Source organism: Mytilus trossulus, chromosome 4 (assembly GCF_036588685.1).
Source record: "Mytilus trossulus isolate FHL-02 chromosome 4, PNRI_Mtr1.1.1.hap1, whole genome shotgun sequence".
Taxonomy (NCBI): domain Eukaryota; kingdom Metazoa; phylum Mollusca; class Bivalvia; order Mytilida; family Mytilidae; genus Mytilus; species Mytilus trossulus.
In genome coordinates, this window is record NC_086376.1 from 63,075,169 (window position 1) to 63,192,193 (window position 117,025).

The 117,025-nt window shown below is 32.1% G+C and overlaps 6 protein-coding genes across 7 annotated transcripts; 3 read left to right on the forward strand and 3 right to left on the reverse strand.

Moving 5' to 3' along the window:
• Positions 1 to 20,167: 20,167 nt before the first annotated feature.
• Positions 20,168 to 38,802, reverse strand: LOC134715724 (protein mono-ADP-ribosyltransferase PARP16-like). The gene is made up of 6 exons (XM_063578095.1): positions 38,532 to 38,802; positions 37,368 to 37,499; positions 29,022 to 29,225; positions 28,518 to 28,686; positions 25,560 to 25,695; positions 20,168 to 24,761 (listed from the first exon to the last, which is right to left on the reverse strand). The coding sequence occupies exons 1-6, from the start codon at positions 38,715 to 38,717 to the stop codon at positions 24,614 to 24,616; spliced, it is 975 nt and encodes a 324-aa protein (XP_063434165.1). The 5' UTR covers positions 38,718 to 38,802; the 3' UTR covers positions 20,168 to 24,613.
• A 31-nt stretch (positions 38,803 to 38,833) lies between these two features.
• LOC134715726 (adenylate kinase isoenzyme 6-like) lies at positions 38,834 to 49,007 on the forward strand. Its single transcript, XM_063578096.1, has 4 exons — positions 38,834 to 39,053; positions 44,472 to 44,623; positions 45,604 to 45,749; positions 47,413 to 49,007. The coding sequence occupies exons 1-4, from the start codon at positions 38,987 to 38,989 to the stop codon at positions 47,597 to 47,599; spliced, it is 552 nt and encodes a 183-aa protein (XP_063434166.1). The 5' UTR covers positions 38,834 to 38,986; the 3' UTR covers positions 47,600 to 49,007.
• A 6,582-nt stretch (positions 49,008 to 55,589) lies between these two features.
• On the forward strand, positions 55,590 to 63,609 carry LOC134715727 (uncharacterized). Its single transcript, XM_063578097.1, has 4 exons — positions 55,590 to 55,663; positions 56,691 to 56,830; positions 60,824 to 61,043; positions 63,262 to 63,609. The coding sequence occupies exons 1-4, from the start codon at positions 55,640 to 55,642 to the stop codon at positions 63,379 to 63,381; spliced, it is 504 nt and encodes a 167-aa protein (XP_063434167.1). The 5' UTR covers positions 55,590 to 55,639; the 3' UTR covers positions 63,382 to 63,609.
• Positions 63,610 to 67,141: 3,532 nt separating this feature from the next.
• Positions 67,142 to 75,016, reverse strand: LOC134715728 (nicotinamide riboside kinase 1-like). Of its 2 annotated transcripts, none has more exons than XM_063578098.1 (8): positions 74,755 to 75,016; positions 73,109 to 73,160; positions 72,567 to 72,657; positions 71,558 to 71,615; positions 69,406 to 69,532; positions 68,806 to 68,877; positions 68,171 to 68,274; positions 67,142 to 67,455 (listed from the first exon to the last, which is right to left on the reverse strand). In XM_063578098.1, exons 1-8 carry the CDS (start codon positions 75,008 to 75,010, stop codon positions 67,373 to 67,375), a joined length of 843 nt encoding a protein of 280 aa, XP_063434168.1. In that variant the 5' UTR covers positions 75,011 to 75,016; the 3' UTR covers positions 67,142 to 67,372. The 2 variants fall into 2 exon arrangements, with proteins under 2 accessions (XP_063434168.1, XP_063434170.1); XM_063578100.1 differs by having other exon boundaries at positions 74,736 to 75,009.
• Positions 75,017 to 75,213: 197 nt separating this feature from the next.
• Positions 75,214 to 82,471, forward strand: LOC134715729 (coiled-coil domain-containing protein 124-A-like). Its single transcript, XM_063578101.1, has 5 exons — positions 75,214 to 75,290; positions 77,689 to 77,882; positions 79,054 to 79,222; positions 79,619 to 79,736; positions 81,059 to 82,471. The coding sequence occupies exons 2-5, from the start codon at positions 77,724 to 77,726 to the stop codon at positions 81,249 to 81,251; spliced, it is 639 nt and encodes a 212-aa protein (XP_063434171.1). The 5' UTR covers positions 75,214 to 75,290; positions 77,689 to 77,723; the 3' UTR covers positions 81,252 to 82,471.
• Positions 82,472 to 90,851: 8,380 nt separating this feature from the next.
• On the reverse strand, positions 90,852 to 95,779 carry LOC134714085 (uncharacterized). Its single transcript, XM_063575332.1, has 2 exons — positions 95,680 to 95,779; positions 90,852 to 93,438 (listed from the first exon to the last, which is right to left on the reverse strand). Exon 2 carries the CDS (start codon positions 93,420 to 93,422, stop codon positions 91,326 to 91,328), a length of 2,097 nt encoding a protein of 698 aa, XP_063431402.1. The 5' UTR covers positions 93,423 to 93,438; positions 95,680 to 95,779; the 3' UTR covers positions 90,852 to 91,325.
• Between the last annotated feature and the right edge of the window lie 21,246 nt (positions 95,780 to 117,025).

A 117,025-nucleotide genomic window follows, 5' to 3' on the forward strand; every position in this document is an offset into this window, starting at 1 on the left:
ACTGTTGATTAACATTGTCCAAGACAGTGTTGACAGTGGTTACTTGCCAAAGTTTTATACCCCTTCCAAATTTATTTCCCCATGTTTAATGCCTCATATTGTAAGTAGGTAGTTGAAATTACACAGTCACTGTAAAAAAATTGGGTCCAGAATTTTCAAGGAAAGTAGTGAATTGGTCTAGCTGAAAAAGGTGAAAATTTAGCACTTCAGAAGCTGTCAAAAAAATTTTGACGCCCTAAACATACAATTGTCCATATTTTGAGATGAAGATGAAGATGAAGTTTTCTATAATTTTGATATAGTTTGTCTCAAAAGTAGTACAACACATGTTCTAAAAGAAATGCACTACGAAATAATTGTGGTCTCGGACCATATGATGAATAAGTACAGTAGCACTAATAGATCCTTATCTTCACCATTTACTATGATTAATTCTAAAGACAATGCTGTTTGCACAATAAGAAGATCTGCATCATCAATTGCAATCTTACATTTAATGTTATTATGCTTTAGCTTGTCACAAAGCACGTTAAGAACTTGTTTGTTTTAACTGTTTGACATGAAAAGTTCCTTTGGATAATAGATCATCAATACTACATAGTACACACATTTACAGACTGGTTTCTACAGATCTGACTATAGAACAGATCTTGATGAGAAGTGTCAAATCTTATGGAGGTCTAACCTGAGGCAGAGGAATGGGTGAATCCCAACGATCACAATGAATACTATCAATGCCAGCTTGTGTAGACTAAAACAGTGCCATGCAAGATCTCACTGGTGTTGCATACTGGACTAGTGATAAGCACGAAGAAGCTAACCGTACAAGGAAAGAACGAGACAGGGTAGAAACTCTTGCAATTATTGAGTACCTTAGTGAAAAAAAATATTTTTCCAATTATGTTTCACTTAGAAATATTGAAACAGTTGTTAAGGCAGAGCCTGCTATTAACGTTGAAAAAAAACAGTAAGTTTTTGAAATAAAACGTTAGAATCGATGAAATACGAAAAAAATAGAGTTAAAGCTTCAAGAAGTCATACCAATCAACAACATTGGCAGCCAAAGCTAAGTCAAAGTCAGATTCAGACTTTCTAAAAGCATATATAAATATATGGTGAGGGTCTTCACTATGTCCTTGACGGTGGATGCATATTGCAACGACTTCATTGGACACATGTTATATCATTTGGAGACATTAAACAAACAAAGACCCTGTAATTGTTTTTGAAAGTTATCAAGAACTTCCTTCAATTAAAGATATTACACATTTACGTAGAACAAAAGGCATTATTTTGAAGAACATCAATTTCACCTCATCTATGACTTGCAAAACTAAAACAGAACTTTTCATATCAAACAGTTTGAACAAACCACATCTTCCTATATCTATCTTATTAAGGTGCTTTGTGACAAGCTACAGGATAATAACATTAAATTTAAGAATATGACTCATGATGCAGATCTTTGGGTTGTGCTTTGTCTAAAGTAGTCATAGTAAATGGTGAAGATACAGATCTATTAGTGTTACTGTACTTATTCCTCGTCAATCAACAGTGCAAACAGGTCATTTTTTAAATCTGAAAAAATGAAAATATGGAACATAGAACAGTCTAAAGGATTTCTTTGGGAGGATGTTTGTAATTTGTTGCTCTTTTTGCATTCTATAACAGGTTGTCTGGTTGGTTAAAAACAAAACTTTACGACAAAAGAGATGATTTCAGCTTTCCAATTGTGAACTTTCCATTTCTAAGTAGCAACATTCCAGTAGCACCTGCATACGGGGTATATATCTCTCAATTGATACGATATTCCCGTGCTTGCCTTTCCTATCATGATTTTCTTGATAGAGGGTTGCTGCTCACGAGGAAGCTATTAAACCAAGAGTTGCAAATGGTGAAATTGAAATCATCCCTTCGTAAATTTTACGGACGCCATCACGAGTTGGTTGGCCGTTATGGAATAACCGTTTCACAAATTAAAACAGATATGTTCCTTACGTCGTAACTACAATCCATCCCCTTTCCTTTCATGAATGTGACCTACCGAATTAGACTATATAGCTATTTACCGGATTTGTTATCACATAAGCAACACAACAGGTGCCACATGTGGAGCAGGATTTGCTTATCCTTCCGGAGCACCTGAGATCACTCCTAGTTTTTGGTGGGGTTCGTGTTGTTTATTCTTTAGTTTTCTATGTTGTGTCATGTGTACTATTGTTTGTCTGTTTGTCTTTTTCATTTTTAGCCATGGCGTTGTCAGTTTGTTTTAGATTTATGAGTTTGACTGTCCCTTTTGGTATCTTTCGTCCCACTTTTGTAACTCATCATCTAGGCTTTTTGGAATAGGCAAAGGACTTTCATTAAAAAAACTTAACAAACAAGATCAATTTTTCATGGATAAGGCTTCATTAAAGCAGATACCATCAAAGCAGGAGAAGAGGCATCCGATTCAGGGCAATTTCACAGTCTTTGAGTTTGAGTGTATAATCAGACCCAAAAATGGATGTAATAAGAAGTTGACTTAGATCCTACAGACCATGCAGACTATGGTTGGGAAATTTGTCGTGGAAAACTTTATCCAATTTTGATGGAACTTCCTCCTGCACCTGATAAAAGTTTAACCATTATAAGATATTAGCCATTAGAATTTTGGCGGGAAAATGTTCTCTCTTGATTTTTCATAGCTAGTTAAAGTTCTCAAAAACTATTAAAAAATAAAATAGATTTTACAAGACTTTTATAACAAATGACTTATAATTATGCATGTAAATGATTTATAAAAAGAAAAATGGGGGTCGATGGGCAATTTTTTTTAAGGCATTCAAATGGATAAAACCAGAGTATTTCGAAATCTGACAAAAATTCCAAAACATGACAAGCAAACATCCTTAAAGTCACTTGTTGGTTAACATAGTATGAATTTAAGCATTGCACTTTTTCATATAAAGAATATAAATTAATTTTCACTAACATCTTAATTGATTTCTGAAAAACTATGAATTTTATCAGTTTTTCCCAGTTTTTGACAATTTTGGGCCCAATTTAGCTTTTTTCACCCAAAATCAGCTATTTTCAAATTTGTTCAACTATGAATTCTGTTTGATCTGATTATTATGCTATTAAGATTTGAATTTTTACTTTTTTTAGAGAGATTTAAAAACAATTAAAATTCCAAATTTGTGTTTTTCCATTTTTTAACGATTTTTTGATGATTTTGCTATATTTTGCCCAAAATCACCATTTACCAAATTAATTATTGCTCTAAAGTTTTGGAATGGTTAAAATAAAGGTTTATGTCTTTTTTAAACTATCAAATGAACCTCTTTTACCAATATTTATATTTTTGCTGTTCGGTTTGTAATCAATTCACGCTTTGTAAATCTCAAATTCCAACAAAAATCAGATGTTTTCACCTAATATTTCATGCTTATACAAAAAATAAAATAAAATTATAATTTCATTTTATAAACAATGTATAACCTGTTTTAAAACTTTTTATTTGAAATGATTATCATCAATAATGAATGCTAAGCAAGCTTTTCCCAGTTTTTCGCTATTTTTGTCAAATTTTGCTATTTTTCACCCAAAAAATCCATTTTCCCACTCAGATATTTTGGTAGACTTTTAGTATGTTACAAAGAAAGCCTTTTAGAATTGAAAAATACCAAAAATAATTCTGTTGCAATTTTTTTGAGGTTGGCCACATTTTTCATCTATATTGACTAGACTATTTTTCAAACAAACATACTAAATATGTGTACATTGACTGTGTTTAGATGCAAGGTGACATCAATGTGTAAGACCGAAAAACTACAATGTCAAAAAATGTCCTTATTTTGGAATTTAGTTAAAACGGGGTTTCCCAAGGGGTGATAGAACGTTATACTTGATGCTTTTATTTTTATTTTGAAATACGTGTTATTAATTTTTTGTATAGTACATATAGTCTTTGTTATTAAATCTATGAAAAAAAAGGAGAAGAAAATAATTTTAAACGACGATCAACGGCATTACGGGATCGTTAAAAGACGGCCAATTTGACATGTTTGAGAATTTATTCCTGTTGATAATATAATCCATGCTTAACAAATCGAAATAAATATATTACAGATCCTAATGGCTAGTAGGAAACTGAAAAAGGGATAAACTTCCAAATTGGCGCCAAAAAAAAATTCCGCGAAATTAACGCAATTTCAGAATGGCGGGTTTTAATATCAGTTCCATTGTTGTCTTAAGAAAGTAGCAACAACGGTCGTTTCTAAGGGCTTGCTTTCCGACTGTAAGACCCCTTTTTGGCCCCAAAATATAGCAGTTTTACAAAATTGTAAAATGTAACCTTTTAGTTATCTATTGGACAGTAAAATGCATCGGCTACATACATATGGGCTGTTTTTTGACGATACAATGCATATATATTGGGTAATAGCACCACTAAGTCATGCTAAATTACTGAAATCTTCATAATTCTAGCATTTTAGTTTAAGTTTAGACTGTTTTCGTGTAAAACGAAAGTGGCCGCATTCGTGTTCATCCTTAATATTAAAATGTAAGTTGTATTTTATGATAAAACATAACATATATAAAGGTTGATGATGAACACGGATGCGGCCACAGTGGGACTTTCATTTTTGAAAAAAAACATCCGAAAAGTGACATTTTTCGGCATATTTGGTAGATTTTTCATAATTCAGCTTGAATCGGTACGTTTTTTATGACTTACTCAATTAAAATCTTTCACATAAACTAATTGCTTCAAATAAACTAGACACTTTAAAAGTGTTTAAAAAGTGGTCAAAATCTTTTGTCAGATAAACCTGAAATTTGAGGCCAAAATCGGCCCTTACCGGACAAACTCCTTTCGCCAATATAAAAGTGCACATGAAAAGTTATAGATAAACGAAAGTTTTGAATCTACCAAAATAATACCCGCCAAAATTTTTTGTATACCTTATTCAATGAAAGTCGCAATTATTTACACCCACGAAAATAACCCACTATATATAGATTCTACCACTGCATCGAGTGTAATACGATATTTATCCACTCGAGACAGTTAAATTTTCAAATTAAAAACGCGAGGCTTACCCGTACAGAAGCGTATTAGCGCAAACATGGGAAGAAAAATAAGAAAAAAAAATGTGTGGCGCTAATACGCTTCCGTACGGGTTTACTTTTACGAATAGTGACTTAGATGGAGAGTTTTCTTATTGGCAATCATACCACATCTTCTTATAATATTCTGCTCATTATTAGTCATTGATATGATCTAATTATTCCAGCATTTTACTTTGCAATTCCTACAAAGGTGATAAATTTTATTATTATACTTCACGTTGAAATACCATATTTTGATTGGCTAAGACAGAGGGTGTCAATTTACTCTATAACATGGCTGAGCGGGTGACATTTTTTTTTATTGTTACCCTCTCGTCTAGACCAATCAGAAATCGATAATTCAATAAGCAATAAATTTGAATTTACATCAAGGAATTAAATACAATGCTTAAGTTCTATGTTTTGCTCAGATTTTATGATCGACTGTTAAAATAAATAAAATAAAACATCTTGCTTGGCTTATTTTTCTAATACCCGTAACTTTGTTATGAACGTGACGTCATCGAAAATACTTTTAAAATGAAAGTAATCTGTAAAAGCCAATACATGATAGGACATTCAGTATAATAAATTAAATGACACATAGCTGAAAGGGTGATAGAGCAGATTAGAACCACTTCGCCTCGGTTGACAATGTTTTCTCGGGGTACCAATCAACTCTATCACCCTCTCAGCTATGTGTTATTTATATAATATATACAGCCTCCTCCGTTAATAACTACTGTTTCCTTTGAATCTTGAATAAAAAATAAGATAAAACAAATGTTTGCGTTTAACGCAAAGGTTTTGCGTTAAACGCAAATGTTTGTGTTGCGTTATAACACAAAGGTTTGCGTTAAACGCAAAATGTTTGCGTTACAACGTGTTTTTTTATATGTGACGTCATCAAGCATAGTTGCCTTTTTTCATGCCGTCACAATAGGAAATTCAGAGGAAAGCAAAAAAAATCGTTGGAATCGGATTTTATCAGAAATATATATATATAGAGAGAGAGAGCCCAGGTGGTCGTGTGGTCTAGCGGGACGGCTGCAATGCAGGCGATTTGGTGTCACGATATCACAGTAGCATGGGTTCGAATCCCGGCGAGGGAAGAACCAAAAATTTGCGAAAACAAATTTACAGATCTAACATTGTTGGGCTGATGTTTAGACGAGTTATATATATATATGGTCGTCCCCTTACCGTATATATATATATATAAACAAGTCTAAATTGAAAACTACGTTCAAACCTATGACTGCGTTGGATAAAAACCGCAATTTTTATACGTGTGCATGTCAAACAAATTTCGTTGTAGAAGGGTCTAAAAACAGCACAAACAACATTTTCCAAAAGACCAAAAGAGTGAAAAAGTATATTTAAACAAAACGCATTTGACTAACAGGTCGAACAACTGATGTTCTTTAACCCTGCTGACTGCCATTGGCGAATGCCAAATAAAATTGATCACAGGTTGTAACAAAATGGATCTTATTATAAATTTAATACGTCACAGAAAAAAAAATTGTTAACTTGTGGACAGGATGTTGTGCCACAAACATTCGGTGTCAATATTTCTTTAGTACACCATATCCGGATTTCGACAATAAATGTCTCTTCAGTGATGTTAGGGATCGAAACGGTATTTGGAAGGCCATATAAAAAGCACCCTCATTTTTAGAGTAAGTACCCTTATTTTTAGATTAGCTCTTGAATTTTAAGAGTCAATATATAGGATGAACGGATCATATAAACCGGAGGGAAAATATGATACATGCCCAAACAAAAAATATAAACGAGTCTAAATTGAAAACTACGTTCAAACCTATGACTGCGTTGGATAAAAACCGCACTTTTTATACGTGTGCATGTCAAACAAATTTCGTTGTAGAAGGGTCTAAAAACAGCACAAACAACATTTTCCAAAAGACCAAAAGAGTGAAAAAAGTATATTTAAACAAAACGCATTTGACTAACAGGTCGAACAACTGATGTTCTTTAACCCTGCTGACTGCCATTGGCGATTGCCAAATAAAATTGATCACAGGTTGTAACAAAATGGATCTTATTATAGATTTAATACGTCACACAAAAAAAAAATTGTTAACTTGTGGACAGGATGTTGTGCCACAAACATTCGGTGTCAATATTTCTTTAGTACACCATATCCGGATTTCGACAATAAATGTCTCTTCAGTGATGTTAGGGATCGAAACGGTATTTGGAAGGCCATATAAAAAGCACCATCATTTTTAGAGAAAGTACCCTCATTTTTAGATTAACTCTTGAATTTTAAGAGTCAATATATAGGATGAACGGATCATATAAACCGGAGGGAAAATATGATACATGCCCAAACAAAAAATATAAACGAGTCTAAATTGAAAACTACGTTCAAACCTATGACTGCGTTGGATAAAAACCGCAATTTTTATACGTGTGCATGTCAAACAAATTTCGTTGTAGAAGGGTCTAAAAACAGCACAAACAACATTTTCCAAAAGACCAAAAGAGTGAAAAAGTATATTTAAACAAAACGCATTTGACTAACAGGTCGAACAACTGATGTTCTTTAACCCTGCTGACTGCCATTGGCGATTGCCAAATAAAATTGATCACAGGTTGTAACAAAATGGATCTTATTATAAATTTAATACGTCACAGAAAAAAAAATTGTTAACTTGTGGACAGGATGTATATATATATATATATACGATAAGGGGGCGACCATTTGATATTCGGGGGGGGGGGGAGGGGGAGGGGAGGGGCAGGAGGATTTTGAAAATAAATAACTCAGCCTTGATAATCACAAAAATAAATGGTTTGTTCTGTGGTAGTTTGAAAATAAATTACCTGACTTGCAATGTATTGGAGATAAATAACTCAGCAGGTCTATAGCTTATTGGGCCTTCAGCCGTTCCAAAATCCTTCAAAATTTTTTTTTGCCTCGCTCCGCAAGGCAAAACATTTGTTTGACAATACTTTTGAAAGAGGCTAGGTAAAACCAACCTAAATTAACTTTAATACTATACATTATGTATGCAATACGTGAATATTGCTTGGGAATAAAAATGATTCTTTTCGTTCAGAAAATTATAAAATACTTAATCTAATTATACCAATTGTCTCTTATAATATACTTATTACTATGTATTTGTGTTTCGTTTGTCCTGTCTCGCTATGTATTATCTTAAAATATTTGTATACTAGTATATTGTCCTCTTGTACACAAGTATGTGTCTGAGGTTATGAAAGAAATCTTGAATCTTACAATTTCTGAAGGGGGTAATGATCTACTAGTATTCTGATTAAATGGTACACAATGACTTGACTATACATGTATTAATGGTTTGCCTTTTTTTTAATTGGTTATTTGGATGGAGTGTTGTCTCAATGGCACTCACACCACATCTTCCTATATCTAATTATTCATAATTAACAAATATTCAAAAAATTGTATGTTTTTCGAATATCATAAATATAGTGGTAAAAAATGAATGATCAGTCCCTTGCTTTAATGAAAATGAAAAATCTTGCTTCAATAGTGCAGAAAAGGAATAATCTGTCCTCTCAGTTTACAAAAATAAATAACCGATCAAAAACAAATCCTCCTGCACCCCCCCCCCCCAGAATATCAAATGGCCGTCCCCTAAAGTGCGACAGTCGAGGTAAATTAGACAGTGTCATATTGTTCCTGTTCTGGCTTAAAAAACATGAAATCTTTCAGGTCCCGATTCAAAATGTCAAATCCGGACATCCCGAAATTCGAAAAAAATGACCCCTGACCACGAAAGTGTGAATCCCGAAATCCCGAACTTAAAAACTCCCGATGCCGACTTCCCATAAAGGTCTTGACCCCTCTCATTTAACTTGCGTCTAAAAAGATGACTCAACTATAAAATTTACCTCTAATTTGCTCCTCTTGAACTCTATTAGGCCCCACCCCGTCGTTTTTCTCTACATTTGTTTAAAAGTCAATATACTCTTTAGTCTATTTACAGTAACAGCTATTTTGTGATTTTGATTCGGTTTCCATGTGTCTTATATGTAGGAGGGTTTAGGTCATGTACTCCTAAACATCTTACTGCTATTTGTCTGCAATTTGTCTGCCATGACTGGACACCACCCATGTTCCTGTTAAATTTTGACTTCACAATACAAAAAAACTGAGGCCACAATGGAAACGGGAGTGTTGTATGACATCAATAGTTAACAATATTTTAGGAATTACGGGCAAAAAAAGGGCCCGAATAAGCATTCACACAACTACTTAAGTATAAGTGAATAGAATTCTATGAAATTTTAACACAAGGTTAATGACTACATTGGGAAGGTTGGGATTGATTTTTTAGAGTTTTGGTCGAACAGTTAAGGAATTAAGGGCCCTAAAACTAAAAGGGCCCAAAGAAGCATTTTTCTTGGTTTTCGCACGATAACTTTACTAAAAGTGAAAAGAAATCAATGACCATTTAAACACAAGGTTAATAACCTCAAAAGGAAGGTTGGGATTGATTTTGGGAGTTTTGGTCCTGACAGTTTAGGGTTCAAAAATAGACTTTGTTTGATTTCATCAAAAATTGAAATTATTAGGGTTCCTTGAAATGCTGAATCTAACAGTGTATTTAGAATCTTGATATTTTTTTTTATTGGTCTACGTCATTGAAGTATAAAGGGTTCAAAACTGAACTTTATTAGGTTTCTTCAAAAATTGAATTCTTAGGGCTTCCCAACTGTTCCAGGTTCGACCTCTACGGTCGTAAAAGGCTGCACCCTGCAGAGCATCTGGTTGTAATATGTACAACAATCAAACATCAACCCACACCGAACTGAATGTAATAGAAAGACATATAACGTGTTAAGAGTTCAATCTACAGTCTCGAACAGAAGACCAAAAAAAAAGAAAAATATAGCGAATTTTGGAGAATATATATTTTTACATGCACATGCATTTGAAATATTTAAGATATATTGTTTACAATTTTTTTTTCACCTAGCTACCATTTTTAGAAAACTGGGATTTCAATGCTAGTCTATGAGAGGGATATTTGATTTTCATTTGTTGTACATGTAGATATGGATTTTAATTTATCATGAAGTCAGATTTGAAAATGACTTGGGGAATGAAGTTGTCAGTAAAGACGGAATGTCAGTTTTAGTCTTATATATGTACTTTAAAATTTTAGTCTACATGTTTATAATTATGTGTACATATATCACTGATTCAATGGCAATGGTAAATGTACACTGACAAGTCTTAGGCCGTGTTCACATTGACCTAAATTCAGTGTTGTGTTAGTGCAACTCACACGAAACTAAACACAATTGCGTTCCCATTGATAAACTCAATGTTTACATGTAGTTTAAATCATGTTTTATCTACACACAGTCGATAGTCAATGTAGGCCTTGTGTAGGTTAAGTGTACACAAAACTAGGCATCTAGGACTATTAGTTTTAACGTGTATATATTTAAGGAGGAAACTATTTTTGATAATTATAAGTATAGTTCTTTACAGAAATAATTGTCTAAATTTTAAAGATTTTTTTTTTGTTAAAAAAAATAAACGTACTTTATTAACCCCTGATCAAGACTCAAAGCAGCATCATTGCCGAACCCATAAGGCAGCAACCAAGTGATTTTCGGGCGGGAGGAGGGCTATTATAGATGAGTATAAAACATAAAGGCAAGGTGGTGGGGTGGTGAGCTACGGATTTTGTTTTGGAAACAAAAATGTTTCCAGTTTTTGGCCCTGAAAACTTGTTTGTTTGTTTCACCCTCAGCTGCCACTATATATAATGCTAAAATTGATTCGACTTGTCACCAAAATTTGTCCTGAAAAAAATCAATAGCCTACCGCCCCCTTTCCCCCTCCCCTTCCCAAAAAAATGAAGTAAATAGTTGCTGCCTTATTCATTTGAAAAGGTCTTCCCGAATCGACTTGACGTACACAGAAATATTCGCCACTGGTCTTTACTCGAACAACGATTCACGCATAAATGCAGGACTTAAAAAAGTGTGAGGTAAATGATATGTTTGTCTAGTATATCAGATCCGTTAAATAACACTTAAAATAAATTAAAAAAACGTTACCCTATTCCTTTACCAAATACTCCTTGGAGAAGAAATACCATTTGAAACAAACAGAAAAGATAAAAATGTAGTGATCGGGCAGATCCCTAATATCTCAATTCTTTTTTTCGGCTGTAAGCACGCTGCTGCAGCTAACGTTTTCTAATGCGTAATCGAGACATCTCTAGTTTATTCAAACTACTACAAATAATAAAAATGGCTTTCATAAAGTAGCAACCACTTAACTTAAAAAAAGGGGGAGGGTTATTTTTTTTTATCTGAGTCATAATTTTTCGCGCGTACGTTTTTATTCCTTTTTTTCGATGCTGGTGATCACATACTTTTTTTTTTTCAATATTTAAAACTATTACATATGTATGGGGAAACTCTTGATTCAGAATTTTTTTATCATCTGTATGACCTTTTTTTTTATCATCTGTATGACCATATTTTTTTTTTTTTTCAAATTGGGGATCGGAATATTTCCATTTCCATGCCCACCCCCCGTTTGAAGACAAATGGTTGTTCCCTTACCGCTAGAAAAATTGTTCAAAAATTTTGAATTCAGTTCTACGTAATGAACATTTAAATGACATATAGTTTACAAGTGGGAACAAATCTTATGTACAGGTAGCTAAACAAGGTGTATAGATGTGAACAAATGTAATGTGAAACCAGTGTACACTACATTAAACTAATTGTAAACATGTTTACTCTACACGGCGATTGGTGTGAACACGGCCTTTGTAACATTTTATAGTTTTGAATGTTTGTTCATCAGTTGACTAAAATTAGGTGGAGGTGTGTTCTTAATTCCAACAGAGGGGCACTCAACCTATATAAATTTGTGCATGAAGCAAATTGATAGATGATTATACCACAAGAAAATCTTAACCTGTGTACATATATACTTAAAATACGATAAAAAAAATCATGGCTTTTTTCAGGAGATCTGATCTAACCATGTAGTATGGCATGTTATTGAGATATGGTTTTGGTCGAAGGATGTTCATGAAGGACCTGTAGTACAAAGTATATCACTGGATTTAGCTCTTTGTCTAAGTGTATTAATAAAGTACTTTGCTTTGAGCTCAGTTCATTGTTATGCAATTCATTCTTTGTGAAATAAAGATTTGACAGACAACTCTCATGTACAAGGATTTGTCAAAGAAGTAGCACCTCTATGTACAATGTAAGTAATAGGGAGATAAAAGCATGCTATTTCGATTTGAACCAAACATCATATGTCCATTGACCAAATTAAAATAAAAGACAAAATTTACCCGACTTTGCTACTCCCGCTACTAACAATATGATGCTAGGTTGTTTCAATAGATCTGTACTGCCTACTGATGACTTGGTCCTGAATGTAAATGGTCCTTCGATTATGTTTAAAAAAAAATTATAACACCTATCTGGCCTAATCGATTTCTAAACTTTATTTCATTGTACATTTTCAACATTTTTCATTCATTTTATTTCTTAATTTGTGTGAATTACCATTGTTACAGTGAATGATAATTACTACACTTTCATACCACAACAAATACTGCATTGGTACATGTATCACTTATATTTGTATCCATATAACAACAAAAAAATTGAAAAGAGAATAATTGTGTATAACCTTTTTAAATACTATTACTTTTTAGATATTTAGACATATTAAGACTAATTAAGTAGCTGTTGATAATATCCACATGCTTAAAATTCTGTCAGATTACTTTTGGAGCAGTTGTTAGTCTTTGAAGCATGCTCACAAATTATAAAAAAGAAGATGTGGTATGATTGCCAATGAGACAACTATCCACCAAAGACCAAAATGACACAAAAATTAACAACTATAGGTTACCGTACGGCCTTCAACAATGAGCAAAGCCCATACCGCATAGTCAGCTTTAAAAGGCCCCGATAACACAATGTAAAACAATTCAAACGAAAACTAACGGCCTTATTTATGTAAAAAAAATAACGAAAAACAAATATGTAATACATAAACAAACGACAACCACTGAATTACAGGTCCCTGACTTGGCACAGGCACATACATAAATAATGTGGCGGGGTTAAACATGTTCGCGGGACCCCAACCCTCCCCTAACCTGGGACACTGGTATAACAGTACTACATAAGAACGAACTATAAAAATCAGTTGAAAAAGGCTCAACTCATCAGATGGACAAAAAATACAAGTAGACGTTGCCGGTTACTTATACATCTCGACACAAAAAGACACAATGAACTGTTCTGGGTCTTCAATGTAGCAAGAAACTCTCGCACCCAGAGGCGTCGTTTAGCTGCCCCCTGAATGAATATGCATACTCAGTTCAGTGATAATGGACATAACCTTTTTGTGTTTGGTGTTTTTTTTTAACTTCACCTAGGTTTATATAGATAATTAATGTTAATTCTGACTACATGTACTAGTATTTGTTTGGTCATTTTGCTGCTGTTGTTACTAATTTTTTTTCAGTCTGTCAGTTCAACTCAGTCTTCTTGTATAAATTGGCAATAAAAATCATTTTAAATTGTAAATTTTTATTTGTTCTAAGTTGTAAAATACTGAGATGACGATTGGTGTTTATGAGATAACAATCCGATAAAAAAAAATTGTAAACATTACTAGAATTCATGATTGTAAAATAAATTGAAATACTGTGGATTCATTTATTTTCGTGGGTATCAATTTCGTGGTTTAGCAAATATTTGCATACAAAGCCTACACAATTTGTTTATATTCGTTGAACATTTGAATTTGTGGTTCACCTGTACCCACGAAAACTGGTATCCAACGAAAAATAATGGATACACAGTAGCCTATGAAAACTAGAGCTAATGAAATTGTTAAAATTGTTAAAATTTGTTATTAAGTCTTCAGATAAGCACAACTCATTGTGAAATTAAAAAGAAAAATTGCTCCATTCTCGAATTGCTATGAACACTGAAACATTTGACAGGTACCATGTTGAATTTAATTGTGATTATAGGTATAGTGAACCACCATTGATAATTCATTGATAATGGTATGCAGTGTGCACATCTCTTTCAGAAAGCCGTGGTGTAGTGGTTAGTGCATCGGACTACTATCACAAAGGTTCCTGGTTTGATTCCCGGTTGGGATGAAAATTTCAGGAACTTAATTTTCGGCTCTCCCTTGACACCATTTGTGAATATAGTCTCGAGGAAACGGTAATAGTCTGTCGGAAGGGGACGATAAATGGCTGGCCCGTATTAAGAGAGTCATATCTCTTGCAAGTTAAAGATACCCTTGTAGATTTCGAAAAAGAGCAGGCTAATGTCGCTACAAGGCAGCACTCGCACCCGCAAAGTAAAAAGGGAATAATATAAGCTGCAAAACTTGTTTCACATCCACTATACATAACTATGTTTAAACTTAACATCTCTTTTAACAGAGATAATTATAATTGACTGGGTGTGTATGTCAGGGCGCACTACGTTTGCGCGCATTTGAAGATTAAATGTTTTACGTTTGCGCGCATTTGAAGATTAAATGTTTTACGTTTGCGCGCAGCTTTTGATTACATTTGCGCGCATTTATTTTACAGGTAAACTCATGTAAAATATAAATACAAATCAAAATTACAATTGACTATTTTATTTTCAAAATAAATATGACTATCCATTATTAATTTTTGATAAGGATCGTGCATATTGACTTTGAAATTGCAATGCAGACCACCACACACATCAAACTATTAAAGAGGGCTTGTCGCAGCAGCAGTAGTGCGCAGAAGTAGGAAGTTAACAAACTGTCGTTCCTAAAAGCAGTTGCCTTCCAAGTTTTCGGCACGTACAGACATGTAAAGTGATGTATTATCAGTTGTGACTTTTACGGTTTAGATTAGCTATGTTTTAACATTTTAACATTTGTATCTGTATATAATGCTAGGATTTAGTGTTTGTGCAAAATAAAAAAGGACTTATACTTCTCGAAATCCTTCTTCCTCCTCGTTGTTGAGCATGTGACTTAGACTAACAGAAGGTTTACTTATACTTGTTAATATTTGAAAAAAATAAAGTGAATTATTTTAAATATTATTACCTGTATTTTACCTGAGTTTACTTGTCAGAAAATGCGCGCAAATGTAATCAAAACTTGCGCGCAAACGTTACGATTTTTGCGCGCAAACGTAACGATTTTTGCGCGCAAATGTAATGCTAGTGCGCGCACTGAACGTAATGCACCGGTATGTCAGTACCGTATCTTACTAATAATCAAATAAGAGATTTTTTTATTTCTAAGCCAAAAATACACCTCTACAAGGATTATTTAACACAAGTTTTAATTGATGCTAATTTTTAATACCCAGTGACAAATTTTATATGCATGATCATTGCATGTTCATGAAAACACCAGACTTAAAGTCGGGTATATAATGTAAGAATCAAGAGATGTGATATCATTGCTAATGAGGCAACTATCCAAATATGAAGTGGATGTAAGCAATTATAGGCAACCTTAAGGCATTCAACAATGACAAAACCAGATAATGTAAAGCAGTTTATAAAAGGCCATGAAAAGTGAAACAATTCAAACGAAAAAATTTGTAAGGGTTCCGCGGAACCCAGTGTCTCGCCTACTTTTGCTGTAAATCGCAGGTTCAACAAAAATGAGTCAAAAAATCAAAAAAAATATTCCTCTTGATACTATCCTATGATTGTAAGAAGGTTCTGTCCAAGTTTGGTAAAAATCTAGGACAGTTAATGAATCTAATAAATGTGTTGAAAACTTTAACTACAGACTGTATGTAATGTTAACTAGAAGAAAATCTAAGTCAATTTAAAAGTAAAATACAGAAAAAATGGAGTTATCTTTATACAAAATTTACTAACTTATGATCATAAATAAGCTTCTGTTTAAGTTTGGTACAAACCCAGGATAGTTTAAGAAAGTTATTTAAATTTTAAAAACTTTTACCACAGAGTGAATGTAATGTTTCCCCGCAGAAAAAACTAAGTCCATTTAAAAGTAAAATACAGAAAAAATGGATTTATTTTTTTATAAAATTTGCTTCTGGATACTATCTTATGATCATAAACAAGTGTCTGTCCAAGTTTGGTACAAACCAAGGATAGTTTAAGAAAGTTATAAAAATTCTAAAAACTTTAACCACAGAGTGAATGTAATGTTTCCCCGCAGAAAAAACTAAGTCCATTTAAAAGTAAAATACGAAAAAATGGAATTTTATTTTTAAAAGTTTACTTCTGGATACTATCTTATGATCATAAACAAGCTTCTGTCCAAGTTTGGTAGAAATCCAGTGTAGTTTAAGAAAGTTATTAAAATTTCAAAAACTTTAACCACAGAGTGAATATTTGTGGACGCCGCCGACGACGACGCCGACGACGACGACGCCGACGACGGAATGTAGGATCGCTTAGTCTCGCTTTTTCGACTAAAGTCGAAGGCTCGACAAAAACAAACGGCCTAACTATACAAAACCAAACCATTTACACAAAAAAATCAAATATGAGTTGAGACACAAACCTACGACTACCACTAAACAGGTTCAATCATAAAGAATATGGCAGAGGTTCATATAAAAACGAAGATGTGGACACTGGTACGATTGCCAATGAGACAACTCTCCACAAGAAACCAAGTTCATGACACAGAAATAGAGCCTTATCATATCAGGAGGATGAAATTACCAACAATAGACTTGTTAGGGTAACTTTGTACATTCAATGTTTGCTATTTTCTTTTATTATATCCCAATTTACAGGGCCCTACTATAAAAGACATAAAATCGATTCACAATGACATTGTAATTTACATCAAGTCAAGTAATATATATATATCAATTAAAGTCAGCATCCTGGTACAATATTCAGGGGCGGATCCAGCCATTTTTAAAGAGGGTTTTAACCATATGACCCCATTCAAATGCATTAATCGTAAAAAAGGGGGGTTGCAACCCCTGGACCTCCCTTTTGGATTCGCCACTGATAAACATATAATCATAATGATTACACCTCAATTACAATTTTTTAATCTACCGTGAATTGTATCATACAATGTTTATACCAACCATACTTTACAGACTTATGAAACACTGACCATATTTATACAAAGTACATAAATATATAACCATATATACCGTGAAAGAATTACTGTAAACCAACTTATTTTCGCGAGCGATTTATTTTCGCGACTTTCGAGAGTAGAAAAATATCGCGAATATGTAAAACTTTGATGATTTCTTACTTAATTATATCAAATAAATTATATATATGAGAGCCCAGGTGGTCGTGTGGTCTAGCGGGACGGCTGCAGTGCAGGCGATTTGGTGTCACGATATCACAGTAGCATGGGTTCGAATCGGCCGGCGAGGGAAGAACCAAAAATTTGCGAAAGCAAATTTACAGATCTAACATTGTGGGGTTGATGTTTAGACGAGTTGTATATACAACTTTTAACAATCGTAGGTGATATTGACACGTTGAAATCTAGATATTTCGGTTTTATACGGGAAACTCAACACTAAAATGTATGACATAAGGGACGATCTGAATTGTTTTACCTCTGTCATTTCGGGGTATGTGGTATCAGCTTTGGTCATTATTGAAGGTCATACGGTCACCTACGATTGTTAAAACGTTGTTAGATAAAAGCCTGATAAAAGTTCCGAGATAGTTGTGTATTTTTTTGACTGATTCGGTTGTTCAATGCTATATATGACGCATTCACGGTTATATTCGTTTTTCCTGCATGTGCCCATCGACCACGATGCAGCTTATCTTTTGTCGACTTCTGATCTGTTTGGCCTCTTTGCAATTTGCTGCATGATTTGCAATTCTTCATCCAATATTGACATTTTGTTCTGTTCATTTTTTTCCAACATGTTTGGTGTCAATCGCAAGTGCTGAAATGGGTATCTTATCTTTTAAACTATAAATTGGAAAGATAATCGATTAAAAGTTTTGTTTCCTTTGGCCCAGCAGTCAGTATAAATATTTCTTTCTTAAAACAATCGGACGACAGACATTTAGTCATTGACGGTCATGTGTACACCATAATGAGGAACCTATAGTTTGTAGTTCTTCGCTAGCCTATGTGTCGGTGATACAATAGATAAATTATTTGACAGAGGGAGTTGCATGGAATCTAAGTTATTTATCTAACGACAAAGACAGATTTAGAAAGAAAAGCTGTAACTCATGCGAGTAAAAAAGCAGACTACTGAGATGATGATAAGATCGGAAACTAACATTACGCCAGCAATGCTATCGACCCAGAAGTGGTAAAGAACTTTTTTTATTCAATTTCGTGTGTCTGTGGTGCTTTTATGGTTAATAGCTCAAGGTTGTACGCTTGTTGTTTACCGTAGAATACCTTCCAGATGACAGCGCTGAATTTTTGTTTGCTGATAATTTCTGAACAAGGTATTCAATACGCACCAACAGGCAAAGAACACTTTAGTCGTATTTGTTACAACTTTCCAGAATTAATGTTGTTAATGCTCACTTTCATCTTTAATTTAGCCTTTAAATTGGTTTTATTCAAAAAAACAATCGATCAAAAAATAAGTATGACTGCACGTGTAAATAAAAATAGACTTTAATAGACTTGGTTAGTTCGTATCTAGATTATCATTGTTTTGCTTCTTTGACATCAGAAATCAAAATGAATCTCTCTCTCGATACACATTGTATATATTTCCGAGAGAGAAAAAAGACAACGTTTAGATTTAATAGTTAAACTATAGCTTCAACACCTTGCTAGATGAACTGCATTTATTTCAGCAGTTTTTGATGCTTCCTTTACCTTTTGAAACTTTTTTTTTGTCAGGCTGAATTATATGCAGTGACAAAGGTTGGCATATTTCAAATTAGTTTATCAAAAAGATTTTCGGTGATAACATATATAAATTTTGAGATTTCATTTTAACAACTAGTCTATCAAATCAATTGCATTGTCCTTGTTTCATCTAAGACTATAACAATAGTCCCAGTTTGCAGTTAATACACTATGGAAGAGTGAATAAAGGTTTATGTGTACTACATATTGGTACTATGTTTTTTCAACTTTTCAATCTATATCCATTACAAAACTTACAACTATTTCCCCATGATTGTGTGCTTGAAAACGGGTTATTACTATATTAACAGGACCCATTACGACTTTTCATAAGATATACTCTAATAATGATTGAGACCAAATTCGATTTAATATTTAATATACAGTGGTTCTCTAAGAGAAAACATTTTTATGCATTATCCATAGGTTCCAATATTAAACGCAGTCCCCACTGGCAGCCATCTTGGATGATGGATCGGCTTCAAAGTACCAACATTTGGTCAGCACCTCATAAGGAACATGCATGCAATGTTTTAATTCATGCCTTTTAATGGTTTTCTAAAAGAAGACACTGGTATGTCTTTGCCATAGGGTCCTATGCTAAACTAAGTCCCCATCTGGCGGTCATCTTGGATGATGGATTGGCCAAGTAACAACACTTGGTCTGCATTTCATAAGGAACATTCATGCCTTGTTTGCTTTCATTCTATTAAGTGGTTCTCTAGAAGAAGTTCAAAATGTACAAAATTAACGACAACGACAGATGCTAAGTGGCAAAGTGAGCTGAAAAGGGACAGGTTTGTTCCCTTAATCACTTGAATTTCAAGCTTAAAAAGAATTATTAATCTAGGTATCACATAACATCCTGGAAACGTCGATGAGATATATTAGACTGTTAGGTATCAGTACAATCGAATGATCTTGAATATGTCTTATATGATTTCTTTAGGCCCTTTAGAGAAGAATTATAAGGGTTACAAATTAGCATTACCGGAAAACACAAACCCTCAAAAACCAAATATCTTAAAATGTTCCTCAATACAAATACAGTTCAAACTAAAAGAAGTAAGCAAAACGAACTAGTTTTCAAATTTGAAATAATAAAAAGAAACTCAAAAAAAGCCCAGAAAAGCAAAGCAAAACCAAACAAAAAAAAGAAAAAGAAAACACAAAACAGTGTACATTTTTCAGTATAAAACTTCTACTTTTTATTTAATTTGTGTTTTAAAAATTGCAATACATAACATTGCACTACAAGTAATATATATTCATTAAGTTAAAATGTGAATACATAAACTAATGTAGTTATATCCTGCAACTATTATACTTATACTTAGTATAATAGTCCCAGTAAAACTTCACATTGGCTAGCAACAAACACTCAATCATCAAATATACAGGAATTGATCTAATTAAATCTCCCATTATTAAAGGGGGCAGATTTTCAATAATAAATGCATCTACCAATAACATTTATGGAACACATTTTCTACTTTAAGGTAATTTTAAATAAGGTATTTAAAGCTAATTTAAAAAGGATATATACTCAACATTAGTTGAAGTTCTCTTAATCTCTTTGTAGCAAACTGGACACTTTTGGATATCTTTAAATTAAAGTATAATAAATGCATCTTTCATTAATAACATTATTGAAACATGCACCAGATGAGGATTTCATTTATGAATGTCTGTTCAGTGACTTATAAAATGTTCTGTATTCTCATTAGTTCCTGTCTCATTGCCTGTTCATACACATTTGTTTGACTTATTAAGGCTGAATTGCCTCTATATGCTAGCATATTTAATAAATAGATACTATGTATAGATAGTTATCAAAGGTACCAGGATTATAATTTAGTATGACAGACGCGCGTTTCTTCTACATAAGACTCATCAGTGACTCTCATATCAAAATATTTATAAAGTCAAACAAAGTAAGTACAAAGTTGAAGAGCATTGAGGATTTAAAATTCTTAAAAGTTGTGCCAAATACAGCTTAGGTAATCTATGCCTAGGATAAGAAAATCCTTAGTTTTTTTATAAAGTTTTGTAAACAGGAAATTTATAAAAATGACCACATTAATGATATTCATGTCAACACCAAAGTGTTAACTATTGGGCTGGTGATAACCTCGCGTAAGAAACGTCTACCAGCAGTGGCATCGACCCAGTTGGGTAAATAGTTATCAAAGGTTAGATAGTGTGTTCTACTGAAGCTAATTATCATAACATCAGTTGTACGATTGAAATATCAAAATTATTGAAATATAAGACTGACATTAAAAGTAAAACAACTAAAAAAAATACATATATCTAGATAACAGAAGCAAAATACAAATAAGAAAAAAATTCAGAGGGACTTAACTATTATTAGTATATTTATTTTCATGTCTGTTATATCATAACATGATAAAACACATGATATTTTACACCTATGCAACAGCTCATGTGTATATGTTTGTGTACAGATGAGGATTTCTGATATTTAGTTATAAACAAGAGGCTCCCAAGAGCCTGAATCGCTCACCTTAATTTTTTTGGTTAAATCTCTCATCAATGATTATTTTGGCTTTTCAATTTATTTAATTGTTCTTTGAATCGTCCTATTTTCTTCAAAAGCAAAAAAAAAAAATTTTCTCCTATGTTCTATTTTAGCCATAGGAGCTATGTTTCTTGACATACAAGGAAATAAAATATAAAATTTATACTAGATACTCTGAAACTCATTTAGCTTAAGTTTGGCTGAAATTAATACAGCAGTTTCAAAGGATAAGATTTTTTAAAGTAGGTCAACATGATGAACAAATTGTAAAAAAAAGTCTTTAATGGGCAATAACTCCTTAAGGGGTCAATTGACAATTTTGGTCAAATTGACTTATTTGTAGATTTTACTTTGCTTAACATTTTTGCTATTAACAGTTTATCTGTATCTATAATAATATTCAAGATAATAACCAAAAACTGCAAAATTTCTTTAAAATCATCAATTCAGGGGCATTATACCTGAAAAACCAGTTACCCAATTCGGCTGAAAATTTCAGGACATGTAGACCTTGACCTAATAAATACTTTAACTTCTTGTCTTATTTGCTCTAAATGCTGGAGTTTTTGAGATATAAGCCAAAAACTGCATTTTACCCTGTGTTTTATTTTTAGCCATGTCAGCCACGTTTTTTGACGAAATACAAAATAAAACACAAACTTTATTTTATACACCCTACTGATTATTCAGTTGAAGTTTGGTTGAATTTGGTTGAGTAGTTTTAGAGGAGAAGATTTTTTAAAGCAAATATGATGAACAAATTGTGAAAAATTGTCTTAAGGACAATAACCCCTTAAGGGGTCAATTGACAATTTTGGTCATACAAACTTATTTGTAGATCTTACTTTGCTGATCATTTTTGTTGTTTACAGTTTATCTTTATCTATAATAATATTCAAGATAATGACCAAAAACTGCAAAATTTCCTTAAAATTACCAATTAAGTGGCAGCAACCCAACAATGGGTTGTTTGATTCATCTGAAAATTTCAGGGCTGATAGATCTTGACCTAATGAACATTTTTACCCTGTGTCAGATTTGCTCTAAATGCTTTCGTTTTTGAGATATAAGCCAAAAACTGCATTTGACCCCTATGTTCTATTTTAAGTAACGGCGGCCATGTTTTTTGAGGGATCCAAAATCAAAGCACAAACTTTGTGCAGGATAATCTAAGAAACAATCATGCTAAGTTTCATCCAAATCCATTCAGTAGTTTCAGAGAAGAAGATGTTTGAAAAATTGTTAATGAATTGTTAACGACAGACGACGAAGGACACCAAGTGATGAGAAAAGATCACATTTCCTTTTAGGAAAGGTAAGCTAAAAAACAGAGTGGGTTAAATATGGCAACACCACTAAAATAGTTTTTTTTTAATCAAAACACTATCAAATATTATAAGGATTCTAGAAGACTTGAAAGTCTTCTTTCCCATGGAAGTCCTCTTTTACCCAAAAATCAGATACCAGCAAATATTAAAGACATTTTACCACTTAGAATCATGTGGGTGTGTGTTATTTAGGTTTCTAATTTTAATCCTTTTCATGCCAGCTGGCATATAAGGCTGACACTATTACTTATGTTACAATATTAAAACATAAACATGCACAACATGTAATACATTTGAGTCTTGCTTATATCACAGTTTAGCTATAAATCAAAATAAACCATTTAAAGATAAAAATTACTTATAAACTTACTGATGAGCAGAACAATTGTTCTAACCATATTGTGAACATGTAAATATAAAATCTAGATTCGAAGGAACACAAATACATACAATATATATCAGACTTATTACAAATAGGTAAAAAAGTAACCCTTCCATATTTTTTGTTGTTTATATTGTGCTTAAATTAAACTTCTTGATGAAAACTTAGTTAAATGATTCATATTTCAAATACTTTTCATTATTTACTCTCTTCAGAAATGCTCAAACCCAACAATATTAAAAGGTAAAAACATATAAATTCCTAGATATGTGAGGGGTAAAGGGTATAGTATGATCAAAAGGGTCATAAGATAAGTCGCTATCAATTAAGGGTGTAAAATGTCAGTTTTATATAACCTATCCTTCATGTTCTGTTGGCTGTTGTCAGTCTCTTTGGTTAGATTGCCTCTTAGACATGTTCCCCATTTCCCATCTCAATTTTATCATATATAAAACCTCTGCAGCCAAATTGAGCATGTTTAGTAAGCTTGTATATTATTAAATGATCTACTACAATCAACACTACTTTGCAATGCAAAAAGAAATGCTCTCCCCAATGACTAATGTTATTGTACAAATTTATGATCTTCGAAGCCAACAACAGTTTCATTTAATAAACTGTTGTCACAGAGATATGTCTCGCCTTTTTGTAATTTTGATTATGAAAATGTTGAATTCAAAATAGCAATACCTTAACATCTTACACAAGTTATGCAAATATTCAAAGTCAATGAACCATGACTGAGTTACATAGTTAAACAATCTCCATGTAAATCAGATGTGTCAATGCTAATACCACTGCATACCACATACCATTGACTTATTATAAAAATCACAAAGCAATACATGTAAAGTAAGCAAACCATTCAAAGTCAATAGATCATGACTGAGGGGGCAGAGCCAAAAAATCTCCATGGCAATGAGATGTGGCAATGGTAATACATCTGCATACCAATTATCATTGACATACAACTAGTGGTTCCCCATAAAACTGAACTAATCACAAACTAATACATTGTTGACGCCGTCGCCGTAGCCGTCGCCAGCATACCTATGTCTCGCTTTTTGACTCCGTCAAGGCGAGACAAAAACCACTTGTTGAATATATACAACCCAATCTTGTCAGGAGAACGACAAATCTGGAAAACAAGTTTTGGAAAATGTTGGTCTAAACAAAAAATCCCCAGCTACAGTATTTTGTCACCAGGTAAAAAAAATGCAAATCTGGTGAACAACAGCATGGTTCCTACATTGCTTATTTCATATAAACTAGACTAGATAGTATTTAGGTGTTGATGAGGCACTTACTATTTTGTACATGTTTTTTTTTCTTCATGAAAACAAATTGTTTTGTTTTTCCAATAATGAGCTTTATTATCTTGTTTTAAAATATTTCCTGAAATAATATTTAAAAGTTCGAGAATTTGCTAATCCTACTAGTCCTAATATTAATATATACAAGATCATCATAACAGCAAACTTATGTTGATGTAACCATGACACCCAGCAACTTGTCAATGACCTACAAAACAAAATAAAACTTGGTTGTTAATGAAATATACATGTTAGTATGTAATCTTTTTTAGAAATGATAGTACATGCACAAGGTTAAAGCATTTTTTCTTCACAGTGACACCAATATGGAATTTATATTTTAATTTGTGATATTGTGACTTATATGTTACTTTAAAACATTGGAAGAGAATACGGTTCTTGCTCTTTCCATGACAAAGCATTGAATCATGTACACTAAACACTTCACAAATCAAGTTAAGGAATATATGTTTTTTCACCTATTACTGAAAGTAAATCCACAGTATATTTGTAGCATTATTGCCTTCTATTGTTTTCGTTATCTTGTAAGACACTGTCCTTAGAAAAAAAGTCCAATATGTTGTGGTTTCTCAAATAATTGTGCAACACTGTTTTTACAAAAGAAGCCAAATTTGTAGTCATTCTAAAAGGATAACCATAATAAGGCTTCATGTATTTGCAGAACTAAAAACTAATTTGTATTAAATATCAATGTTAAACATATCAAATTTACTAGAAATACTACTCCAGACAAACTTTGAAAATGGACATCCAATTCAAAGTTTAACAATTATTTTGCTTAAAAATTAAAAAAATTACTGTAATCCTGAACTTGATGGTGTTTTGAAAATATGTAAAAATGAAGCCACAATAGTGAAGCGAAGGCTGTTTCATTGGTTAATTTTTCATTAGTTTGAATGTATTTAACATGTTTAAGTAACAATAGTCTTTTTTAGATCTGGATTAAATTAGAAGAAACCTGTATATGAAGATATTTTAAACAAACCTGGAAGGGGCAGATTTCTGTGCATAAACCAGTAAATATTTGATGCGAATAACTTCATTGTTTTGTACAACATAATATTTATCTGGAACTTCTCCAGCCATGCTCCCTGTAGCTCTTGACCTGTTCTGGTTATCATCTACAATCAAGACAAACACGATATTTAAATGAAAGTCGTAAGTATCGGGAAATGATTTTAGGTTGTTCATGTTGAATATCACTACATTCAATAAAATACATATATAGTATAACTCTTTGAGTTGTGACATGATTACAATGTATAAGTTTATACATAAGCTTGACAAGTGTTTGGTTTTAAGTACAATAAAAGTGGTCTTTTAAGAAGCTCTAGTAGCCACTCTACCTTACTTAGAGTACTCAGATATACAATGGCTATCTTGTCAGACAAGCAGGGGATGCTTTAGTTTGTATGGCAAAATAGCTTTTGGACGTCAGGGTAGGTCTTCCTTATTAAGAAAACTGCACTAAAAGCTTGGTTTGAATAAAATACTCAATTATAAATAACAAAAAATACATAAAAGGATAACAGAAAATACCAAAAATATTTGATACTACAAAAGAAATGACATACAATTTTTATTTCCATTGAATTAGAATTATATTCATAACAGTGTGGTCGACGGTAAAACGTTTGTTAGTAATTATACTGAAAGATTCACCTATAACTTGTTTGACGTTGGCGATGATTTAATGCTCACTCAGTCTATCAGGGGCCTTCAAGTGGGGATTTAAATAATCACTTGTTAACACATATTGATACATAAAATGAAACTTTCTTTTCACAAATCATTTAAGGAATTTGTTTTAAATTAAAAAAATTACCATCACTTACTACAGTTTCACTTTTAAGAATTATAATGTTCAGAGCTGATATCAATAAATATTAAATAATGATAAGAAAAATGTTTATTCATTGTAAAAAAAACCAAACTTTTAAGTAATGGGGACCCGCGTTATTTCACAAAATATCTTATTGATTAAGAACAAAATCATTTAAGAGTGACCTTCTTTTTATTCAATGCTAACCATGTGGGCTTTGGTTGTGAAGAGTTCCAGATGACAAAAAAAATCATTTTGTTGTTGTTGTTATAAACCATAAATCTATCCGTTCATTCAGATATTTGTCAATTTGCCTTGGCTCTTAAGTCCAACACTTTTGACAGGAGGAACAAATGTGTCCAGTATGATTTTGTAAATAAATGCATCTTTTAAAAATAGTTGAAAACAAAATTGTCTGTCCAATGGAAAGGTCGAGGCCAAAAAAAAGTTGAACGGTGCATTATAGAAACATAGAAGCTGGTTGCAAAGGTTGATGACAAGATCTATTTACACCTTGAGTATGGCCTTATACTATTAACCTGAAATAAGTATTTTTATAACAATTCGCTTAGGCTTGTTTTGCTCTTTGGTTGGGTTGTTGTCTCTATGACAATTCAATTCTCATTCTTATCATAGATATAACTGCATGTAAAAAAAAGAATGTGTGGTGTGATAGACAATCATACAAATTATTTCCAGGGACCAACAGGCGTTAGCAAACTATAGGCCTCCGTATGGCCTTCAAACATTAGCAAAATACACACTTTATAGAATGAAAGCTCCAAGAGGTCTTGGCATGTAAAAACAAACACAAAAGTTGAGCGAGAGAAAAACAATAAGGATACCGCATACAAATTGGAAAATGGTCCGCAATATTACTTTAGTCAACTCACTAAGTTGAAATGAAAGACTGAATTTTAGCCTTTTCAATTGATGTGATATATGTTTAAAAAATCATGGTTTGTTTAGACATTTAATTCAAGTCTTGGTTTTAAATTATTTGCCAGTAAGTTTAAAGTATTTAACACAAATAATAACCACAGAAAGACGTCCAATCCATAAACAAAAGAAAGAAAGAAATGAATAGACGACCTATAACGCACAGAATATCATGTATATGTTCGGGCCGTATGAGTATTATTTGCGATCACAAAATGCACGAAGTCGTCCATTTCTATGTAAATTGGGTCGATTTGAATATAAATAAGATGAATACGTTTCTGTTGCCAAGTGTTTTTCACAAAATAGTAGCAGTATAGCAGAACAGTTTTACCAATACAATACCGTAAATGCATGCAAATTTTACAAGGTTTAATCCAAATAGCTTTCTTACTATCCAATGACTTTCAAGTACGAAAAAGATAGGGCAGAAGTATATTTTGTCTATATGTTATGTATTTGCACAACTTTTGAAAGTGGATTATGCATTCGTTCTTCAATAATTTTTTTGACCAGATAAAAAAGTTAAAAGATGACATTATTCGACAATCGCAATTGTTAAATAGCTTTGACGTCCAAAAAAGATAATCAATCAACACATGCATTGCAATTTTTAAAGCCAGTATGTCATTCTTTTTACAAAACACAAATTCCTGATTAGTATTTCGAATTATTTTATTTAGGCGTTGAGAACCTTTGGTGACCCCACAGTTTAAATGTCTATACTAAGGACGTCGTGAGTGGGCGTTATAGAGGAACGTTCACCTAAGCTGTCCCAGTCAATGGGAGATTACAGTGCGCCAATCAATGTCCACAGCCACACTGTTATGAATTCGATTCTAGTATACTGAACTAAGTTTGGTTTGGGAGCCACCTGAAGCTTGCCTCTGGGTGCAAGATTTCATAGATGTGTTGAAAACTCTTTGCATGGTGGCCTTGGCTTGTTTTCTCATTGACACATTCCCCATTATCATTCTCAATTTCATTTATATAAGCCGATATAAACATTACAACACATCGTTCAGAACTTGGAATTCAGATAATCATTTTAAAACATGTAATAATTAACAATATTATGAGAAAAACTAATCCAAAAGATTCTGCAAAAAAATACCCCTTGCTTAAATTTGATGTGCATGAAGATCAGTGTTATGAAAGTATGTTATAGTATAAAAAAAGTACCTGTTTTTGTTTGACATTTAACAGCTGAATCATCAATCATTTCACACAAGGCCACACAACTGATTTTCTTTCCTAAGGTACTATGTTCCCAGCCTAAACCCATGGGACTGTAGTGCAAAGACACAGACAATTCACTGGATAGATATGTTCCTTCTCCAAATACAGAAATCTAGAGAAAAAGAAAAAAAAACAATTGATTTTTTTAATATGTTTTAAATGTTTATCAGATATTTTAAACAAAAGTATATATAATGTTAGGAAAACTGAATATCAAATTAATTAAATTTTCATAATCTTCGTCTCATCTGGATTTATATTGATCTTAAGTCTGTATGATCATACAAATCATGCATTCCAAATGATATCAAATGATGATAAAACATGCTTATAGGACTAAGGTAAATAAAACAAATTCTAATAGCAAATACAAGTGAAATTATGTAAGTCCACTGTTCAGTATTAAAAAAGCTTAGCTAATTCACTAATAATTTTAAAAGGTGTTACCTTATTCATATGTGAAATCAACCCATTGTGAAGTATAGAATGGAAGTTTTCAAATCTACTTCCGTGATATGCATACATCAGTGCTCTCCCATCTCTTTTTGCTTCAAAGGCAGCTCTTGCTGATTCACTGGGTAAAACTTCAAATATGTAGTCTGGCTTAGTACAAGTACCTGTGTCTTTGGTTAATTTCTTCAGATCCTCGAACTACAAAATAAAAATAAGTAAAATTGTAAAATCTTATCTTCAGCAAGCAATGCAATCACTGTTATATAGGAAGATGTGGTGTGAGTATGAATAACCACAATTATTTGCCATTTGAAATTATACAAATGTTATAGCCAACTAAACAGAACAAAGTGCACATATGCAATTGCCGTATCTTTTAAAAATAAAAACAGCAAAATATGTCAGACTTGGTTCATGTGAGGATTAATTTAGTAACAACCTTCATACTTTATAAATCCTTGGTTCATAAATATGTGTTTAGTGTAATAAAATTGAGAATGGAAATGGGGAATGTGTCAAAGAGACAACAACCCGACCAAAATAAAAAAACACAACAGCAGAAGGTCACCAACAGGTCTTCAATGTAGCGAGAAATTCCCGCACCCGGAGGCGTCCTTCAGCTGGCCCCTAAACAAATATATACTAGTTCAGTGATAATGAACGCCATACTAATTTCCAAAGCATTTTGGTGTCCACTGATAATTTCTGGATTAGTAACATCTTTACTTATGGTGTCAAAAAGTTTTTTATAACAAAATAATAACTTTTCAGATGAAATGATATTCATGATGTTGGTCTATGGCTAATGAAAATTTCTTCTTACTGAAGTTATAACCTGTCAATGTCTGTACAGCTACAGTTGATTTATTTTTCCTTTTTTTTTTTTAAATGCGTGTTTATGGTAGTGGGTTATTAAGTGTTGTGTACAATAATAAAATATTTCACCATAATATACTGGCATTCCTGTTTGAATGGTTTTACACTAGTCATTGTTGGGTACTTCAATTTTTTATAGCATGGTGTTTTGTGTGAGTCAAGCTCAGTGTTGAAGGCTATACTTTGACCTATAATGGTTTACTTTTACAAGTGACTTGGATGGAGAGTTGTCTCATTGGCACTCATACCACTGTGTGTCACATATTTTTATGTCTATTTCACCTGACATTGATCGTGATAAACAGACTTATGAGGAATTGTATCTTTTTTTGTAACTTTACACAGTATTTCAGGTGTAACTGTTTCAAATGTCTTGATACTGTCTAGGTAGAATAACTTATACTGTATACCATTTGTATTCAAATGAACCAGTTACCTTAAGAAAAAAAAGAACTTTTGATGGCTTTAAAACAACAGAATTTTAGTTCAGAACAAAACATTTTAAGGTAGATTGATGGTATACCGCCATCTTGGATTGTACAATCACAGTACAAAATCGGTCTAGTTATTTGCCTAAATCTGCAAATTTGGAGACAGATTTGCAATTCAATTGTTAGAAGTTTTTTTCTATTTAAAGAAAACTTGTTAATTAATTGTATTATACAAAATATTTTAACAAATATCATTTTCTTTGGTTTTAAAATCATTTTTTTCAAATGAGCCATTTAAGGGGAGATAACTCTTTTAGTACAAAATTTATACTGGGCTAATAGGCCCGAGACCACAATTAATTCTTCTATCATTTCTTTATAACGTTTTGTCGCATTAAAAAAAATTGAATTGTTCTTTTTGTCTAATTTTTTGTGTGAGTAATGTACAGTTCAAGTCCCAAAACATATGCAATTTTCAGAAAAATTGCATGTTTACATCATACAAATTTGGCCAATACACATCCATACCCCTATAGGCAAGTCAAGAGATGTTCCAAAAAGTGTAAATATAACCTTTTTGCACCTGGCCTAATCACTCTTTCCTTATTAAAATCAGTTAAAATAAAACATCCAAAAGTTTATTTCAGCTCTCTTCTTTCAGTCCCACCCTAGAAAAGCTAAGAAATGAATGAGAAAGGGAAAGAAAAAAAATAAAGAAAAAATACACTATAATTAAAGGGAACTATATTCGTGAACAACGAAAAGCGGGGTCATTAATTGTGGTCTTGGGCCTATTAGGGGCCAAAAACTTGACCAATTCCAATAAAACTTGGCACGATTTAAGCTTAGTGTTTTATGAGTCAGTTTACAAAGTTTCATAGCCATATGATATATATTTTAGAAAATGTGATATTTTTTATATCTCAACTTTGGTTGCTGAATTATGACGTATAGATAGAAAAATTTCAACTTTCAAATTTTGGCTTCAAAAATCCCCCCAAAACACCAAATTGCACTTTTTTATGTCTCAATGTATAAGATATTATCTATTCAAAGTAAAGGATAGCATACTTAATGTATGAGACTTATAATCAAAGTGATGGATATCACTCATGGAAAGATTAGAACAGTAGTTTGAATTATTTCATATAAAGGTACGGTGGGGAAAAATGAACATTTATTTTAAAACACTATTGCTGAAAATTGCATTTACAGCAGTTCTTTAGAAGGAAACTTGCTTTTCCAGTATAAGGATAAAATGAGCTCAAATTAAATAATATGGGTCTCTAAATTTGCACAATTTTATTTAAACTGCAGTTTATATCTAATTGAAATTATGTTGCCGGTTCTGAACATGTTTCAAAAAAACAAAACCAGTTGCTTCGCAGGGCGCAGCATTATACGACCGCAGATGTAGAACCCTGAACAGATGGGACAAGTATGGACACAACTTTTAAGTTTGATACAGCTTTAAATGTGGATTGTGATTAAATAGTTGACACAACATGTACATAGGTTTATGTCACATTATGATTTTGGACCCTTTGGACCTTAGTGTAGACCAACTTGAAAACTGGGCCAATAATTAAAAATCTAAGTACATTTTTAGATTCAGCATATCAAAGAACCCCAAGGATTCAATTTTTGTCAAAATCAAACAAAGTTTAATTTTGGACCCTTTGGGCCCAAAATTTCTAAACTGTTGGGACCAAAACTCCCAAAATCAATACCAACCTTCCTTTTATGGTCATAAACCTTGTGTTTAAATTTCATAGATTTCTATTCACTTATACTAAAGTTATAATGTACTGATTTCAATTCAAATTTCTAATGAAGTTTGTAACAATAACTGCTCATTTAAATACATCATAAAATATTAAAATGTTACAAAAAGTGCTTGTTATCACTGAATGGTAAAGATTGTTTTAATTTATCAGTTGGTAGTAAAAATGAAAATACATTGTATATTGTATAAAACAATGATTAAAGTTGATTCAACTACTATTCTATACAAAGAAAGATAACTCCTATTGAAAAAAATAATTGCTATTGCACAATACTCTGCAATTAGATATTTCTTGCTATTGTGCAATACTGTGCAATTGAAAATTTCTTGCTATTCCACAATACTTAATGTGATAATTTTGAATCTTGATTTGGACCAACTTGAAAACTGGGCCCATAATCAAAAATCTAAGTACATGTTTAGATAAAGCATATCAAAGAAGCCCAAGAATTTAATTTTTGTTAAAATCAAACTAAGTTTAATTTTGGACCCTTTGGACTTTAATGTAGACCAATTTGAAAACAGGACCAAAAATGAAGAATCGACATACACAGTTAGATTTGGCATATCAAAGAACCCCATTTATTCAATTTTTGATGAAATCAAACAAAGTTTAATTTTGGACCCCGATTTGGACCAACTTGAAAACTGGGCCAACATTAAAAAATCTAAGTACATTTTTAAATTCAGCATATCAAAGAAACCAACCGATTCAATTTTTGTCAAAATCAAACTAAGTTTTATTTTGGACCCTTTGGACCTTAATGTAGATTAATTTGAAAACAGGACCAAAAATGAAGAATCGACATACACAGTTAGATTTGGCATATCAAAGAACCCCATTTATTCAATTTTTGATGAAATCAAACAAAGTTTAATTTTGGACCCCGATTTGGACCAACTTGAAAACTGGGCCAACATTAAAAAATCTAAGTACATTTTTAAATTCAGCATATCAAAGAACCCAACCAATTCAATTTTTGTAAAAATCAAACTAAGTTTTATTTTGGACCCTTTGGACCTTAATGTAGATTAATTTGAAAACGGGACCTAAAATTAAGAATCTACATACACAGTTAGATTCAACATATCAAAGAATTTCAATTATTCAATTTTTGATAAAATCAAACAAAGTTTAATTTTGGACCCTTTGGGCCCCTTATTCCTAAACTGTTGGGACCAAAACTCCCAAAATCAATACCAACCTTCCTTTTATGGTCATAAACCTTGTGTTTAAATTTCATAGATTTCTATTTACTTATACTAAAGTTATGGTGCGAAAACCAAGAAAAATGATTATTTGGGTCCCTTTTTGGTCCCTTATTCCTAAACTGTTGGGACCTAAACTCCCAAAATCCATACCAACCTTGCTTTTGTGTTCATAAACATTGTGTTTAAATTTCATTGATTTCTATTCACTTTAACTAAAGTTATTGTGCGAAAACCAAGAATAATGCTTATTTGGGCCCTTTTTTGGCCCCTTATTCCTAAACTGTTGGAATCAAAACTCCCAAAATCAATACCAACCTTTCTTTTGTGGTCATAAACCTTGTGTCAAAATTTCATAGATTTCTATTAACTTAAACTAAAGTTAAAGTGCGAAAACAAAGAAAATGCTTATTTGGGCCCTTTTTGGCCCTTAATTCCTAAAATGTTGGGACCAAAACTCCCATAATCAATACCATCCTTCCTTTTGTGGTCATAAACCTTGTGTTAAAATTTCATAGATTTCTATTCACTTTTACTAAAGTTAGAGTGCGAAAACTAAAAGTATTCGGACGACGACGACGACGACGACGCCAACGTGATAGCAATATACGACGAAAATTTTTTCAAAATTTGCGGTCGTATAAAAATGCAAAAATTCTTCTAGTAAATGTTACCAAATATCCTTGTAAGACATAAATTTAGACCAACAGCTAACATCTTTAAAGTGCCAACAGAAATAATCTAAAAATGTTGTTTTGGGGCATTTTGTAAGTTGAAAAAGAGGTTACATGGCATTGCAAATTAAAAGTTTTAGAGTGCCTTTTGATCAAATTTTAATGTATTTTTCAACACAGGGCATTTTCATTCTTATTTTTCATTGGAGCTAATTATATAAAAAAAACTAATTTTATTGAAATGTGGATTCTTTCTTGATTGCAAAAATATATATATACTTCTAATAAAAAATCAAATGACTAAAATAGACATAATGATTGATGGGAAATAAACTAATAAACAATGGTTTGTTATGATTAAAAGTTGATAAATTTTAAAACTGTTTCAAGCCAATTCCTGATAAAAAAAAGTGAACTAATCTAAATTGTTGATTAATTATAGATGATTATTGGAAGTTCATCAAGTAAATTATATGCCATACTTGAATGCCATTTATATATTCATATGTATATTCATATTTCATTTTTTTAAGATCTTGTTAATCCATTACTCATTTATCTTTCAGATATAATTTACAGAATAACTTTATGTAATGTAGATCAAAAGTAATTGGCAATAAATAAATCTATCATCCTTATCAATATCAAACAAATAATACACACATTTGTGTAATCAATTATGAGGTCAAATACCTGTGTATTAAGAATTAGATGCATATTGCAGTGGTCTGTATAATTATGTAAGACTGAGGTTGATAGGTAATGTGGTCAATTTGATTGGCAGTTTAGGAGGTGGGGCATTGTAATTAAAGGTCCACCTTGTCTCTGATTGTTTAGTGATAATGAGAGTTGTCAATCATACTAGTTGAATCAATACACACTTACCTAATCAAAATGTTTTTAAAACATCAACACACCTTAATGACATACGTTCTTCAATGAACTGCTCCAATAATAGACCCAGTTTTTTCAGTGTATTTGTGTATTATGTGCACATACATGAGAACTATAGGGAACTATATTTTAGTGTGAATACATTTAGTAACAGTAGCTAACCTGTCCTGTTGTTAGGGAGGGTGGTGCCTAAGTAAAGATTTAGAACAAGTTCTAATCTTTCCAAAAATTTGACAAAAGTTAATTTTATATGTGCCTATGCCAAAAAATAGAGGTTTTCAAATGAAGCGAGGCCTTATATGAAATGTAATATTTTCCACTTACAACAACTTTCTGAAGTTGTTAAGTTAAAACAAAACATTTAACATATCATAAATATTCTTTTCATGTAAATATAAGTTTCAAATAGTATTACACATGAGTTTTACTTGGTCTTAAGCAATGTCAAGCTTAAAATAACAAGTTGTCAATTTAGGCCGTTCCCTGTATTTCCATATTTAATTGCATTTAAATGATATTGGAGATGGAAATATGCTTCTTTTTGCCCAAATCCTTGCTAAGATATGATCAAATATGAAGCATGGATGTAACAAGACTGTTGCTTTTAACTATATATGTAGACAGTATGGTCTGATGCAAAGTTTTTTCAATTTACTGTTTAAAACCTGCATGAAATTTCAGTCTTAAAATGCCAATATTTTAACTACCAGCCATCCAAAAGAAGAAAATAAAGGTATTCTGTGAAACAGACAAGTTTAAACAACCAGTAATAAGTGCTTTTGATATAGATTCAGTGCAATCTGTTTTTAAAAGAAATACAATTTTTAAGTGCATAGAACTTCATATTTCACTTGCTTCATACGGACCGCTAGACCTAGACTATTAAAACAGCACATTTTGCACTCTTTTTATGCTTTTATCCACCTTTCTTTGTGTTCAGAGTTCACAAATTAGTAAAACACATGAAATAAATACCACAAACACAAATAGATATCAGAAAAAAAATGTCAGAGAATAATTAAGAATGCTGCTTTTGCAAAAATATTGAAAAAAGTGAAAAAGCTACTTTTTGGGCATATTAGCTGAAAAGTGACTTTTTATACAAATTTCTATCAAATAAAAGTGGAAACCATTTCTTCTCATATAGTTTGACAAATAAATACCAATAGATCATTCAGAGAAGTTGTCAAAGTATAAATTCAAAATTTGCTGAAATGCACCTCTTAGGCCCGAGACCACAATTAATTCTTCTATCATTTCTTTATAACGTTTTGTCGCATTAAAAAAAATTGAATTGTTCTTTTTGTCTAATTTTTTGTGTGAGTAATGTACAGTTCAAGTCCCAAAACATATTCAATTTTCAGAAAAATTGCATGTTTACATCATACAAATTTGGCCAATACACATCCATACCCCTATAGGCAAGTCAAGAGATGTTCTGAAAAGTGTAAATATAACCTTTTTGCACCTGGCCTAATCACTCTTTCCTTATTAAAATCAGTTAAAATAAAACATCCAAAAGTTTATTTCAGCTCTCTTCTTTCATTCCCACCCCAGAAAAGTTAAGAAATGAATGAGAAAGGGAAAGAAAAAAAATAAAGAAAAAATACACTATAATTAAAGGGAACTATATTCGTGAACAACGAAAAGCGGGGTCATTAATTGTGGTCTTGGGCCAATAGGGAAATTTTTTATATTTATTTGTAGCAAGAAAACTAGTTCGGTGACACCATTTTTTCTTTTTATTTGCTTAAAACATATTATGAAACCTTTCTTCTCACAATTTATTTCAAAATTCTATCTCATAGAATTTTTTTTATGCACACTAATGTGTTTTTTCATGAACAAACTAACCAAATTTTGGCAATTTGCAACGACTCATAGCTTGAAAAATAGCGCGGTGACCCATACTTTTTATTAAATTCTTGAAAAAAGCATAGTAAAATCTTCATTTTGGCAAATTATAAAAAAATTCTGTCTCAAAAAATATATACTGGTGATCTACCTTAAGCAGCATATATATATATATATATATATATATGCATTGTTACTATGTATTTGAAAGAACAATTTATTTATTGATAAATGCATTATGCTACATGTAGCTATGTGTGCAAATCACTGCCTGTATTGTAATTGGATGTGATCAATACATTTGAAAGGCCAAAAAGGGTGAAAATAAAACATCAGAGTGTGTTTTAATTTTTTAAAGCAAACAATTAGGCATTGACCATAGGAAATACTTATAATGGTTCATTATTATTTTACCTTACATCCCAGTTAAATCATTGAAGTCATAAAACTGACAATAACATGAATAACAGATGACTAAGCAAACCAGGCTATAGTAGCTATAGTAACACTTTATATTACATTCCAAATGTAGTGATTCTTTGTTGCCATAATTTATCAATGTATTAAATGCATATAATTTGTCTTATTTGATTTGTTATTTATTTTGACAACTTACTCCAATATCCTGTGTAGAACATATCTTAAACTGCTTATCTAATACCCATGAGACAAGGTCTAGGATTTCTTCGCAAATATCAGATTTTTTCAATAAATCTTGTAAACTGGTAACTTTATCTGCACATTGCTCCTAAAAAGTATAATTGGAATACAATACAAGTACATGTAAAAAAATAATCAATATATATAAAATTAATTACCAATTTTCAGATATGATACAGTTTTATTTTAGTTTCTTCATTGTATTTCTCTCTCATATCTCATGAATATAAGAATATGGTCATTGATTTTAATTCAAAGTTACTTTTTGTCATTAGAATATATTGACAATTTATCACTACAGTGATGATAGTACTCTTTATATTATAATAATATAATTTATTTTGAATTTGGAAAAAAATGTCTATTGACAAAAAAAAAAAATTAAGAAGACGTGGTATATTATGTTCTGTTTTATTTTGTACGTGTTTTAAACATGTTTTAAGTGGGGGATGTGGATTGTATAATCCAATACCAAAGCATGTGTTTGACATTTTTAACTTATATCTTTGTAATCAAACATAATTAAATAATGCAATCAATCATCTATCTTGATCAAGTGTTCTACTGTCAGGTATGTAGATCTACCTGTACAAGTGATTAGTGATCTGAAGCTGGATATCCCTCAGGAATTTAAAACTAACAAGAAGGACTTTTATATAATACACCTTATTGCTAATCCAGGCTGACCCGGCTGCTTGAACTTTTGACGTCAACAACAATCACTTTTCCATTGTGGTCACTGGTGTCAGATATTTTGTTTTATGACGTCAAAATTTTACGGGAACCTGTGTTATAAATGCAGTAATGGCGGACAAATAGCGATAAGGTGTTAAGGTGTTTACAAAAAACCTAAGAAATCAAATGCAATTGGTAAGAAAAATGGTGACAGCTAGAGAAACAAAAATAAATTTTGACAAAGGTGCGGATCATTTGACAAAGGAAGAAATTATTTGACGATAGTGGGCCGGGGTCATTTGACGGTGGCTGGAGGAAGATATTTTAACCATCATAAAACAGGTCATGGAGATCACTGACAATCATTACTGAATGGCTCATGCTAAAACTCAGTCATGAACTTACGTATTTTAAAAAAGTATGAAAACACAATATTATGATTTACCAATCGTTTGATATCCTTTTCGCCATTATCTAAACAAAATGATGGTGGGAAAGGCCGAAGCACTGTGTCGAATCTGTAGCTTTGAAGAGCACCAACAAATAAGCTCCATTGCAAGTCTGCAGAAAGTGGGTCACACTTTATTTTATCTTTCAGCAACGAGTGTTTGTCAACTGTTTCACTTGACATTTTCAATTAACAGTGCAGAAACATTTTTTACTGTTTACGTTTACTTCGGTCTACTTCCGGTATTCGGGTAACTTCTTGGGTGTTCCATCAAAAAGTGAAAATAAGGACCATTGAAAGTTTCAAACACGCTGGAGGACATATTTTTCTTCATTAAATCATACTTCATATTTTTAATCATTTTACACATTTTCAATTTCTTAAAATGAATTTTATATTTTCAAAATATATGAAATGATCGGGACTTATTCCAACTTTTGACTTTCATCCCGATGCACATCGAAAAAAACAAAACAATGGCCACAGATCGGCCATGTGGTCCGAACATATTGATAACAGGTACCCTTTATATCTAATATTTCTATTTTCAATGACTTACTAACACCTATCTTTCAATTTTCCTTTCATAAAAGGAAATATTTTTCTCTCCTCCAATTTTTCAAGTAACATTTTTTGTGAAATTAGTTTGCAAATAATTTACACTGCAACTGCAGCCAAGTCAACACACATGTATACTAGTAAACTCCGATGTCAAGTACAGGTCTTCAAAAAAGTAAACTTCTAATGACTGGAATAGCAAACACCAAGTGAGTATGTTATAGGAATACAGGGGTAAATCCAGCCATTTAAAAAGGGGTTTGGGGGGGGGGGGGTCCTACATGTAACCCAGGACAAAAAAAAGGGGGGGGGGAGTGTCCAACTATATGTCCCCAATAAAATAAATTAATTGTCCCAAAAAAAAGGGGGGGGGTCCAACCCCAGGATCCCTCCCCCTGGATCTGCCACTTGAACACTTGAATGGCATATATATATAAATTTTCATTATACATTTCAGTGTTCCAGCTAGGCCGTTTTCAGAGGGCGCGGCGCCCGCCCTTTTCCGACTGGCGCCCTGTGCCCTTTTTGCAGTTTCCAGGGCGCCCTGACTTTTTTGAAGATCGATTGCATATTAATTTGTGCGTACATTTATGATACGCTAATTACTAAATTTTACCTGGGGAAAAGTTATGACTTTGTTTACGACCCCAAGCTAATCAGTGGTAACAACTGGTGTCATAATCTGTTGTTATAGGTAATCCATTTATCGGATGGGTCATTAATGATCATCAACATTAATTCATTCAAATAGAATCGGTCAGTCGGCAATTATCTTAAAAGAAATGTGCATACAACAACTTGGACACAATCTGCGATGTTTACCGTAGTTTCATGGAGGAAACGTAATGACAGAAAGTTTGAAAACCATAATAAACTCGTTGAAGACATTGTTGTAAATGTTTTCCGTAAATTAAACAGAAAATTCAGACGTATTTGTCATTGACTGCCTTCATTTTTGATACGAAAATAACAAAATCGGCTGCCATATTGTGATCATATTTACATCATATTTACGTACTGTTTATAATCCTCCAAAGAAGGAGCACACCCGAATAAAGAAAGATAACTCAATCTGATTTTTTTCCTAGCATTGAGTATCCCATTTACATATTCTAAAATATGTCTTCATACTTCTTGCTTAAGAATATATATGTTTAGGTATTTATTTTGAGTTATAGAAAAAGTTAAAGAGGGTTTTAGTAGCAGTGTTGGACCAACACTGTTGGTAGGGTGCCTTGGTCATCTTTTTCTTTATTTTTGATATAATTTTTCACTGTTGCTTTATATCCTAAAATTATGAATTTACTGAGTACAGCTGTTTTGTGCTGTATTGTCATTAAGCACAGCAGGGGTAGAAAGGTGAAACTGGTAAAATGTGGCAGACCATAGAAACAGTATGAAACAGGTCACCTTTCAAAACATACTGCATATAAAGTTCAACTGTGCCAAGCAATGATAAAAAAAACTTGTGTGACAAGCTGCTTGACAAGTTTTTCAGCCTTAAAAGTAGAAAGATAGAGTTCTATATGGGCTAATGATGTTGTTCTTGTATAACCTGCCGACCGTGCAAGGGCTGTATAGCCAGTCAAGGTCGTTAAAAACTTCCATTCGTTGTTGTATAACCTGTGATTCAACGAATAAACACAAATGTTTGATTAACATCTTTTATTAAAATATGCCCTTTTCATATTATCATATCGCGTGTTAAATGCCCTTTTTCAGGATTGGCACCCTGCCCTTTTGAAAACCTAGCTGGAACACTGCATTTACATGTTATAAGTTATAGCTGTTTTAGTCTTACATGTAAGATCATGTCACTCCTCTTCGAAATATTTTTAGGTTAGGTTAACTCTATTGAGTAGTCTGTTACAAACACCATGTCACAGATTGGCCATTCATAGCTGATAATGCATTTATCTGAAGTTATAGGTTTGGATTGGAGGTAATGTGAGTCTATACCAGGATCTGTCGTGTTCAGAAAATGGGTGCTGATGTGATCACTAATGTTTTGATACTGAATATTCAGGGCTTTCCATTGAAGACGGTAGCCGGCAGAAATCCGCCGTTTACAGTGGCTTCAAGTGCCAGCTACTTCACTGACAAAAATATAATTTCAAAAAGAGAAAAATATCTTTTTCCAAATGTTTACTGGCACCCGAGAGACGTATTGTCGCAAAGTCGTGGTTACGATAAACGCAGATGAAAAGTCGGTGTTTACCTTGGGCTAAAAATAGTTCACATGGATTCAGGTCACTGATTGGTTGTCTTTTTAAAGTCAGAATGCATCGTTTCCTTTCAAAGACAACAAGAGAGACGTTCCAGTGGTCATTGAACGATAACAAAAGAGATGTTCCGATGGTCATTAACTTGTAGCCTTTTTTTGGCTTTTTAAAGGTGAAGACAATCAGATAGGATGACAACCTTATGTTATGGAATAATATCAGTCAAATTAAAGAAAATGTAGTAGATCATGTTGTTTATAATCTGGAAAACAGTATATTTTGAAGTTCAAAGCCCACGTGGTGTTCAGAGAATCAAGGTCAAAAAGGAAAGTAGAATATTGTCGACTCGACCTCAAATAAATAACATTTTCAAATGATTTATGTATCCGATTATTGAACAGTTTTCAAAAAAAGAGATAATCAGAGGATATATCAATTTTCTGTCAATGCTTGAGAAATAATTGTATGATTAAATACGTGTAACAGTCTTTAGTGAGAATAGGGGGGTCATTTGTTTACAAATGCACGTAGTTATGCAAAATAAATTTATGAAGATTTCTAACAAACCGGATAATTATATAAATAAAACTCCTTTAAAAGGAAATGAACTTTAAGCTGGGGTCACACATTCACGATTTTTACTACCGTTCTTGACAGGACCATTCCCGATTAAAATTTATTAAAAGTCTGATCAAGATCCTGTGAATCGTGGATGGAAATTCAAACTTAAATTAAAATTTGTAAAAAAAATAATTTGATCACGACAACAATCGGATAGTGTTCAGGAAGCACCGATATTCAACCGTTTCTAAGCGAATAAGTCCCGATAATCCCGTTCTGAATCCGCTTCTAATCCGATTTGTATTTTTCGCCAGGTAAAATTCGACCGAGTCTGTCACGACTGCGTCCCGACTCTACCGAATGTAATCCGACTGAGATCAGACAGTGACCAGACAGTGAACCGACGCTGACGGAAGTTATTTGTTCGAAAACTGTCGGCATGTTCGGGATGATCAGGTACTGTCGGAACGTAATCCTATCACGGTCCGCTCTATCGCATTGCAAACGGCTTTGTCTGGTCTCAGTCGTATTGTATTCTGTAGTTGTCGGGACTTGGGTATCATTGACGAATTTCGTATTAATAACGGGACTGTTTCGGAACGGTTTCTGCAAAAAACGGTTCGCAATCGACAAGATCTGGATGCAATCTGGACTCAATCGGCAGAAAAACAGCTATGAAAAATTACTCCGGATCATTCCCGTTCTACAGGACACCGTCCAGAATACACAAGACATTGTTAGGAATTCGATCCGATACAGCAGAATCTGTCACGACATAGCCACGATTGTAATCGGATTAGACAAAATCGGCTGAGTTGCCCCGAATGTTACGGGACGCACCTAACTGTCGGGATGCTTTGCCAAACTATTCGGACCCTTCCCGATCCGTAGGAATCTGTTACGAACTAAAACGAATGCGTTCAGACAATGATAGGACATTCCAGATAATTGAGGATACATGTACCAATCTGACTTTTTCACTTTTCGTATCGTATTGCTGTCTGATCTCAAACGGGAGCAATAATCGGCAATGTGTGAACCCCGCATTAAGCATAAGGTAATGAAAATTAAAAAAAATAACATAAAAAAAAATGAAATTTCTTTGAGATTTTTTCTTTCCTTAATTTCTTCCTTAAAAAAATGGTCATTTGAAAGATGAAATTAGGTGCCAAGAGATTGCGAGAATGCAGAATTTTGCTCTATTTATGCCCAGACCCCCCTGCCTTTCAGCTTTCCTGAACGCATGTTACAGCCGCCTTTAATTTTAATTAGCCTTCTACTTCAATTTCAAGGGAAAGCCCTGAGTATTGTTTTGAATGAATCCACGATAGGGAGTCGATCCATCATGAAAAACATTTTGTTGGGATTCCTTGAATTGGGAGGATATTGCACATGTATATATGCAGATACATTCTTGTACAATCATCAATGTGCTCAGATATATACAATCGATACAATTGTGTTATAATCAATGTCTTTCAGATCATGTTGGCGGGTGATCACAGCTTGAGCTATGACTTGACCCCAATGGGTATACATGAACATGTATAAAGCCTTAATGACTGTGGACTTTATTGTTTCTTTAATTTTACAGAGATTGTATGAGATATTAACAACACATCTCAACACAACTGGTGTTTGTGTCTAAAATCAATCCACATTTTGGATGTGGATCCTGTACCAGGAGGCATCCTTCAGCTGGCCACTAAACAAAAATGTGTACTAGTTCAGTGATTACAAACGTCATACTAAACTATGAAATATACAGATACTTAAATGAACTAAAATTCAAAATAATACAAGACTAACAATATGCCTTTTACTCTACTTTGTTATGATGTATAAGATTTGATAAAATGATACTGATCAAATATTATTTTGAAAAAATAGAAATTTATAGGAGGAAGATGATTGCTATGAGGCCTAAAATAAAATATTGTTTGTTTCCCCAATCCCGACTGACCCTGCATAAACAGTGCTACTCATAAAATTTTATTGTCAAAACTAAGTCAAATATTATTTTATTCAAATCCAATTTCCTGACTCGCTGGATTGTATGATATTGTTCAAGCTTTTTGGAAAAATAAAATTATTTCCCTACCTACTCACACACACCTGGCTTGGCAGGGTCGGGTTTGGGGGAACAAACAATATATTAATTTTATGCCTGACTGACCTCATGATCTTATAAGCAATTGCAAACAAGGGCCAGAAGGGCCTCATTTGAGCTTATGCTTTCACTTGGGGTCCTTGGTTGTCTGTTGTATGTCGTCATTGTAATCTATTTCAATGATCTTCTTCTGAAACTACTGCGTCAAACACCTTCTAAACTTATACTGAATGCCCCTATAGGTATATTTAGTTTATTAGTTGTATCTGAAGTTTGATCCATCAACATGACTAAAATTTAAACAAAGGGATCAAATGCAGTTTTTGACTTATATTTGAAGCATTTAGAGCAAATTTGTCAAAGGAAAAAAAGGTTGAAAATCTAACCGCCCTAAACTTTTACTTGTAGGTATGTTTTTTGGAAACATACATTTGTATATATATAGGCCTTTATGGAAGCAGCACTACAAAGTTAATTTTCTTTTAGGAACTCCTGGTACAGGAAAATCAACCTTGGCAGAAGAACTAGCACAAAGGGCAAGTCTGAACTACATTAACATTGGTGATTTGGCAAAAGAAGGCAACCTGTATGAAGGATTCGACCAACAGTACAACTGTCCAATAATAGATGAAGATAGGGTAATTTGACTTGTTGACAGATATTTAAATAAGTAAAACTTACAACAGTATTCTACAAGACCATGATTAGATTGTTTTTAAAACAATCATGACAATGTTGTTGTATTGAACATTTGTCTTTCTGAAAAAAATTTCATATACAAATAAAGAAAAAATACTTGTGAGTTTCTTGTTCAGTTATCAGTCATATGCAGAATCGGTCGATATCCCCTCTTGTTGTGAATTCCTTTACTTCATGAGTGTATACAGTATGTACATTTTATCAAGTTATGTTATATATATATTCAAATTCTACTTCTTATGAAACCTAAAAATTTTATTATTTTAAAACTCTGAATACATTACACTGTATATGTATCTCATTTGCATGAATTGCAATGTTTTTGTGAGGTCAAGGTGATTTGAAGTTAATACTTATAGATTATCGTTGATTATCTCAACGAGATTGATTTTCTCGCTTGAGCTGGAACAGCGAAAGTGAGAAAAGCAATCGAGTTGAGATGACCAATGATAATCTGTTTATCGCTATTTTACCTATGACGAAGTTGTCAATTTCAATGTCAATTTCATTAGCAACGCCACGTGGCCTCCTTAGTTTCTAGTGATAATTTTTCCATCTCAAGCGAGAAGCATGATATGAAAATTATCACAAAAAAAGATCAAAGGAAAAATGCACAAAATAGCTATAAATTTTATAATACAATGTTTAATGTAAATAGGGTCTCAAACTCGCAATACTGTATGCCATAACCATTAACATGATTAAAGTAAATGTGTTTGCGCTAATAAATATTGTCAATTTTCTATTGTCTTTTGAAAAAAAAAGATCAGATAAGCATTAGAAATACAGAAAAAGAGATAATGATGTACATGTATTATACATGTAGCTTCAATGTATAAGGTTTGATACTTGAAAAAGAAACCATGAGCCCAGAGGGTTTTTTGCTTGTTGATTTAATATTAGATTTGCTTGTTTACAGGTTCTTGATGAATTAGAAGATCAAATGGGACAAGGTGGTAATGTCATAGATTATCATGGTTGTGAATTCTTCCCTGAACGTTGGTTTGATATTGTGTTTGTTCTTAGGACAGATAATCCTATTCTGTATACAAGATTAGAAAGCAGGTGAGACAAAATTACACAGCTTCTACAACAGACTATCACAAGTAATGTTGAACTGATTTTTATACGACTGCAAAAATTGAAAATTGAAAAAATTGAAAAAATTTTGGTCGTATATTGGTATAATGTCCTCGTTGTAGTCAGCATCGTCCAAAGACAGATCGTTTCTGGATAATTACTTTGATATAATTTGATTTAAAAAAATCAATAAAATTTTAACACAATGTTTATAACCACAAAATGAAGGTTGGGAATGATTTTGGGGGTTATGGTTACAAGGGTACAATTTTTCTCATTTTAGATTTTAGATATTACAAAGAAAATTTCTGTCTCAGAAACCTATGCTGTGTCAACTATTTAATCACAATCCAAATTCAGAGCTGTATCCAGCTTGAAGGTTGTGTCCATACTTGCCCCAACAGTTTAGGGTTCGACCTCTGCAGTCAAGTAAAGCTGACCCTGCGAAGCATCTGGTTATTGTCTCAGTTGGCAAAAATATTGCAGAGTATGAGACATGGAATAGCAATCTATAAAATATTTGAAAGCTGTATCTTTCAAAGGGTAGACGATTTGAATGCTTTGTACCTTGGCTAATAAGATAGCTATCTTTGGTATATTGGATCCTTGTTAGTTCAGCATGTCTGTCAGACAGGGTTAACCTGACCTGGACCTGATACTTATGATCAGTAATCAAGGATAAGTTTTTGTGGTCAAGTCTGAAACTCATATATTATAAGTGGTAGATCAACTATATAATATATACATGGTGTTATATTCACCAAAAAATGTAAAATTTGGAAATAATTGCTTTTTGTTTGATTCTTGTCTGTGACCAAAGTCTTAAATGGCAGTCCATGTATTGCTTTTCAGGACATGATGATGGTGACAGCGTCAACAATTATTAAGCTTTCTGCTAAAGTCAATATTAAAAAGAAGTATATTGTGAAAAATCATTCAATATTCTAAATAGACACGATTTTTTTTTATTTGTTGTGTTACAGTTAGGAAGAAACAAGATGTGGTATGATTACCAATGAGACAACTCCTCCATTAGAGACCAAAATGACACAGATATTAACATCTATAGGTCACCTTACAGCCTTCAATGATGAGCAAAGCCTCATAGTCAGCTATAATAGGCCCAGAAATGACAAAACAACGTAAAATAATTTACCGGTAAACAAGAAAACTAACGGCCTAATTTATATAAAAAAATGATTGATCATTTGCTCAAAATGACCAGTTTGATAGATCGAGGATATTTTTTTAGAGTTGTATTACTATCATAACATATATCAGTTTGGCAGTTATTTGAGAATCTGCTCCCAAGATCATGATACAACAACTTTGAATTGATGAGCAATGTTGCTGTCCATCTGATTGTCTTTTTCTGAATTTTCAGCCATCAGACAAGACATACCTCTGTGTCAACACTGTTTATTTTAAGAACATACACAATATGAACAAATTGTTAACTGTAACTTTTGTTGAAGAACTTTATGCAATTATAATTACTATTTTAAACAATATGTGTAATAGATAAATATAAATATCAGTTAAAAAGTTATTTTCTGACAAATGGATGATAGACAGAGATACATGTATAGCCCTAAACTATTTGGGCAGAAGTAGAATATAAAACTGATTATCAATATGTTTATTTCAGAGGTTACAATGGAAAGAAGTTAGAAGATAATATACAGTGTGAAATATTTCAGACAATTTTAGAGGAAGCTAGAGACTCGTATAAAACAGAAATAGTGCATGAACTAGCCAGTAATACTCCAGACGATATGGAAGATAACTTAGATAAAATTCTATCATGGATAGAGCAATGGAAAAATACACACTAGCACCAAATCATTGACTCCCTTCTGTTAATTAATACCCCCTATTAAGTCAAGTATGGGCATATATTGATCAATGTAAATGCGGGGTTGTCCGTCCACAAATTGCATGTTATCATCTGACTAGATTTTCTTGAAACTATCAGGGAATAATTAATATCCAATGGGTTTAATCCTCTTTCCCTTTAATTTTTCTTTTTAAATATTTGGATCCTTTGCATTACAAAACTTTGCCATATTGATACAAAAAGGGGATACAAATTTGCAATATTGATATAAATTTAAGAGGGTATACATTTTAAGCTCTGTTCATGGTTTTCTAGCTATATATATAGTTTATTATAATTTACATGACAATATTATTGGTTTCCCACATATATAGACTAATGAAGATCCCTTTTGTGTTTATGCTGGTTTGAGCTTTAAAGTAAATGTTATAAGCAAAATGTTAAAATTACTTATAAGATTAAATGTTAGATTAAGACAATGATATTTTAGTGCAAAAAGGTTATCTTCATAACTGTTATTATGTATTTTAAAGTGTTTTCGTGAACTTAACAGTTATTGCTAGAACATATAATGTATTTTTTTAAATTATTCTTCCCTCTGCAAGGAAAACAATTTGAATACATTAAGGAATGAGAATTAATCATTCAATTTGTTTATAAAATGAGCAGCATCATATAGAAATCAACCTTATGCAAGTGCAAGTTTACATATATACATATATGATATTTTGATTGGTTTGCCGACCGTGCAAGGGCTGTATAGCCAGTCAAGGTCGTTGAAAACTTCCATTTGTTGATTGGTTTTGGAACGATAAAAGATGAATTTGGGTATTATTTCTAGGGTTCTTGTGTCAACTCAATGTTCAAACAGTTACAGAATTTACATACAGATTGTTTTGCAATCCAAAAAATAAGTAAACAGATGTATGAATATTCATTTGCATAATGTCAATTTAATCCAAAGCAGAACCATTGTTGTTAAAGGGACTTATTTAAGCACTTGTATTAAATTTATCCTGTTTATGGGATATGATACAAAGTATAATTATTTTTTTTAACACCTAGTCCTAGGCAAGATGTGAGGTTTTGCCATCAATTGGTAATCTTTTGTCAATCTCTTTATCAAAATGATTTCTAATGAATGCAATGAACCAAGTTGGGGAAAACTTTGCCCATAATTTTCACTAAAGGAGGTTGCCTTCTTTGAAATAATGTACTTACATCTTAACTAATAAGTTGACTCAGCTTCCATGACAAAAGTAATACAAAGAGATAAAGCTGACATGGAACTCCAAACAAATCTACATACGGCCATTAATATGGTACATAACACCTCCACTAAAATTTATTTGGCACTTTAAATTTTGACGAAATATTTACTTAGACCATTTGACAAAAAATATTAATTTTTTTTTTTAAAAATCAACCACACACTTTGCATGAAAATTTTTATTGGATAAATAGCAATTTGGAAAACACTCATTTTAATCATTAAGAAGCTTAATAGATTTTGTTTAAATCATTCAGCTGATTTCAGAGTTATATCCCTGTTATGTTATGATGGTTATGTACCATCTTTAAAACTAGTTTTCAGGAGATCAACAGTTTTCTCTTTTTTCAATTAAGTTTGACGATTTTAATAGCAAAAAAGCTTTAAAAAGGTACAAAATATTAAATCTGTTTCCTGGTGTGCAGTATGATCTTTCCACATGTGAAACGATCAATCATACAGATTTATCTTTGGTCTTCTCACTAAGAATACCTTTGGATTTTGTTTACAAATCCATAATTTTTGTTGAATGAAAATTTGTAATTTCAAAAAAGAAAAAATGTGACATTTTAAGAGTACATTTTATTCTGCTATTCAAAATTATAGATTGGAGGTTGAAACACTATTCGTTTAAAAGTCTAGAATCTAGTCAAGGTTCCTCCCTGCCTCTTATTTATTGTTTTTTTTCAAAGGGGGGGGGGGGGGGTGAATAAAAACATTGATGAAGGTGTCTGATGTTTGATCATCAAAACAAAGTTGAAGCAAATGCTTGGCAGCTTGTCAAATTTGAAGCTGTAGCCACTAGGAATCTTTTGAATCTGATATGGTGTAGAATATAGGTACATTTTAGTATATTCCCACTGCAATCACATTTACCATTATCCTACGTCCTCCATCTTCTTTTTTTTTAAATATCAAGTGGTGTACAAGGCTTTAAAAGCATTTGAATGTTAAGTGGTTCAAAAAATGTATTTTAGTGCTTGACAAATATATTTTTCTGTTTGACGAGTTAAGGCAGCATGCATGTTGTATTTGATGAATATTTGTTATTGATACTGTTGATAAAATAATAAATTTCTCTACAAAATATATTGTGATGTTTTTATTGGCTACCTACTAATGACAACATGCTTTACCTATTACATTGTACATTAATTTTTGCAAGTGACCAATTGATAAAATTGAGAATGGAAATGGGGAATGTGTCAAAGAGACAACAGCAGAAGGTCACCAACAGGTCTTAAATGCAGCAAGAAATTCCCGCACCCGAGGCGTCCTTCAGCTGGCCCCTAAACAAATATATATATTAGTTCAGTGATAATGAACGCCATACTAAACTCCAAATTGTACACAAGAAACTAAAATTAAAAATAATACAAGACTAACAAAGGCCAGAGGCTCCTGACTTGGGACAGGCATGATATCAATTTTTTGTCTATCTGCTCAAATTGCATAGAATAGCTACCAGATCTATTTGAAAATAAAGCAAAGGATCTTTTCTTTGTATCTAACCTGTAATTCATTATTCCATGTCAGAACATTTTATTTTTAAATTACCCTTATACTCTTTACAACTGTTTGCATATTTTTTTAGTTAAAGTTTGTGGTTAAAGTTAGTTGAAGGGGACTACTTATTATAAGTAATGGTATTTGGTCTACAGATTTATAAGTATTGGCATTTCTCATGTCCATGGAGGTTATTTGGCCCTGAACATTCATTCATGGTTTGTTAGCGTTTGATGTTTTAAAGGAGACATATCTTTACAGTTTATTGTGAATAAATTACCAAGATATTGCTTTTTGGCTTTCTTTTTCCTTCAAAAACTTCACATTTGTTTCACACGAAACCCTCTTCTAGTTAACAAAGATGATTGGACCAACACGAACTATAAAGAAGCAGAACCAATTTCACGATTTCGTGGCCATATTTTGTTTGTAAGCTTCATTTATATTATATATTTTTACGTCCGAGATTATACTTCTTATACTAGTAGATCTAGTACTAAGGTACCTTCATTCATATAATTGGTGTAATAATGCATCAAAGGATGTAAAGCATATAAAAAGTAGGTCACACTGATCTATATTTGACACTTTACTTGATTTTGCTCTCATGGTTTCAAAGCTAGGTCCAAGACGGCTGTATTGATCACTTGGTGTCCGTAATCCGATAAGAGAGATCGAGAATTTGGAAACAGAAAACATTTTATCAACGTTTTCAGGTCAATAAAAAGAGTCAACTTATATTCTAGTCATTAGTGTAAAAGAATGTCTAGTGTCGAAGATGCAATAGACCTATGTAAGCGACACATGCTTTTTAATGCCTCTGGTTATGTTTTACTTCAAGATTTTTGATACAAAACAAATGAAAACCACACTTGATATATCTCATGCATCCGAAGCGCTTTTATGGATTTTCATTAGAAATGTTAAATTCGAATATTTGAAAGCAAGGGATGTTTAATAAAACTATAACAATAAAAAAGTTTTATGACCAAAATAGACATAAAAAAGGTATGGTTGTCGTTTGTGTATGTGGATCATAAGTCTTTCTCGTTTTTTATATAGATTAGACCGTTGGTTTTCCCGTTTAAATGGTTTTACACTAGTAATTTTGGGGGCCCTTTATGGCCTGCTGTGCGGCATGCGCGCTGAAGGCCGTACCTTGACACATAATGATTTACTTTTATGACTTGGATGGAGAGTTGTCTCATTGGCACTCATACCACATCTTCCTATATCAATATTAAAAAAAAAATCTGACAACTAATCTGATATTTATGTATACGATTTTCTGATTCAAAACAAATGAAAACCACACACATGCATCCAAAGCGCCTTTATTGATTTACTTCATCAGAAATATTATATTCGTATATTTCAAAACCAAGGATGAAAAGGATGCTTAATAAAACCATAACACTAGGAAAGCTTTATAACCAAAATAGACATACAAAACCCAAATCTGACAATTAATCTGATTTTTATGTATACGTTTGAACAACTTACCTTACTTTGATGATATATTGACATATGTTTTATGTGAAAGTTTAAATCTCAAACGCTAAGTGTGCTTGATGAAATATGTTGTGTTCAGCAAGGTATCATCTGAAAATAAATCAATTAAAAGAGAAAAGAAGGGATCGAAATAAAATAGAATGGAGTGTCCATATGCGCTACACAATTCTGACATTTCAGTACGCGAGAAATACAAGGATGTCAGGGTCATCCACCATACATTGTCATAAAAAACTAGGATGTTGATATCGATATTACATGGTCCATCTTTGTGCTTCTCTCTGACTCTTAACAGAAGACCGACTTCTATGGGAGTAGAAACTAAACGGCCTTTCCAATTTGGGGAGATAGCTTGTTGCAATACATATGATGCCATAAAGCATCGCAGTTGATATCGAGACAGGCCGGAATTGACTAACACCTTTTAAGGAGACAATTGCGTTTTGGCGAGCCAGCTAGTTAAAGCAGTACACACTGTGTCAACGTAACTTTCTTAGTTATAAAAGCCATATATCGAATTGTTCGAAAGTATGTTCAATCCTTATGTTGTTAAAGAACAGATGTTTCTATATTATTTCCAAAGTAATATAATAAATGTCGACCTGCTTGTGATGTTTATTAAATTCTTATCATAAGAGATTTTTTCTATAAAGAAATAGTAAATTATTCATTTGCATTTATCTTGTAATGATAAAGATAATGTTTTAGAATATTATAAAATAAGTATTGACAATACCCAACTATTATTCGTAGAATTATATATATTTATTTATTAAAGTGTCACATATGGATTGCCATTAAACATCTACAACAATGTATCTACATGTATTGCTATTGATCCCTCTGAAAGTAAAGTAATAGTTTGCGACCTAGTTTGTTATAAAGTTTTATCAAATATATTGTCACAATGTTTTTGCAAACTGCATTTGAACAGTCGGATTCCTTTTATGAATATTGCATATCTGTAAAACTCTATTCTTAAAGTAAAAATATTTTTGTTGTTGTGATGTTTTACGTCATTCTATACATTATTACTTGAATGTATAGCTAGCTATTATTAAGACTATTGATTTTCTATACCTCGGAAAGTTAAAAAGAAAGTTACATACATTGAGTTTTTCGATAACCATGATAAAATTGAGAATGGAAATGGGAAATGTATCAAAGAGACAACAACCCGACCATAGAAAAAACAACAGCGGAAGGTCACCAACAGGTCTTCAATGTAACGAGAAATTCCCGCACCCGGAGGTGTCCTTCAGCTGGCCCCTAAACAAATATATACTAGCACCAATTTTGCAGTATTAACTGAGTTGGGAAGACTACCAATATATTTTAACATGATTAAAGCAATGACTAAATACTATTACAGACTAGAAAAGTCAGACACTAACTTTCCATTGTTATATAATGCATTTATAGAATCAAAGAAATTGTATGAGTCAAAGAAACCATCGTGGTATATGTCATCTGAAAAACTTCTTCCACTGATTAATAATTATCAAATATCCTCAGACACGGCTAAACCAATTGACAACAGAAAACTAAGAATTGCCATGTTAAAAGATTGGTAAAAAAATCTCAAAGCTCACTCAGAAGGAAAACTTTGCACATATGTTACCTTTAAAGCAAATTTTGGTTGTGAAAAATATCTTAATATTGTTAAAAAAATTGAAGATAGACGGAGTCTAACAAGATTTCGCATATCTTCTCACCATTTACTTATAGAGAGAGGTAGATATAGTAATACTCCCCGACACAATAGAATATGTAAGAGATGTTGTAGTAATGAGGTCGAAGATGAAACACATTTTCTTTTTAACTGTGATAGTTTATCAGATCAAAGGAAAGACATGATAACAATGATAAATAATTGCTGCAAGAATTTTCAAAATCTTGACCCTAACCAAAAACTGATATGGTTAATGAATAATGAAGATGAGAATTTATTATCAGAATTATGCATGTTCATTAAGAAATATGAAAAGTTTTAATGGGATTTATCTCCCTCTACTACTTGTAATTTGAACTTTATATTTTCCCCATAGTGAGTTCTAGAGCACCGTGCCTTGATGAATATTGTCCAGTAGCAATGTCAACCTTTGCTGCTGTGCATTAGTCATGAGGAGAATCACTATTGGAGTAATCTCATGTATCTGTAGCTAGTTCTGAAGGATCTCCCCTTGATGACCTTTGCATTGTTGTGATGTAAAAGTCCCTCACTACTGTGCACTGGTCATGAGGAGAACTACTGCAGATTGAGATACTATATTCCCGGTTCTATTTTTTACTATTTTTTAGTTTCCGTATTTTAAAATAAACTTAAAATCATATCCTTTAAATATTAAATCGGCCTCTTACCATAATTATAACTTCATTGCTCATATCATCAATTTATTATTTGTGTATTACTTATTGTGTATTTCACTAATGTTTATATAATCATTGTATTATGATGTTTTTGTATCTTGCCTGATAAGGGCCCATGTCGATGATTGGTAAAATAAAATAATGTCTAATGTCTAATGTCTATACTAGTTCAGTGATAATGAACGCCATACTAATTTCCAAATTGTACACAAGAAACTAATAAAAATTAAAATAATACAAGACAAACAAAGGCCAGAGTCTCCTGACTTGGGACAGGCGCAAAAATGCGGCGGGGTTAAACATGTTTATGAGATCTCAACCCTCCCTCTATACCTCTAGCCAATGTAGAAAAGTAAACGCATAAAATATGCACATTAAAATTCAGTTCAAGAGAAGTCCGAGTCTGAAGTCAGAAGATGTAACCAAAGAAAATAAAAACAATGACAATAATACATAAATAACAACAGACTACTAGCAGTTAACTGACATGCCAGCTCCAGACTTTAATTAAACTGATTGAAAGATTGTGATTTGATCATATGAATATCAGGCACAATCCTTCCCGTTAGGGGTTTAGTATCATACCATCATAACATATATGAGAAGAACATAACCCGTGTCATGCCAACAACTGTTTTTTGAATAAATGTGTTTTGTTCCGATGCAAAGACCCTATAAGTGTATTAATATTAACGCCAAAATATGCAATCTTTAAAGACCTGACAAAAGTATCGTAACTATATCCCTTCTTAATAAGTCAATTCCATATGTTATAGTTGCATGCAAAATTTTATCAAAGTTTCAGATATCTTTACATCAAGTAAACGTGAAAATTTCATATTTTTTTTTGGAATTATGCTCATGATCAACGCTCAAAGAATTGGTTTGGAAATTAAAGATCTGTTCATACCCTTTTTTACTTTGACAGTTGCCCTGTGAAACTTCTGTTAGGCGGAACAAATATACGTTGACAACATGGATAACCAAAGAAAAAAGAGAGAACAGAGGCACGAGTCAATCTTTGGCTTTAATTAAGACTGCCATTGCCTAGAGAACTGAATTGAGTTATCTTTGACCAAATTATATGGATGTAAGATGTCTGGCAATGGAAGTACATTCACGGTCTGAGCCATTGACAACCTGAACAATAGCGTGTTAATGTGTTAACCTTTATTACATTTAAACACATCATTTAAGTGGTAAACATACACGGGTTAAAGGGTTGCGTAAACTGGGTACAATGCCTTACATTTAATAACAATTAAAGATACCATCTGAAACCCAACAATGGAATAAGTATCAAATTATTAACCGTAACTTTGTTTAACTGATAGTCACTAATTGATAAGTTCAATGTTTGGCGTTTGAAAATTTTGACAAATGTTCAGTTGTTTCAGTTCCAAGGTAAGAAATTTACTCAACAGTCCACAAAAATTTAACACTGGCTTAATTTAGACATCTTTCTTAATCAAAACTACTTTTTGTGATATATTCCGGTATAAACAAGCCAAATTTTTAGATTTTCCGATTTGGATACTTATGCACGCACTATATTGTTTACAGTGAAGGATAAAGTGCAATTGATTATTCAGCAATATGCCAAAATAGATAATTATACTACATGTATGTAGGAATATTGTCATTTGCCAGCTCCCAGGATTTCGGTTACTGACTATAAAGCGTCTTCATATAAATCTCTATATATAGATGTGAATTAAGTGATCGTGTAGATTGCAGCTATACAAGGTATATTCCGTATACGTTGTTGCTAAATTGCTTAAATTGTGTCATTCAAAACAGAAAAAATTGAGAGAGATTTGAACTTTTCAGTACTGGAGAGAGAATAGAAGACAGGTATCAACGAAATATGTATTTGTGTTACAATTAGATAAGTCGCTATCAGCCGACGAACTTGCGTAAAGACATGAATATATTCGATTGTCTTATTTCCCTGTTTTCCTTTCCTCTCGTTGTACATGGTTTTATCTCTTGTACAGCTTAATGGCATTCGTTAGTAACCTGCTTATCGTTTCACTCATGCTGTCTACTATAGCTAATGACATATAAACTAGTTCGACTGTGAAAACAATGCAAGAGAAACATATTGAATTCCTAATTAGAAAATTCCCGCAAATCTTTGTCACTATCAACATTTATATGATATTGAAAATATAAAATTGAGAATGGAAATTGGGAATGTATCAAAGAGACAACAACCCGACCATAGAAAAAACAACAGCAGAAGGTCTCCAACTGGTCTTCGATGTAACGAGAAATTCCCGCACCCGGGGCGTTCTTCAGCTGGACCCTAAACAAATGTATACTAGTTCAGTGGTAATGAACGCCATACTAAACTCCAAATTGTACACAAGAAACTAAAATTAAAATAAAAATATGTATACTTTGCCAAACTCGAATGTTTTTTATACAGGCAATAGAAGTTACAGATTCACTATCAAGTCGTGTAACATTAGGGAACAATCCTATCTACATAGAAAGTGTAACAGATGAAAGTGTAGATGATGTAACATCACTGTTGTCCGAATGTCTGCTCAAGAGGAAATATAAAAGGTAGATATCACCAATCCCAAATAGAACCGCGATTTTTATTTTTTTTAAACAACGTTAAAAAAAAATGTTTTTATCACACACGCTTGGATCACAAAATCCTTTATGGGTATAACATATATTATCAATGTAATTTTATTATTTCAGATCATAATATTTTATTTATACATTTATGTTGTTCTTATTACTATAAAACCAATATAAAATCAAAATATATTTTCAGCAAAACTATTCTGATAAGGGATGACTAATAAATATCAACAGTAAATGCTCTCACTTCCCTTTTTTATTTTGCTTTTATAACTTCTTTTATTTCAGCGTCTCTGAATAGTCTTTTGTGTCAATCTGAAGATAATTCTTATTTGTTTAATAAATTGTACATATTGGAAAAGCAGTTATAGTCGTCATGTTTTAGCGTAAATGCAATTATTGTTGATTCCACCGGATTCGGATACAAAATTTGTATCCGAATCCTGAAAACAAAACGCCTTTATCGATCTTTAACACTCAAGAAAAAGCTTTTACAGCTCGTCTGACTTCAGTGGCGGATCTAGAAATTTTCATAAGTAAGGGCCCTTTGGCTGCTTAGGAGGGGGCCCGATCCCGTCACGCTTCAGTGATTCCCTATATAAGCAACCATTTTTTTTCTCAAAGGGGGGGGGGGGGCGGGGCTGCCCCCCCTAAATCCGCCTCTGGACTTACGAAATTTTAGTTCTAGTATATCTATGATAAGTTTATTTGGTTGGTCAAAACAGTTTTATCCTTTTTAAACTTCAACTTAAGAGAGAGGATACTAGTGTTTGTTGATACTAGTGGTTGTTGATACTAGTGGTTATTGATACTAGTGGTTATTGATACTAGTGGTTATTGATACTAGTGGTTGTTGATACTAGTGGATGTTGATACTTGTGGTTATTGATGCTAGTGGTTGTTGATACTAGTGGTTATTGATACTAGTGGTTGTTGATACTTGTGGTTGTTGATACTAGTGGTTGTTGATACTAGTGGTTATTGATACTAGTGGTTGTTGATACTAGTGGTTATTGATACTAGTGGATGTTGATACTAGTGGTTATTGATGCTAGTGGTTGTTGATACTTGTGGTTGTTGATACTAGTGGTTGTTGATACTAGTGGTAATTGATACTAGTGGTTGTTGATACTTGTGGTTGTTGATACTAGTGGTTGTTGATACAAGTGGTTATTGATACTAGTGGTTGTTGATACTAGTGGTTATTGATACTAGTGGTTGTTGATACTTGTGGTTGTTGATACTAGTGTTTGTTGTTTACGGATTCATAAAATATCGTTATTTTCCTGAAGAAAGTTTTTTTCTAAATTTTATTACTCAACATCTGTTAACACTTACATCGTACTGCTCGTAGAAAACCGAGTTATACGGCGGAATATATACAAATATTAAGTATCTATATTCATCATGTTCCTCTGACAATATACTTCTTTATACATTGGCTATATTTGTATAATATAATATTGGGAACAGCTAAACTATGCTGATCCTCCATTCACACTTCCATACAAATATATGGTTGTTAATATAATTTGTTAAATAAATTGGACACTGATATTGAAAAAGCAGTTAACCCATCGTGTTTAAGCGTAAATGCAATTATTTTTGGTGCCACCGGATTCGGATACAAAACTAAACGCCCATATCGACTTACTCAATATAAAGCTGTTATTGTAAATTTCTGTTAGGCTGATTTTTGAACCAAGCGAAAGAGCTGATTTACTTTCGGACAGGAAAGACTTTCAGATAACTTTGATTTTATGAAATACTACTCAGAATATGCACATTCTTGTCGTATTATCTGTGGGAAAAAATATCAATTAAAAAACACATTTGCGGAAGAATCATTCCTCAAATGGTTGTTTGGATTAAAGATATATCAAATAGTACAACTTGCTGAAAGTGAAAAGCCGAAAGTGAAAAGCCAAAAAAATATTCATTAACACGCAAGATATATAGTACCTTAAGATTATACTAGATAAACTGAAATTCAATGATTAACTATTAATTCTTTTTTTATCAATGTTGTTCAGTTTTGCATATGTACAAAATTCTAAGTTGTATAGTACGTACAGACTGACAACAAAATTCATGTTACATAAGAATAAGAACGAATCAGAACAAGACCCATGCGTAGAGCTCGCTTATCTTACCATTTAGACACATTACAAAATCATATTGTTCGGACGTTTAAATTTTATTTATGTTTGGTCTACATTCTATAGAAAACAGACTTAATTTATTATTCAAAGGTGTCGTTTAAAGTTTTCTATATCGTAAAATTGTCAGTCGTTTAAAAAGAAAGCTCGATAGCATATGAAATGAATTGCATTTACAACTTTTGTATATGAATTAAGTCATTTGTGAAGTACATGCGCAAACAAACAACAAAATCGATCAACATTTTAAATCAAACATTTTTTGGCCAGCAACGGTTGAGTGACAGGTGGATTATTTCTATGCTGGAAACTTCATGTAAAATACTAATGAATTAAATTATAGGATTTATGTTGTACCCCAAGGTAAATCTTATAAGTATACTTATATACAAAAGTTAAAATTGAAAATAAATATACTATAACTTAACGGATCGTAGTTGTTTAGTCGAACCACTTGGTAAGTTCAGAATGTTTGTAAGAATATTGAGTTGAAGGATTTTTGGGTCATGTAAGAGTTTTTCTTATTTAATAATGTACATGTATGCAGATATTTGGAAAATACATTTTACATGGATGTTTTGGTGTACACTGTGTTCAGAAACACGTTGACGTGGAAACTTTATAACTCGAGGGATACTATTTCATGTTTTTTAATTTTTTAATCTAAATAAATCGTGCAGAAATACTTCAGTAATCGGAACAATAATACTATCTATATATATATTGAATTTCAAAAAAGCTAGAATGAACAGCATTGCTTATGAAGGCATGTTTTCTGGTTCTCGAAATTCGCATTCAAAAATAATTGGAAAAGCAATAAAAGCCTTATATACTAGAACATTGTTTTATATTGAAAGATTTTTTTAAAATATACACGCAGAGACACAATAGTTGAATTATATGTCTCTGATACATGTATTGAATTTAATCCATGCTTATATAGATTAAAGTAAGCTAGTTGTTTCTTAGGAGTCCTCCAAATATTTATGTTGCCAGGAAATTGAAACATTAATTACTAATGAAAAGTGACAGTAAAACACAAGTAAATTACAATATTATTTACTAACAAATCAATGCAGTTCTGACGGATATTTAATGTCTTTGATAGTTTTTATCAGCTCATCTGACTGAGAATTATATTGAAAATTGTTGAACCTTCATAATCATGCCAAAGAATTAGGGGGAAATCAATAAGTAAATCGATAAGAAACAAACATGTAAAGCGCATTTACAAAATTATAAGTTCAATACACGTCGTAGTTCTTTATCCGATTAATTGATTATGAAAAAACAAGTTGAAGGATCTACAGCTTTTCTATACAAATCTGTAATCTCGATATGTAACTTTGGAAAGTCTGTCGTCTCGTCATCATAATTGAAACACATTCTCTCTGTGATTAAAAGAAGGTAGTTATAATTTTATTGTTACCTAAAAACAATAACAAACAAAGTTATAATTTTATTGTTACCTAAAACAATAACAAACAAAGTACGTGTACTTTACAAAGTTATTCTTTACTTTCAATAAGTAATTACAATGACTGTAATAAGTCGAATTTTTTTTATTCATCATTTTTATTGGAGATCAAAAGCAAGATTCTAACTTAAAACTTGAGCAAAGATTCGCTAACTCTTTAAATGTCTTTTTAAACGAAAGAAGAGAAGAGACACATTTTCAATATCATATAGCCAAAGATAGTTAATTCAACAGTATCGCCATTCCGATTGCAATCGAAAGGTGAATTGACTTTCATTAAGGGACTGCGGAAAGTATTTAGACGTTATCTATATAAGATCTTTATTTCAGAACGTCTACAATGTCATCTCAGAGATCGTCAGTGCGTCCCCCAAAGTCTAAAATGCCATGGGGAACAATTCTCAAGCCAGAATTTGGAATGGGACACCAGAAAATGACAGATTATGAAATAGAACAAACTGTTGATAGACTATATAAAATAAAAGAATACAAGGAAAGATACTATGAACGAACAGGAAAAAAGATGTCCGATGATGAAATATCAGAAATGGTTCGTATAAAGCACTTGTTAAAATCCATTAAGTATATATAACTCAGTCTCTCTATTGACCAAGTTACACTACAAACTCCTTATCAGCCTAGTCAGTCCACTCTTGTTTCCCCCTTTATATTTCTGGTGTTAATTTGTTCGTGTTGGTTCTTTTAGATTGGGGAATGGAATATTTTCATACGAGGCGCAGATTTTGTAAAAAAAAATGTAGATCAGGATCTCCATAATACGATTCAGGATATCTATAAATCATTGGGACATATTTCAGGACCTCCACCATTCGATTAAAAAAAAACTAAAACCGGGTCTCATAGGTTCAATCAACTGGTGTGTTTTTTTCCCGCGAACCCTATGAAACTATGTCTATTTCAACTACTAGTATAGTTCATCTAGTTTTAATAGGATCATACAGCATAGGTATTTGGTATGGTAACATGTATTGAAATGTTTATAATTAATATCAGAGACATATAATGCTTGTATTATACTTGTATTATATGTCTCTGTTAATATCAAACTTCTGTTAATATGCATACGCACGAAATACATTAAAACGAGTTTATGCATTGTTAATAGTTTCTTTTTGGACTTTTTGTATTTTGAATATGTTGAAGTATGTTATAAATTAATTACGAAAAAATCAGGGAACCTGCATTTATTGACAGCTAATGCCTATTGAACAGTAGCGGATTCAGAATTTTTCATAAGCCCATTGACTGCCTAAAAGGGAGACCCGTTCCGGTCATGCTTCAGTGATTCCCTATAGAAGCAACCATTTTTTTCTTAGAAAAGGGGGAGCCCGGTCCCTCTTAATCCGCCCCTGTTTAAGGATATCTTTAAGGTTTAAAAGATGTATTCATTTCATATCATTTTTTTAAATGATCTGAATAGCGCTTGCCTTTCAAGACTAAACAACAACTTAATTCAGAAACAGCCTTCCCTGAACATTGATTGTTATACAATGTACATGATTTTTGCTAAACAAACAGTAGCAAATATTTCATGCATATTCATGACTACTAGAGAGCAATAAATCCACGAGCAAGTATCTACACAGTAGAAGTATATGGTGTCTGTGAGAAATTTGGTCAACTAGGGTGAACCAAAAAGTTAATTCAGTAACAACAAGAAAAGAGGATACGTAAAATACTTGTAGACATTTGCTCTGAAAAGGCTACATACAATTCCCATAGTTGTTTCAATGTTTTTTTAAACAAGCAGATAGTATTGCACTCTCCCTACATGAGAAGTAATGTATACTGTGCTTATACCAATTTATACTCTCCCTACATGAGAAGTAATGTTTACTGTGTGAGTTGATACCAATTTATACTCTCCGGGAGTCCCTACATGAGAAGTAATGTATACTGTGTTTATACCAATTTATACTCTCCCTACATGTGAAGTAATGTATACTGTGTGTGTGTAACAATTTATACTCTCACTAGATGAGAAGTAATGTATACTGTGTGAGTGTATACCAATTTATACTCTCCCTACATGAGAAGTAATGTATACTGTGTGTATACCAATTTATTCTCTCCCTACATGAGAGGTAATGTATACTGTGTGAGTGAATACCAATTTGTACTCTCCCTACATGTGAAGTTATGCAAACTGTGTGTGTGTACCAATTTATACTCTCCCTACATGAGAAGTAAAGTTTACTGTGTGAGTGTATACTAATTCATACTCTCCCTACATGAGAAGTAATGTTTACTGTGTGAGTGTTGGTATACCAATTTTTACTCTACCTACATGAGAAGTAATTTATACTGTTTGTGCATACCAATTTATACTCTCCCTACATGAGAAGTAATGCATACTGTGTGTGTGTGTACCAATTTATACACTCCCTACCTGAGTAGTAATGTATACTGTGTATACTAATTCATACTCTCCCTACATGAGAGGTAATGTATACTGTTAGTACCAACCAATATAACAGCCAATTAGGACTGGACTCAGCTGCGGATTTATTCATCTTGCAAAGCTCAAAATGGGATTTACTACCGGACTGGAGATTCATGGTTTCTTTATTTCTGTCTTAGCCAACTAGTTCATTAAAAAATCGTATATCCTTACCAGCTTGAATATATTTTATTGAAAAAAAATCTATTTTAATAAATCATTGAGTCCTCATCTTTCATGCGAGTTGTAATTTTAGAACAAAGCTTCATTACATGGTAACTAACAAATCTATTTTTGTCTTTTACAGCTAGGAAGAATGACGAAAGTAAATAAAGAGAAAATAGTTGACAGTGACCGACGTGTTCATTCATCAATATATAAAGATATGGGAATTGTTTCCTCATATGCGTGGAAAGGATATAATTGATAACAGAAAGATTTAGAATTCAACGATCATGTTCTTCCCATATAATTATCTAAAAATGATTGAAACTCATCAACTGAAAGGACAGAAAAAAGATTCAATGCAAATGACATTATATAAGTGGAACATTTTTATTTGTTTTGATCAATATATGATTGATTAAATAAATACTTCAAAATGTACACATTAAAATTAAAAGTAATCAAAGAATCTAATAAAAATGTTACATCAGCTTTTATTAATATTTGCTGATCTGCTTTTCTATCCAATAAGCACAGAATATTATTCATTTTCTCCATAGGTGTGAAAATTAGAAATAAAGTGCTTTTTTGCAAAAATTTCACTATTTACCTATCGATTTTCAGCAGCGGTAATATATTTTTTAATACTTTCATAATTAAGGATGTTAGACATTACACAAATGTTTGTAACAACAAATGATAGTAATATACTTATTACTTGTAGGGTGTTTAATGTGTTGATATCAGACATGGTGTTTGGTCTTTGGAGTTTTTTTCTTTTTTCAATTTCAACAATATTCTCTACAGTATTTTAAAATAGCACTAATGGGGGAAAAACATCTATCTTAAAACTATTGCAACACATTTATAATGAATTCAGTTATAAGACTACAGGTATAGGGGAGGGTTGGGATTTCCCAAAAATATGTTTAACCATGCCACATTTTTCAACCTGTCCAAAGCTAAGAACCTCTAGCCTCTGCTAGTTCTGCGTACTTATAAATTTCTTTGTTAATTTGAATCTAAGGGAGTTTAGTGTGTCGTCTATTTCACTGAAATACATTATTGTAACAAATATAGCACCATGGTATGATGGTGTTATAAGCAGGATCAGGTCCTGGAGTAGAACACTTTATTCATATGACAAAAGAAGAAAATAAATGGGGAATGTATCCATTGGACTCAAATGATACCCTTGCTTCCATACAACATTATAAAGGGAAATATTACTGAAGAACAGTAAAGTTGACACTTCCTTAATTCAAATTTAATTTCTGTATCATTTGGTCACTTGTGGAGAATTGTCTCATTGGCAATCATACCACATTTTTTTATATTGAATTGTGTATGGTGGAAATAGACATTGTGTATAAGATTCATAAAGATTAGTTTAGGCAAACTTAAGTTACAGATAGAAACAAACAATTTCGGTAATTTTTCCGTATGTAAAGGGGGCATAACTCTCGATTTGTAAAAGTGACAACACCAAAATTCAAATATGATATGTGTTTTGTGTTTTAAATTAGCATTGTGTATAAGTTTCATAACATTTGGTTGAGGCAAACTAAAGAAAGAGAAAGGAAACCAATTTCGGAATGTACGGATGGCTCCTAGACTATATTTCTAAATACATGTACATGTACATGTTTAATACATAAAAACTTTTGCAATTCCCACCCATAATGTTGCCTTGTTGGTGGGTCACCCCTGGATCCACATCGGAAAATGTCAGTAATAAAATGAGTTATATTTAATAAGTTACTTGCATCATTGTGGATACATATGGCCCAGTTAAGATGATTTTCATTGTGATAATGCATTGAAAAGACCCATGGATAGAATTATAGTATTAAAAGACTATTACAAATCCATAAGTAAATTTTAACTGGCCTTTTAGAGCCAAGTCAGCTGAAAAAGTGGACTTATTTAATACCAATTACTATAAAACTATCAAAGAAAAAATATAAGGTGTATATACTTGAGTGAAGATTTATTGCTGTTCTTCATCTTAGCAACTTTTGATGATTCTTCAATAACAAACATAAATAGTGAATACCTTTCCTAGCCATTCAACTATCTTCTTTAAACCAGGGTACACATGCTAAAATGTCTTGCCTGCTTAACTGATTATGACTGAACCTTGCATTGAGGGCTTATAATGCAGAAGAGATCTCACTTTGATTCTCTGATATATTTGGCCATATTGAGCAAAGTTGCCAAAGAATTATATCATTAAAGCTCATAAGTGGATAAAATGATGAAATATCAGTTGAATTATACCCTATATAGCAGGGTTTCTGTAAATTGGACCAACAAGAAAAGTAAATACATACAAGTCGACAGAATTTTTAATCTATGAAAAATTTGTATTGTTCAGCAGGGATTCAGAAAACATTTTAAAACCTGCATCATTCTGTATGTTCCTGTCCCAAGTGATGACCCTGCAATTCAGTGGTTTCAGTTTTTCGCTGTAAATCTACATCATGTTTTTGTTTATTATTTTGTTTATAAATCAGGTTATTAATTTTCTCATTTGAAACGCTTGAGATCAATTATTTCTAGGTCTTTTATGGCTTACTATAAGTATAGGTTTTGCTCATTTTTGAAGGTTGTTCAGTGATCCAGAGTGTTAACCTTTATCTATTTGGTCTATTGTGGAGAGTCGTCTATTGGCAAACATACTACATCTTATTTTTACATTCAACCATGTAAGGCCACGTTTTTTTAATTTGTTGGTTTACGGATTTTTCCCATAAAAAAGTCGGGTCGGTCGGTCGGAAAAAAAAAGAAAAAAAATATCTTTCAAAACAGAAAAATATGAAAAAATAAATATATATTTCACCTTACTAACAAAATGTTTGTCTTAGATGCTATTTTGTCATCATTTCTTAACATTTAGTTCGATTAAATATTATTGATCAGTGATCATAAACATCGCATGACATCGTTTAATAACTTTCTGTAAAAAAGGGGGGTTGCACAGAAAAAGACGATACTAAAAATTGTCATTTCACAAACAAGAAAAACAGATTCGCGTAGCTCTCAATCAATTCCAGAAAACTTGGTAAATAATGATCTTCAATCACAAAAAACTGATAAAGAAAAAAAATAAAAAAAACGTCTTACAAAAATAAGTTTCAACACACGTGTCGAAAAACGTAATAGACTCGTCCACTGGAAAAACGACAATATCGGGTTAATCAGTTGTCATGCAATCCGGTGTTTATCCCAATGATCGATATTTTTTTAATTATCTATGAAACAAGAAAATTTCAAATGATTTGTTAATATTCAGTAATTTAATTGATGTATTCCACCAGAGACATATGTATTATATGTCTCTGATTCCACCTGTCCACGTTTGGACAAGTCTATTTCTCTCAGATGATGCATCTTACAGACTGATGACAAATCAGGGAAACGAACTTATTTTGTAATTGGTTTTAAACACAGGTTTCGTTCCGCCAAATTATTTGCGCAAAAGACATTTCAAGGTCAGTTATAATTGACTTGTCTATTTTTAGAAACGTAAATTGGAAGTTTTATTTTTCACAAAAAGAAAGTGTTATCAACTTTGTTAATGATTAATGCATTTCATTTCATAAAAAAAAAGAAAATTTTAATTATTTTTCAGGGATAATGCATTGATAACGGTCGGCGGGAATAAAACAGCATGAAAAGTAAATTTTATTTTTATTCTGAAAATCGGCAAAATTGGGTCGGCGGATCCGTAAACCAACAAATAAAAAAACTGTGGCCTAACTGTCCTGGTTGAAATTAATCAGAAAGATCAGATCTAGACAGACACACAAATCCTAGATAAATAGAAATTTCTTTTCTTCTTGGCAAATAGAATTTAGAACAAGGGAAACAACTCTGTTGTCGTGGTCACCACTTACATCAGCAATACTTCTCAATGCTTCAAATATTTACAGCTATTTTTAGATCAAATCACTTTAAAGTTTGGAGGCAATAGAAAAAAAAAACAAAAAAAGTTTGTCAGAGATAAGATGAATAACATCAAGTGATAATAATGTTTAATACAGTCATGGCAAAGTGCATGAATAAATGAAAAAAACAACCTATGCTGTAAATGTATATAAAAATACAATAAAATATCACATTTCTCCTCCTTGATGTACAACACCTATATTCTAAGTTCCAAGTAGCGGATGATTTGACAGTCTTTGTTTTTAAAGAATCATTATAGACTTGATGGACAACTACAGTACTAAAGTTTAATTGTTGCAGCATCATAAGGATTCCAAATAAATGTCAATATCATTTTTCACTTGTGTAAATATTTCTTCTTTACTCATGTCTTCTTTTATAAAATCTGAAATAGATATGACAATATTTTCAGTAACAAGGATAAAGTGCTAAAATTTACATTTTTAATGCAATGTTTTAAATTTGGGTATCAAAATTCCTGTTTTGATCTTACCAAAATGAATAAATTGGCCTATATTTTCAAAAAAAATATGTTATCATCACACAGAGGACAGTACATACTAAATAAATTTATTACATATAAGGGGAGAATACTCTAATGATACAACAAGCACCATAATCTGCTTTATCTCCCCTTTCACCACTTGAGATGCAAAAAACAGACCTTGATTTTATTTAGAAGGCAATTGTCTTTATATTAGAATTGTGTAGATGCAAGAAAACATGTAGTGCAATGACAAGGTCTTTAATGGACAGGGGCAAAATTTTAGATTTAGATGAAAATGACTATGAATGGGAGAGACCCCTGAATCAAAAAAAGTAGTTATCTGCATCTAAATACTACAAACAACGCTGTAGGAGCTACAATAACAAGGACAGTTCTGAAAAGGTTGAAAAATTCTATAGAGAAAGGAGCATAATACAGAATTCTGGATAAACTAAACAGAAATCCTTCACATGAAGATGTTTGCAAATTATGATCAAGTATTCAAAATAAGTTATAGCGAATAAAAAAATAAAATAAGACATTCTGGACATATGGACAGACAGGCTGATTCCTAATTACCCTCAAACTTTGTAAATATTTCTTTTTAACTCACTAATATCATCTCTTTCCGTTATTTCACTGTAAGTCTGTTTATAATGAGGCCAAACAACTTTGTCAAAATATCCAGGAACATCTGGGGGATCATATTCTCTTGTTCTGCAATAAAGAAAAATAAGGTGTTTCTTGGATACAAACTATTCATGCTCAATTTGATATAATCAGATAAAATCAAATATGAACAAATGTAAAACATAAAAGTAAATGATTTAGGTCCACATCAAAACTACCAGGTTGTATAGAAGAGCTTAAAATTTCAATCTTATTAGGTGTGGAAATAACTGATTTTTACTGGAACATAGATTTTCCTATTCTTTCTTTAAATGGCCCTTCATAGAGGCTATAGCTCATGTTTCACTATCCTGTTAGTGTGCAATACTTATTGAATCACACAAAAGATCAAAAAGTGGACCATTAATGAGAACAAAGTCAAGAAACAAAATGTGGGTCCAAAAGGCTCTGTAATATCAGTCAAAATATGACATAGTTTGTCAAATATTCAAAGATAGCATTTTAATAATTGCCATTAATGTAAAATATAGTTCTTTTGAAATCACTACAATATTTTATACAAAACAATCCTTTTACTTTAACATTATTATCTTGCTTTAACTAAAAAATACTACTTACAATCTCCTTTGTTGACATGTTTCTTTTGATGTAACAAGAAAATATCTTTTATCAAACAATTCATTTAATGGCCTAAAATAAAAGAAATGTTCAAAATAATTAACCTCATTAAAATTGTGGTGGATCAAATTCATAACATAATATGATAGTCCATATATTCCCTTTGATTTTACTAACATTTTTTTTTAAATCAGAACAAAAATACTAAACTTAGAGGAAAATCAATTCGGAAAGTCCATAATCACATGGCAAAATCAAATAACAAAACTCATCAAAAACGAATGGACAAGAACTGTCATATTCCTGACTTGGTACAGGCATTTTCAAATGTAGAAAATGGTGGATTAAACATGTACATGGTTCTATAGCGCTAAACCTCTCACATTAATGAGTCTCATCAAATTCCGTTATATTTACATTGAAATGAAATGTAACAATGCAGCAATGTCATCATTTATCTGTGTCAGTTTATCAATGAATAATGTAATGTTATTCATACAAATGTAAGACTATCTAAAATAATATTTATTTGGAAAAAAAACAGTGCTTTACCATCAATGTTTGCAGTTTATCAATCTTAACTTCATCATATATATTTACCCATAATTAAATATAGTAAAACCTTCTACCAGTAATATAGAAGGTTTATCTTGAACTTCTTCCATAAATATTTCTTTTATTTTTTTTACATCTCTGACCATAGAATCCATATCTAATGAAGAAAACACTGAAATCAAAGAAACATGCTTCAAATTATCTTACGATTAGTTACATGTATGTCAGTGATAATTAGTACCTGATGATTAAAATTAATTATTAGGGACTTGTTTTTATGCCCTCCCATGGTTGGCAAGGTTGGGCGGTAAATACCACCCCCGGTATTTACCAGTGGTATTTACCGGTATTTACCGCCCCGGACATTACTCACAAAGTGGTCAATACTGGCAAATACTGGTCAATTGAAATTTTCATGGTTGTTTCTACTATTAATTGAAGTAAAATCTTGGTAAATAGTCGAATATAATGTGTCAGCTAATAAAATTAATGTATTTGATATGTTTTATTTATTTATAACACTTAGGCTTACTGATTTAAAATTTAGTTTTTATGAATTATGATTTTGCATACTTAAGATATATATATATATACAAATTTATATTTTATTTCAACATGTTTAGTCAATATATTTTTATTCAAAATGTAAGATTTTATAGGAAATTAAATTAAAGGTAAATAAAACTACAGGTAAATGAAGTTACATGGGTCTTTTTATCTATCACCTGGCATTGCTAGGTGTGAAAATTTAATTACTAAAACAACAGCCTCCAATAAAAGTTGACAGTACATGGGTTGAAAGTAATAAAATTGATATATGAAGACTCCCTTAAACAATAAACTATTTCCTGTCTATAGCTATTTAACTGTGAGATAAAAACCTTCTTCATGCTGGAAATGGAAATTTGAAGCAGGGACAAAAAAGTTTTTATCTTTTACTATAATATTAAGTACACATTAATCAATGTAGATCCCTGGTTGAATTTACAATAGATTTAGAAATGAAAGCATTAAAAATGATTTGAACACTTTCTATATAAATTAATTATTAATTGTAATTATAATTGACCAAGTAGATAGTGGTTTTTATAGTAATTACCACTAAAAATTTCAATCGACCAGTATTTGCCGGTATTTCCCAGTATTTCCCGGTAAATACCGGTATTTACCACTGGCATGGTCAATACTAGTATTGACCGCTTTTTTGCCAACCTTGAATTGGTTGGTCATTCTGAGATGACAATTCTCAAAAGCAAGTTTTTAAGAATGTTTTAGAAGACTTACAACAATTAATATTTGGAGGTAGATTTATACTGATGTTGAATGAACCATAGAAAAAAATAAAATGCCATTTTATAATATAAACAAGAATGTGTCCACAGTACACGGATCACTCGCACTATCATTTTATATGTTTAGTGGACTGTGAAATTGGAATAAATTATCTAATTTGGCATTAAAATTAGAATGATCTTATCAAAGGGAACATGTAAACTAAGTTTCAAGTTGATTGGACTTCAACTTCATCAAAAACTACCTTGACCAAAAACTTTAACCTGAACTTCGCACTATCATTTTCTATGTTCAGTGGACCATGAAGTTGGGCTCAAAACTATAATTTGGCATTAAAATTAGAAAGATCATATCATAGGGTACATGTATACCAAGTTTCAAGTTGATTGGACTTCAACTTCATCAAAAACTAACTTGACCAAAAACTTTAAACTGAAGCGGGACAGACGGACGAACAGACGGACGAACGAAGGAACAGACTGAAGAACAGCGAACAGACCAGAAAACATAATGCCCCTCTACTATCATAGGTGGGGCATAAAAAGAAGATGTGGTATGATTGCCAATGAGACAACTACCCACAAAAAGACCAAAATGACAAAAACATTAACAAGTATAGGTCACCGCACGGCCTTCAACAATGAGTTAGTAACATTATTTACAAGGATACCATATGAAGTTTGGTCTTTGGTTTCATTGTGTTTATATCACTTACAAGATAAGGAAGTATACTCTAACATCTCTGGTTAGTTAGTACAGTAAACTGTAATCATAGGTAACATCAGCTGGATTTTTTGTGTTATTTAGTTGCCCTTTCATTGTTGCATACTTCTAGTCTCCTCTTATTTGATTATCTAAATTTAATTAAAGCTTTCAACTGCGGTATCAGAATTAAATAACTTACCTTCCCAATTATGGTGTTGGACTTCTGGTACCCATGTTAAACGGTCATCACCTGGAGGCTAAAAAAAAACTGACCATAAGACAATACAGATTTTAAGTTTTGTTTTATAAGTCCTATTGGTCCTCTAATAATTTTAACATTAAACCAGTATATATAATGTTGTCTTTCTGTAAATTTTCTTTTGCAGTAGAAAATGTATATATTTTTTTTTGTAAGCTTTTCCTACAATTTGCATGTTTTTGTTTATAATTGCCATCATCTCTTCACCATAATACAAATTATTTTTGAAGAATTTTTTTCTCTAACTTAGAAAGTTATGTCTAAGAAAAGATCACCAGGTTGAAATACAAACCCCACAGTCAATATGTCCCTCAGACTTCATCTACAGAAAATACTTGCATGTATTCATGTATAACCATGGGAAATGTGAGTTATTACCATCAAATGATACCCTTGATATATGTATTCCATAAATATCAGGGATGGGTATGATAACACATCACAAGGTTTAAATATAGCAAGCACACAAGAAGCTTGATTCAAATTTTGAATAGCTCTGATCAGGGTTCTCGCTAAGGATTTTTGGTCATGGTAAGTCCAACAGTCACAAGAAAATATTGTATTCCAATATAATCTATTATTTCAGTCTCCATGACCAAATAGAGCAATGAAATGACATTGAATTCAGATTACTTTTATAAACTTTGCTATAAAATGATGATATGGGTATATGTGTTAAGTTTATTCAAAACATTTCAATCTTGATGCTCTTTGGACTCACCAGTTTTGAAAATGGTAAGTCCAGACAAATTTTCATGGACTAGCCTTAGTGAGACAGATTTGTAGTTTCTGTGGAAACTAGCTATAGGTATTTCATGGGAGATGGATGGACTGCAATTGCCAGTAGAAAGAAGGAGGGTTGGATAATATGTAAACCAGTATATCTACTCTCCCTTGGATCAACAAATATATGTTTAATTCCCACATTAGTTAGTACTATGATTCTTACATGAAAATAGTCGTCTTGACATATATGAGCTGAACCTGGCAGTGATTTCTTTAAGCAGGATGTTAATGAAGTCTTTCCACTGTTAGATGGTCTGAAACATACATTTACATCAATAACAGAATTCAAAGGTAAAATAAACTCTACATTCAAGGGATACTCAGTAGGAAAATGTTGTTAATAGCCATACAGAGTTATTGATAATTGAGTATTTACAAAAGTTTAATGAAATTTGTGTGTTTGCAACAAGCATATATCTTGTATATCATGTACATTTGTATATTGTTACACTATTATTCCACAATTTGCTTGATTATCTGAAAAAAGCTAGCCTATATACAAAATTAAAGGAGAATGTGTCCATGGTACACTGATGATGCCACCGCTTACCATAAAACCAAACAATAACACCCAGAATATTATAATAATAATAACTATTTTGGATATTTTTTCAGTTACAGCCTTCATAATATAAACCACAAGCCTTACAGCCCAGGCCAGTGAAATGTTGCTCAGACAAATTTATCAAATCTTGTTCAACTTACCCTGAGATGCCAATAATAAAAACATTGTTTAGCTTTATTCCATTTTTAAGACCTGCAAAAATAGTATAATGAGAGATTAAAAGAGAAATACAAAATGTACATGCTAACATATCATCTGTTCTCAGCATTAAAGACACCTTATGTAATAATTATTTATCTAAAAAGACACTTTTTACAGTATACAGATCTTGAAAGACAAATATCATGAATATAGATATCTTCTTTTAAATTATTATCTGCTTCAGGTGTATGGGATTGTAAATATGCATCCAATTCGTTTGAAACTTTGGTGGAAAGTTATCTCTGACATTTGTAATGATCATACCACATCTATTTAAATTTGTATAAAAATCGTGGCTAGTCCAAATAATAAGGTGAGATAGCTGGTAATAACTTTTCTCCCAATAGATCAGATTTGTTGTGTAATGTTAATATGTTCATTGAAGCCCTGAAGGACTTACATGTATGATTCGTCAATATCTCATCCTTGATATGTTTTTGTACGAGGGATTACCTGAGTGCTTATTCATTCCTAGTTCTTTTACATGATACCTCATATGTAATATTATGATTTACATACAAAGACAATATATATATTAATTGAAATAACAACATTTTAACCGTGAACAGAGATCAATAGACATTTCAAAGATTTTTGTCTCTGAAAACATGTACAGACTTTGGTCGATCATTCATTTTTTCAACTTGTACATTTTAAATGAATGCATTGAAACAGACTTTTACACAAATCTTAAATGGTTTGTTATGCATAAATCAAATTATTATGAATATTGCAAACTTTTAATCATGAAAATATAAAATATTTTGATATCATCGATATTAACATGCTAAAAAACGACAAATAATTCTGCCACTGAGAGGTTTGTTTGCCTGTTGGGTCTCATAAAAACTACATAATTATGGTATTGTTGCTCTGAATCAATGATAGAAAACACCTTATCGCTAATCCTGGCTGATCTGGCTGCTTAAACTTTTGACGTCATACACAATCGCTTTTCCATTGTGGCGTCAGATATTTTGTTTTATGACATCAAAATTTTACGTGAACCTGTGTGATATACATTGTACATAATTGTATGATCCAGTAATGGGGGACAAATAGCAATAAGGTGTTTAAGGATTACTGCTAAACACCCAACTCATATCCAGAATGGTACAAATGTATGATGTGAAACAAGAATGTGTCCATGCCCCACTCACACTATCATTTTCTATGTTTAGTGGACTGTGAAATTGAAATAATTTCTCTAATTTGGCACTAAAATTAGAATGATGTTATCAAAGGGAACATGTACACTAAGTTTCAAGTTGATTGGACTTCTACTTTATCAAAAACTACCTTGACCAAAAACTTTTATAACCTGAAATTTGCACTATCATTTTCTATGTTCAGTGAAGCGTAAAATTGGGGTCAAAACTCTAATTTGGCATTTAAATTAGAAAGATCATATCATAGGGCACATGTATACTTGCGAGTTGATTTGACTTCAACTTCATCAAAAACTAACATGACCAAAAACTTTAACCTGAAGCGGGACAGACGGACGGAGCCACAGACCTGAAAACATAATGCCCCTCTACTATCGTAGGTGGGGCATAAAAGTACCCTGACATTTGCTTCTTACTACTGGTAATTTCAGCTGTTTCTTCAGTTGTATTTTCCACCCATTCACCATCAGTTGTCTCCCCTTCCTTGTCCTGTACGTTTTCTGTCTTCGTGTTCAATCTTTCGAGGAATGCATTTAACAATTGTTTATTTAAATGATCAGTTTGAGTTATTTTTCGTTCAGCTGCACAATTTTGCGAACTATCAATGTCATTTGAGGCCAATTTCTCGTTTAATTCATTCCCATTTTCTATTTTCATGTTTTCGTCGTCCATGTTTAATTTTCTAGACCAAGTTTAGATTGAATAAAACGAAACTTACATCAAGATATATAGTTCTTATTTATTTTAAATTAATACAGATTGGACAAGATTAAATGTCAAGCAAAGAAAATAATAGATGTTTTTGTTTTATAATCACCCTAGAAATGATCAAAACAAAAATTAAATATTAAATTCTTTTTCTTAATAAAATTGCACAACAACTGTCAATAACCAAAATTAAGACTGAGCCAGATTCCTTGCACTTACAACTGATATAAACGTTTAAAACAAGGTACAACATCTTTACTAGAATTCATAGTAATTACAGTATAATTAATCTTAAACAGATCTAACATAAATGAACATGACACATTTAATTATTGTAAAAATGAAAACATTTTATGATTTTACAACCAAAGACAATTTTCACCCCTAGTCCTTTACATTCATGCCTATTCCAATCAATTTTCATAATGTGTAGCCTGGGATCCTGGCGACGTGCAGCTAGATTGGGCCGGATACCAGGCTACATGATGTGAAGCTTATTACTTGACAAAATGAGTCATTGTTCATCATGTTCATGTTGTTCAACAATCTGATTTAAAATCAAATATGGAATCATGCGCATTCTGGTTTCACTTTATGCAAGGATCTCATGAATAACCAGTTCTGTGATGAATTGTATCGGCCATAAGAATAAGAATAGAATAAGAATATTTTAAAATATTTCCCATTTAATACAGTTAACAGTCATGACAGTGATATTGTTTGCCTCAAATTACAGCAGAAATTGGGCCTTTTCCCCTAGACATGCTAGAGAAAATTCCTAATTTTAAAAAAAATGGCTTAAAATTATTCCCAAAAGCACAACTTTTTTCCCAAACAGTGCAATGGTGCAGTCTCAGTTGTAATTCTGTGTGAATTCAAACCGAAAAACACTTATTTATACATTTTTCATGCTTAAAATGCACATTTGAGGGTATTTTTATCTATCATCACTGACAAAATTGGTCTTAGTTTAAAGCAGGGTTTGACTCTTGAAAATGTAACACAGGCACTTGTCTCAAAAAATTATTTCCTATATACCTTAATATAACACAAGGTACTTAACTAAATTTTTGAATAATGACACCCAGTCCCAAATTCCCCTTATTTTTTTTATTTCTCTGTTGTCAAACCTACTTAAACTTAATATGCCGTAAATCTAAATTGATTTATCTACACAATGGTACATGACAAGAATATCATTGATGTCGGGATCATTAGTAGCAGGCCTCAGAAGTCGGTCGACGGGATGTTTTTTTGCATTCATCTCATTTTTTGGCAACACCCAGTCCGCATGTAATTTTATACTGGTTTCTCATTGGTCAATCGTCTGGCTAAAAATAAATGTGGGAAATTTTGGTCAATTTATAACTCTACATTAGTGTCGTTGTGTACACGTGTGTTTCATAACAAACTTATTTAGGTTTGTTTCACATAATCTGTAAAGAATTTACAATAAAGGTTATAATTCATAGTCAGAGGGAAGCTGACAGTTTTTATTTTAATATTTTTTTGTAATAATTCAATCACTGCGGGCTGGGTGTTGCCAAAAAATGAGACGAATGCAAAAAAACATCCCCTTGACCGACTTCTGAGGCCTGCTATTAATGATCCCGACAACAATGATAGTCATGTCATATACCATTGTGTAGATTTTTTTTGAGACAAGTGCCTGCGGCCTGTAAATTGAAGTTTCAGTCAAATTCATGATTTATTTTGAATTTCCCAATTTGATGAAAATGATGCATATTTTCCCAATAAAAAAGGGTAGAGGTAGTTTTGAAAAAAGCCAACAATATCACTGCATTAAAGGGCCCTATAAAGAGCTTTCATGACATTACATACAAGTACATAAGATTAGACATAAATTGTTTAGTAATATTAAAAGCACACAGACAGTGTAGAGTACATATATTGATTTGTCTGTTCAACCAGGGACTTTCTAAACTAATGTTAGTATAGAAAATCCCTGGTTCAATTAATAATAATTCATTATTTTCAGAAGGTAACAGTAAACACAGTTTACAAAACTGTTAATCCACCCATAGGCCTTTTAATCTACATATAAGATTACACAATTTAAAATATTTTTTACAAAAGTGTACATGTAATAAAAGCAAAAACGGTTTTAACCTACTGTAATACACTGCACACAATAGCACATATACATTGTAAACAGTGTACTGTAGTACAGGAGAAAAAATACCATTCACTTAATTGAAAAGTACATGTATATTTATAGTATAATCATGATAATTGTTACATTAAAACTACTAAAAGTTCTCTTCTTGTATTTCCAAGAGATAAGCATGTAATTAAGCAGGACATTTCGTTGTTCAGATAAACATTTATACTTTTACTATGTTTCAAAGTGAAAGACAAGGAATTCCACAACAAGGTTCCAGAATACTAAAATAATGTCAATGTTCTTTTACCACAATTAGTTTCATATTTTTTAACAATTGTATATTGTTCTGGGAAGATGGTCTTAATGGGTATTTATTAACAACTGAACAACTTGAAAATAGTTCAGATAAATATTTTAAAGGTGCTAGATTAATCATACACTAACTTACATGCCATCACTGTTCTAAGGTATCATGCTAGAAACTACACATTGTATTTATTCAAGTTTTTATTTTCAGATATCTGTAAATATTAAAAAAATCTAGTTGAAAGAATGCCAAAGAAATTTAAAGGAGAAAATTCCAAGGCTGCTGTGGCAAAAGCAAGAAAGCAAGAAGTCAGAGACACTGAAAATGCAAAAAAAGAAAAGGAAAAAGAAGATGAATATTGGAGAGATGATGATAAACATTGTGCCAATAAACAAAAAAGAAAGGTTGGATTTTTATCACATCTGTTGAAATGAAATAAGAATATGAATAAAAAAGGCAGGTAAAAAAAAAGAAAAAAAGGAAGGTTACAAACAATCAATAACTCTAATTTAAAGCAGCAACAAAGAGAGGTTTGAATAACCTAAAATGTTCAGAGCTCCAGATAAGCTGCATATTTGGGATCAGGCAATACAAATAATTAGAAACCCAACATTAGCCAATGCAAATGCCCATTGCAGAGTTCTAAAACCCAATTAAGTCAAAGGAAAACCCATTTATATGCCAAGACCATGAGTTCTTAATGCTAATATTCGGTATGGTTTGCGTTATTTACCCTTATCTGATAACAGTCATCGCCGAAATCTATTTTTATAATATTTATGATTGGAAATGTCCTTTCGTTCTAAAGATAGAGCCCTGCATCAAGTAGCTGAAATGGGTCCCTGTTGTAATTTTCCGTTCCTCAAAATGTACATGTGTTAATGAAAACATTTTAGATCTTCTCTGCGTTTATCGAATTAGAGTTTGTCATGTTGTCATTGTTTTCCGAATTGCTTGGGATTTATCTTAACATACAATGAATTTAAACAAAAGTAAATGTCCTGAAAAATATTGAATAAAAGCATGTTTTCAGCTTCTTTTTGATAAGGTAAGAACACACGGGCATGTTTGCTACCTGAACGAGAACATTGATAGAACGATTAATACAGGGTTTCGCCAAGAACAAAATCAGTTGGAAAAAGTGAAAGGCCAAATCAATTATGACTTGATATGCAGTAGGACAGCAGCAGAAACAGAAAGTTCTAATAAGGGACAAATTAACCAAGATTTATATGAATTAAATTAAACAATAATATTTAAAGGAAAGGGGGGGTAGGAGGGGTCCTGATCCCGAAATCCCGCGCTGAAAAACTAAATCTGTTGAAATGATATCAATATATATAAAACAATAAAAATGGAAATAAATAAAACAATGAGGCAGAAATCATTATTCAATGTCATAAATAGTAAGAATAATTAGTCACAGATATTGGAAAGCTAAAGGTAAGTTGTCTTCTTACATCATTATGATGGCAAGTAAAAGTAGCTCCATGAATTATTATATTTTCATTATATCTGCATGACAGCGCTGATAAAACAAAGTGAAATTCTGATTGTTAAATCTATTTTCTTAAGGAAGACAAAGAGAAGAAAAGAGTAGAACAATTGGAAAAGAAGAAGGAATTACAGAAACTTCATGATGAAGAAATGGAAGCAATAAAAGTAAAAAAGCCAGCTACAGTAGACAAAATAACTAGAACACAGATTGCTGAACAGTTAGAAAAAGACAGAACAGCAGCTGCAGGTAATAAAAATGAGAATGGAAATGGGGAATGTGTAAAAGAGACAACAACCCGACCATAGAAAAGACAACAGCAGAAGGTCACCAACAGATCTTCAATGTAGCGAGAAATTCCCGCACCTGGAGGTGTCCTTCAGCTGGCCCTTAAACAAATATATACTAGTTCAGTGATAATGAAAGCCATACTGAAGTTCTGAACTCCAAATTATTCATTTTATAAGATTGGATATGCAGATAATACCATGTAAAAGGTACTGAATAATGTTAACACTTTTAAATATCAACTGACAGGTTTAATCAATTACTATTAGCGTGATAAGTAAAGTAAAATCAAACTTCTAAATGATAGAAATTTTATATCAGTTCTCATGTAATCTTGACATTATATCGCTGTTTTAGCTGCAGCAGAGAAGGAGAAAGAAGAAACACATTTGGATAAACCATTAGAGGAAAATCTAAACAAACTACAGTTAGAGGGTGAAGCAAGGAGTGTTGAAGCTGCTTTATCTGTTTTAAGGTTTGTAGTATTAATAGAAATTCCTTTTATTTTGTGTTGATCAGATCATGAGAATAATTGTTTTAGAGAACATATATAATTTTCAATAAATTACCATACAAAATGTTAATTGTGCACTTTTTCACGGGAAATAATTACCAGACAGTCATTTGACAGTGTGTATACAAAATATAAAATATTTTGATTTGGCAAAAATGTTCTAAAAAACAAATTGTACATAATTAAAAAATATAGAAAAACATATAGACTCACTTTTAAAGAAAATTCAAGGATACATAGACTTTTTACTGGATTTGTTATCACATAAGCAACAAGATGGGTGCCACATGTGGAGAAGGATCTGCTTACCCTTCCGAAACACCTGAGATCACCCCTAGTTTTTGGTGGGGTTCATGCTGTTTTCTAGTTTTCTATGTTGTGTCACGTGTAATATTATTTAAAATTGAGAAAGGAAATGGTGAATATGTCAAAGCGACAACCACCCGACCATAGAGCAGACAACAGTCGAAGGCAACCAATGGGTCTTCAATGTAGCGAGAATTCTCCCACCCGTAGGTGTCCTTCAGCTGGCCCCTAAAAATATGCATAATAGTACAGTGATAATGGACGTCATACTAAACTCCGAATTATACACAAGAAACTAAAATTTAAAATCATACAAGACTAACAAAGCCCAGAGGCTCCTGACTTGGGACAGGGGCAAAATTGCGGCGGGATTAAACATGTTTATGAGATCCTAACCCTCCCCCTATACCTCTAGCCAATGTAGAAAAGTAAAAGAATTTTTGTCTTTTTCATTTTTAGCCATGGCGTTGTCAGTTTGTTTTAGATTTATAAGTTTGACTGTCCCTTTGGTATTTTTTGTCCCTCTTTTAGTGAGAGCATTGCTTAAATGTCCAATTTGATCTCTGGCATTGTTCAAAATGTAATTATTGATCTTGAATGGTTAATAAAGGTAATTTATTTAACCTTTTCAACTCCTTGTTTAAAAAAGAAACTAGTTTTGTTTTTAAATCAAAACAGCCTACGCCATAGGTTATTTAAATTTTTGCTATTTCATTAAATGATGGAAATTTCCCCCTAAATTTTTGTGACCAAGAAGTGGCTGCATATAATTATTCAAAGAGTACTACAAATGTATATACATGTACAAGCTTTCTACAGCAATCAATAAAATAACTTTATTTGACTTTGAATACTTTTTGGACTGAATTGCAACATAATAAAATTGTGAATGGAATGTGTTAAAGAGATAATTTGTGTTAATACCACATCTATTGGCAGTTGTTTGGTTATTGTATGATTGTTGTTAATTTTTCCAGTGAAAAAGAAGCTGCAGTTGATCACCATCCAGAGAAAAGAATGAAAGCTGCCTATAAAAAATATGAAGACACTAACATACCTATCCTAAAACAGGAAAACCCAAGTATGAAATTATCACAATTAAAACATATGTTGTGGAAAGATTGGATGAAGTCACCTGATAACCCACTCAACCAATCAGCAGAATCTTAGCACTACAAAATGGAAGAAAAGACTTTGTTACAAGGAACCACCATAACGTTATACATGAAACTATCCACCTGGATTGAAATTTCAGACGGATTAGAACATGCAATTAAAAGATTTTTGTGTTGCAAATGTCTGGATATTATTGTCATTGCTTTACTGTTGATAAATAAGGATATCTCCTGTCATTGTATGTGTAAAAAGTATTGAACTGTTATGAATATTATATATATTAATTAATTGTTATTCATGATAAGAGTATACAATGATCTTAAACATCGCTAGTTTCATAGTTTGAAAACATCTGATTTTGTCATTTTTTATGGGCTTCTTCTTTTTGCATATACATTTGAGTTCAGTACTTTTTAAATACTTTAAATAGGTCATATTTGGTAGTGCTTACAGTTACATTTGGCAAATTTTTCCGAAACACTTTTCTGGATTTACCTTCATCAGGAATGCTCAAAGCCAAACATTTGAAATCCAAGGATGTGTAAGTACTGAAAACATTAAAGAGCTACATGTCAAAAATATGTAAAATAAATAGCCAAATTCATTTAGAGTCAACTGAAGTCTTCGTTTCTTAATAATTTCAAAATGTATAAATAAGAAGCATAGGATCATTGTTGAAGGTTGTACAGTGTCTGAAAGTTTCTGACATGCGAGTAAATTGGTCTTTGGTGGATAGTGTTTTATTGGAAATCCTATTATACATGTATATCACTATTATATATGTTACCATGCTTTTCTTAATTTAATTTGATATCTTATTTTAGGTGTCTTGAGTTATGCATTTTGAATCTCTGACCCTTCTGTAGTTTTAACATTAATAATTTAAAATGAAAATAAAGCTACACATCTTTTGCTCTTGGTGAAGAAAGAACTACTGTCTTCTTTGTTTGTTAATTGATCTATTTAACTTCAATATAATTTGTTGAACACTTTACAAGGGGCAACTACACACATTGCTGGACAAAATATAAAATCTTATTGTCATAAAAGTTATGATTGCCTTGTTTTCATCAATTATACCTGCCAAAAAACTGCTATCAAATACATGTCATATTTATCATATATTGATACATAATAGCTCATTTTGGTGAGGATATTTTCAAGTTGTAACAAGCTTGATCAGTGTGAAGAAATGTTTATGTTTACTATTTTAAGTGCTACTGTTGTGTATACATGTTAAGATAATGTATGACTGAATAAATTTAACTTGTCTACTTTGTAGTTGAAAGAGTGATCTATTATTTAAAATGATTTATTACAATATATGATCTGCCATTTCTTCAATCTCACTTGGTCTAGGTCCTATATGAGCCTTTGCTACCAATTTGCAGCTGTTGCACATCAATCAGTTCTGCATGAGTCTTTTAAATCTGCACATGTTAATCATGTTTATTATTGCCTCTGAAACTCATTGGTGAATTGAGTTGAACTAAGAAGAACATATTACATCTGCAGCTGAAAATGATCATCTTCCTTTCCTCAATGACACAAATATGTTGAATGAAACTTGACTGGAATAATGTCTGTATTAAAAGTATCTTTTATTCATTCCAACTTGTAAAGGATTCATGACATTGCAGAAGCAAATCTGGATTTCATATTTTCCATTAAAAAAAACCCAAATAGTTATTGAATAATTTTTGTTTTGCCTTTTGGGCTATATTCTACCAAATTAATGGGATAAAAAGGTTAAAAAGGATTCTTACCTAAAACATCTGTAGGGTAGGGTAAATTAAATTAATTATAAACCTTGAACTTTGATTTCTTGCAGAATATGATGTTACAATAATTGGGAAGTAATACATAAACTAAGTTAAAAGGTTCATTTTAGTTTATAGTTTACCATGGTGATCCCTGAAAAATATGGGATGACGTCTGACTGTATACATATCTTTCTCTTTGATATTCTGAAATATTCTTTGAGGTCATATTTTGAATTAAAAGATACATTTACTAAAACACCACCAAAAATGATATATTATGTAACCCCTGTTAAAGTCAGAAGTTACATGTTAAAATTACACTCAAACATTAAAGTTACAGACTTATTGTTTTCACCTTTTTAATCAATTTCTCAGACATTGAATTGTCTTCATAAGATACTACTGTATATTCAGAAATTATTGCATGCATTTAAATTTTTCATAGTCTCTTCAAATTTTTAAGTTACCACTCATCAAATTGGAGATGAGTTCCATAGTCAGAAAAGTCTGTGATTGGGGACTATTTCTAAGAAGAGTGCCTTGTAACAATTTTCATAATTAATACTTATCACTGGGATGTTAGCTTGTTTTTATACGACCGCAAATTTTGAAAAAATTTTCGTCGTATATTGCTATCACGTTGGCGTCGTCGTCGTCGTCGTCGTCGTCGTCGTCGTCGTCCGAATACTTTTAGTTTTCGCACTCTAACTTTAGTAAAAGTGAATAGAAATCTATGAAATTTTAACACAAGGTTTATGACCATAAAAGGAAGGCTGGTATTGATTTTAAGAGTTTTGGTCCCAATATTTAAGGAATTAGGGGCCAAAAAGGGCCCAAATAAGCATTTTCTTGGTTTTCGCACTATAACTTTAGTTTAAGTTAAAAGAAATCTATGAAATTTTGACACAAGGTTTATGACCACAAAAGAAAGGTTGGGATTGATTTTGGGAGTTTTGGTTTCAACAGTTTAGGAATTAGGGGCCAAAAAAGGGTCCAAATAAGCATTATTCTTAGTTTTCGCACAATAACTTTAGTTAAAGTAAATAGAAATCAATGAAATTTAAACACAATGTTTATGACCACAAAAGGAAGGTTGGTATTGATTTTGGGAGTTTTGTTCCCAACAGTTTAGGAATTAGGGGCCAAAAAGGGACCCAAATAAGCATTTTTCTTGGTTTTCGCACCATAGCGTTAGTATAAGTAAATAGAAATCTATGAAATTTAAACACAAGGTTTATGACTATAAAAGGAAGGTTGGTATTGATTTTGGGAGTTTTGGTCCCAATATTTAAGGAATTAGGGGCCAAAAAGGGCCCAAATAAGCATTTTCTTGGTTTTCGCACTATAACTTTAGTTTAAGTTAAAAGAAATCTATGAAATTTTGACACAAGGTTTATGACCACAAAAGAAAGGTTGGGATTGATTTTGGGAGTTTTGGTTTCAACAGTTTAGGAATTAGGGGCCAAAAAAGGGTCCAAATAAGCATTATTCTTAGTTTTCGCACAATAACTTTAGTTAAAGTAAATAGAAATCAATGAAATTTAAACACAATGTTTATGACCACAAAAGGAAGGTTGGTATTGATTTTGGGAGTTTTGTTCCCAACAGTTTAGGAATTAGGGGCCAAAAAGGGACCCAAATAAGCATTTTTCTTGGTTTTCGCACCATAGCGTTAGTATAAGTAAATAGAAATCTATGAAATTTAAACACAAGGTTTATGACTATAAAAGGAAGGTTGGTATTGATTTTGGGAGTTTTGGTCCCAACAGTTAAGGAAAAAGGGGCCCAAAGGGTCCAAAATTTAACTTTGTTTTGATTTCATCAAAATTGAATAATTGGGGTTCTTTAATATGCCGAATCTAACTGTGTATGTAGATTCTTAATTTTTGGTCCCGTTTTCAAATTGGTCTACATTAAGGTCCAAAGGGTCCAAAATTAAACTTAGTTTGATTTTAACAAAAATTGAAACCTTGGGGTTCTTTGATATGCTGAATCTAAAAATGTACTTAGATTTTTGATTATTGGCCCAGTTTTCAAGTTGGCCCAAATCGAGGTCCAAAATTAAACATTGTTTGATTTCATCAAAAATTGAATAATTGGGGTTCTTTGATATGCCAAATCTAACTGTGTATGTAGATTCTTAATTTTTGGTCCAGTTTTAAAATTGGTCTAAATTAAAGTGCAAAGGGCCCAAAATTAAACTAAGTTTGATTTTAACAAAAATCAAATTCTTGGGCCTCTTTGATATGCTGAATCTAAACATGTACTTAGATTTTTGATTATGGGCCCAGTTTTCAAGTTGGTCCAAATCAGGATCTAAAATTATTATATTAAGTATTGTGCAATAGCAAGTCTTTTCAATTGCACAGTATTGTGCAATGGCAAGAAATATCTAATTTCACAATATTGTGAAATAGCAAATGTTTTTTTAATTAAGAGTTATCTTTCTTTGTCCAGTAAAGTAAGCAAGAAATATCTGCAAGAATTTTTTTTAATTGGAGTTATCTTTCTTTGTCCAGAATCAACTTAAATCTTTGTTATATACAATATACAATGTATATTCACTTTTTACTACCAACTGATAAATTTAAATTATCTTTACCATTCAGTGATAACAAGCAGTTTTTTTACATCTTAATGTTTTATGATGTATTTAAATGAGTAGTAATTGTTGCAAACTCCATCAGAATATTTTAATTGAAATTAGTTTTGGAATAAAGGAAAGGGGGATGTGATTAAAAAATTGGGTTCAATTTTTCTCATTTGAAATTTTATAAATAAAAAGAAAATTTCTTCAAACATTTTTTTGAGAGGATTAATATTCAACAGCATAGTGAATTGCTCTAAGAGAAAACAAAAATTTTAAGTTCATTAGAACACATTCATTCTGTGTCAGAAACCTATGCTGTGTCAACTATTTAATCACAATCCAAATTTAGAGCGGAATCCAGCTTGAATGTTGTGTCCATACTTGCCCCAACTGTTCAGGGTTCAACATCTGCGGTCGTATAAAGCTACGCCCTGCGGAGCATCTGGTTGTTTTTGGTATGCAGGTAGCTTACAAAAATACTAATCTGACCAGTGCGTTAATTTTTAGTATGAAGCTTTACATTTAAGAGACAATCGATCTTATTACTTCATATTTTGTATTTAGATGGCTTACAAAACAATCTATCAATCTGTAACATGTCATTTATCCTTGATCTTAATTTCGATGGTTCAGTGAATGCTTATACAGTATATTGGTTTTTTCTCGCCTGAACTTTCCAGGGTGGATTTCATCAATCAGATCCTCCTTTTAATATCAGAACAATTCAAGTTTGGGACTGTCTTATAAAGAGAGTGACCTGGGTCTTTGTTTTTATACGACCGCAAATTTTGTCGTCGTCGTCGTCGTCGTCGTCGTCGCACTCTAACTTTAGTTAAAGTGAATAGAAATCTATGAAATTTTAACACAAGGTTTATGACCATAAAAGGAAGGCTGGTATTGATTTTGGGAGTTTTGGTCCCAACATTTTAGGAATTAGGGGCCAAAAAGGGCCCAAATAAGCATTTTCTTGGTTTTCGCACTATAACTTTAGTTTAAGTTAATAGAAATCTATGAAATTTTGACACAAGGTTTATGACCACAAAATAAAGGTTGGGATTGATTTTGGGAGTTTTATTTTCAACAGTTTAGGAATTAAGGGCCAAAAAAGGGCCCAAATAAGCATTATTCTTGGTTTTCGCACAATAACTTTAGTTAAAGTAAATAGAAATCAATGAAATTTAAACACAATGTTTATGACCACAAAAGAAAGGTTGGTATTGATTTTGGGAGTTTCGGTCCCAACAGTTTAGGAATTAGGGGCCAAAAAGGGACCCAAAGAAGCATTTTTCTTGGTTTTCGCACCATAGCATTAGTATAAGTAAATAGAAATCTATGAAATTTAAACACAAGGTTTATGACTATAAAAGGAAGGTTGGTATTGATTTTGGAAGTTTTGGTCCCAACAGTTAAGGAAAAAGGGGCCCAAAGGGTCCAAAATTAAACTTTGTTTGATTTCATCAAAATTGAATATTTGGGGTTCTTTAATATGCCGAATCTAACTGTGTATGTAGATTCTTAATTTTTGGTCCCGTTTTCAAATTGGTCTACATTAAGGTCCAAAGGGTCCAAAATTAAACTTAGTTTGATTTTAACAAAAATTGAAACCTTGGGGTTCTTTGATATGCTGAATCTAAAAATGTACTTAGATTTTTGATTATTGGCCCAGTTTTCAAGTTGGCCCAAATCGGGGTCCAAAATTAAACATTGTTTGATTTCATCAAAAATTGAATAATTGGGGTTCTTTGATATGCCAAATCTAACTGTGTATGTAGATTCTTAATTTTTGGTCCAGTTTTAAAATTGGTCTAAATTAAAGTGCAAAGGGTCCAAAATTAAACTAAGTTTGATTTTAACAAAAATTAAATTCTTGGGCCTCTTTGATATGCTGAATCTAAACATTTACTTAGATTTTTGATTATGGGCCCAGTTTTCAAGTTGGTCCAAATCAGGATCTAAAATTATTAAATTAAGTATTGTGCAATAGCAAGTCTTTTCAATTGCACAGTATTGTGCAATGGCAAGAAATATCTAATTTCACAATATTGTGAAATAGCAAATTTTTTTTTAATTAAGAGTTATCTTTCTTTGTCCAGTATAGTAAGCAAGAAATATCTGCAAGATTTTTTTTTAATTGGAGTTATCTTTCTTTGTCCAGAATCAACTTAAATCTTTGTTATATACAATATACAATGTATATTCACTTTTTACTACCAACTGATAAATTTAAATAATCTTTACCATTCAGTGATAACAAGCTGTTTTTTTACATCATGTATTTAAATGAGTAGTAATTGTTGCAAACTCCATTAGAATATTTTAATTGAAATTACTTTTGGAATAAGGGAAAGGGGGATGTGAATAAAAAATTGGGTTAAATTTTTCTCATTTGAAATTTCATAAATAAAAAGAAAATTTCTTCAAACATTTTTTTGAGAGGATTAATATTCAACAGCATAGTGAATTGCTCTAAGAGAAAACAAAAATTTTAAGTTCATTTGAATACATTCATTCTGTGTCAGAAACCTATGCTGTGTCAACTATTTAATCACTATCCAAATTTAGAGCGGAATCCAGCTTGAATGTTGTGTCCATACTTGCCCCAACCGTTCAGGGTTCAACCTCTGCGGTCGTATAAAGCTACGCCCTGCGGAGCATCTGGTTGTTTGTTATTTCACTTTTTGGCCAAAACATATCACCATTCATTCATACTGGTAAATAGTGCCAACATTAACCCAATAGCATGACATTGCTTTCTAATTGATTTAAGATTTCCACTCATTTTAAACTGAACCTAGCATGATTTTGATTTTTTTAAAATAAATTCCAAAATAGGAATGGAGTTTTAGGGGGTGAAGATACACGACAAACATCATACAAATTGTTGCAATTGTTGTCCACTGGATACTGCTATCATATCTTATAAAGATCCTGATTTAAACTATGGGTAATTATTTGCCTTAAAACATTGGTCAACTTTCAGTATCAGGATAATCTGTAATGTGATTGTTAAATAAAGGCAACAGTAGTATACCGCTGTTCTGAATTCCTAAATCGATTGAGAAAAACCAAATCCGGGTTACAAACTAAACCTGAGGAAAACACATCAAATATAAGAGTAGAACTACGAGACAACAGAAACACAACACTAAAATGTAACACACACAGAAACGAACTATCATACAACAATGGCCATTTTCCTGACTTGGTACAGGACATTCAAAGAAAAAAATGGTGGGTTAAACCTGGTTTTGTGGCTAGCCGAACCTCGCGTTTTGATGGCAATGCTTAATATAACAGTAAAATAAACCCACTACATGACAGGAATAACATACAACTTTCAGGACAATTATAACAGCTTTCTCTTTATGTGGAAACTCATTTTCATCAATCTGGAATAGTTCATAAGTACTAGTATTACAGAAATACCGAACTCAAAGGTCAATTCAAAAAGAGAGGAGCCTATAAAACTGACAAAACAAACGATAGACTTTATTAACAAAAAATAAATAAAAATATAAGTGTCGAAATCCATACTTAGTAAAGGCATTTCTCGATGACAAAAGTGTGTAACATGGTTTATAGCTAGCTAAACCTTACACTTGCATGTCAAATGTTTTTAAGTTTTCCGTTTTGTTGACAAAAGTCGGCGAGCAACCCAAAAAGACACAAAAGCTAAATGTGACAACAATTTGGATCCGCCAGCGAAAAACTAAACACACAACACTAGCTGCTAAAAGATTTAAACAAATGCATTTTCCCGCGTTTCGACTAGTAATAGCGGGAAAATGTTTGTATTAACGGTTTGTAAATAAGGTATTGTCCAATCAGGATTTGTTTAATTAAACTTGATTTCAGGTTAAAGGTATACATGTAAATGTGTCTCACCGTCTAGCCTACTTGAAGAGTACACATCAAAATTACATTTTTGATAAAAAGATTTTAATATCGCACAGCTGTCGGTGTATTGTATATTTTTTATTTTCTGAATTTTCAATTCTGAAATGTTATATAGATTATAAGTGTATATTTTTTGTTTGGGAATGAAAGTTCATTATCAACTTTAATTTTCATGTTGTCCCCATGAGACGGTCTGTCGAAAGATATTTCTGCTGGAGAACACAGGTTTCCAGAGGTTTTATGACCATAAAATACTATATAGTTTTATCTCTGGGTTTTCCTTGACCGTTGATACGGGGAGGAACTTTCTTAAGTTAGTTGTCAATGATCAATGATTAATAAATGTGTGGATTGTTTTCTCAAACAATGTGTATTACCTTAGCCGTATTTGGCATACCTTTTGGCAATTTTGGATCCTAAATGCTTCAACTTTGTACTTGTTTGCCTTTATAAATATTCTGATATGAGCGTCACTGATGAGTCTCATGTAGACGAAACGCGCGTTTGGCTTACTAAATTATAATCTTGATAACTTTGATAACTATTTACACCACTGGGTCGATGCCACTGCTGTTGGACGTTTCGTCCCCGAGGGTATCACCAGTCCAGTAGTCAACACTTCGGTGTTGACATGAATATCAATAATGTGGTCCTTTTTATAAACTTTCTGTTAACAAAACTTTCAATTTTTTCGAAAAACTAATGATTTTCTTAGACCAGGCATAGATTACCTTAGCCGTATTTGGCATAACTTTTTGGAATTTTGGATCCTAAATGCTCTTCAACTTTGTACTTGTTTGGCTTTATAAATATTTTGATATGAGCGTCACTGATGAGGCTTATGTAGACAAATCGCGCGTCTGGCGTAACTAGTGTTTATGTGTTTATGTACAATGTGGTGAAGTTCGGTTAGTAGTTAATGGAGTAAGTACCCATACAAATAAATCTACCAAAGATGCCAACAAAACCGTTTTATTTTACTTCGCAGTAAATAAATGCAACAGAAGTATACCGCAGTTCAAAAGTTATAATTCGATAAAGCAAACACAAATCCGTTAAACAAACAAAAAACCGAGGGAAACACATCAACAATGAGATGAAAACAAAGAAACAACAGAAACACTGAACCACAACAAAAGCAAACACCAACAGACGCAGACTGTAAATTTGACAAAGACGCCATAAAAAAGGTTTTTGAAAAATTCTGCATTATCCAAAAAGAGAATCTGAAATACGGTTGCTCTGTCCATTACCAAATAACAAAACTCTGGGCGGCAATCCTGATTATTTAGTGACTTACGAGAAAATTGAAAACTTCATTCCTGTTGGAAAAATTAAAAAAAAAAGTATCACGGTCTTTTTTTATTATAGATGTAAACATCGAAGTGACAAAAAAGTCGGATCTATTATTTTCCCGAAATGATTTGCATTCCAAAACACATCACACACGTACTGTATTGAAACAGACAGAACAAATGAATGATTGCAGCATTTTAGTTATCACCTTTTCATGCCTATAAAAAACGCGTGTAATCATGGTAATGTAATTGCTATCCCAAAATTAGACACCTTTCAATCTATTCCTTTCATAAGATCATAAATAGTAGCATTAAGATTCGCCGTTTTTTTTGGCTGTCCTTCTGTTATGTATGAGCAATCTCGGCTGTCTTTATATAGTTCAAGATCGTTATCTCGTGAATTTGTTCAATAGCCAGAGCTTTCATGGTACCGAGTTACCTGGATGGTATTGCGATTACACAATTAACTATGAAGTTTAACTGTAACATGTTATAGAAGTATCAAGTTATAAAAACTTTTTTGCAAGTTTTTTCACGGTGGTATAAACATTACTTGTGTGAATACCTCGCAACGCACACGTTATAACGTTTTGTAACTAAGATCTTTTCCTAGCACATACAACATGATTTTCAAAAATGCTCTGCGCCTTAAACAATGAAAATGGTTCAGCTTTGTAACAGTTTCTTCGTCAACACGATCAAGTTCAACGAATCCAAATCTGAAAATATCTTCTCTATTTGGTGTGAAGTAAACGGGTAGTGATTGAGACACAATGCGGTCATCAAAGTGATGCAAGATTTTGACAGCTATATCGATTGTATACTGTCTTTCTGTCGACATATCTATGTCTTTTCGAAGAAGACCTTCTCTCTTACAATCACTTAGAATGTGAAAGAAACAGTTTTTAAGCATATAGCTTGTTATTGAATCTTCTGCTTCGAACAAAGGAAAATCATCTGAGGTCGAATCAGGATCCATCTGAGGACACACGGATTTGTGACGTAGTAATTTACATAATCGATAGCTTTCTCGGGCGTATCCTGGCAAAGACTTCATTAAACAGATTTCTGCTGGAGAACACGAAATCCTCATCAGTGTATCATCCTGAAAGTAAGGACTCTGAAGTAACAGCAAACAACCCTCGCTTCGGATGTCTTCAGTCACCATATCTAGCTTTGTGAAATCGGTATCAGATGGCCACCAACCAAATTTTCTGACGGCTGGTACAATATCGAGACTTATTTCTTCATCCTTGTACACATGTCCAAACCATTTCAGTTTCAGTGTGAACACTGGTCTGTCATACTCTTGTAGATGCATTACATCTCCATCGAAGAATATATTTGGAATATCCCATGTATTTTTATCTAACACAATTCTTTTCAGAAGTTTCGAGAATACTAATCGTACTTCTGTCGCATTGCATTTCTTGTTACCATCAAAGAACGTATGGTAGTTTCCTGGAAAGGTGTCGACAGCTTTCAATTCAGCAAATCCCTTTCTAGTTGGAACTTCGACCATTTCGCATAATTCTGAAAATTTTTGAAGACAAAATACAAAGTCAAATTCTGTTGGATCGCCAATTTTTGTTCCCGCATCAGAACTACCCGTTCGAAATAATGTGCACTGAAATCGTGGGTCGAGTGTGCCTATTGAATCACACAATTTTTCAGCTAATTTGGCAATGGTTTGTTTTATTTGTTCACTTTCCTTCTCATCCCAGGATCCACAAAGGCCAGGTAAGTTTAAAATTTCGTATATATCTTCTGTCTTTCCCGGTTGGTAAACAATATTGGATAGATCTCCGCTTTTATAAATATCTGTAAAATGAACACTATCGACGTTCTTCAAAATTTTCTTCCTCATGCGTTTTTCGTGTAACACAGTTACAGTTTTAGATGGTAAATGTAACTGTAAAATACTTTCAGGTGTATTCCCATCATTATCCTTGATGCCAAGTGTCGCACCATTCTTAATAATTTCATCAAAGATATCTTGTTTGCGGAGAATTGCGGCATAATGCAAAGGTGTTGATCCAAATATGTCTGGTTTTTGTAACATGGTCGGTTTCATTTTTGAGATGTAAAATTTGAATAGATAGTTATGATTTGGCATGGATAAACTTGAGTGCAATATTGACCGACCACATCTGTCACTAATATTGAGGCTGGCGCCATTTTCTATAAGCATTCTCATTACTTCGATATCATTTGCAAGAAATAATGGTGGTCTACCAAAAATGTCTGACTGGTTCACATCACTTCCGGCACTTATCAAGGTTTTCATAATTTGCCTTTCGTTGTCATTGCGATGTTCAACAATAGCTTTTTCGAAATCGCCTAAATACATGCCTTCTAGAAGTCTGCTTGGAATAAACTGTTTTGCTGTAATTTTGTATAGTGGTGTTATTTGCAAATTGTCGGCAATATTAACATCACAACCCAATTGTGTGATCTGCTTAACAGTTTCCCATCTTGGATCCATGGAAGATAGATACTCTAATAATGGAGTATTTCCGTATATATTTTGCTCATTTAATAATTGCGCTATTTCATTGGTTGATGTTTCTAATAAATATTGTTGCAAAACATCTTCTATTTCTTCTTCACAGTCAGCATTCATCCATATTTCATGAAGGAAATTGTTATTTTCATTATCAAATCGAGCTTCCGCCATGATTCTTGAGAACAATCTGAAAATCAAATATACGATGACAATAAGTAAGAGATTTTTTAAAGTGTTGTATTACTATAGTTATCAAAGGTACCAGGATTATAATTTAGTACGCCAGACGCGCGTTTCGTCTACATAAGACTCATCGGTGATTACTATATTATTTTATGAATGGTCATATTTATAAATTACCTGTTTACAAAACTTTTGAATGTTTGAAATACTAAGGTTTTTCTACCTCAGGAATTAATTACCTTAGGTGTATTTGGCAAAACTTTTAGGAATTTTGGTCCTCAATGCTCTTCAACTTCCTACTTTATTTGTCTTATTTATCTTTTAGGATTCGAGCGTCACTGATGAGTCTTTTGTAGACGAAACGCGCGTTTGGCGTAAATACAAAATTGAATTCTGGTATTTATGATGAGTTTATTTTTTCCTCATTGATTAGAATACGGACGTAATTTTTCAAGTGCATATGTATGGGTGTCACGTTTGTATTTTCTGGGACATAAGGGACAATGATAGTATTTTTAGATGTTTTCCCCTTTCTAATACTGCTTAAATACACAGTTAACTGAAGTACTTTCAGTATAATACTCAGAAATAAAGTCGAATGTATTTGATGTGCGTTTACTTTTTCTGGTATCTTTATATACCTATAGTCCCCAGTGCTGTATCCAAGATAAAAACAAATCGCAAAAAATTCTTTCACCTGTGTGATATACCTGACTTAGGTTTGAGGAACTAAAGACAAGCATATGTATATTTTAAATAAAACGAAGAGCTTTCAAATTATGATCCTTTTACTTTGGATTCAAACGCCAAAGAGGATGATACATGTAATCATCACAGCAATCATGGGTAAGACAATACAACGGTTCCGGAAAGTACGGATTCAACATACAGTTATACAACACCTGTATGTAAAAATATTTCATATTTTTCTACAATTGATTCATCCTCTAGCGTCGTAAAGTATGTTCAGTAGATACTGTAGTTGAATTGCACATTGAAATAAGTACAACCACAACAGAGCCGCCTAAAATACCAAATTTGAAAACCACCGTGCCACCTTGATAAGAAGCAACTAAGTTTATCAATGTTCAAAACTCGTAAATACATTTTGAATATACAAACGAAACAAAGGGAACACGTGGTGTGATCGAGTAACCTGATATGTTTGCATCTATCATCCGAACTAAGCCACAATTTCGAAATAGAGTATTTTAGCGCTGTTTAATTAAGGAATAACAGTACTGTAGTTGAAGAGTTGCCACCGTCAATTGTAGATTTGACGGTCGCAAATGCAGTTTTACTGGCGACGCGTAGCGGAGACAGTAAAACGGAGATTTGCGACCGTCAAATCAAACTTGACGGTGGCAACTCTTCAACTACAGTACTGTTATTCCGATTATAATGCATTACAAAAAAGAAAAAATACGATAAAACTTGAAAAAATGTCTTAATTTGACAAATACAAAAATTTCCGCGAATCTTCATGAATGGTTTTGGCACAAAGACGTCATGGCTAAACGTGACGTCATATAAATGAAAACTTACAAACTGGAGGTTATAACGGTACTTGTACGCTTCAACTTCGGATAAAATTACATTAAAACGGCGAATTCGAGGTAGGTGTTGTTTTATTTTCGATTATATAGTAGTAATCGAACATTTGTTGATTCATCAATTCAAAATGGCGGGTCCCTCCTTAGTTACGCCTGGTCAACTGTGGATTTGACGGCAACTTTTAGCCAATGAAAAAAATTGTTACATCCAAATCGCATTAGAATTTTGATTAGCTTGAAAATGTCAGTGCTGTCTATTTGCAAATTTGTTGTTGAAATTAATTAATGTGTCTTCTTCGTTCTAAGTGTACTTCGAATTTGGTATATGTTTTGTGAAATGTCTATTATCTAAGGTTGTAAAATATATTTATATTTTCTTTGACTCAGTTACCGTTACTACTTATTTTCTAACTTTCTATCAGAAAATAAATATTCACCGAGATTACACAATTACGCAACTTGAAGTTCGTATTTTGTTTTCTATTTTGAAGACATGATATTCAACAAATGGTATGTAAAAGAACACCTTTAAAAATATGTATAGGCTAATGAAGGAAATTAAACTCATTGGTACACATTTATTTGCTAAATCATTTCCGTTCCTGTTTATTATATCAATTTCAATGCATGGATGCTCTGACAGATCACCAAATGTTCAAGGCAAATATTCAAACAAATTATTGAGCACATACCTTAAAACTTTCTATAACAACATTATCTCTAAATATATTTTTGTTGAGTCAGTTGGAGGGAGTCACCAGTTACTTTCTAACTTTCTAGCAGGAAATAAATATTCACAGAGAATTCACAATTACGTCATTTGAAGTTATTTATAACATAGAAATAGAAATAAAGGTAATATTTGAATATCCCCGTTATAGGTACTGGTATTGAACAGTAATGCATGGGAAGACACACTAAGGTTTTATAGTGCTGAGTTAAACTGAAACAAGTTTCGTGCTATTTAGTCTGAAATTATATTTTTTCTTGTTAAAGATAACGGAAAGAGAATATAATAATTAAAATTCATGTTTCAAAGAAAAATAGAGACCATGGCCAAAAAGAAAAGGACGAAAGACAAACAAATCTACAGAAAATAAGTAAAAGATAATTAAGTACATAAAAACTATCAAAATCAAACGATTTCATTAAGCAGCGGAACTAATGAAAAACAACTCATAATTCCTGACAGATTATATTCACGTTCAATACAAACATAAATACAGTGGTATACAAAATGAGAACAACAATATGTAACCTCTTGCGTCCAATTTGCACCTCCAAACCCACCTGCACCCGGAACGCCTTACGTCATATCCCAGATAGTATATAACAACGAAAGAAAGTTCCAGGTTTTACTTCAACATTTTTCTCCTGACAATAGAAAGACGTATAGAAAAAGTTCCGTGTTTGAAATTTAATTTTTCTATGTTATACTTTCCCTTTCAGTGATTACTTTAAAAAAAACCCTCTCTACACAAGACCAAATAACGAAAAGTAGGCTACTAGTTCAAATTCAATAACAACAATAAAAAAATATTCATGTATTTAAAACACAAATATATCAATCAATACATTACATGTTCACGTTGAAGATTGAAAAAGACGTAAATAAGTAAGTTTTTTTTAAAGATCAATTTGCAAAATTAATTATTGCATATTTGTGAAAATATTCAGAATTTTGTGTTCTCCATGCTCTACAACTTCGAACTTTATTCAGCCTATAAAAAAAACTTGTTTAAATAGCTATTAAAGGTACCAGGATTGTAAATTGAAGTGTAACTGATGAGTTTTTAGCAGACCAAATGCGCTTCTTTTGTCAAGATTCAGTTATAGTTAGTATTTATATTTTGAGTGTTCATGTGACGTATATGCGTTCGCATAGCAACGAGTGTGATGTACAACGCCTGCTGTTTTCGTTGGGTTTTTTTTATAGATGGGAATGAAATTCTTATGTAGTTTAGTATTTTGTCACTCAGTTTATAGATTCTGTGTACTGTTGTACAGATATAGAAAAAAGTAAAATCACAAAAAATACTGAACTCAGAGGAAAATCAATACGGAAAGTCCATTATCACATGACAAAATCAAATAACAATGCAGAAATTAGTAGATGTAGCCAGTTTAATATACGGACTCATGCACGGAGAGGTGCACAAAGAAGCGGGATTAAGTATCTTTGTAATGCCCAACTCCCTCCACTACACTTACATGTTTTGTTAAAGAAGAGGTAAGGCGCAGAGTATTCAATTGAGCCAAGACTCTGTTAGTCATCATAACGATTAATAGCATGACAATATCAAACAGTTTTTCCAAATTTAAAGCTTTCGAAATATCGAAGCAGACGACATCTTAATTTTTTTATGTTTGTAAGTTTTTGTGCAACATATTCACTCAAGTTTGAATAATCAGTTATTTTTCTTCATCATTCTATTATATGTTTATTATATAATAAACATATTGGTACCTCTTTAACCCTTTTGGGTACCCCTATAAAAAGATTAATATAACATAGGTTTTTAAAGAAAATGGCCTACTCCCGGATATGACCTTTTGCTAAAAACATAACTATGCATTTCAGAATGACAGCATGTCACATGAAGATTACGCCAAGAATTGTATAATATTTTCGCTTTTCCAAGGCATAATGACAATTTAAAAGCGTTTTAATGTTTTTGAAACAGATGGGATGTTTTTTTTTTATAATTTTTAAAAATATATGAACGATCATTTATTATAAAGTTAAGAAATATTGTTTGAATACCAATCATTCGAAAAATATTTCCCCCTGCGAACAGATATTCTTCTAGTTAAACAATGAAATATAACATTTTCTTCTTTGTGATTGTGATTATTTCATTTAGAGAATGCCATTCATGGTGCAGAGGGGAGCGAGTTTCAGGTATTTTTTTTAATATATATATATATGTACTTTAAAAAATCAATATAGAAACACGTTTAAACATATTTTATTGTTAAAAAAACATGTATTAGACACAAGTTTTTCAACTTAGTTCTGTCTTCTCCATAATTAATAGAAACGAGTGTAACTAAATCAATCTTACCTTCTTTATTTAGAATGGTAGGAATAACTGATTCCGGCAATGAGAAAATATATCACTGTTAGTTAATACAAATGTAAATAAACTTCTCTATCAAAACTTTAATGTCATAACTTTATATTTTTGGTGTTTGGTATGTGTGTTTTAGATAAAATATTATTTCTTAAAGATCAATTTTATAACATGGATACGAATCACTTTTCTAGTACTTTGAATTTGCCAAAAGAAAACTACCTCTGTAATGGAACTATTCGTAAATATATCAATATAAAGTTAATAAAATTAACGGTACCAATTTTCTTGCACCAGATGCACATTTCGACAATACATGTCTCTTCAGTGATGCTCGTGGCCAAAATATTTGAAATTCTAAGCTTATATAAAAGATGAAGAGCTATAATTCAAAAGGTCCAGAAAGTATAGCCAAATCCGTGAAAGGAATCAGAGCTTTGCATTAAATTATCACCAGCCTAGTAGTCAGCACTTTTATGCTGACATGAATTACTAGTATCATTGATATGGTTATATTTATAAATTTACTGTTCACAAAATTTAGAATTTTTGAAATATTAAGGCTTTTCTACCTCAGGCATGTATTATCTTTAAAACTTTAAGAATTTTGGTCCCCAATGCTCTTCAACCTCGTAATTTTTTTTGCCCTTTTAAACTTTTTTGGATTCGAGCGTCACTGAAGAGTCTTTTGTAGACGAAACGCGGGTCTGGCGTATATACAATATTTATTCCTGGTATCTATGATGAGTTTATTTGGATAAACTCATCATAGATACCTAAATAAACTCATCATAGATACCAGGATTCAAGTTTTGTATTTAGGCCAGACGCGCACCAGCGACGTTCGTATCATAAACAGTTTATAAGGCCGAATAAAGTACAAAGTTGAAGAGGACCAAAAATTCCTACAAGTTTTGCAAAACACAATTCTAGGTACTTTGGTTTTGGAATGTCAATGTAGCAGTTAATGTTTAACCAAATGTGTGTCTTCAGTTCTTTCTTGTTTTTAAACGAGAGATAATGATGATTCTATGTGAGTTTTGATTTTTTGGTTTAAAGGAAAGCTACACGTAATCTCTATTCAGACATAGATTGAAAGAAATGGATTATGAATGTAACACTGAAAATCTAAAACTATTTATATCTATACATTAAATAATGCATTTGATTCAATTTCGTTTCGTGTTATATAGAATATAATTTGATTTAACAGAAGTTTGTTTTTCTTTCTAGAAAATGCGTTTGGTTGTTACTATGAAGGTAACTTCATACGAAAAGAACAGACTATTAGCCTGTTTCCACAGTGTGTGAAGTGCACATGTTCTAAAACAACACTGTCATGCTGTTCGTAAGTATTTACACTCATCGAATCTATTTACAAACATCTTACAATTAAAAATGATAACAAGCCATAACAAGTAAAAAAGTAAAATCACTAAAATACTAAACTCTGGAGAAAATTCAAAACATAAAGTACATCCATAATCGAATGCCTAAATCAAAATCTAAAACACATCAAACCAATGGACAACAACTGCCATATTCCTGATTTGGTACAGACATTTTCTTATGTAGAAAATGGTTGATTAAATCTGGTTTTATAGCTAGCTGAATTGATTTTTGTAAATGGTCTCATAATATCTTGCTTTAAAAGTTTTGAAAATCTTAATGCCGACAGTAAACTGCCATTATCTATTTGCAAATAGGTTTGACAAATTTAACAAGCAGTCAACAAGATGTATTTAGTTTTTGGTTGGAGAGGTTTTTCATTGTCACTCCTGCCACATCATTGTATTACTACTATTTGAATTTCTAAATAAATTGTTTATTTTACTGACCTGTATTTTAAGCATTTGTGCAAACTTTCTTTTTGTGTTTGAATAATAAAAAGTAAAAACACAAAAATACCGAACTCCGAGGAAAATTCAAAAAGGAAAATCAAAAATCAAAAGGCAAAATCAAAAGTCCAAACACATCAAACTCGTGGTTGGTTCATTCATGTATATACATGAGACAATAGTGAACCTGTTCAAAACTATATATAACATTTTGAAATAATTATTAGGATATGACAGAATATATAAAAAATAAAATACAAGATATTTCATTAAAAAAAGATAGCAACAAATAAGAATGGTGACAAATGATGTAAACACAATATGTTTATATAGATATGAAAACGGTTAAAGTAAAATCGGTTAAGCTTCCTTCTTATGTTAACCAATTTATAACATTTAGAATTTCAAAACCAGTAAAAAAAAACACAAAAAAATCCTTATCTAATAATGAAATAAAAATATATAAAATTATGAAGATATGATATGATTAAAAAATGCAAATGAAAACTGTCCACTAAAGGCCACATGACTCAGTAGTTCGCACCTAAATATGTCCCTGTCCGGATAACTTTAAACAATGAACAGAACCAATACCACATAGCTAGCGTAAGCCCTAACCTTGCCAAATGCAAAACAATGCATTTGAGAAAAAACGGCCTGATTTGTGTATAGAACAATAAACGAAAACAAATATGATATACTGCAACAAAAGACAAACAATGGAATACAGGTTCCTGCTTAGGAGAGGCACATACACAATGTCGTCGGTTAAATCTCTTTAAGGGCCCTAAATTTTCATTTTCAAAGACATTTGTGTAACGATATAAAATAAGAACAAACTTTAAAATTCAATCGATTCAATCGATAAAAAAACCCAAAACGAAAAAAAAAGCACTGAAACACATTAAGTATAGATTAAGGAGTACTCTTAGCTATTGATAGCTATTTCGAAACCAATAAAGACTAACAAACTAAAACCATGTATGTAAAATAAAAATATTTATCATTACATACCCAATGGATTTAGTTGTAAGACTGAATAAACAGTCAAAGAAAAATATGATATTGTTACATGCCGACATATATGTATCAAACAGAATAAAGGATAACATTATTTTCAGAAATTTTTGTGGTCTACAGAAGAAGTATTTTTGATTTTTTTTTTACCTCTTCAATATGCTTTATAATAATAATATAAAGTAAATATTATGAGTGTCTTGAACTGCGTAGATAAGATTTTGGTTATTTTGACGTGTAATAATTTGCAATGTATACAGTAAAAATTTGGAAGAAAAAGCCAAAGGGAGAATCAAAACTCTTTAGTGTAGATTCAACTACAAAATCCTAACAAAAAAAAAAAAAAAAAAAAGAAGACGAAAAACTACAAAAAAAACCCAAGCAACGGTCTATTCAAACAATATATGGAAATAAAATTGTACTAAGAAATTTGTATTACAATATATTATTGTAGAATAGGCATTGAAATTACAAGCGTGGGGCCAGAATGTAAAATTATTCAAGACGAATGTGGTCAACGAGCAGTTTTGAAGTCGGATAGCAGTAAAGAATGCACTTCAATAGGAGGAGCAATTGGCAAGTAAAACAGTAGGACCTTGATTCATAATTGGTGGAAGCGTTGTGGTATTTTTGAAGTAAACCATGTTCCAGACCGTTTGACACTTATTAAATAAAGGCAACAGTAGTATACCGCTGTTCAAAACTCATAAATCCATGGACAAAAAACAAAATCGGGGCAACAAACCAAAACCGAGGGAAACGCATTAAATATAAGAGGAGAACAACGACACAACACCGAAACGCAACAGCACACAGAAACGGACCAAGCAACAGACAATACACCACGAGAATAACAAATATAACATCAAAACCAAATACATGAATATGGGATAGACAAGTACCGTGCCACGTCTTATCTCAAAAATAAGAGAAAACAGAAACGACTCAACGTTAAAATGCAACACACACACAGAAACGAACAATATTATAACAATGGCCATCTTCCTGACTTGGTACAGGACACTTTTAAAGGGAAATAAAAGTGGTGGGTTAAACCTGGTTTTAAGGCATGCCAAACCTCGCACTTTAATGGCACAGTTAAATATAACATTAAAATGAAAACAAAAAAATACAGGACTACAATACAAATAAAAAGCAGAACATATTAGACAAAGAAAAGCATGATCAATAGATAACAAAAAGCATCAGGTTTAAAATTCAATACGCCAAAAACGCGTCTAGTCCACACGAGACTCACCAGTGACGAAAAAAATACAAAATTGTACAGCACTGAAGATCAAAAGTTGAAAAGGTTTTGCCAAATACGGCATTGTTTGTATGCCCAGGATAAGAACATTCATATTATATAAAACAATTCACACTATTGCAAACAGTTAATTTTAACAAATGAATATGAAAGAGATATACATAATGAAACTGAAGTAAAAACTAATTACAGAAAACTAAACCCGAATACATAACGCCCAGATATACAAGATCGAAAGTGAAAAAAGTACAAAGTTGTACAGCACTGAAGATCAAAAGTTGAAAAGGTTTTACTAAATACGGCATTGTATTATGCCCGGGATAAGAACCCTATTATATAGAACGATTCATGCTATTGCAAACAGTAAATTTTAACAAATGAATGTGAAAGATATATTCATAATGAAACTCAAGTATTAACTTATTACAGAAAACTAAACCCGAATACATGATGCCAAGTTCAATACAGCATAGACACATCAGAATCAGTCCAGGCGTTGACGCAATTAAAAAAATGACGTCACATACGATGGCGAAAAGGCAAACGTTATGCTACATTTGAATTTATAAAATTTAGAAACAGCATGACGTCACACATGAATCCTGGTACTTTTGATAACTATGAAAAACTATAATTTAAAAGTGAGCTAGAATTAGGATTGCTTTAAGATTATATTAAAACTAAATTCTGATAATTCATTAAAACAAAATGCATATTGCAATACTTATTAATAGCAATTAACTGTAATATATATATGTCCAGTTTGTTATGAATCCAACTTCAAACGTAATTAATCGTACAAAATTAAATATAATTAATAAAGGCGGTGATTTATTTTTCTATCCGTAACACCTAAATATAATAAAAAGACGTCAACACATTTGACAAAATGAGAAGATGAGAATTACAAATATAACATTAAACATATAAACTAAATACATGAATTTGGGATAAACAAGTACAGAAACACGTCTTATAGTAATACGAATTCACATACAGCAAAACAGTCACAATCGGGAATAAGTCACGTTTGGTAATTAAAAGATAAGACGAAATAATGACAAACCACAATCTACCATGTGGTAAAAATGTCCTTAGCTAGTTTGGTTAAAGAAACATCATATGGATCCACCAATTCGTGATGGTGTCCATAAAATTTACGAAGTGTCAATTTTAATCTGTCCTCCTCATAACTTTGTTGGAGCAGTTTCTGCGTAAGGAGCACACTCCTGTATATGAAGTCCGTATAGTGTGAACAAGCACGTGAATAACGTATCAATTGTGATATGTAAACACCATACGAAGGGGCAGAGGGTATGTTACTGCTAAGAAATGGGAAATTGATAATTGGGAAGTTGAAATCGTCCCGTTTATCATAGATTTTCGTGTGAAGTCGTCCATCTACGTCAATATTTAGGAAAAGATCAAGGTATAAAGCAGTCCTTCTAGTATCAGTAGTATCCTTAATTTCAAGTTCACTAGGATATATGAGATGTAAGTATTGGCTGAAGTATGGGTTGTTCAATGATAAAACATCATCAATATATCGGAAAGTAAAATTAAAGAATTTCGCAAGGTGCTTTTTATTTTTGTCTTTTAGAAGGTTCTGAATAAATTCTGCTTCATACGAATACAAAAACAAATCAGCCAGCAGGGGTGCACAATTAGTACCCATTGGAATACCGACTGTCTGTTGAAATATAAATCCTCCAAACTCAACAAATATATTGTCGATCAAAAAGTCCAGCATTTTAATAATATCATCTTCAGTATATTTTCTGGAAGATTCAGTGTGATTCTTTACAAAATATGAATTATTGTATCCCAAAACAAGAAATTTGTATCTACGATTCCCATTTTTATAGAAAAAGCTCTGTTTTATGAGATGGTGAAGTCGATCTTTCAACTGAGCATGGGGAATAGTAGTGTATAGCGTAGAAAAATCAAAAGTTTTTATGTTGCTGCAAAATTGCAAAGATTGTGATCGAAGGTTAAGCAGTAGATCTTTCGAATTTTTGAGAATCCACATCTGGTTAACACCACTGGTAGAATATATCTCCTCACAATATTTTTGCAGCCCATCTTTAACTGTAGAAAGAATAGTAGTCAATACTTTAGAAAGATGTTTAGTCGAACATTTTGAAGACCCAGCTATGTATCGTTCTTTATATGGAGTTTTGTGTAATTTAGGTATCCAGTATAATGAGGGCAAGTTTTCTTCGTTTTCTTTGATGTTGATACCAAAAGAAAGAAGGACAGATTTATGATTTTGTAAAATTTCATCCTTGGTAAATGATGTTAAAGAATATGTAGGATTACCAGTAGTTTTATCAATTCCAAGCTCTGTAGTGAGACATTGCAAATAATGTTTTTTACATATGAAGACAATATTATTGGAGGCTTTATCTGCCGGAACAACGACATATTTGTCATGCAAAGAGGATAAAGCACCCACAACCTCCGGATTCTTGAAAGGGTTAGAAACTCTAGTACTCATGTTACATCGTAGTTTTTGTATGCGCCTCTGAATTACATTATTAATATATATATTAAAGAAGACCTTGTATAGTTTTGTTGGAATATATATTCTTAAAAGCATGACAACTAATTTACAACAGTGACCTGAAATATGTGTTCTTTCCTCAGACGTGAGCCCCATCTTATATTGTTTCATATACGTCATTTTTCAAAACTTTGTCTTTTTCAGCAAATTTTGACCTGTGTGTTGATATCAGAATTAACAAAATATCACCAAGGAAACATTATGTTCGATGTAAAATACATCTGTAAGAACAGCTTTATTTTTCGAATTAAATTGATATCAGTTCAGGGAACTGAAAAGTTTATGTGTGTATACATGAGATCTTACAGTCATTGACATGCCCAGTTTATCTGTTTTTTTCTTTAATTTTTGGTATTGTTTATTAGTGATGGCGGTCCGAATGCTCATCTCCTCTCTCAATATACACATATTTATCAAAACGCTTTTTGGTGGTTCGTCCTATAAGTACGTTGAAGACCAAACGTTTAAATTGATTTGATAACTCTTAGATCCGGGACCGCACGATTTTTATGTATTTTTTTTATGTTACGCCTTCCTATGACGAAATAACTACAACATTTTGACTTATTTGTTGTTGTATCTATGATGAAGTTCCTTTAAACCTCTGTGTCGTTTTTGTTTCAAGCGTCAAAACGTGCGTATTGATTACACAATTTTAATCAAGGTTTCTTTGATGAGTTTATTCATTTGACGTTATAATTATTACATTCTGCAAAAAATGTTTAATATCATTATGTTTATGTGATACCTTTCCTGCATCCATTGTCATTCGTCCTATAGGTCAACTTTTTGACTGAAATAGCCGTGACACTACTTCAACTTGTTATTTAGCTGCAATAACTACTTAATTTAACTTTTACATAGCCATAGGATTTTCAATCCTCTAAAAGGGGGAAAGGGTGGAGGGTGGGTCAGAGGGGTACTGATTCCGAAATTCCGGTCTTAAAAACATGAAATTATCCCGAGGTCCCGAATTCAATAAAAATAATCCCAGCATCTTGAATTCGAAAAAAGAAATCCCGGATCCCGAAAGGGTCAATCCCGAAATCCCGAGCTAAAAAATACCCGATCCCGACGTCCCGAAATAAATCCTGCCCCTCTCTACAATGTATGAGTTTGACTGTCCCTCTGGTATCTTTCGCACCTCTTTCATTAGGAGATTAAAATTTGTATTTTAGAATAGCATTTACACAAGTTTAATAGTAGTAATAATAAGTATCATGAATACAAAACAAAATTTAGAAACTCTTCCTTCCCTTTTTCAATGAAAAAAAACCCATCTTTTTTCAATGATTGAAAAGATTTCAAAATACTTGGTCTGAGCAATGATATTTTGCTGCCTACCCGCCTAAACATAAAATTTGCGCCTGCTACTTACAGTATTTACAACGTTTTAGGATTAATCTAGGAGTTGTTCAAACAAGTTACTAAACAGAGCCCAAAGTAAAGGGTTTTACTTTATTTCATTGTATAAATAACAGAAGTTTTTGATGTACGTAGACTAGTGAAATATATCTATTTAAGCCAGATTTGAGAAGCCCAACTCGGCAAATATTCTTAAGCTGTAGGAAGTTTAAAGTGCTAATGTTTGTTGATTTTCAGTACATTCTATTCATTCATAGATATAGGAAGATGTGGTATGAGTGTCAATGAGACAACTCTCCATCCAAGTAACAATTTATAAAAGTAAACCATTATAGGTCAACGCACGGCTTCAACATGGAGCCTTGAAAAGCTATAAAGAGCCCCAAAAATACTACTGTAAAACCATACAAACTGGAAAACCAACGGTCTAATAGACCTGTTTCACAAAGGACAACTTACGATAAGGCCTGATAATGCCCCCCCCCCCCCTAATTTTCTTATTTTTCAAATTTTGTTTTGGAAAGCTACTTATTATGTTAAAATATTCCCTGAGGTTTAAGGTTTGCTTGGATGAACATTAAAATCACAAATGTTAGCAACTGGGTGAGTTGAGGGGGTATGCTTCTGTTATAATACAAATATTGTAATTATCATTCACTTTGCAGGCATTTGGTACAGCAATTATTTTGTTTTAAAGTGCCTGCACCAACGTGACGCAGGATTTTTTTTATTCCAATGTCATGAGAACTGTTTTTGCTGTTTTAATCATCATTATTTTATATCGGTTACATAGGTGCATGCTATTTAATTTTAAGAAATAATGGCCCAAATTGTGTTCTTCTTCTTTTGGTGTTTTTGATGCCCTTTTGCCCCCCTCACCTCACCCATTTGCTGAAATTAATGGTTTTGAAGTTAAGTTCATCAAATTAAACTTAATACTTTAAGGAATATTTTAACGTGATAAGAAGCTTTCCAAATCAAAATAAGAAAATGAGAAAATAGGGGATCAAAAACGGGCCTTATTGTACCTTGTCCTTTGAATTGCCTGTATCTCTAGTAGTATCGATGTTGCATATAATTTTTTTTCTAAGCAGATGCAGTTTAACGAGTACTAGATACAAAATTTAGAAAAATCTGGAATATAGCCCAACTACTTACACGTTGCCTTACTTTAGACCGAAATTAATTCAGAGAAGATATTGCAGAATAATAAGTCTAGGACCTTTCAAGGTTCGTGTGATGATACAAAAATATAAATGTAAATAGATGTTCCCCAAATACAACTTAACACATCTTTATTTTTTACCACTTGACAAAATGATCACGGTTATGAGAAAAATAGTTTGATTTTATGTAAACTTTTTCAGCTTCTTCTATCCAAATCCTATTTACAGAGTTAAAAGGTAAATTTTGGTAACAAAGGGTAGACTCTAGTCCGCTGTAATATCATCGCAATTTTACGATCAACCAACAGAGATGTTTTTGTTTTTATTGCCACTAGTTATGGTAAAAAAAAAACAATAGAAAGGGTGGCACTTAAGATTTAAACCAATCAAAAGTGGTTACAGTTGTTTCTAAGTGGCCACACTCAGTTTTTAAAAAAAATGCTTTACCAAGTAAGGAATATGACAGTTGTTTTCCATTCGTTTTGTGAGTTTGAGCTTTTGATTTTGCCATTTGATTAGGGACTTTTTGTTTTGAATTTTCCGTGGAGTTCGGTGTTTTTTGTAATTTTTCTTAAAATCAAGTCAGGTTACAACTTAATACAAGGTTAAGCTGAAAGAAATACTGATAGGAAACAGCAACCAATGACACCATTTAATTATACGGACTACTGACCAGATAGACACATGAATAATGTGGCGGGATTTGACCTGTTTCTTTTTTACATGAAAAGGGTTTGCTTTGCAACACAGATCAGTACAAAAGACAACAAAACTAACTATTAGAAAACGTAGAAAACTTAGTTCAAAACCATGTTTAAATTCATAAAAACGTCATAAGCAGGCTGAGCACGGCAATATCTTGTGCGATTCCAAAAAAGATATCGACAGCCTAAAAAATCATAAGTGTTCATTAATGGATATCATAACAATGATGTTTGAAGTAATTATCAATAAAATCACCGTTCAAATATCTTAACACAATGTTAAAAGCCTTTAAGCTATATATATATATAACATCACCGTAAACATCAATATGTGATATCACGTTATCTACATCGTTTCAACAGTAAACAACAAGACGTTTAAACAAATTATTTGTATCTACCTAAAAAATAAAGAAAGGTTTAAGTAAATATTTGAAGAATCTATTTGTATTGTGGTGATGCGAGTTATTTGAATTATGAACTTTTATAAACTTATTGATATCTTTTTATCTTTCTTGATTTTTCAGAAAAAAATATTCTTCGTTTCATTAAGATACACTCATTTAAAACTATTGTATATTCATTTCAATTCGGAGGTCAACTAGAACAAAAATATAATAACATATGCGGTTTTTCAACATTGGCATATAAAACCAGGTTCAACCGAATATGTTTTCTTAAAATGTCCTGTCAGGAATAAGGCAGTTGTTATCAAATAGTCCATTTTATGAATGTTGGCGTTTGTTTTTGTAGCAGAAATTTTGTCGTTCCGTTGTTTATTCTGTTATAGTTGGTGTGTTTCCCTCAGTGTTTGTTTATGACCCGAATTTGTTTTAGCTCAATCGATTTATGAATTTTGAACAGCGGTATACTACTGTTACCTTTATTTGTACGATAAGTATATTTACAGTGGTCGGACCAGGTTAATTTGTATGATCTTGCTATAAATCGACAATATCAAGAACGACACTTCTTCATATTCACCCGCGTAAATTTACCAAAGAAATGCATGCCGACACACTGTCGTTAAAAAAATGATAATGCCTTTTTTTAAATGAAGAGTAATGAGACACTAATGGGAGCCAATACTTCGTAAGTCGGCAGAACATGTAATGGTATGACTATGTTAAGAGGGAACACATCAGGGAGTTGATTCTACAAAGCCTGACTTTTTAATCACACACTAAAATACATCGGATGAGAGGATTGTCTTATTGGCACTCATACCACATCTTCTTAAATCTGTATGCAAATTTCAAACTGCTAAGTTTCTATGTAGACGGCATCTTTAGCTTTTTGCTTTTAATTATCTTATGTGTATTACATTGGATCAGTTTTTATAAAGTTTTAATTACAGTATGTCACAGGAAGATTAGACCAATAACTGGGACGTATTTCCGCATTCTCAAAGTAAGATGACATATTAATATCGTTTTAATGATAAAGAAACAGATGGAATATTTTTACAAAAAATAAAACAATATTAATAGCGTTGGTAATTTTTTTATAATGTTATGACGAATTGTATAAATAGGTATACAATAACCGAATTCTTCAAAATACCAATCATTTGAAATATATTTTTTCGAGCGCACAGACTTCTAGTTTAACAATGAAATATAACATCTTGTTCTTTATGGTTGTGATTCTTGCATTTAGAGAATGCTATTCTTGGTGTAAAGCGGAGTCAGTTTCAGGTAATGTAGAACTTATTCATTTGGTTAAATGAAACACGTCTTAGTTTGAAAATGTGAAGAAACATCCATATTAAAACTTCAAAATCATAACTTTTGCGATTACTTTTTTTGGTGGTTGTTTTATAAAGACTATTATTTTGTTTCAATTTACATCATGGAAAATTGGTTATTTTTCTAGTACTGTAGCTTTGTCAAAAAACTGCCTCTGTTATGGAGTAATCGTTTGATTTTATAACTGAGTTAGGGTTAATAACTGCTTGTTTAGTTTAGCGTCAGGCTACATACCCCAATACACGGGAAATATAAATCTAAAATAATATACATACACTTCACCATACAAGTTAATCAATTTCGTTTGGTGTTATATATATTATATCTTGACTAGAAAGAGCTTTTTTTTCTTTGTAGAAAATTCCTATGGATGTTTTTATGAAGGTAACTTCATACGAAAAGGGGAGACCATTAGTTTTTTCCCACAATGCGTAAAGTGCAGTTGTTCTAAAAAAACGTTTTCATGTTGTTCGTAAGTTTTAAACTCATCAACTCTTTTAAAAAAACCTTTTAAGATTAAAATTGCTCGCAAGTCATAAAATACAAATATACTCACTCAATTAATATTTTGATCACATGATTAATATGAAAATCAGGAAACTCTAAATTTCACCATCAACTGTCATTATGGATGTGCAGCTGGACGTAAAGCAAATAACAACCAATCAACTATCTTATTTAAGTTTCAAAATACATTATCTTGTGCAATGCCGAAATATTTTTATCAACAGAATGATGGATAATATTATTTTAATAAATTGTGATGGATTTTCCCCTCACTTTATTACACCTTAATTGAAAATTATTTTTCGATGCTTTATGACTTTTTTTTTTTATCTTATCTGTATGCTTAATATCAATAATTCAAAGCACTTTTCATTAGTGTTCAAATACTTTTTATTGAGATGATTTGGGGTTTTTAAGACACTAATGATAAATTGTAAAGTTCATATTATAAAATATGCGGAATAAGCCAAAGGGAGAATCGAAACTCTTAAGTGCAGATTCAGCAACAAAATGAGAAACGACTAAAAACAAACTATGGTCTATAAAATTATAATGTATACGAACCCTTCGGAAGATAGACTGATCCTGCTGAACATGTCAGATACCAATAGTTTCAAACCAGTGATTATTTTCTAAATACAACTAGTATTCATACATTGCCAATGATACCCGTTTATTCATATGACATATGTAAGTAAAATAAATGTATATGTCATTTCAGAAATAGGCATTGAAATAACAAGCGTGGGACCAGAATGTAAAATTATTAAGGAGGGCTGTACTCAACGGGCAGTTTTGAAGTCGGATAGCAGTAAAAAATGTACTTCGGTAGCTGGAGTTGGCAAGTAAACCAGTGAGCAATGTTCGTTATTGGTGTAAGAATTGTTGTTGTATGGGATTAAAGCCATGTTCAAAAACGTATGACACTTTTAACATTATAAATACATGTATAAGACTATATTAAAGAAGAAATTATATATAGTTTTTTTGAATATATCTTAAGCATGACAAGTAATTTAAAACGGTAACCTCGAATATGTGTTCTTTCTTCAGACGTGTGCCCTGTCCTATACTGTGTCATATACGTCAAAAAAATCTATGTTCTTTTTCTTTTCAAATCATTGTCTTTTTCAGCAAGTTATGCCCTTTATGTGTTGATGTCCGAATTAACAAAATGACATAACTGAACTATCATGTTTTTATAAAAGACACCAATAAGACTAGTTGTATATTCGAATTAAATTGATATCAGTTAAGGCCTCTGAAACGTTAATAAACTCATCATAGATACCAGGATAAAATGTGTTTTACATGAGATCTTTCCGTTTCTTATATAATTCAGCCATAAATTAGCCCAAATGACCCGGTTTTTTTGTTGTTATCATTTCTCATTATCATTGTCACTCTTCACGAATAAGTTTATTCAGAGGATGTATTAATTTACATGCATCGTTTCTGTATTTATTCGCTTTATGAACCACTTCACGTTAAACATCCGAATGTGATATCCCGTTTTCAACATCGTTTCAACAGTAACATAAAAACTTCTAAACCAAATATGAGCTTTTATTAATCTCTTGGTATCTTTTAATCTTTCTTGATTCATTCAAAACTGTTGTGTATCTTATTCAATTGGAGTTCTACCAAAACAGATATAAAAATAATAGAATATCTAATTATCTGTCCAGAAGCGCATTAAAAAGTAAAATCACAAAAATACTGACCTCCGAGGAAAATTCAAAACGGAAAATCCCTTTTCAAATGGCAAAATCAAATGATAAAACACATCAAACGAATAAACAACTTTCATATTCCTGACTTGGTAGAGACATTTTCAAACGTAGTAAATGGTAGATTTAACCTGGTTTTATTGCACATCAAATTAACTGACAGTTTTAAAATTGTCCACTAGAAGCAAACAAAAAAAAGAAGAGGGGAAATCTTCCTATTAGATTAAATCTTAAAAATCACACATACAAATTTGGGATGCAGTGGTTGGATCAGGCTAAATTTTGGATGCAGTGGTTGGGTCAGGTTAATTCCTATTTATCGACATTTTTGATATTTTCTCTTGATCTTATTGCCTAATACTTTGAAGATCCTGGACAAGACACGATACTCGAAAATTTGAGGCAATGTATTAGTGCAGTAACATCACGTGCTTAAGAACATGTACGGCAACCTGCTGATTAAAAATCCGATGCTGTAATACGAAACACTGTTTTGTTTTTGGGATGTAAGTATCATAGCGAAAACAAACAGCTGATTATATAAAGATTGCATTCGCGTAAATTTATCAATGAAATAAATACGTATGAATTACGCGAAAAAACGTTTCATTTTATTTCATATTTTTTCACAAAATACATACCGATAGTTCAAAATCGCCTTTATTGTGAAAGAAAATATGGATATTTTGTTTGTATGTCCTTACAGAAAGCAACGGGGGTATTACAACTAACAATTGACAGCATGTCCTTCCGTCCATTCTTCCTTCCTTTCATCCATCTATCCGTCCCTTCGTTTCGTCCATTCTTCTTTTTGTCTGTCTTTCCGTCTCATTTTCGTCTCCACAGTTTAACTCAAGTTTGTTTTGTGCATATTAGATCTAACTAGTATACCAGGCTAAGAACCAAAACTTGCAGACAGAGTTAAAATTTGGGCAGTCAGTCACTTATTGTTAAAGAATTATGCCCCTTTATAGCTTAGAAAACTGCAAATATTTTTGTTTCCGCACTCTTACATAATTTTATCGTCTTTTAACTGGACTATAGAAATAATAAGATAAAAAGGTTTAATACCACCACTGTTTTCCCCTATAAGTCTTTGGTAAATTTGCACATTTCAAAACTTTTTTTCATTTCAAGTACTATAGAGAAAATTTTATATAATATTTATTGCATATAAGAAAGCCATCACTGGAAGTTAGCAAATAATATTTTTACCCTTTTTTTCCCTGTGCACAAGCTTCAGTTACCATGTAGCCTTATGTTTCCAAAAATTATCCTATAATACATCAAATTGAAAATAATGGTGTTTTGAACCAGCTAAGATATATGTTTATGACTCAGATTTTGTTTTACTGCAATGAAATTAAGAATTAATTTCCTTCAACTGTCAAGTCCAAGGGAATATTTTTTCGTCCCAGTTTCGTATGCAACCGGATGTGACGTACTAAGATATTGTAGTTTTACACCTAAACAAGGCTTTGTCGCTGTTTTAAGTAGCGATTACATATAAAATCAAATCAAAAAATTATTGTTTGAATACTTAAATAGAATGCATCTGCAAAAGTATTAGATTTTAATATAAAAATTAAATAAATTAATAACAGGTAAAGACATATATCCCCACGAATCAAGAAACTGGTAAATCTCAAAGTGGAGGTCAATGTCGAACCATGGTTGTCTTCAGCTAATCATTCTACGTAAGAGATAGATAAAGAGATAACATACCGATAGTTCAAAATCGCCTTTGTAGTGAAAGAAAATATGGATATTTTGTTTGTATGTCCTTACAGAAAGCAACGGGGGTATTACATCTAACAATTGACAGCATGTCCTTCCGTCCATTCTTCCTTCCTTTCATCCATCCATCCGTCCCTTCGTTTCGTCCATCCTTCTTTTTGTCTGTCTTTCCATCTCATTTTCGTCTCCACAGTTTAACTCAAGTTTGTTTCGTGCATATTAGATCTAACTAGTATACCAGGCTAAGAACCAAAACTTGCAGACAGAGTTAAAATTTGGGCAGTCAGTCACTTATTGTTAAAGAGTTATGCCCCTTTATAGCTTGGAAAACTGCAAATATTTTTGTTTCCGCACTCTTACATAATTTTGCTTTGCCCAAATTTAATGAAACTTATACAAAATTATTAAAACAACAAAACGTAGACAGAGTTCTCATCAAAACAGGAAGATATTTATCATTCTACAGTTATGCCTCATATTATATTTAAAAATCGCAAAGCTTAAACGGTGCGTCACACATATTCTTCTTAGTTCATTAGATACTGTCTTTCTGAGCTCGAATATCATCAAGCCTTTGTTGATAGATTCAGTATCAAAAAACAAAAATGCCGTTATTCCATTTGTTATGCATCTCCAAATTTAAATTTCAAAACTTATTGCGTACATGGTATTATATTTAAAAAAAAAAGATAAAAAGTTATAAAATTGTACCTTAAGTTTCTTTCTTAATGAAAGGAGAAGAGTAAAAGGAGGCATTACAGTAAATAAAGCCTGGAGTTGTTCAGTCAAAAGAACATTAAATAGCACGACGATATTAGAGGGATGCAAGACACAAGGGAACTAACTCTTATATTGAATATTTATACTTTTGTCAACAGGTCAAAGTTGATATTTCGTCAGAATAAAATAAATTAAACGAGCCACTATTTTTATTTAAAGTGTTTGATAGTCTCTTAAACCGTCTCATCAAATTTAAGATGCAAAGTTGCGATGAGGACAACATTTTTATTTTTTTGCTATAAGTCATCTTATTTGTAATACTTTTGTTCAGTTTTGATAAGTTGCCTTTCTTGACAATTAAATGATCTTAAAATTTTATAACAAGCTTATTGGTAACCTTTTAAACCTGGCAAAAAACAGACTCTGATTATTACAGGATTAGACCAATTACTGAAATGCATTTCCGCATTCCCAAGCTAAAATGACATATTGATATTGTTTTAATATGCAAGAAACAGAGGAAAATTTTTTTACAAAAAAAAATAATATAATTTTGACGTTAATCTTTTATTATAATGTTATGACGAATTATACAAGTAATTATACAAAATCGGATACTTAGGAAAGTTATACATTATCTTCTTTCAGGAGGTAAATTATAAATGTTACACTGAACATCTGTAAGCATATCCATATACTTCATAATAAATATTTCGTTTCAAGTTTTATAGAATTCATCTTGATGTAATAACATATAGATTTGTTTTTATTTTGAGAAAGTTCTTTTAGATGTAGTTATGAAGGTAATGTCATAAGAAAAGGAGAGACCCTTACCTTTTTACCACAGTGCGTTAAGTGCAGCTGTTGTGTTCTATAACATTGTTTTATGCTGTTCGGAAGTCTCTAGACTCAGCGGCTATTTTAGTACAATATATGGATATTGCGATTGGTAGCAAGTCATGAACTACAAGTTATTATTTGGGACATGCACATACAGAATATGGCTGGGTTAAACATTTTGGAGTGCACTCAACCTTCTCAATACCATGGCCATCGGTGTTACACGATAATATAAGAAATTATTATAATCATCAGTGGAGATGGCCGCTTAACTCCTCGAATCGGTTCAACGCACAAAAACAATTATATCAAACACAGAAGACACAAAGTACAGAACTGAGAATACCTGCTAGGTACTTAAGTGTCATACAAGTGAGAGGTTAAGCTAGCTATAAAATCAGGTTAAATCCACCATTTTCTACATTAGAAAATGTCTGTACCAAGTCAGGAATATGACAATTGTTATCCATTCGTTTGATGAGTTTGGACTTTCCCTTTTGAATTTTCCTCGGAGTTCAGTATTTTTGTGTTTTTACTTTTTTTTTAAAAAAGAAAAAAGCATATATTAACATGCAATAGATTTATTATTAAGACTTCATCCACAGTTAAAGAAAAACATGATCTTATGCCATGTCAAATTGTATGTATCGTAAGAATGTAGGATTAGATCATTCTCATCAGTGTCTTGATGTGTGTGGAGATAATTTTTGATCTGAAATAAATAGTGAAGAGATACCGAAAAAATCATAGTAAAAAACAAAAACAAACAAAAAAACAAAAAACGTAAAAAGCACAATTCTACAAAACACTCAAAAATCTTAAGACTGAGCGAAATGAACCCTCCACACGGTTAGCATATTCTTCTCAACATGATAGATATCCATCGTATGTAAACGATAATTATATTTTTAAATACAATTTGTATTAAAAGACACTTAATGATATCCGTAGGCCTTTATCGAAAGACAAAGAAATATGTATGTATATGTTATTTTAGGTGTAATACCACCAAATCATGGTACGTCACATCCGGTTGTATACGAAAGTAGGTCGAAAATAATATTCCCTTGAATTTGACAGTTGTAGGTTATTAATCCTTCATTTTATTACAGTTATTTTCTTATATGCAATGAAATGTTATTGAATTTTTTTTTCTATAGCACTTGACAGGTTAAACTTTACTCATGCCAAGTATTTCTTTATTTGAAACAAAGATAAATTCTGCACAATTTTTTGAAAAGTGCAAATTTAACAAAGATTTATAGGTGAAATCAATGGTGGTATTACACCTGAAGAGCATGTATTGAAATAACAAGGGACCAGAATGTAAAATTATTCAGGAGGGTTGTACTCAACGAGCATTTTTGAAGTCAGATAGTTATACAGAATGTTCTACGGCCACTTCACTTGTTGACAGATAAACCTGATTCGTCATTGCTGGATGCGATGTGATATTTAGAATTAAAGCCTGTTCGAGATCGAATGACACAGGATATTACTGCATATAATAATATATTAAAGAAGTAATTATTCAACTGCCTTATCAACAGAAATGTAATATACGTGTAAGAGTGAACTATGTGTCTAGCCTCCATTTTGTGTCTTTCTGTGTTGTGCACTTTTCTATGTTGTGTCATAGACCTCAAATAAACATGTGCCCTCTTTCAAATGGGCTTTTGGTTTCTGGAAATTAAAAAACAGTAGCAATAGAACTATTATTATTATTATTGGAACTATTATATCTAGTGGCTGTCGTTTGTTG

Excerpts from the sequence above, each read along its gene's own strand:
- LOC134715727 (XM_063578097.1), top strand. The coding sequence starts at position 55,640 with ATGTTCAGTTGTTTCAGTTCCAAG. Across the intron at positions 55,664-56,690 it reads TCAGTTGTTTCAGTTCCAAG|GCAATAGAAGTTACAGATTC; the intron begins GTAAGAAATTTA and ends TTTTTTATACAG. Across the intron at positions 61,044-63,261 it reads ATGATGAAATATCAGAAATG|CTAGGAAGAATGACGAAAGT; the intron begins GTTCGTATAAAG and ends TGTCTTTTACAG.
- LOC134715729 (XM_063578101.1), top strand. The coding sequence starts at position 77,724 with ATGCCAAAGAAATTTAAAGGAGAAAATTCCAAGGCTGCTGTGGCAAAA. Across the intron at positions 77,883-79,053 it reads CCAATAAACAAAAAAGAAAG|GAAGACAAAGAGAAGAAAAG; the intron begins GTTGGATTTTTA and ends TATTTTCTTAAG. Across the intron at positions 79,737-81,058 it reads GCTGCTTTATCTGTTTTAAG|TGAAAAAGAAGCTGCAGTTG; the intron begins GTTTGTAGTATT and ends TAATTTTTCCAG.
- LOC134715724 (XM_063578095.1), bottom strand. The coding sequence starts at position 38,717 with ATGTCAAGTGAAACAGTTGACAAACACTCGTTGCTGAAAGATAAAATA. Across the intron at positions 37,500-38,531 it reads AAAAGGATATCAAACGATTG|GAGCAATGTGCAGATAAAGT; the intron begins GTAAATCATAAT and ends TATACTTTTTAG. Across the intron at positions 24,762-25,559 it reads CAGAAATCTGCCCCTTCCAG|GTCATTGACAAGTTGCTGGG; the intron begins GTTTGTTTAAAA and ends TTTGTTTTGTAG.
- LOC134715728 (XM_063578098.1), bottom strand. The coding sequence starts at position 75,010 with ATGGACGACGAAAACATGAAAATAGAAAATGGGAATGAATTAAACGAG. Across the intron at positions 73,161-74,754 it reads AACAGCTGAAATTACCAGTA|GTCTTAAAAATGGAATAAAG; the intron begins GTAAGAAGCAAA and ends CTATTTTTGCAG. Across the intron at positions 71,616-72,566 it reads GTCAAGACGACTATTTTCAT|CCTCCAGGTGATGACCGTTT; the intron begins GTAAGAATCATA and ends GTTTTTTTTTAG.
- LOC134715726 (XM_063578096.1), top strand. The coding sequence starts at position 38,987 with ATGCACATCGAAAAAAACAAAACAATGGCCACAGATCGGCCATGTGGT. Across the intron at positions 39,054-44,471 it reads TCCGAACATATTGATAACAG|GAACTCCTGGTACAGGAAAA; the intron begins GTACCCTTTATA and ends ATTTTCTTTTAG. Across the intron at positions 44,624-45,603 it reads CAATAATAGATGAAGATAGG|GTTCTTGATGAATTAGAAGA; the intron begins GTAATTTGACTT and ends GCTTGTTTACAG.
- LOC134714085 (XM_063575332.1), bottom strand. The coding sequence starts at position 93,422 with ATGGCGGAAGCTCGATTTGATAATGAAAATAACAATTTCCTTCATGAA.